At 44.9% G+C, this 144,179-nt stretch overlaps 1 protein-coding gene across 1 annotated transcript; it reads right to left on the reverse strand.

Moving 5' to 3' along the window:
• Positions 1-9,035: 9,035 nt before the first annotated feature.
• On the reverse strand, positions 9,036-102,168 carry Bend2 (BEN domain containing 2). Its single transcript, XM_087601100.1, has 14 exons — positions 102,056-102,168; positions 98,119-98,298; positions 90,884-91,077; positions 58,746-59,079; positions 57,034-57,147; positions 46,145-46,270; positions 44,942-45,091; positions 41,810-41,956; positions 28,376-28,474; positions 24,098-24,301; positions 22,910-23,031; positions 20,665-20,842; positions 11,896-12,099; positions 9,036-9,224 (listed from the first exon to the last, which is right to left on the reverse strand). The coding sequence occupies exons 1-14, from the start codon at positions 102,069-102,071 to the stop codon at positions 9,097-9,099; spliced, it is 2,196 nt and encodes a 731-aa protein (XP_087457226.1). The 5' UTR covers positions 102,072-102,168; the 3' UTR covers positions 9,036-9,096.
• Positions 102,169-144,179: the final 42,011 nt, after the last annotated feature.

Raw genomic sequence — 144,179 nt, forward strand, 5'->3', positions numbered from 1 at the left:
ACTAAAATATGTGCCTCTTAATAGTGGCTACATTCCTAAAGAATGCATCTTTCTCTTCCCCATTATCTGTTCTAAATCCTCAGGGAGATGTAGAGCCCTGTGGAACCCTGCTTGCCTATTTCAAGTACAACTTTTGCTTTTCTGCCTTCCAAATTCCTTGCAAGTTCCAGGGATTGGCAAACTCTAATTTTTCTTTTGTTTTGAGACCAAAACTCTTTTATATGTGGTGTGTGTGTGTGTCTCTGTGTGTGTGTGTGTGTGTGTGTGTGTGTGTGTGTGTGTGTGTGTGTGTGTGTGTATTCTTGTGGAGGCCAGAGGTCAACTGTTTTCCTCAATTGCATTTTGTTAAATATAGAATCTCACATAGGATCTCACATGGAACCTGGAGCTCACTGACTGGGCAGGCTAGTTAATCAGAGGACTCCAGAAAGGCACTTGCCTATGTTTTTCCAGCACTGGGATCATAGGTGCACACCAGACCTATCTTTTTACATGAATTCTGAGTCTAAACTCAGGTCCCCATGTGTACACAAAGCATTGTTTTTCAACTGAACCATCTCTCCAGCCCAAACACTGATTCTGCTGCTCCACCTCCCAAATGCTAGTACTACAGGCATGCACGACCCTTGCTTTTATGTAGCTGGAGGTCAAACCCAGGGTTTCATGCATGGTTGGTCAAACACTCTAGCAACTCAACTGCTTTCCCACTCCTGCCTTGACAAACTCTAAATTAGAAACACTGTGAAAACAAGATCCAGAGACATTCAATCCCAGCTTACCTTTTGCCAAGGGAAGATTCAAGAGAGGGAAGGGGTGAAGCTGAATGAAGCTAGATATTCTCTAGCCAACATTGGAAGCACAATCCCCTGCACATAGCCAGGGCTAAGAGGCAAGCTTCATTTTCATCACTATTTGTGCCACTGAAAGTCCAAACTTAAAAGTGAAGAAAATAAAAGTCCGTGCTTCCTAAGTAATGCCAAGAGTGATTTCATCATTTTGTACTGGGCCAGCAAACCATGTAGCCAGTCACACACAGAAATATACAATATTTTAGGGAATCCAGACAAAACCATTTTTCTGTGACAAAAAGTAAAGTAACAAATGGAATTCTGTGAGTTTGAGGGGTTCCTACGAGCAGAGGAAGAGGGATTGTTTTCAGCAGGGAAATGGAGGAAGAATGGATCTGGGGAAGATCAGACTTGGGGGAGGGATTGGGAAAAGGGAGGGGAACTGTAATAATATATGAGAGGAGAATAAATAAAAATAATGGAAAAAAGATAGCATTTTCAGCAAATGGTGCTAGTTCAACTGGAGGGCAACATGTAGAAGAATGCAGATCGATCCATTCTTATCACCCTGTACAAAGCTTAAGTCCAAGTGGATCAAGGACCTCCACATCAAACCAGACACACTCAAACTAATAGAAGAAAAACTAGGGAAGCATCTGGAACACATGGGCACCGGAAAAAATTTCCTGAACAAAACACCAATGGCTTATGCTCTAAGATCAAGAATCGACAAATGGGATCTCATAAAACTGCAAAGCTTCTGTAAGGCAAAGGACACTGTGGTTAGGACAAAACGGCAACCAACAGATTGGGAAAAGATCTTTACCAATCTTACAACAGATAGAGGCCTTATATCCAAAATATACAAAGAACTCAAGAAGTTAGACCACAGGGAAACAAATAACCCTATTAAAAAATGGGGCTCAGAGCTAAACAAAGAATTCACAGCTGAGGAATGCCGAATGGCTGAGAAACACCTAAAGAAATGTTCAACCTCTTTAGTCATAAGGGAAATGCAAATCAAAACAACCCTGAGATTTCACCTCACACCAGTGAGAATGGCTAAGATCAAAAACTCAGGGGACAACAGATGCTGGCGAGGATGTGGAGAAAGAGGAACACTCCTCCATTGTTGGTAGGATTGCAGACTGGTACAACCATTCTGGAAATCAGTCTGGAGGTTCCTCAGAAAATTGGACATTGAACTGCCTGAGGATCCAGCTATACCTCTCTTGGGCATATACCCAAAAGATGCCTCAACATATAAAAGAGACATGTGCTCCACTATGTTCATCGCAGCCTTATTTATAATAGCCAGAAGCTGGAAAGAACCCAGATGCCCTTCAACAGAGGAATGGATACAGAAAATGTGGTACATCTACACAATGGAATATTACTCAGCTATCAAAAACAACGACTTTATGAAATTCGTAGGCAAATGGCTGGAACTGGAAAATATCATCCTGAGTGAGCTAACCCAAACACAGAAAGACATACATGGTATGCACTCACTGATAAGTGGCTATTAGCCCAAATGCTTGAATTACCCTAAATGCCTAGAACAAATGAAACTCAAGACAGATGATCAAAATGTGAATGGTTCACTCCTTCTTTAAAAGGGGAACAAGAATACCCTTGGCAGGGAAGAGAGAGGCAAAGATTAAAATAGAGACTGAAGGAACACCCATTCAGAGTCTGCCCCACATGTGGCCCATGCATATACAGCCATCCAATTAGACAAGATGGATGAAGCAAAGAAGTGCAGACCGACAGGAGCCGGATGTAGATCGCTCCTGAGAGACACAGCCAGAATACAGCAAATACAGAGGCGAATACCAGCAGCAAACCACTGAACTGAGAATAGGACCCCCGTTGAAGGAATCAGAGAAAGAACTGGAAGAGCTTGAAGGGGCTCGAGACCCCATATGTACAACAATGCCAAGCAACCAGAGCTTCCAGGGACTAAGCCACTACCTAAAGACTATACATGGACTGACCCTGGACTCTGACCTCATAGGTAGCAATGAATATCCTAGTAAGAGCACCAGTGGAAGGGGAAGCCCTGGGTCCTGCTAAGACTGAACCCCCAGTGAACTAGACTGTTGGGAGGAGGGCGGCAATGGGGGGAGGGTGGGGAGGGGAACACCGATAAGAAAGGGGAGGGGGGAGGGGGATGTTTGCCCGGAAACTGGGAAAGGGAATAACACTCGAAATGTATATAAGAAATACTCAAGTTAATAATAATAAAAAAAAAACACCAATGGCTTCTGCTCTAAGATCAAGAATCGACAAATGGGATCTCATAAAACTGCAAAGCTTCTGTAAGGCAAAGGACACTGTGGTTAGGACAAAACGGCAACCAACAGATTGGGAAAAGATCTTTACCAATCCTACAACAGATAGAGGCCTTATATCCAAAATATACAAAGAACTCAAGAAGTTAGACCGCAGGGAAACAAATAACCCTATTAAAAAATGGGGTTCAGAGCTAAACAAAGAATTCACAGCTGAGGAATGCCGAATGGCTGAGAAACACCTAAAGAAATGTTCAACATCTTTAGTCATAAGGGAAATGCAAATCAAAACAACCCTGAGATTTCACCTCACACCAGTGAGAATGGCTAAGATCAAAAACTCAGGTGACAGCAGATGCTGGCGAGGATGTGGAGAAAGAGGAACACTCCTCCATTGTTGGTGGGATTGCAGACTGGTAAAACCATTCTGGAAATCAGTCTGGAGGTTCCTCAGAAAATTGGACATTGAACTGCCTGAGGATCCAGCTATACCTCTCTTGGGCATATACCCAAAAGATGCCTAAACATATAAAAGAGACATGTGCTCCACTATGTTCATCGCAGCCTTATTTATAATAGCCAGAAGCTGGAAAGAACCCGGATGCCCTTCAACAGAGGAATGGATACAGAAAATGTGGTACATCTACACAATGGAATATTACTCAGCTATCAAAAACAATGACTTTATAAAATTCATAGGCAAATGGACAGAACTGGAAAATATCATCCTGAGTGAGGTAACCCAATCACAGAAACACACACATGGTATGCACTCATTTATAAGTGGCTATTAGCGCAAATGCTTGAATTACCCTAGATGCATAGAACAAATGAAACTCAAGACGGATGATCAAAATGTGAATGGTTCACTCCTTCTTTAAAAGGGGAACAAGAATACCCTTGGCAGGGAAGAGAGAGGCAAAGATTAAAACAGAGACTGAAGGAACACCCATTCAGAGCCTGCCCCACATGTGGCCCATACATATACAGCCACCCAATTAGACAAGATGGATGAAGCAAAGAAGTGCAGACCGACAGGAGCCGGATGTAGATCTCTCCTGAGAGACACAGCCAGAATACAGCAAATACAGAGGCGAATGCCAGCAGCAAACCACTGAACTGAGAATAGGACCCCCGTTGAAGGAATCAGAGAAAGAACTGGAAGAGCTTGAAGGGGCTCGAGACCCCATATGTACAACAATGCCAAGCAACCAGAGCTTCCAGGGACTAAGCCACTACCTAAAGACTATACATGGACTGACCCTGGACTCTGACCTCATAGGTAGCAATGAATATCCTAGTAAGAGCACCAGTGGAAGGGGAAGCCCTGGGTCCTGCTAAGACTGAACCCCCAGTGAACTAGACTGTTGGGGGGAGGGCAGCAATGGGGGGAGGGTTGGGAGGGGAACACCCATAAGGAAGGGGAGGGGGGAGGGGGATGTTTGCCCGGAAACCGGGAAAGGGAATAACACTCGAAATGTATATAAGAAATACTCAAGTTAATAAAGATGGGGGAAAATCGAAGACTGACATCTCAGCGCAATCTGCAGAATTCACAGTGGAAGAAGAGCGTGCACTTGTGCAAGTCACCTGTGGCCTGGAATGGAACATGTATGCTCAGCCCTTCCCTACATGCTCAATAAACGTAATTTTAAAATGAAAACACAGCTATTTGACCAGAATGTGGGTTTATTTTTAAGATTATAATTTAATTGTTTTTTTCCCTTTCCTTTCCTCTTTTTGAGCAGTACTCTCCTTCAAGTTCATGGCTTTTTTCATGAACTGTCTCTGCAGGCGTTAGTATATTTGTATAGGCGTGTATATTTCCTAAATATAACCGGTTGACTTTAATGTTACTTGTGTGTCTTTTCAAAGCTGATTTTTTGGCAAAGGAAAATAGGTTTTGAAGAGAGGAATACAAATAACTAAAGACCAGATAAGATTGAGATAACTCAGCAGATGGTGGTTAAGGAAAATGAGAAAAGCATGATTTTGATAATCTCTCCCTATCCTGGAAGAGCCCAATACTTAGAAAACAGTCATGAAGGCTCTCACTTGATGGTGTTCTCCTCAGCCTGCCTCTGCTTCTGCTCATGCCTTGGGCTATTAATGTGCCTTCCAAGGAAATTCAAAGGCCCCATGGAGCCTCAAAGTATAAATGAAGTTGTGAGAACATAGTTAAATTTCTTGCCTACTTACGTTTGTGGACTGGGATTTGTAAGCCATTGACCTTCCAAGCTTATTTTACTAATTAATTAAGATTCCTAATTAGTACATCTTAAAGGAGAACAAAGTGGTTTTTTAAGAATGGTGTCAAAGTTCACTGTAAACAGTGCATTGCCTATTTTTGCTTAAAAAAGAAGAAAGCACATGTTTTGTATGTGTCTCAATTATGAAATCACCAGAAAAACTCATCATTTCCATGAAACACTGTAAGATAGCATTAGTAAAAGTTCTATAAAAAGCGACCGAAAGCATTTGTTAAAAATATTTAAATGTTTACTCATTTTGTTTCTTTAGAGTTCAGACCCATTCCATGTGCAAGCACCAATCTGTAACACTATTAATGATACTCTGTTATGCTTACAAACAGGACTCTAGCATTAACTATCCTCTGAGAGGCTCTACCCAGCAGCTGACTGAGGCTGATACAGATACCCACTGCCAAACTGTGGGTGGAGCTTGGAGACTCTTATGGAAAAATAGGAGCAACTATTATGGGCCTTGACAGGAATAGGAACTCCACAGAAAGACCAAGAGAGTCTGGACCCGTGGGGCTTCCAGAGACTGGACTACCAACCAAAGAGCATACACAGGCTGGACCTAGAGCCCCTACCACATGCACATATGTAGCAGATGTGCAGATTGGTCTTCATGCAGGTCCTGACCAACTGGAGCAGAAGCTATTCCAGAAGACATGGCCTGTCTGTGGGATATGTCTAGTAGCTGGGCGCCTCGTCTGGCCTCGGTAGGTGAGGAAGCACCTAGCCTCACAGAGACTTGATGTGCCAGTGGAGAAGGAGAGAGGTGATGGGGGAAGGACTCTGGGGGGAAGGGGGTAGTGAGAAGGATGTAAAGTGAAAAAGTTAAAAAAAATTAAGTTTTTAAAAAGCAACCAAAGCATTTATGTTAAGAATATTTTAAATGTTTACTCATTTCGTTTATTTAGAGAACAAAGAAAAATGTACTTATCAAAAACAAGTCTTAAAATCAGACATTTACCAAGATAATACAACAGGTTGAAATCTGTAAAATTTTGAAGACAGCAAGTGTACAATAAAATATTCAGTATCATCATGCAAGTATTATCTTGCAACATAAGATTTTCACAGAAGATATACATGTTATATCTCAAACAATAGGAGCTATTCTGAATATTTTATACAAATGAAGGTTACTCTTTGATCTTTAAAGTTCTTGCCTAGTATGTATGGGCCTCGAAATTAAGTCCTTCCTATTATAAAATCAGAAATAAGATGGCAATATATCTCAAATGTGCCATCCAAACCCACCTTTCAATTTTAGCACCCAAAATTCGAATTTAACTCATGAAATTTTTCAAGTGTTGAATAGTTACATAGGCCTAGTGGCTAGCACACCGAACAAGTCATGAATGTTTCTATTCCAGTGGGACGTTCTATTGGAGCACTATTCCAAACGATTTATTTAATCAATGGCCATGTGTCTTAAAAACTGATCAAATACAGAGAATATTGATCTTGTGGTTTTGTTTTGAAATGGACAAGTTCAATTTGAAATCTGTATATGCAGTTTGAAGTAATTTCTTGCCTAGCATGTAATTTCACTTTCCTCTTTTTAAATTGCATTTTAAACTACCAAATAGATGCATGGATTCATGGAGGACAATGCTATGTTTTGATGTATATTTATAGCATGGGTTTTTATTTCTATGTTAGCTCAAACATCAATATTTATAAGACTGGTTAAACTGAATGATGAAGGCAGAGACTTGCTTAAATAAGTAAGTCTAAATAGTTCTTGTCAAAATTCTTTTGTCAATTATAAAATATTTTTTAACTATCTACTTTTTAAATCCTTTGTAAATACCCCTTAGAATTTTGTAAAGCTAAAGGAAAATATTCCTTTGTTTATATATTTATTTAGGGTACAGAGCCTTAAAATGTTAATTTCTTTTTTTTCTTTTGGTACCAAAATTTAACCCAGAGCCTTGTGCATATATTATGGTAATAAACATATTACCACAACTATCTACAACATCTAATATGTCACAGATAATCCTTATGAAGACATACCGTATTATATTAAGACTCTAAAAGTTGAATTTAGTTTTCAAATTGGTGGGTGTGTACATGTCTTCTAAAAATTGGTCACCTAAAAATATTAATATCTCTCACAAGTTGTGACAATAACAGGACTTCAAAATAGTTATACTACTTAATGGACGTACATTATCTCTTTCCATTGGATTTTTTCCCCTCTTTTTTATCAAAATACTGAAGTTAGTGGAGGTCAACCATGTAAGATATAATTTTGGGTTATACTGGTGTTTCATGTAAGAAACTTTGTAACTAATTTAAAATTTACTTCACGTATATAAAATTTCTATAGGTTTACAGCTAAAAGATGGCATTATAACTAATAAAATGTTTCCTAAACACAAATATTCAAATAATTGGGCTATTTCTGTGGCTAAATCATCCAATAACATTCTCTATAATAAGGGACTTACGTTAAGAACAAAACACTATTCATGAGGAAGATGGACCTTTTTCATTTCTCCAATATTCCTGATAATATTAATTATTTGAATATTTGTGTGAATATTAATTTATGACTGGCCCTAAACCTTCCTAATGCTGTAATCCTTTAATATAGTTTTTCATGTTTGGTGACCCCCAATTATAGCAAGATATCTGATATGTGACCCCTATGAAAGGGTCACTTGTCCCCAAAAGGACTGTGACCCACAGGTTGATAACCACTGTTTTAAGAGCACTTTTCTCTGAATTTCTGACCATTGTTTTCTTATGCACAAAGTAATGTCAGATTTAAATTTGTGTGCACTCAACTAGTAGAACGTATCTGAAAAAATGGTAGTATATTAAAACCTTTACCCAGACACTTCAAAAACCAAAAATATTTTGAGTGTCCGAATTTGGTCAGATCCTTATTACTCACAGACATTTTAAAAGTTTAATTGCTAAGAGGAATGTCAGCTCCCCTGGCATTTAACATGAGAAATTGTGTAATAAAAATGGTATCAAGAGGTAATTTTAAAAATACTACTCTATCTGGAGTATATCAAGGCAACTAAGTCTTATCTCTGGAAGGCTATGTCAAGTGAATGTGACAGCAATTTTGTTACTGTATACGATGTATAAGGAAGCCACCAAAGGCATTCTGGATGTAAGTAGATAACATGTCTTTTCTGAATCAACAGTTTTTGCCTAAGTTCTAAACTGTCAACTGACTTGACAAATACCAAGTTTCTACCATATGCAAGAAATGCTTAACACATCTTGTATTTTTCCAATTACAGTTCTCTACCTGCGTGTTGCAGGCACTCAGATTTCGTCTGCCATTAAGTGCTAAGTATACTGCTCTCACTCCTTATTCAAATAACCAGGTAAAATAATCATTTAAGAATTTCCTAGTATGGGTTGGGGATTTAGCTCAGTGGTAGAGCGCTTGCCTAGCAAGCGCAAGGCCCTGGGGTCGGGTCCCAGCTCCGAAAAAAGAAAAGGAAAAAAAAAAAGAATTCCATAGTATTCCTCTAACTGGAAGCTCAAGAAAGAAGTACACTGTTCCCCACTTTGTCCAGAGACAAACTAATTCTTGAAAACAGAAAAAGATCTTTGGTTAATTGGTAGTCAGTACAAAACGTCATCATTACGACATGCTAAATCTGGCATTACTACTTTGGAAACTTACAAAATGATCTACTATTTTAGAAAAAAATTGGGTAAGTGCAATCAGTTAGTTTCATGTCTGGTTGACTCCGTGGAAAGAGTTGTTGGGAGGAATTAGAATGATTAGACTGTGACATTCCTTGGGCCTTGTCTAAGGATTTGCAGACAGCTGTTGATGGCTGTCACACACAATTTCCAATGATATCCCGTTTCTTCTAGATCATGTTCAGGGTAGTTGTCCTGAAGAAATTCTGGTGATAAAGAGACAAAACAGCACAGTTATTTGGGCATCACCTGTCAGGGAAATGAACCCATGCACTCTTAGTTCTACAGCTTTCTCATTTGGCCTATTTTTCAGTGCTGGGGATCAAACACCATTGAACTGCACCCCAGCAAAGGATCTTTACCAGTTTAATTAATTGGAATGCATGGATTACAGGCATTATTAAATTAGCTGGATAAATCTGAAAAAATAATAACATGAAATAGCGCCATTCTCAAGTAACAATCTCCAATGAGCTTATTTCATATCAGGATAGAAATCCTCAGCTTTCGTAATTACCCAAGATCAAAATCTCCTTATCCTTAAGTGTCTCAAATATGCATTTGGCATATTCATTATCTCAAGAAAAAGCATCTTAAGTCCTTGTAATATACAAGAAACTGCAGTCTCTTCACACGTGTAGACTCAGGAAGCTATCACATCTGTTTTGCTACTGATGGTCATATCTCTAACAAATTATAAGGGGATTTAGACCTTTCATTCCTAGAAAGATGGTACATTAAAGAAGGTGACAAAGTAACATAATTCAAGAAGTGTTTTTAGAGGAAATGGAAAAACAAGATGGAAATAGAGAAGACAGATTTTTTTTTTTAGTATAGCAAGGCTGCTTTCAATGCTTTTGCTGGTTAGTGCTCCAATACCTTTGATCCCTTAACATCTGGTGGTCCCTTCACGTCAGCATTAATTTGTAAAATTGATCTGTTTGTGTTTCTGCAGATTTAATAAGCTAATAAATCAGGATAATGCTGATTAAAAAAAAGCACAGATTCAAAATGTTTAGCAATACATGTGTCAAACGCTTTCACACCCAAAAGGTTTACTGAGACTAGCAGTACCCTAGAATGAACAGTTTGTGATAAATCACTGGATCCAGAGGCAGACTTTTCTCTGATGAGCTTAGTTTTATTAGAGAGAGAGAGAGAGAGAGAGAGACAGAGAGACAGAGAGACAGAGAGAGACAGAGACAGAGACACAGAGAGAGACACAGAGAGAGAATGAACAGTGGGGAAAAGGACAGTCTTGGTTGTCGACCTCAGAAATGCCATGCAGTATATTTGAGACAAGGTCTCTTACTGATTTAGAACTCTCCAATTCAGCTAGACTGATTGGCTACCAAGCCTCAGAGAGCTTCCTGTCTCTGCCTCCCCAGCCCTGAGATTATGGACATGCACCACCATGCCCTATATTTGTTCATGCATTCTCAGAATCATAAGCAGATCCTCATGCTTGCAAAGCAAGCATATTGCTGAAGGAGTTATCTCCTTGGCCCCTGATGGACACTTTTATAAAATTAAAAACAAGTTAGGAAAAGGGTTGACACATGTGTCTGTGACTATAAAGCTGTGGCACATAATAAGCATATTAGAAGACAAACAACATTTGCAAATCTTACAAGAAGTAGACACAAGGGACTGAAGGGGATTTGTGCTTTCAAAAATGTGTTCTCCAATGTTTCAATTAGTCCTGAAAGAAATTTTAGGGGAAAGTCTGTGTATAGTTGAGAAATATGATAGATATTCTGAAGTTAGTCTCCATTTAGTATATAAGTTAATAGTAAATGCTGTGGTGGCTTGGCCAATAGGGAATGGCACTGTTGGGAGGTGTGTCCTGGTTGAGGGAAGTGTGGTACTGTCAGGGTAGACTTTGAGACCCTCTTCCTAGCCATGTGGGAGCCAGTCTTCTGTTTGCCTTTGGAACCAGATGTAGAACTCTCAGCTCCTCCAGCACCATATCTGCCTAGACACTGCCATGCTTCCTGCTCTGATGATAATGGACTAAACCTCTGAATGTGCAATCTAGCTCCAATTAGATGTTGTCCTTTATAAGACTCGCCTTGGTCATGGTGTCTGTTGACAGCAATGGAAACCCTATCTCTGAAAAATCCCACATCAAAGATGGTGGACATCCATTGGAAAACAAGAAAGAAAGAAAAGAAAAAGAAAAATGTTAAAGGTCCTGTGGACACATAAATGAGGTAGAGTTATTACAACATGTGTTTCTTTTACTTTAGGATCACACACAAGACTATACTGTGTTACAGCATACTATGTATTTTTTAGCATGAGTTGTAGGTGTTTGTTTTAAAGGTGAACAACAACTGGGTGAAATGACAGCAGAAGCTTACAAAGACAGTTGTCAGGCAAACATCAGTAGAGTAGGCTTGGGATTACAGGTATGCATATCTGTGTTGAGCACCAACAACACAAGACATACTCTGCTTCGTCCTTTGTCCAAATTTAAAAAAAAAATCACTGAATTTTGGAGGGAAGATTCTTACTTCATTTACATATGTTATAAGTAGAACCTAGTCTATATCAACATGCAGCAAGGAAATTTTGCAAATCAATAAAAAACCTCACTTTTAATCCTGAGCCTCAGTCAATGAAAATGTTGTTGAGTGACCATACCTATGGAATTCAACAGCAAAAATCTAGAGTCAGTAGAGCCTTTCCTTTCCACCCAGGACAGAGCAGTTAGTCTTCAGAAGCCAAGTGCAGAGAGAAGTACAAATCATGAATTTTACTAGTCCCTAGTGAAATACTGAGTACAATTTCCATCTCTCTGAGAAAATACATAAATGGATGAAGTCTTCTTTTGGCCCCTTTCTCTTAACACCACATGCTCGACATGTAACAAACCTCGGAGAGCATCAATCCTATTGGAATCAAGGGCGAACAGGCCACACTGCATATTGCCATAGACGTTACTTTCAATTAGGACTTCTTCTGGAAACAAGTGGAGTATGATGTATTTGGCTGCCAGGTCTGGACGCAAATGGGTTTTTGCTATTTTCAGTACGGAATATGGTATGTGTATATCTCTAGATGGATCTCCAATAAATACTAGAATCAAAACAGAAAAGTAGACATTAGGTTGTATTTTTAAAAGACTCTTTTAGAAAGAGTGATTTTTTTTCTGGATTTTTTGTGTTCAAGAATTTGAGATTTTAAAAGAATTAAATCTCAAATTTCTAGTGTTTTGTTTTATAGGTTTTTGGACTTTTTTTGAGAATAAGCAAAATAAGTAAGCTGGGTAGATAAGGAGGTGGGAGGATCTGGGAGGACTTGGAGGAGGGGAAAGAAATATGATAAGAATATGTTGTTTGAAATTTTTTGAAATTATTATAAGTTATATTTTAATTTTTTTTAATTTTAGTAGATTATGAGACATCATAAGAAATAAGACATAGAGAGGCAGACAAGCCTGGAAACCCAGAAGAAACTACACTCTGCCCACATTTCTGACACCAGAGGAAAACACCAAACGCCATCTGGGACCTCGGTCCACAGGGGCGCCCAGAAAGGACGGCACAGGCCCTCCTGGTTGCTGCCCTAGTGGAGAGCTCATAAGCAGCACCCCACAAGCAAACTTGAGCCTCGGGACCACAAGTAAGACCAAAATTTCTGCTCCAAACGACCTGACTGGTGGTCTCAGGACACACAAAGGCAAAATCCCTCTAGGACTGGACACTTCCGGTTTCTAGCTGGATTCCAAACTTCACTGAGCCCTGCCCGAAGCTCACTGTTCCCAAACCCCGTGGAAGAGAGAGCTCACTGCCCTGACAGGTGGGCACTCCTGAGACTGCAGAGCGGGAGAGACCACCAATACTGCCCACCCCTGCCCACATCCCTGGCCCAAGAGGAAACTGTATAAGGCCTCTGGGAACAGGAAGATAGGGGCACTGGAGCAGCAGACCCCCTGCACCCGAGACCTAAAGGGACTGGATTAACAGCTCTCTGCACCGAAATCCCGTGGGAGGGAGACCTAAACCTTCAGAGAGGCAGACAAACCTGGGAAACCAGAAGAGACTACACTCGGCCCACATTTCTGACTCACAGGAACACACAGGAACTCTTCAGGCCTACAGGAACAGCCAAAGACCTGTAGACAGGAAAAACTACACGCCTGAAAGCAGAACACTCTGTTCCCATAACTGGCTGAAAGAAAACAGGAAAAAAGGTCTACAATACTCCTGTTACACAGGCTTACAGGACACTCTATCCACTATCAGAAATAGCAGAACAAAGTAAAACCAGAGATAATCTGATGGGGAGGGGCAAGCGCAGGAACCCAAACAACAGAAAACAAGACTGCATGGCATCATCAGAGCCCAATTCTCCCACCAAAGCAAATAATGAATATCCAAACACACCAGAAAAGCAAGATCTAGATTTAAAATCATATTTGATCATGATGCTGGAGGACTTCAAGAAAGACATGAAGAATGTCTTAGAGAAATGCAGGAAAACATAAATAAACAAGTAGAAGCCTATAGAGAGGAATCACAAAAATCCCTGAAAGAATTCCAGGAAAACATAAATAAAGAAGTAGAAGCCTATAGAGAGGAATCACAAAAATCCCTGAAAGAATTCCAGGAAAACACAATCAAACAATTGAAGGATTTAAAAATAGAAATAGAAGCAATCAAGAAGGAACACAGGGAAACAACCCTGGATATAGAAAACCAAAGGAAGAGACAAGGAGCCGTAGATACAAGCATCACCAACAGAATACAAGAGATAGAAGAGAGAATCTCAGGAGCAAAAGATTTCATAGAAATCATCGACACAACTGCCAAAGATAATGTAAAACGGAAAAAGCTACTGGTCCAAAACATACAGGAAATCCAGGACTCAATGAGAAGATCAAACCTAAGGATAATAGGTATAGAAGAGAGTGAAGACTCCCAGCTCAAAGGACCAGTAAATATCTTCAACAAAATCATAGAAGAAAACTTCCCTAACCTAAAAAAAGAGATACCCATAGATATACAAGAAGCCTACAGAACTCCAAATAGATTGGACCAGAAAAGAAACACCTCCCGACACATAATAGTCAAAACACCAAATGCACAAAATAAAGAAAGAATATTAAAAGCAGTAAGAGAGAAAGGTCAAGTAACATATAAAGGCAGACCTATCAGGATCACACCAGACTTTTCGCCAGAGACTATGAAAGCCATAAGATCCTGGACATATGTCATACAGACCCTAAGAGAATACAAATGCCAGCCCAGGTTACTGTATCCTGCAAAACTCTCAATTAACATAGATGGAGAAACCAAGATATTCCATGACAAAACCAATTTTACACAATATCTTTCTACAAATCCAGCACTACAAAGGATAATAAATGGTAAAGCCCAACATAAGGAGGCAAGCTACACCCTAGAAAAAGCAAGAAACTAAACGTCTTGGCAACAAAACAAGGAGAAGAAAAGCACACAAACATAGCCTCACATCCAAATATGAATGTAACAGGAAGCAATAAACATTATTCCTTAATGTCTCTCAATATCAATGGTCTCAACTCCCCAATAAAAAGACATAGATTAACAAACTGGATACGCAATGAGGACCCTGCATTCTGCTGCCTACAGGAAACACACCTCAGAGACAAAGACAGACACTACTTCAGAGTAAAAGGCTGGAAAACAACTTTCCAAGGAAATGGTTGGAAGAAGCAAGCTGGAGTAGCCATTCTAATATCAAATAAAATCAATTTTCAACTAAAAGTCATCAAAAAAGATTAGGAAGGACACTTCATATTCATCAAAGGAAAAATCCACCAAGATGAACTCTCAATCCTAAATATCTATGCCCCAAATACAAGGGCACCTACATACGTAAAAGAAACCTTACTAAAGCTCAAAGCACACATTGCACCTCACACAATAATAGTAGGAGATTTCAATACCCCACTCTCATCAATGGTCAGATCATGGAAATAGAAATTAAACATAGATGTAGACAGACTAAGAGAAGTCATGAACCAAATGGACTTAACAGATATTTATAGAACATTCTAACCTAAAGCAAAAGGATATACATTCTTCTCAGCACCTCATTGTACATTCTCCAAAATTAACCATATAATTGGTCAAAAAACGGGCCTCAACAGGTACAGAAAGATAGAAATAATCCCATGCGTGCTATCAGACCACCACGGCCTAAAGCTGGTCTTCAATAACAATAAGGGAAGAACGCCCACATATACGTGGAAGCTGAACAATGCTCTACTCAATGATAACCTGGTCAAGGAAGAAATAAAGAAAGAAATTAAAGACTTCTTAGAATTTAATGAAAATGAAGGTACAACATACCCAAACTTATGGGACACAATGAAAGCTGTGCTAAGAGGAAAACTCATAGCTCTGAGTGCGTGCAGAATGAAACAGGAGAGAGCATATGTCAGCAGCCTGACAACACACCTAAAAGCTCTAGAACAGAAAGAAGCAAATACACCCAGGAGGAGTAGAAGGCAGGAAATAATCAAACTCAGAGCTTAAATCAACCTAGTAGAAACAAAAAGAACCATAGAAAGAATCAACAGAACCAAAAGTTGGTTCTTTGAGAAAATCAACAAGATAGATAAACACTTAGCCAGACTAAGGAGAGGACACAGAGAGTGTGTACAAATTAACAAAATCAGAAATGAAAAGGGAGACATAACTACAGATTCAGAGGAAATTCAAAAAATCATCAGATCTTACTATAAAAGCCTATATTCAACAAAACTTGAAAATCTGCAGGAAATGGACAATTTCCTAGACAGATACCAGGTACCGAAGTTAAATCAGGAACAGATAAACCAGTTAAACAACCCCATAACTCCTAAGGAAATAGAAGCAGTCATTAAAGGTCTCCCAACCAAAAAGAGCCCAGGTCCAGACGAGTTCAGTGCAGAATTCTATCAGACCTTCATAGAAGACCTCATACCAATATTATCCAAACTATTCCACAAAATTGAAACAGATGGATCACTACCGAATTCCTTCTATGAAGCCACAATTACTCTTATACCTAAACCACACAAAGACCCAACAAAGAAAGCGAACTTCAGACCAATTTCCCTTATGAATATCGACGCAAAAATACTCAACAAAATTCTGGCAAACCAAATCCAAGAGCACATCAAAACAATCATCCACCATGATCAAGTAGGCTTCAATCCAGGCATGCAGGGATGGTTTAATATATGGAAAACCATCAACGTGATCCATTATATAAACAAACTGAAAGAACAAAACCACATGACCATTTCATTGGATGCTGAGAAAGCATTTGACAAAATTCAACACCCCTTCATGATAAAAGTCCTGGAAAGAATAGGAATTCAAGGCCCATACCTAAACATAGTAAAAGCCATATATAGCAAACCAGTTGCTAACATTAAACTAAATGGAGAGAAACTTGAAGCAATCCCACTAAAATCAGGGACTAGACAAGGCTGCCCACTCTCCCCCTACTTATTCAATATAGTTCTTGAAGTTCTAGCCAGAGCAATCAGACAACAAAAGGAGATCAAGGGGATACAGATCGGAATAGAAGAAGTCAAAATATCACTATTTGCAGATGACATGATAGTATATTTAAGTGATCCCAAAAGTTCCACCAGAGAACTTCTAAAGCTGATAAACAACTTCAGCAAAGTGGCTGGGTATAAAATTAACTCAAAATAAATCAGTAGCCTTCCTCTACACAAAAGAGAAAGAAGCCAAGAAAGAAATTAGGGAAAAGACACCCTTCATAATAGACCCAAATAATATAAAGTACCTCGGAGTGACTTTAACCAAGCAAATAAAAGATCTCTACAATAAGAACTTCAAGCCTCTGAAGAAAGAAATTGAAGAAGACCTCAGAAGATGGAAAGATCTCCTATGCTCATGGATTGGCAGGATTAATATAGTGAAAATGGCCATTTTACCAAAAGCGATCTACAGATTCAATGCAATCCCCATCAAAATACCAATCCAATTCTTCAAAGAGTTAGACAGAACAGTTTACAAATTCATCTGGAATAACAAAAAACCCAGGATAGCTAAAACTATCCTCAACAATAAAAGGACTTCAGGGGGAATCACTATCCCTGAACTCAAGCAGTATTACAGAGCAATAGTGATAAAAACTGCATGGTATTGGTACAGAGACAGACAGATAGACCAATGGAATAGAATTGAAGACCCAGAAATGAACCCACACACCAATGGTCACTTGATTTTTGACAAAGGAGCCAACTCCATCCCATGAAAAAAGATAGCATTTTCAGCAAATGGTGCTGGTTCAACTGGAGGTCAGCATGTAGAAGAATGCAGATTGATCCATGCTTATCACCCTGTACAAAGCTTAAGTCCAAGTGGATCAAGGACCTCCACATCAAACCAGATACACTCAAATTAATAGAAGAAAAAGTGGGGAAGCAACTTGAACCATGGGCACTGGAGAAAATTTCCTGAACAAAACACCAATGGCATATGCTCTAAGATCAAGAATCGACAAATGGGATCTCATAAAACTGCAAAGTTTCTGTAAGGCAAAGGACACTGTGGTTAGGACAAAACGGCAACCAACAGGTTGGGAAAAGATCTTTACCAATCCTACAACAGATAGAGGGCTTATATGCAAAATATACAAAGAACTCAAGAAGTTAGACTGCAGGGAGTCAAATAATCCTATTAAAAAATGGGGTTCAGAGCTAAACAAAGAATTCACAGCTGAGGAATGTCGAATGGCTGAGAAACACCTAAAGAAATGTTCAACATCTTTAGTCATAAGGGAAATGCAAATCAAAACAACCCTGAGATTTCACCTCACACCAGTGAGAATGGCTAAGATCAAAAGCTCAGGTGACAGCAAATGCTGGCGAAGATGTGGAGAAACAGGAACACTCCTCCATTGTTGGTGGGATTGCAGACTGGTACAACCATTCTGGAAATCAGTCTGGAGGTTCCTCAGAAAATTGGACATTGAAGTGCCTGAGGACCCAGCTATACCTCTCCTGGGCATATACCCAAAAGATGCCCCAACATATAACAAAGACACATGCTCCACTATGTTCATCGCAGCCTTATTTATAATAGCCAGAAGCTGGAAAGAACCCAGATGCCCTTCAACAGAGGAATGGATACAGAAAACATGGTACATCTACACAATGGAATATTACTCAGCTATCAAAAACAACGAGTTTATGAAATTCGTAGGCAAATGTTTGGAACTGGAAAATATCATCCTGAGTGAGCTAACCCAATCACAGAAAGACATACATGGTATGCACTCATTTATAAGTGGCTATTAGCCCAAATGCTTGAATTACCCTAGATGCACAGAACACATGAAACTCAAGAAGGATGACCAAAATGTGAATGCTTCACTCCTTCTTTAGAAGCGGAACAAAAATACCCTTGGTAGGGAATAGTGAGGCAAAGTTTAGAACAGAGGCAGAAGGAACACCCATTCAGAGCCTGCCCCACATGTGGCCCATACATATACAGCCACCCAATTTGACAAGATGGATGAAGCAAAGAAGTGCAGACCAACAGGAGCCGGATGTAGATCTCTCCTGAGAGACACAGCAAGAATACAGCAAACACAGAGGCGAATGCCAGCAGCAAACCACTGAACTGAGAATAGGACCCCCGTTGAAGGAATCAGAGAAAGAACTGGAAGAGCTTGAAGGGGCTCGAGACCCCAAAAGTAAAACAATGTCAAGCAACCAGAGCTTCCAGGGACTAAGCCACTACCTAAAGACTATACATGGACTGACCCTGGACTCTGACCTCATAGGTAGCAATGAACAGCCTAATAAGAGCACCAGTGGAAGGGGAAGCCCTTGGTCCTGCCAAGACTGAACCCCGAGTGAACGTAATTGTTTGGGGGGGAGGGCGGTAATGGGGGGAGGATGGGGAGGGGAACACCCATATAGAGGGGGAGGGGGAGGGGTTAGGGGGACGTTTGCCCAGAAATCGGGAAAAGGAATAACATTCAAAATGTAAATAAGAAATACTCGTTAATAAAAAAAAGAAAGAAGACATAATTTACTGCTGGCATAATTATTTGTCCTACCATTTTTCACAAAGATAACTTTGTGTTCTCCTACCTTCTGGCATGCAATAAGTAGTAAAACTAAATTTAGTATATTCTAATTAACTTTTATGTATCATTTCCTCCCTCATAAAGAAGACTTAACTTACAAAAATAAGTAACATAATTCTTACTGATACATTTAAACTTTAAAAATTATGTTTTCTCTTTATTAATATGCCCACATCTTTGTAGTCAACAAATTTTGAATTGTCATAGATACTATATTTTAGATATCTTATTAGAACTGAAAAAATATTAAGCTTTTCCATTTCTCAATTCTATAAGTTATTAGATCTACATGAGATCCACAATACTTCAAACCAATCATATTAAAAAATTATTATATATTATATATGAAAACAGTTTTTTGTGGACAAAATGTGCCAGAGAAATAGGGTATGATTCTTACAAATTAAAAAATATTATCCTAGAGCAGTCATTACTTAATATGTGGAGTAAATATGTTGAATCACACACATTTAATATTCAAGAGCAAGTAAATTATTTAGAACCATCTCAACAGGCCTAAAGACTTCATTCTGGGAGATTAGCCTAATAAACTTAGCAAGGTTCAGAAAAAAGGTTGATACAATTTCATAATAATTCAATTTCACAGAACCCAAGAAAGTCACCCAAATGGTGGAATGTGCCATTTAAATGAAGGTAAAAAGCACCAAACAAAAAAATGCATTAAGTTAGGAAGAATGAAACTGGGGTTAGAAAACTGACCCATGTTCCCTCAAGAGAAACCGCATTTGACAGGATTGTGGCTGTTGTGCCTCCTGTTTATATGAAGCTCCAGGTGTTTGTTTGTTTGTTTGATTCTTTGGTGATTTTCATTGTGGTTTAATTCAGTCAGTTTCTCCAGGTTCAACTTTAACATATAAAACAGTTATATTACCTATATAACAGAAAGATTTACTCCCTCATAATTCCTTTTGAGCATGATCCCCAGGAACAGTGTACTAAATGTTGATATAAATACCAGGGTAAAGACAATCCCAAGAACCATTCATTTACATCTATGTAAAAGGCCAGCATCCTGGGGAGGATGTCATGTAAAGCCCAGTAGCCAGTGGCTCAATTACTAACACAACCACTTTTACTTGACACAGAACATACAATTGGCAGTGAAGGTACAATGCCCTAAGAAACAGCATTTGTTAATTTTTACTGAATCCCCTTACTGAGTACCACCAATGTGCTAGGCACAGAGACCAAAAACTGGAAGCCAATCCCAGCTGTAACTCCTACCACCTATACCACAAAACCAAATAGTGCCTCATCTAACAGCCCTCAGCAGTCAAATGTCATCTAAGGGTTACTGTCTACCAGAAGAGTAACAGATTCAACTTAACATTTAAAGTGGTCAGCGTCAAACCCAAGTTTCTTTATTTCATTAGTTCTTTACTATAAGGAGTTTAAGTTGTTTCATTTTCTTATGAAAGTTTTTCAACAAGCATAGAAGTAGAAAATAATACTATAAGACTTACTAATTTATTACCAGAACCCACTAGCCAGAGAGCTTGTTTTTCGAAAACTCACCCAATTGGTCAGGATGGATGGCTGCATTACCATTGCCCTCAGGAATATGTTCAAAATCCACTCTTTCTCTTCTTACGGACTCCCTGACATCCTGAAGCCACTGAGAAGGGCCCTCACCCGCATCATTATTGATTCCGGCACACCAGTTTGTGGACATGGGCACACTGACATTTCTATTCTGAAACACAAAATGCTATATATAATAAAGTTCCATATCGAGAAAGTATGTACATATGTCAGTGTCTACCTAAGCCCACCCCCATGATGGAAAAAAATAAACTCTTTAAAACAGAGGGAGAGCATTATAAATACAAGGCACCACAATACTACCTCAAACTGTCAAGATTTGATATTTCATGGGGGAACATAGCAACTCTGTCTAATGAACTGCTATAAATAGATGTTTGGTAAATATTCCAGAATAAATAAACACATGTGTGCCATGGGTGTTTACTATGAATGACAATTTTTTGCTTATTTTTAATATTTTATGCTATTGTTTTTTCTCTTCTTCTGATGACTGTCATACACACACACACACACACACACACACACACACACACACACACACACTACAAATGTCTTATGTGATCAGGTCTGATGGTATGCTCCTGTTGCCCAGTGACTTGGGAGGTCAGGGCAATAAGATCACTTGAGTCCCTGAGTTTGAACAGTTCTGGTGAGACCAGACCATAGTGAAGCAAGTCTCAGTGAACAAAAAATACCTTCTGTGATTTTGAGATGCACATGGGGTCACATCCACTGTTCTAAGTTAGGACCCCTCAAACTTTAGTGTACTCATAAATTATCTCGAGCTGGGGTCTTGAAAAGTGCATTCTACTTCTGTGAGTCTGAGGTGCAACCCAAGATTAGATTTCTCACAAGGTGTCTAGGTCACAGGGCCACTTTGAATGGCAAGGACCTGTATCTGGCTTCTTACAAAGCACACAACAAATATTTCTACTTTTCTGAAGGCTAAGCAAATATGCAAATTACCATTTTCCAGACAGCATATTGATTTTGCATGCAAATTGTGTAGGATGCAGTTTTTGAGGGCTCTAAAATGGAATGTTAAAAATAAGCTGATCTGGCATCCAACAGATGGTGCTTTAGCTATCACTGAAACCCAGTCACTCACCAGGAAAACAAACTCAGCTACAAATACTCCTGGCAAAGTTTCCACAAACTTACTCTACAGGGACAGATGTGACTCAACACTGTAGCTAACAATAAAGTGGGCTCTCTAGATATACTGGGAAAAATCAGGACTTGTTATTAACTTAAATATTTTACCAGGAAGAGAACATATATGGCATTCTCCTCTAATGGCCCATTAAAAGTTAAAACAAATCTCTAGTGGACGTTGGAAGATGGAACTCATTAGAAAGAAACCTGATTGCTGTTGTCATATACTAACTACAAGGGGTATAACATATGTGTGATGTGGGCTGGGGAGATAGCGCAAGAGGGAAGAGAACTTGGTGTATAACCAGGAGCATCTGAGTTCACATCTCCAGCACCCACACAAGGCAAGCATAGCTGTGAACACATATATGACACTAACTGTGTGGTTGAAGACAGGAAATTCATTGGAGTTTAGTGGCTACCAGCCTAGCTACAGATTCAGTAAGAGACTGTCTCGAAGGAGTAAGGTAGAGAGTGATGAAGCATGTTACTGATGTCCTCCTATAACCTCCAAGCACACACACATGCACACAGACAGACACACACAGACAGACACACACACACAGACACACACACACAGACACACACACACACACACACACACACGAACAAGGAAGCAAGGATAAATAAAGGGAAAGAAAAGGTAGATCTACAACAGTTTAATCTTAAAACATTCATTCTTTGTAACAGGTTCCACCATTACTAGATGTGAGCAAGTAGTGAAAGGCCTAGCCTGTGCTTTCTTCTGCATAGCCTCGGCCACAACTGCTGGCACAAATGGCTGGCTTTTTGTATGTACCTGTGACTCAGTAAGATATGGAAAAAGACTTACTAAATATTTTAATATGTTAACTATAATACAATACTTCATTTCTCTTTTTATAAAATATGAATATCAAGTAGCAAAACAAATAGACGATATAATTTGGAAATATCATCTCTACCTACCAAATCAATTAAAGAGCATATGGCCTGAAAATTCTGAGTGCCATGCTATGAATTCTGGAGTTGTATATAACACGGACACAGCATGTTCTCTATTAAGATAAAAGTAACTTACTGCGGGTATTTCTGCTTCTGTATACAAACTCTCTATCATAAAACTAACAGCAGAAATACAGTCTTTCCAGTCTTTTCCTCGTTCCCTTAAGTCATAGTTTGGGAAAACCGTCAAGAGATATTCTGCAACCAGAGAAAGTATTAACAAAAATTAGAAAAGAAACTAACAGATATAAATAAGAAATGTTTGATTTAAATAAACAACAAAAGACTTTTTCTCTTCTGGATTGACATTATTTTCTCCCTTGAGAGTTTAGAAGTTCTATCTGCTGAGGAAGCTTTGCTGAATTATTTCTTTGTTTCATATTTTCCTGAAAACACTCACCTCAGGGGGGGGCAATACTTAGAACTTGATATTTTAACTCTTTTAAGGTTCTAAGACCACTTATGGATATGTCAGAACTAAAAAGAAGCAGCACTTTGTAAAGGGAAAAGTGTCATGTTACACACTGTGACACTGTGCTGTACTTACTAATGCAGTTGTCAGGTCTCTTCCCCTAAATTATTCTGTCAACATAAGACAGTCCTTGTACGCCATTCACTCAGACAATGACAAAGACTCCTCCAGAACAGAGCTTAAATGGTCATCTATAGACATGCCTCAGTGTAGCTTTTCTATTCGGAGGCGCCCTCAACACCACTACACTGGGAAAGATTTCTAACTGTTGTAACCTATATGTCCTCTTCCAGACTCTGAGTAATATTCTATAAGCATAATACTTCTGCCTTATAGTGTTCTCAGTGTCTATAAATCCTGGGACCTTGATACACATTTCTAGAAGGCAGGAAGCTTAACATGATAATGGATTAACCATGAAACCCTATTTCAATATTGCCAGTTAATAGCACGAAAAGACTATTATTCTTTCTTTCTTTCATTTTTTATTTATTTATTCCATTTTGTCTTTATCTTTCTTCTCATATGCTTCAGTACTAAAAATGTGACTCATTACTCAATAGAAACAACCAGTCAATAAGGCTAGTCTCAGTCTACCAGCCTAGGAACAAGCTTTGTTTTTTAAATTAGATGTTAAAATCAAATGTGTCATTAGACAGTAAAAATCAGTATCACCTAGTACAAGGAATATTTCTAAAATTCATAGACATCATCATTCCTTTTTAACTGCCAACATTTATCATTATTATCAAATAATGATTAAAAATAAGATTCGTTAGTAACTTTACATACCTCTTATTGCTGACATCTTGTTTTGATCCATGAATATATAACGTGAAGTACGTTCAGTGACTGAGCTTAAAGTCAGAATTTCCTCAGAGAATATCACATTAGCCAAGTAGCAGGCTGCATAAGTGGGAGTTGGCTTATTTTTTGCAGTCAGCAAATGAAATTTTGGTAGCCTGATGTTTCTTCTTGGATTACCAAGATATTCTTCTAAAATACAGGAAAAAACAGAACTTGATAGTAACACTCTATTGGCAAAGTTGTTCCACATTTTCATCCCAGGCCATGGACAAACTACCTGACCAGGTTTCTTCCTCCCATGGCAGCTAACTTCCACAGTATATTAAGGTGCTATGAATGCCTCTTATGGAAAAAGCCATCAACAGTTTTACCCATCTGTGAGCCTTGTGACCTACACTAATGACCAGCCCAGAAAATATGCCCAGGACATGAAACAGTGGAACAAATGTTATGAGAGTAATCAATCACTTTCTTTTTGGATACAAGACACACTCCATAGGCAGAAATACATGTCTGATACTGCAAATATGGCCAAAAACTCATGCTTAGTAAGCTAATGAACCCCAGGAGAGAACATACTATGACTATTATAATAGCAAACTGTTCTTGAAATTTTATCAAAGTGTTCTTGAAATCTGTATCTGTATATCCATAGATTAGTGAAGATATTAGGCCTCATCAAAAGTTTCTTCGTGTAATAGATAGTGGCTAACATAGAAACTTTCAACTGATCAAAGTGCAGTGAGCAAGAGTCAGTGGAATGCTCAACCACAAATGCAACAGTTCAAAGACCATTGCAGAAGAGGAGGAAGACTGTAAAAGCCACAGGCTGGGGAAGACCAGAATAAGAAAAATGTATTTTGGATATGAGAAGACAGCTGTACTCAGGAATTCCCAAAAGCTGTGATTGCCTGCACAAGAACAAACAGTGAACATTCTGGCATAAAGGGGGATAGCCCCTCTCTGTAATAGAGGAGCTAATATCAATTGTTCACTTCTGTAGGAAAGAACATCAATTTTCTTTATCGTTGTGCTCACTAGTATGTGTTCTATACTCCAGAGGATAGCCTCACGTCCATGAGTAAAGAGGCACAAATTAGACTCAGTAGACTCTAAAGGAAATGGAAAGAGGACACAAGGTTGACAGGAGGGTGGACCTGGGAGGAGTTAAGAATAGAGATAAGGAATGACCAAAATGCACTGTATACACTCTCGATGAATTAATTAAAAGGCTACATTAAAATTCAGGGGGAAAAAAAGAAAATTTTAGGAAGCATGTCATAAAAACACACAAGATAATTAAATTGTCTGTTCACACAAATTTTACGAGGTTGAATTTTTCTATAATTATTCCCTTTTTTATTAAATGAGTCTCTCTGGCATTATCTGTCCATCTGGCAACATTGTTCATCTATTCCAGACTCGAATGTGCACATTTCAACTATCTGTTCATTGGCTTGAATAAATTTAGTTGTTAGGCTCTAGGTAAATATGTAAACATACTGATTTGTATTCTCATTGCTCCCTTTTACCCTCTTAAGTATTTTTCAGAGTTATACTAATTAGTGTTTATAAGTGTCTTAAAAATAATATATGGACTATGTATTCGATAGTTAAAAATTTCAAATAACTAGCATTTCTTGAACAATTTCTGTATACCATGTTAATATTTACCTCTAAGCTCAGTTTCATCACTCTAACAATTCTATTACCATTGTCACTAACCAGATAAGAAAACTGAGACTCAGAGGTAAACGATTTAAACAAGGTTAGATTCCCGCTTATAGAGCCAATGTTAAAACTTAAGTGTGAAGGCTGAGGAGGTAGCTCAGTTGGTAAAGCACTTGTCATGCAAGTTTCAGGACCTCGATTCATCCTGCAGCACCCATACAAAACCAAGACATTGCCTCTAATCCCAGTGTTGGGAGAGCGCAGACAGTATAACTGAATTGGAAGGCTCTGGGCTGAGAGACCTTGTCTCAAAATATAATCAGAAAAAAAAATTGAGGAAGACAAACAATTTCAACCTCTGGCCTACAAACACACACACACACACACACACACACACACACACACACACACACACACACACCAGTGTACAGGTGAACATTCTTCTGCTGATTCCTTCTTTTTATTGCATATTTTAATTAACACTTTAAATATTATTCCCTTTCCCAGTTTCCCCTCCCCCTCTCCTTCTTCTGTAAGGGTGTTCCCCTCCCAATTCCCCCGTTCTGCCCCCTCCCCTCACATTCCCCTAAACTGGGGGTCCAGCCTTGGCAGGACCAAGGACTTCCCCTCCCATTGGTGCCCTACAAGGCCATCCTCTGCTACATATGCAGTTGGAGCCCTGGGTCTGTCCATGTGTCGTCTTTGGGTAGTGCTGCTAAGTCCTGCTGTTATCTCCTCTACTTTAAAAATCACAATTGGAACGATACTTTATATGCAGTTGAATACTAATTTTGTCAGTTAATATATCCTGAACAGTTATGGAATTTTTAATATATTTTATTTTTGTGGTCTGCATCAACTTAATTGAAATAAAATACAAACTAGACAAATTTATCTTTACTGTCAGAACACCATGTAGCAGTTAGCACTGGAGAGCGTTTAATATTTGGTACTACTATTTTTGGCTCTTCATAGATAAAGGGACTATTATTTAGGTTTAGAAAGAAGTTGAAGGTCAGAAGATTAGTAAAACACACTGTTGTGTGTGGTATGCAAATATGGGCATTCAGATTTGAATCCCCACACATTTAACTGTCTCATAATTCCATCCAGAGATCAAAAGTTACCTAACATACTAGTATTGCTTATTTGGTTTCAATTTCTCATGATTCTATTAAAAGAAAATTATACTATGACCCTCCAATTTTTTGAGACAAGGTCTTGCTATATAGTTCACGCTAGGTTGGTGTGTGCCGTGTAGCCTCAGAGTGACTTAAACTCATAAACCTTCTTCCTTAGCGTCCAAAGTACTAAGTTATAATAGGCAAGCACTACCACATCTGGCTTGTGCAAAAATTTAAATGAAGTGTTTTATTGTAATTTCAGCTAGAAATGGGATTTAATGAGTCAAGTAGCATAAATACATGTACTTTTATGTAAACAAGCCTTGAAAAACTGCACTGACTTATAATTCTTACAAGGATGTACCAGAATGTTCATTTAACTAAAAAAAATTGTCATTTTTTTCTACTTCAAGAAAGAAAATAACCACTGTCCGTCAAGAATTAGAATTGCTGTCCATGAACCAATCCCAGGATCTAGCTGTGTGAAAGTACATTTGTTTACAGTCACACTCATCCACTGATACGTCATTTGTGGTTGATTTCTTGTTACCACAGTGGACATAAGTAGCTGGATCAAATGATCTTTTGACAAAAAAAGTGTGCTAGTCTGTGCCAAAAATATTAATAAGAAATAAACACTTAGAAGTCAAGACACAAAGAGACTATACAATATTTAGAAAGCGTGCCCTTAGAGGCCACACAACCTGGGTCTTTTCAATTCTGTTGAGGCATTAGAATAAAGAATATGAACTTTAAAATCAGAGAAAATAGAAATGGTTTCACCAGCATCGGTCATCTTGGAAAGGCAGTAATAAAAGTACTGTAGTGAGAATTTCTGTTTCTTTAAAAGCCCAGTTATGTTCTGTGAATGTTTTTGTTTTAATCCCAGGCATGGGCTAAGAGACTGCTTCATAACAGGTAAACTATGGTCTGTCTCGTGTACTAGGAGGGGTGTGATTGTTGCCCAGCTGCAGACAGTTTACATTTGGAATTCTGGAACCCTTTGAGAAGATATAAATGTGAGAGCCCTAAGAGGAGCCAGAGGCATGCTCCAAGGAGGTTGCTGCTGGTTCTTGTTGCTGCAATTTGTCACATGGTCGTGAGCAAAGAGATGAGACATTGGAGATATCTGGCAATGAAGATTGAACTTGCTTCAAGGAAACTGTTGGCCCTAAGTAATAAGAAGTAGTCTAAAGAGGTCTGTGCCCCCTTTCCCCTGTAACCTGCTTTCTCTTCTACCTACTGTTGGAGGGTTTTGAAGGGATTAGAAGGGTGGTAGATAATAGAATCCAATAAAGTAGAGCGAAAGCACACCAACAAAGTACAAATAATATGAGGTCACTGTAAAGGAGAAGTTGACCATCACAATAACTTTTATGAAATGCATTCCACGCATTTCCTTATTATCAATATCACCTAAAGCCAGCCCAGTAAATCAGAACAATGGAGGAAGATATTAAATCATTACCTTGTTCAATAGGGTGCACTAAGTCATTACCATGCTCATTACCACGTTCCACGGGAGCTGGGAAATTCACAACTTGGGGTGGGATTTGTGGTGTGGCTCCTGTTTGGAACATTTCAACAGGTAAACATTGTCAGATTCCGAACAACTAAAAATCTCATCCATTATTTTGAATTAATTGTACAATCCTTTAGGAATGAAGAAGAAAAAAGATCATTCTCAGAGAAAGAAAGAAAGAGAGAGAGAGAGAGAGAGAGAGAGAGAGAGAGAGAGAGAGAGAGAAAGAAAGAAAGAAAGAAAGCCTTTGAAATTTTGCACTAGATGAACCCTTAAAGAATGGCTACATTCAGTTCTTTCAACTGAAAGGATAGAATGAAGTACTCTTGAAGCATAAGGAGAGAAAAACAGCAGACAGAGCAGAAAGGTGCATGAGGACAAAGTAGATCCTAAGCCTGTATTACTGAAGGGATGAACAATGGTAGAGACACTGATTTCTCTATCTTTTAACTGGAATAAAATAAAAACAACACTATTTTATCTATGTTATAAGAACACGACAGCAGTTATCATTGAGACAACATAGCAAGATGGTTTGTTAGTATTTTATAAATTGAAACATACAATTATTATAGGAGCCAGCAATTGGATTCCTGTGTAGTATTTCAAATAAAAGACAACTTACATCTGCATAAAAACAGTATTAACATTCATAGCAACTTTATTTCCTTTTTGGAGTCTGAGTGCATATGTGTACGAGGGCAGTATATGTATCTGTACATGCATATGGAGGCCAGGGTTGGACACTGCCTGTTATCTTTGTTGCTCTCTACCTTAGAGAGAGAGGAGGGCAAAAATTTCTCACTTGAACCCATAGCTCAGTGATTTGGGTCCCACCATCTCCATCTCTTTAATGTTGGGAATATAGGCAGGCTACCATGCCCACCTGCTATTTATAGGAGTGGTAAGGATTTGACTTGAGCCCTAGCCCTCATGCTTTCTGCAGCAAGCCCGTTACTCATGGAATCATCTCACTCATGTTATTTATTTCTTTTTTTCCCTCTTTTTTCTTTCTTTTTTTTTCGGAGCTGGGGACTGAACCCAGGGCCTTGCGCTTGCTAGGCAAGTGCTCTACCACTGAGCTAAATCCCCAACCCCATGCTATTTCTTTCTAATATAATAGCCCCAAATAATCTTCAATAATGAGAGAGGGGAGGGTAGAGGTAGTGCAGAGAGAGACAGAGTCAGAGAACAGAGCCTGAACCATAATATGGAACGCTACTCAGTTTTTGTTTTTTTTTTAAATGGAGCAACTAATGAATGGAGTGACTTGGATGAATTCTCCAGAGAAGCACACTGGGTGAAATAAAAACCCACTTTCGAAAGAGACTTGAGTATATATTATTTGAGTATATTTACACTAAAATGTTAAAACAACAAAACTAGACAAAAAGAGCAGATTAGTGATTAAGACTGGGCAGAAGAGAAGTATGAGACAAAAGGTTTTAAAGAGCATCAGGTAGAATCCTTATATTTGTACCTTGATTGCAATAATTGGAAACTTACCCATGTCCTGAAATTACAAAAGTCAAACACACATATTCAAACAAAACTAAAGACATCTCAATAAAATCTATAAATTGTATCAACACCAATACATTGATTTTAGCATTGTACTATAGTGTGTAATGTTTTCTTCTAACTGGAGAAGCTAAAACATTCTCAAATAATATTTAATTTTCATTAGTTTTAATTAGGCAAAACTATCCCTAGTTCACATGAATTGAGTAACAAAGGTCTCTCTGTACTAAGCATAATTAATAACTTACCAACACCAGAATGAATACAGACACAGCATGGCATAGCTTGGCCACCATCATTTTCCAATAAAAGTAGGTTATTTATTCCCTGTGCATTGTTTGCTTCATTGTCCAATAATTCTGTAAGGAAAATATTTCTCAAATACCGTAAGAAAATATGTCTATACACTTATAGTTAGCAAAACTAGCCTTTAGGAAAGAAATAATAACAAAGGCATTCACAGACAAGATTTTCCCTTAAAAATATGAAAACCTTTGACCAGAAAAGAGATGCCAGAAGTAATGTACCACCAAGACAAAAGAACAAACAATGGAAAAGCAATAATATGGATGGCAGCAGAGAAAGTGCAGTGATTCATACACTGCTGATGGAAATGGAACAGCACATCTATGTGGGACTGTGAGTGGTAATCTGGTTCCCAGTTGAACTAAGGCTAGAAGCCAGGATACCATGAAGGAATGATAGGTGCTTCTTCATCTGTTCCTAGGTACCAGGCCCCTGTCACTAGTTGCATAGGGTTGTGGCTATCAGTCATGTAAGGGAAATGCCCCAAACCCCTCACATGTAGAGGACACAGGTCACACATGCTCAAGACAGATCATTTTAATGAGGTACCTAAAGGCCTGGAGGACTTGGCCAATAAGCATTCCTTCGGACATTCCTCCTTTCAAAAGATATTTAATCTCAGTCCCACCCCAAGAAAGAGAGGTATGGTTTTTTGCATCTACTTTCTGCCATGACAGTAAATGTCTTAGAACCATGGACTGCCTCTTTTCATTGGGATCCACCATGGGGAGCCATGGAGAAGGCCTTCATCTACAGAGCTGCTGTCTAATTTCCCACAGAAGGCCTCTCTGCTCCCAGCCACAGTCACCACCAAGCTCAAGCCGTATGCAGCCTTCAAGACAAAGACTCCCACTGCAGGACCAGCTACGGTACCCTTTTACCCTGGCCCAAGGCTAGATTCAGCCTGCTGGTCCCCACTCCATTCTCAGCTCTTCCACGGCTTCCAGGTGTGCCTGGGTGTCCAAGATCCTGAGTCCCAGACAGCCCTAGCCTGGGACCTGCCTTGACAGCATGAGGTAAGCTCAGTCACTCCCATAGTCTTGAGTCTCACCAACCCAGCAGCCATGCCCTGTGGGAGAGTGGACGTAGAACACCACAACCCTACACATCTGCAGTCGAAAAGTCTCTTAGTTTCATAAAGTTTAACATGCAATTACAGAAGAGAATAGTAATCACACTTAGATATTCATCCTAGAGAAATGAAACATATTGAAATGTAAAATGATGACTGAAATCTAAACAATTTAGAGTCACTATCCTGCCTGTCCAACTTGTATCCTACATTACACAAGTGACTGCATGCAACCAAGGATAGCTACTAAGACTATACTTTTAGGGATCATGTCTACAGTTTTTTACAGAGAAGTTTCTCTGACTGTGTAGAATACCCAAGGAAATGTGGTCTAATAGCATAACATAAATTACTTAAAATATTCTGGGACTTTTTGTAGGGTATTTTTGTAACCCACTTGTATAGTTATTGAGTGTAAACTCTGTACATGACATCATTTATCAACATCAAAAGACAGGACACATTCACATTTTTACATACGGATTACAAAACTGATCATTTACAGATTTGGAGAACCAATTTGTAGTTGCCAGCAGGTAAGAGACAAGAATAAGGGTAATGTTGATTGATAAGAGAACTGGCTGTAAAAGACCTATATCAGGGATGCTGGTAGCAATAGAAATTTTGGGGAAACATGTCCATTACAAAAGAAATGATCTTTCAAATATGATAAAACTGAAATAAAATACACATGTAGGAATACTCACAAATGAACACAAGTAACAAAGGTGGAGAGGGCATGGGGATATGAGGGTAACAGCATAGTATATCAATACATATGTGAAACTGTCATACTGAAGCCTATTACTTTATATGCTAAACAAAAATTAATAAGGCAATGTGAGAAAACTGAATACATATAAAACTGAAGACATTTCACTAGTGTCTATAGGTGACAAGTAAATATTCTGGGTATAATTTTTGGCAGTTTTGAAAGTTGTTTTTTCACTTAGGAGAAACTGCAGGAAGAAAACTGGTTCTTCCTTGAATTATAGTGATTAATTATAACTACACAAAAAACTAAATTTTCCTGAAAGGAAAGTTTAATCAGAAGGAGCTACCACTCTCTTACACCAATGATGTTAATTAATCTAGATTAAATACTGTGGGATCTAAGACATACTTTTTCAATTTCACAAAAATGACGGGATGAGACAATGAGGAAATATTTTGGCAACTGTCATCTTCCAAGAAAGGAAGATAATTTTTCAGAGAGCTTCTTCTAGACTAGTTTGTGCTTTTGCCAACATATCTATTTTAAGATTTTAATTCTTTTCTGGGGGAGGCAAAGGATGACATACATAGGTGTCACATATGTGGAGGTTCGAGGCATTGGTTCCCTTCTTCTACTCTGTGGGTGAAATTGAGTCCTAGTGATTGAATTCAGGTCTTCAGGGTTGACTGCAGTAACATTTAATTTGCCCACTGAGCCATGTCACTACTATTTCTAGAGACAAAATAGCTTCAAATACTGAAGGAAAGGAACCCAAACTATGCATTTTCTATCAGGAAAACTATCCTATAAGAATAAAGGAGAACTGATGAAGACATAATTCAGGAGTAGAACTCTCTTGTCTAGCCTCATGCTCAAAAAAGGGAGGAAAGAATGGAGGAAAAACTACCTTCATATGAGGGAAAAAGACCTATTTGTCATTGATTGAAGTAAAATTAAAGAATGCCTAATTGGCTGTGTGGTGGGGTGGTGCCCTCAGAAGGCAGAAGCAGGCAAATCTCTGTGAGTTCAAGGACAACTTCATCTATAGTGTGTTCGAGGAAAGCCAGGTCTGTTTCACAAAGAAACCCTGTCTTAAAAACCAAAAAAGAAAGAAAGAAGAAAAAAGAGAGGGAGGGAGGGAAGGAGAGAAGAAGGGAGGAAGGGATGTGGGGAGGGAGGAAGGGAGGGATGTGGGGAGGGAGGAAGGGAGGGAGGGAGGGAGGAAGGGAGAGAAGGAGGGAGGAAGGAAGGGAGGAAGGAAGGAGGGAGGAAGGGAGGGAGGGAGGGAGGGAGGGAGGGTGGCTAATGGTCATGGCAACCCAAGCTCATAACGGATTTTACTATCTGGAAGAATATGGTCATGTAAGCCTAAATGTTTGACAACTCTGGGCAAACATATTAAGACTCTACTGCAAACATGAATGTCTAAAAGAAAATAGTCAAATAAGGAAGTGATGAAATATTAAATTGTGTTCATTAAAAATGAGTAAGTCAGGAATTGTGACTCATAATTCCAACACTTGGGATGCTGAGGGAAGAGGATTGCCCTAAATTCAAGGCTAGCTTATGCTACATAGTGAGTTCCAGGACAGTCTAAGCTATACACTGTGACTCTATCTCTCTATCTGCCTCAAAAACATCTAATGAACAATAAATTTTGGAGAAAAATATAGATGTGAAAAAATTGAAAACTGGATTATATATAGCTAATGAGAATGAAAAATGATACAGCATTCATGGAAAACTGTTCAGCGGTGTCATATAAAAATCAAACATGGTTTTACTGGGAGTCCCAAACCCGCGGATCCCGGCCCCCAGCAGCTCTCTGCTCCCAAACCCTGTGGGAGAGAGACCTCACTGCCTGGACAGGTGGGCACTCCTGAGGCTGCAGAGTGGAAGAGACCACCAACACTACCCACCCCTGCCCACATCCCTGGCCCAAGAGGAAACTGTATAAGGCCTCTGGGCTCCCGTGGGGGAGGGCCCAGGAGGGGCAGGAACCCTGCCTGAGACACCGCCGGAACCTGAAGGAAACAGACCAGATAAACAGTTCTCTTCACCCAAATCCCGTGGAAGGGAGAGCTAAACCTACAGAGAGGCAGACACGCCTGGGAAACCAGAAGAGACTGCACTCTGCCCACATCTCTGACGCCAGAGGAAAACACCAAACGCCATCTGGAACCCTGCTGCACAGTAGCTCCCGGAAAGGGCGGCGCAGATCTTCCTGGTTGCTGCTGCCGTAGAGAGCTCATAAGCAACACCCCACAAGCAAACTTGAGCCTCGGAACCACAGGTAAGACCAACTTTTCTACTGCAAGAGACCTGCCTGGTGAACTCGGAACACATAGAGGCAGAATTCCTCTAGGACCGGGCACTTCCTGTGTTTACCAGGAGTCCCACACCCGCGGATCCTGGCCCGCATCAGCTCTCTGCTCCCAGACCCCTTGGGAGAGAGACCTCACCGCCTGGTCAGGTGGGCACTCCTGAGGCTGCAGAGCAGAAGAGACCACCAACACTGCCCACCCCTGCCCACATCTCTGGCCCAAGAGGAAACTGTATACGGCCTCTGGGTTCCCGTAGAGGAGGGCCCAGGAGCGGCAGGACCCCTGCGCCTGAGACACCGCCGGAACCTGAAGGGACCGACCGGATAAACAGTTCTCTGCACCCAAATCACATGGGAGGGAGAGCTAAACCTACAGAGAGGCAGACACGCCTGGGAAACCAGAAGAGACTGCACTCTGCACACATCTCTGACGCCAAAGGAAAACACCAAATGCCATCTGGAACCCTGGTGCACGGAGACTCCCAGAAACGGTGGCGGAGATCTTCCTGGTTGCTGCCGCCTCGGAGAGCTCGAAGGGAGCACCCCATGAGCAAATTTGAGCCTCGGAACCACAGGTAAGACCAACTTTTCTGCTGCAAGTGACCTGCCTGGTGAACTCCAGACACAGGCCCACAGGAACAGCCGAAGACCTGTAGACAGGAAAAACTACACGCCCGAAAGCAGAACACTCTGTCCCCATAACTGGCTGAAAGAAAACAGGAAAACAGGTCTACAGCACTCCTGACACACAGGCTTATAGGACAGTTGAGCCACTGTCAGAAATAGCAGAACAAAGTAACACTAGAGATAATCTGATGGCGAGAGGCAAGCACAGGAACCCAAGCAACAGAAACCAAGACTACATGGCATCATCAGAGCCCAATTCTCCCACCAAAGCAAACACGGAATATCCAAACACACCAGAAAAGCAAGATCTAGTTTCAAAATCATATTTGATCATGATGCTGGAGGACTTCAAGAAAGACGTGAAGAACTCCCTTAGAGAACAAGTAGAAGCCTACAGAGAGCAATCACAAAAATCCCTGAAAGAATTCCAGGAAAACACAATCAAACAGTTGAAGGAATTAAAAATGGAAATAGAAGCAATCAAGAAAGAACACATGGAAACAACCCTGGATATAGAAAACCAAAAGAAGAGATAAGGAGCTGTAGATACAAGCTTCACCAACAGAATACAAGAGATGGAAGAGAGAATCTCAGGAGCAGAAGATTCCATAAAATCATTGACGCAACTGTCAAAGATAATGTAAAGCGGAAAAAGCTACTGGTCCAAAACATACAGGAAATCCAGGACTCAATGAGAAGATCAAACCTAAGGATAATAGGTATAGAAGAGAGTGAAGACTCCCAGCTCAAAGGACCAGTAAATATCTTCAACAAAATCATAGAAGAAAACTTCCCTAACCTAAAAAAAAGAGATACCCATAGGCATACAAGAAGCCTACAGAACTCAAAATAGATTGGACCAGAAAAGAAACACCTCCCGTCACATAATAGTCAAAACACCAAATGCACAAAATAAAGAAAGAATATGAAAAGCAGTAAGGGAAAAAGGTCAAGTAACATATAAAGGCAGACCTATCAGAATTACACCAGACATTTGCCAGAAACTATGAAAGCCAGAAGATCCTGGACAGATGTCATACAGACCCTAAGAGAACACAAATGCCAGCCCACGTTACTGTATCCTGCAAAACTCTCAATTAACATTGATGGAGAAACCAAGATATTCCATGACAAAACCAAATTTACACAATATCTTTCTACAAGTCCAGCACTACAAAGGATAATAAATGGTAAAGCCCAATATAAGGAGGCAAGGTATACCCTAGAAGAAGCAAGAAACTAATAGTCTTCTCAACAAAACAAAGAGAAGAAAAGCACACAAACTTAACCTCATATCCAAATATGAATATAACAGGGAGCAATACTCACTATTCCTTAATATCTCTCAATATCAATGGCCTCAACTTCCCAATAAAAAGACATAGATTAACAAACTGGATACGCAATGAGGACCCTACATTCTGCTGCCTACAGGAAACACACCTCAGAGACAAAGACAGCACTACCTCAAAGTGAAGGGCTGGAAAACAACTTTCCAAGCAAATGGTCAGAAGAAGGAAGCTGGAGTAGACATTCTAATATCAAATAAAATAAATTTTCAACTAAAAGTCATCAAAAAAGATAAGGAAGGACACTTCATATTCATCAAAGGAAAAATCCACCAAGATGAACTCTCAATCCTAAATATCTATGCCCCAAATACGAGGGCACCTACATACGTAAAAGATACCTTACTAAAGCTCAAAACACACATTGCACCTCACACAATAATAGTAGGAGATTTCAACACCCCACTCTCATCAATAGACAGATCATGGAAACAGAAATTAAACAGAGACGTAGACAGACTAAGAGAAGTCATGAGCCAAATGGACTTAACAGATATTTATAGAATATTCTATCCTAAAGCAAAAGGATATACCTTCTCCTCAGCTCCTCATGATACTTTCTTCAAAATTGACCATATAATTGGTCAAAAAACAGGCCTCAACAGGTACAGAAAGATAGAAATAATCCCATGCGTGCTATCGGACCACCACGGCCTAAAGCTGGTCTTCAATAACAATAAGGGAAGAACGCCCACATATACGAGGAAGCTGAAAAATCCTCTACTCAATGATAACATGGTCAAGGAAGAAATAAAGAAATAAATTAAAGACTTTTTAGAATTTAATGAAAATGAAGGTACAACATACCCAAACTTATGGGACACAATGAAAGCTGTGCTAAGAGGAAAACTCATAGCTCTGAGTGCGTGCAGAATGAAACAGGAGAGAGCATATGTCAGCAGCCTGACAACACACCTAAAAGCTCTAGAACAGAAAGAAGCAAATACACCCAGGAGGAGTAGAAGGCAGGAAATAATCAAACTCAGAGCTTAAATCAACCTAGTAGAAACAAAAAGAACCATAGAAAGAATCAACAGAACCAAAAGTTGGTTCTTTGAGAAAATCAACAAGATAGATAAACACTTAGCCAGACTAAGGAGAGGACACAGAGAGTGTGTACAAATTAACAAAATCAGAAATGAAAAGGGAGACATAACTACAGATTCAGAGGAAATTCAAAAAATCATCAGATCTTACTATAAAAGCCTATATTCAACAAAACTTGAAAATCTGCAGGAAATGGACAATTTCCTAGACAGATACCAGGTACCGAAGTTAAATCAGGAACAGATAAACCAGTTAAACAACCCCATAACTCCTAAGGAAATAGAAGCAGTCATTAAAGGTCTCCCAACCAAAAAGAGCGCAGGTCCAGACGGGTTCAGTGCAGAATTCTATCAGACCTTCATAGAAGACCTCATACCAATATTATCCAAACTATTCCACAAAATTGAAACAGATGGATCACTACCGAATTCCTTCTATGAAGCCACAATTACTCTTATACCTAAACCACACAAAGACCCAACAAAGAAAGAGAACTTCAGACCAATTTCCCTTATGAATATCGACGCAAAAATACTCAACAAAATTCTGGCAAACCAAATCCAAGAGCACATCAAAACAATCATCCACCATGATCAAGTAGGCTTCAATCCAGGCATGCAGGGATGGTTTAATATATGGAAAACCATCAACGTGATCCATTATATAAACAAACTGAAAGAACAAAACCACATGACCATTTCATTGGATGCTGAGAAAGCATTTGACAAAATTCAACACCCCTTCATGATAAAAGTCCTGGAAAGAATAGGAATTCAAGGCCCATACCTAAACATAGTAAAAGCCATATATAGCAAACCAGTTGCTAACATTAAACTAAATGGAGAGAAACTTGAAGCAATCCCACTAAAATCAGGGACTAGACAAGGCTGCCCACTCTCCCCCTACTTATTCAATATAGTTCTTGAAGTTCTAGCCAGAGCAATCAGACAACAAAAGGAGATCAAGGGGATACAGATCGGAATAGAAGAAGTCAAAATATCACTATTTGCAGATGACATGATAGTATATTTAAGTGATCCCAAAAGTTCCACCAGAGAACTTCTAAAGCTGATAAACAACTTCAGCAAAGTGGCTGGGTATAAAATTAACTCAAAATAAATCAGTAGCCTTCCTCTACACAAAAGAGAAAGAAGCCAAGAAAGAAATTAGGGAAAAGACACCCTTCATAATAGACCCAAATAATATAAAGTACCTCGGAGTGACTTTAACCAAGCAAATAAAAGATCTCTACAATAAGAACTTCAAGCCTCTGAAGAAAGAAATTGAAGAAGACCTCAGAAGATGGAAAGATCTCCTATGCTCATGGATTGGCAGGATTAATATAGTGAAAATGGCCATTTTACCAAAAGCGATCTACAGATTCAATGCAATCCCCATCAAAATACCAATCCAATTCTTCAAAGAGTTAGACAGAACAGTTTACAAATTCATCTGGAATAACAAAAAACCCAGGATAGCTAAAACTATCCTCAACAATAAAAGGACTTCAGGGGGAATCACTATCCCTGAACTCAAGCAGTATTACAGAGCAATAGTGATAAAAACTGCATGGTATTGGTACAGAGACAGACAGATAGACCAATGGAATAGAATTGAAGACCCAGAAATGAACCCACACACCTATGGGCACTTGATCTTTGATAAAGAAACCAAAATGATCCAGTGAAAAAAAGAAAGTATCTTCAACAAATGGTGTTGGTCTAACTGGCAATCTGCACGTAGAAGAATGCAAATTGATCTATATTTATCACCTTGTACAAACTTCAAGTCCATGGATCAAGGACCTCAACATAAAACCAGATACACTGAATCTAACAGAAGGGAATGTGGGAAATAGCCTCAAACTCATTGGCATAGGCAGCGGGGTTGGGGTTGGGGTTTCCTAAACAGAATTCCAATGGCTCAAGCTCTATGATCAACAATTGATAAATGGAATCTCATAAAACTTAATAGCTTCTGTAAGCCAAGGGCACTGTCGAAAGAACAAAATGGCAACCTATAGGTTGGGAAAAGATCTTTACCAATCCTACATCTGATAGAGGGTTAATATCCAAAATATACAAAAAACTCAAGAACTTTGTCTCCAAAACCAAATAACCCAATTTAAAAGTGGGGTACAGAGCTAAATAGAGAATTCTCAACAGAAGAATTTCAAATGGCCAAGAAGCACTTAAAGAAATGTCCAACATCCTTAATCATCAAGGAAATGCAAATCAGAACCACCCTGAGATTTCACCTCACACCAGTGAGAATGGCTAAGATCAAAAACTCAGGTGACAGCAAATGCTGGCGAGGATGTGGAGAAAGAGGAACACTCCTCCATTGTTGGTGGGATTGCAGTCTGGTACAACCATTCTGGAAATCAGTCTGGAGGTTCCTCAGAAAATTGGACATTGAACTACCTGAGGACCCAGCTATACCATTCCTGGGCATATACCTTAAAGATGCTCCAACATACCACAAGGTATAGTGCTCCACTATGTTCATAGCAGCCTTATTTGTAATAGCCAGGAGCTGGAAAGAACTCAGTTTTCCAGCAACCAAATTATGGATACAGGAAACGTGGTTCATTTACACAATGGAATACTATTCAGCTATTAAAATAAAAAACATCATGGGGGGTTGGGGATTTAGCTCAGTGGTAGAGCGCTTGCCTAGGAAGCGCAAGGCCCTGGGTTCGGTCCCCAGCTCCGGGAAAAAACAAAACAAACAAACAAAAAAAACCATCATGGATTTTGCAGGCAAATGGATGGAACTAGAAAATAGCATCATGAGTGAGGTAACCCATACCCAAAAGAACATGAATGGTAAGTACTCAGTGATAAGCCAACATGTACAGAATATCCATGATACAACTCACATAACGTATGAAGCCTAAAAATAAGGAAGGCCCAAGTGTGGATATTTCAATCTCACTTAGAATGGAAAACAAAATAATCATGGAAGTCACAGGAGGAAGAGACCTGGGTGGGAGATGGGAAGGGGAGGGTCAAGGGGGACAAGACCACATATGGCGGGGAGACAGGAAAGAAGTCCACAGGGGCAGGAGAATGAATGGCAATATGCAGCAGCAGAGGTTGGGGGACATGGGGAACCACTGGAAAGCTGCAGGACTCAATGGGGCTGACCTTAGCAGAAATGTCTAATGGTGAGGAGTTGGAATCTGAAGAGACCACATCCAGTAGGTAGACATGGCCCCCAGTTGGGGCATGAGGCCACCCACCCATCTTCAAAATTTTTGACCTAGAATTATTCTTGCCTAAAGGAAATGCAGGGACAAAAATGGAACAGAGACTGAAGGAAAGACCATTCAGTGATGGGCCCAACTTGGAATCTATCCCATGCCTACGCACCAAACCCCAACCCTATTGCTGAAGCCATTTGTGCTTGCAGACAGGAGTCTAGCATGTCTGTCTTATGAGATAGTCTACCTATAGGTGACTGAGACAGATGCAGATACTCAAAGCTAACCATTGGACTGAAGTCAAAGAGCCCTATGGAAAGGTTAGGGGAATGATTGAAAGAGCTGAAGGGGATTGCAATCCCATAGGAAGAGCAACAGTATCAACTAACTCAGATACCTTAGAGAGCCCAGAGACTAAATCACCAACCAATGAACACACACAGGCTAGTCTGAGTGCTACCTCCCACTACCTAACCCCCACCCCAGGCACTTATGTAGCAGAGGGCTGCCTTGTCTGGCCTCAGTTGGAAAGGATGTGCTTAATCCTGTACAAACTTGATGCCCTAAAAGAGGGATGCTGGTGGGGGTGTGCTGGGAGTGGGTTGGTGGTTGGGTAAGGGAAGGCCGCTCTTAAAATCAAAGATGGAGAGGAGGTAAAGAACTCAGGGAGGAGGAACTGGGATGGGGGACAACATTTGGAATATAAATAAATTAATTAATTTAATAACAAATAAAATAAAACACAACATTTCACAGCATTTACACTCTTGAAATTTATCCAAGTTAAAAGTCATGCTTACACAAAAACTTCCTACACAAGAAGAAAGAATATCATCAAAATGTATTGTATTCAAAAACTAAAAATGCCTATGCACGAATGACTGTGGCAACTTACTTATAATTGAAAACTGGAAACAATCTGGATGTCCTTAATTGGTGAACAGATAAACATGCTGAAGCAAATACACCCATAGCCTCAAGTACAATATTGACAAGGGACTCCTGACACATTCACAAGCAAGAAAAAGTATGTCAGAGAAACCAGGGTAGAACATAAAAGGCATTTCTGTATTATTTATTGCAGCTATTATGTGTATCTGAAGTTATCACATAGATAGAAGCTTAGTCTAAGAACGGGCTAGCACTAGCTGCACTGAGGGTGTTGCTAAGCCTAGATGAAATAGCACGGGCAGGACTCTGTTATTTCAAACTCACCAACTGCCAAAGGCACAAGGGATGCTGCAGCAGGATCTTGGCCCTGAACATGCTGCACTACAATGGGGTTATTCAGTTTCTCAGGGCTGCCATCCACGATACATTCTGGATCAATTGGCATTTCCACCAGTACAAGTTTTTCAATGACTGAAACACAAAAAATTTCATTCATGCACCCTATACCTATACTGAGTGGAAATTACCCTTTACTGACAAGGAGAAAGGAAAACATACAAAACTAAAATAAAATTCAAAGAATTTGTCCCCAAAAGATTGACCCTTAAAAATGGCAAACAAAACTTTAAACAGAAAGGTTATTACAAAAGCAGGGATCCTGGTGCCTGGAGAAGGAAATAATAACAATGGTACAACCAGAAATGGTGACATGGAGAGACTGCATCACCAATGCTTTACTAATGAGAATGGAAATGGTTTAGCTCCCCTGAAAAACTGTTTGGCAGGTTCTTAAAACTAAACATGTTATTTCCAAAAGATTCAATATGTTACACTCATGGCATTCTTAACAGAAAAGGCAAATGCTTACATTTATATAAAAACTATAAATAAATGTTTGACAGCAATCTGGATGAATCACTAGAAAATTAAGATGAATGAAGAATGAAAGCCCAAATATAATTATATAACAGGCAAGACAAAATTCTCGGAAGTAGATGTCTGTGGTAGTCAGGTGTCTGGGATAAATAAGCCTCAGGTATAAGGAAGGGTGACTTAAAGGTTAAGAACAAATAGAAAGGCATTCAGGGTAGCTCGTGCCTGTGTTGCCAGCACTTGAGAAGCTGAGGCAGTAGCATTGCTGATATTTTCAACATTAGCTTGGGCTACAACTTGTCTCAAAATCTTTAAGAAGAGGGACTAGAGAAAAGGCTCAGGATCTAATAGTGCTTACTGCTCTTCTTAAGGGCTGGAATTTGATTTCCAGCACCCATGTATGAGTGGCAGATAACAGTCCACCATTCCAACTACAGAGAATTCAATACCCTCTTCTGACCTCCATGGGCACTTTCATGAGCTCTGTCTCTCTGTCTCTGCCTCTGTCTCTGTCTCTCTGTCTCTCTGTTTCTCTGTGTCTCTGTTTCTCTGTGTCTCTCTGTCTCTGTCTCTCTGTCTATCTCTGTCGCTCTGTCTGTCTGTCTATCTCTCTCTCTCATACACACACACACACACACATACACACACACTTACTTAAAAATAAGTCTTTAAGAAAAAAGGCCAATGAGGCACATTTACTAATGGAAATGATCTCTTCTTTGTCTATTGTGCTGGACATACACTCCTATACATGGAATGAATTTGCAGAGTGGTGGTCATATATTTGTGCATACAAACACATACAAACAAAACTGGGAAATTACAATAAACTTTGCAGACTTTAACAATGTAAAACTGGTTGTGAAAATTCACCGTATTTTTTGGATAGATGTTACCATTGGGGTGAAGATGAACAGTATACAAGAATTCCCTATATTACATCCTGCAACTAACTGCTTGTGATTCTGAAATACATTAACATGAAAAATTTAATTTGAAAAAACTTGTTGTTCCAGGAATATGGTTCAGTCACTGAAGTACTTGCCATGTAAAGTTGACAACCTGTGTTCAACCACCAGATCCAGCAGGGGAAGGAGAAAACTAATGCTCAAAAGTTGTCCTCTTACCTCCTCGTGTGTACCATGATGTAGATGCAACCCCACAAACTGTTCCTCTTACATACAGTAAAATAATGATCATACCAATAAAATATAATTTAACAAATATAATATGTACTGAGTCTGATAGGGAAAGACTTAAAAAGCTGTCTCTTGCCACAGCTATAGCAGCGCATGTCTATTCTAGAACTTGGAAAGCAGTCAAGAGGACCATAGGGCTAGTCTGGGCTACACAGCAAGCCTAGGTCAGCCTGGGCTAGATATGATCCTATTTAAAACAAAGTAAACAGAAACTATTACTGAAAATATTAAGAATTTTGGGACTAGAGAGATGGCTTAGCAGCTAAAAGAGTCTGTTCCTCTCACATAGGACCCAGGTTCAGATCAAGCACAGATGATAGTTTATAACCATCTGTAACTTTAATTCTAGAGGATTCAACATCTTCTTCTGACCTCCATGAGCATTGCCTACAGACATACACAGACATAGATCCATATTCGTACACAGGCAAAACATCCATACACAAAAAAACAAAATACTTTTTAAAAAAGTATTAAGAATGTTAATGCTGGGAGTTGGATTAATGACTCAGTTAAGAGCACTTACTGTTCTTTAAAGGTACCAGGTTTGATCCCCAGAAATCACATGGTAGCACATAACTATGCAAAACTCCAGGTACAGAGGATTCAATGTACTATTCTGACTGACTTAGGGCACCAGTCATGCACATGGTATACAGATATTTGTGTGTGTGTCTATGTGTGTGTGTGTGTGTGTGTGTGTGTGTGTGTGTGTGTGAAAACATCCATACACATTTAAACCAATAAACAAACATATAATGTTTTATAAAAAGAATGCTAATTTGTGGCTCACAACCAGTTCCTGGGGATTTTACCTTCTCTGGCCTCTACAAGCACCAGGCATAAAAGTGATAAAGAGATTTGCATGCAGGCAAACCACCAAATCACTAAAATAAATTTAAATTAGGAAGAATGTTCATGCATCTTCATTTAAAAAATATTATTTGGAACAAGAAAGGTACCTCAGTATATAAAGGGCTTGTTACAAAAGACTGAATACTGGAGGTCAGATTCAGTAATAAACACACAAACACACACATGTGCGTACACACACACACACACACACACACACACACACACACACCCCAAAGCCATAGAGGTGTAGAAGCCTACCTGTGATCCCAACACTGAGATGGGGGTTCCTACAGCAAGCTGACCAGCTAGAGGAAGAGCTCTACCCCAGTAAATAAAGTAGAGCACGATCATAGAAGATACCCAACAACTTCAGATATCCCCAGACACACATACAGATATGTGCCTTCACACACACACACATCCATGTATATCCACAAATACAAACTTAACATGCATATATACTACATATACACGTGTGCAAAAAAAAAGAACTACTTCTTGTATTGTGTATGTATTGTTCCAAACTCACCAGACTTAGAAGCAATAGAAGCAGCTATAGTTTCAGCATCTGGGGGAACAACATTTCCCAATAAAGCAGGGCAATATACTGTCTGCTTATTGCCGTCCACGACAACTTCAGTTTTTTCTGGCATTTCTACTAGTACAACTTCTTTGATCTCTGAAAGTAAAGGATTCCCAATCATGAATTCTATATAATGTATTACCGATTTTAGGGGGGAGGGGGTAAAAATTAAAATGTTCTCAAGACAAAGGAAAACTTAATGAATCTGCTAGCACGCTCACCCATATATAGAGTTAAGAGAAGGCTTGCAAAGCTAAAGGGTATGCTGTATGGAGATGTTAGAGAATCAGAAAGGGGTAGGAAGAGAACAATGTAAAAGTTAGAATCATAAATGTGGAGAAACTCTTTCACCCTTGATTGCAATTGGGGGATACAAAATGGTATTGCAGCTCTGGAAAACTGATTGGCACTTTCTTATGGTAATATCATTATCATGACACCCAGCAATTATACTCTTGACATTTATGAAAAAGAAATAAAAATTACATGTGCATGAAAGCCAGTGGACAAGTGTTCATAGTGGTTTACTCTTAATACTAAAATCTGGATGGAAAAGTATTTCTTTCAAGGGGTGAATGATTAAAAACAACAGAGGTGGAGATGATGGGAAAGAATATGAACTATATACAGATACTCACAAGTGGTTTGAGTCGATAGAAAATTATGTTAATGGGAACAAAATCTACATACTATAAGATTTTCTTCATATAATACTATTAAAGTGGCAAAATTATAGAAAGCACTATTAGTGAGATGGTAGGAACAGGCAGTTGGAAAGAAAAACATTGCTTGAGCAAGGTGGGTTGGGTAATAAAAACATATGAGGCACCCAATCCAATCAATGTAAGACCACGAACTACTATCAAAACCTTGGGATTCCTAAATAATATCTGGGTATCAGTTCGATGTGAATATCCTGGATGTATTATTTAAATCTTAGTTTTGTTTAGTATTATTGTTGGATAAAATGATAAAATATAAAGGGGATCATGTTACATTATTTCTTACAAATAATATGAATCTAGCATTATTTCAAAATAAAAGTTTAATTTAAAAATGAACTACAAGAAGTTTGCATTAAAAATGCTGAGATATTTATGGATTGCATTTAAGAATGCATTTTTGTAAAATGTATCATCTGCATCTTACCAGGAGCAGTAGTAGGTCCAGTCGATGAAAATAAATTTTGGTGGCCACTGGTATTTGCAGTTGAAGGTGGGTAATTCACTGTCTCAGGATTGTTTACCAAGACAGCTTCTGGTATTACTGGAATACCTACAAGACAAACATTTTCAATTCTTCCAATTATGAATTCTTACACAGGAAATGTATTCTTAAGTAATGTACAATAAATAAATATTCTCACATTGACTAAGATGAAAATTACTCATCCTAAAAGATATAGCCTTTAAAAATGGCTAAAGGTAAATCTAGAAAGTACATAATACAGGGAATAAAACTTTGAGAATAAAAAAAGGAAAAATAAAATGCAAAAAATGCATGCAGAGAAACTGTCATTCACTGAGGAGATAAAATGCTTCTTGCAGGAGAAACTGGAGATTTTGTATAAAATTAAGCATGTATCATCATGTGACTTAGAATTTCATGTAAACATACAGGAGCACTCATAGTGTTTACTTCTAATGGTGAAACCTGGAAATACTTTCAATTTTGTTCAGTGGGTGAATAGACAAAGAATGTTACACATCCATGTTGTGGAGTAGTTTACAACTCTAACAGAACTACTAAAATATGCAAGCTTTGATATTAACTGCAAGCAAATTATATTTGATGAAAAACTATACCCCAAAAGTTATATAGCATTAGAATAAATTTAAGTAAAATGAAAATGAGAGTTATACAGAAAGGAATTAAGGTCTCCGGTAGCAAGCTGGTACTCAGGGTGGAACAGAGTGGGAGATGAGAGAGAGAGATGGTTGTGGTTTGTAGATAAGACAACAGAAAATATTCTTATAATGATGCTAGAAATCTTCTATATCATAACTGTAGAGGTAAATAAGTAAGCAACTGACAAACTAAAACTATATATATATACATACATATATATATATATATATATATATATGAACACTCATATAAATGTGGATTCAATCAATGTCAATTTCATAGTCATGGAAATTAAATGGGGTTTCTCTATAATTTCTTCCCACTAGCTTACAGATTTAAAATTATCTCTAAATATAAAGCTACAAGGATTTTGATGAAAAATAAACAGCAAACTGCAAATTCTATAAGAGTATGCTTAAATATTATAAGGGAAATACAGTTTTGATGAAGACAACTTTTTTCAGTGACTAAAAACACCCAAGGGTTTTTTTCTTTTTTTTTTCTTTTTTCTTTTTTTTCGGAGATGGGGACTGAACCCAGGGCCTTGCACTTGTTAGGCAAGCGCTCTACCACTGAGCTAAACCCCCAACCCCTCCCAAAGGGTTTTTTAATTGGATTTTTAATTTACATTTATGTTATTCCCTTTCCCAGACATAAGCCACCTATCCCATCCCATCGCATTCCATCCCCCTCCCCTTCTTCTATAAGGGTATTTCCTTCCCCATCCACTCCCCCTTCCTCCCCCTGACATTCCCCTACACCTTGGCAGGACCAAGGGCTTCTCCTCCCTTTGGTGCCCAACAAGGCCATCTGCTGCTACATATGCAATTGGAGCCATGGTTCTGTCCGTGTGAACTCTTTGGATGTGGTTTCGTCCCTGGGAGTTATGGTTGGTTGATATTGTTGTTCTTATGGGGTTGCAAGTCCCTTCAGCTCCTTCAATCCTTTCTCTAACTCCTTCAGTTGGACCCTGTTCTCAGTTCAGTGGTTTGCTGCCAGCATTCACCTATGTATTTGACATGATCTGGCCATGTCTCTCAGGAGACATCTATATCTGGTTCCTGTCAGCATGCCCTTCTTAGCTTCATCAATCTTATCTAGTCTTGGTGGCTGCATATATATGTGTGTGTGTGGGGTGTGTGTGTGTGTGTGTGTGTGTGTGTGTGTGTTTATAGGGCACATGTGGGGCAGATTCTGAATGGCCATTCTTGATGAAGACAACTTTTAAAAGCCATAAATAAAGGCAAAAAGAAATTATTCTAAAGACATAAGCAACTGTGGATCATTGAAAAAGATGAAACAACATAAAGATCAGACAGGCAAAGTTGGAGAAAATGGGGGCTGTAGAGATGGCTCAGTGGTTAAGAGCACTGACTGCTCTCCCAGAGGTCCTGAGTTCAATTCCCAGCAACCACATGGTGGCTCACAACCATCTGTAATGGGATCTGGGGTCATCTTCTGGTGTGTCTGAACACAGCTACAGTGTACTTATATAAAAATATCTTTATTAAAAAGTTGGAGAAAATGGTAATTCATATGTAAGTGTGAGGAATAAAAAGTATATAGAACAGAAGAAATGGAAAAGTGGCAGTTCCTTATAAAACTGGACACAAAGAGGGTTAGTATATAATATATAAAGAACTAAAAATACTGAGTATCAAGAAAATAAATAATCCAATTTTAAAAGAACTAAGCAGAAAGTTCTCAAAAGACAAAATACATACAGCTAAAAAATGCATTAAAAAGTGTTCAACATCATTAGCCACCAGGGAAATGCAAATTAAAACTACTTTGAGATTAACCTCACCTGTATTTTAATGGCTAAGATTAATAAAACAAATGACAGCACATATGGGTGAAGATGTGATAAAAGGGGGACACCTGTATACTGATGAACTAGAAACTTCTAGTTTTTTGTCAAATGGTGTTTTGCTGGGGCACACAGGTGAAAGGATGTCTTGCTAAATCAGACATGTGAAAGGACACGTGATGTTAAGAAGGAATATGAATATAACCCAACAGAGAGTGGACGATGCTGGACAGTACTAGTATATCTTGCCATTCATTTTTTGTCATGACTTTATAGAAAAGCAGCAAAAAGTGTTTAGTGGTACTCTGGAAGCTTCTCGCTTTGTCTGTGGACTCAGGCTGATTGGCAGAATAAAATGGAAGTTTCTAGATATGATAGCTGATACAGACTCAGGTAATGTTTTACTAAGACAGACTTATGTGGTGTTTTGCTGAGGCAAGACCTGTGGGAGGACATGTGACATTTGGAGGGAGTATAAATAGGACTCGAGGCATAGTGACAGGGGTGGGGCTTGCTATGCTTTGTTAGTCTTGCACCTTTGTCTTTGCTGACCTTCACTTTGTTGAGAGAGGCACAGCAGAGAAGTTCTCCGAGCATTCCTGTTGGACCTGGTTGATCCTCTTGACTTGTATCCATTTAGCTGGGACTTGGCTGTTTCTGCGCTGTCTTGCCACCACTGCTGATTTATATTTGGTATCCTGACACTACTGAACTACACTGCTGATAGCCTGCAAATTATAGATTGAAATTGCCCCAAAGTACTACTTCTAAACAGCATATAGCAGAGCCCCATGGAGAATGGACTTTGAAAGTGGATCCAGCTGCTGCTGCTGAGTTGTGTAATCTAAGCTGCTGATATCCCTGCACATGGGATTTGCTCCAAAGAACTATTTCTAATCAGGTCCACTTGTCTGTATCCCGATAACCTGTATTATCCACTATCTGTGGTGGGTGGTAGGATGGAAGGGAGGATAAAGTGTTTAAAAACACATATTAAAACTAGGCAGGCTGGGGATTTAGCTCAGTGGTAGAGCGCTTGTCTAGGAAGCGCAAGGCCCTGGGTTCGGTCCCCAGCTCCGGGGAAAAAAAAAAAGAACCCCCCCCCAAAAAAAAAAACTAGGCTTTGGCAGTTTCTGCCTCTGCCCAGAGCTGACTGGGACTCACATCTCTTTCTGCACAAATCCTGTGGGAAAGAGAGCTGAACTCTCAGAAGTGCAGACAATACTGAGAGCTTATGGAAGATCACCAATGCTTCGCTCATTCCTGGCCCAAGAGGAACCCACCTGGAGCTCTCTGGACACAAGAACTGAGGAGCATTCTGGGACATGACCCTCCTGGTTTCTGCCTGCACCTTGAGCTGACCCTGTGACACAGCTCTCTGTACCCAGATCCAGTGGAGGAGAGAGCTGAATTTTCAGAAGTGCGGACAATACAGAGAGTAGAGGGGAGACCACCAATTCTGTTCACATCCCTAGCCTCACATTCCAGGAACCCACCTGGAGCCCTCTGAATACAGGAACAAAGGAGCAGTCTGGGAGAGGATCCTTCTACTTTCCGCTTACACCAAGAGTTGACTCTATGCCACAGATCTCTGTACACAGATCATGCTGGGAGAAAGCCAGATTCCAGGAGTGGTAACAAACAGGCTTACAGGAGGGTAAAGCCACTATTAGAGACAGCAGGACTAGCTAACACCAGAGATAGGGAGATGGCGAGAGGCAAGCACAAGAACCTAAGTAACAGAAACCAAGGCCACTTGGCATCATCAGAACCTAATTCCCCCAAAACAGCAAGTCCTGAATAGCCCAACACAACAGAAAAGCAAGATTTGGATTTAAAATCACAACTCATGATAATGTTAGAGGACTTTAAGAAAGACATAAATAACTCCTTTAAAGAAATACAGGACAACAAGGTAAACAAGTAGAAGCCCTTAAAGAGGAAACAAAAAACCCATAAAAAATTACATGAGGGGTTGGGGATTTAGCTCAGTGGTAGAGCGCTTGCCTAGCAACCGCAAGGCCCTGGGTTCGGTCCCCAGCTCCGAAAAAAAAAATTACATGAAAACACAACCAAACAGGTGAAGGAATTGAACAAAACCATACAGGATCTAAAAATGCAAATAGAAACAATAAAGAAATCACACAGGGAGACAACCCTGGAAATAGAAAGCTTAGAACAGACGTGAGGAGTCGTAGACACAAGCATCACAAACACAATACAGGAGATAGAAGAATCTCAGGTGCAGAAGATACCATAGAAAACATTGACACAACAGTCAAAGAAAATGCAAAAAGAAAAAAATCTCCTAACAAAAAACATACAGGAAATCCAGGACTCAATGAGAAGATCAAACCTAAGGATAATAGGTATAGAAGAGAGTGAAGACTCCCACCTCAAAGGACCAGTAAATATCTTCAACAAAATCATAGAAGAAAACTTCCCTAACCTAAAAAAAGAGATACCCATAAACATACGAGAAGCCTACAGAACTCCAAATAGATTGGACCAGAAGAGAAACACCTCCTGTCACATAATAGTCAAACACCAATGTACAAAACAAAGAATATTAAAAGCAGTAAGGTCAAGTAACATATAAAGGCAGACCTATCAGAATTACACCAGACTTCTCACCAGAGACTATGAAAGCCAGAAGATCCTGGACAGATGTCATACAGACCCTAAGAGAACACAAATGCCAGCCCAGGTTACTGTATCCAGCAAAACTCTCAATTAACATAGATGGAGAAACCAAGATATTCCATGACAAAACCAAATTTACACAATATCTTTCCACAAATCCAGCCCTATAAAGGATAATAGATGGAAAACTCCAACACAAGGAGGGAAACTATACTCTAGAAAAGGCAAGAAAGTAATCTTGCAAAAAAAAAAAAAAACAAAAGAAGAAAGCCACACAAACATAATTCCACCTCTAACAACAAAAATCACAGGAAACAACAATCACTATTCCTTAATATCTCTTAATATCAATGGATTCACTTCCCCTCAAAAAAGTCAAAGACTAACAGACAGGATAAGTAAACAGGACTCAGCATTTTGCTGTATACAGGAAACATACCTCAGTGGTAAAGACAGACACTATCTCAGAGTAAAAGGCTGGAAAAAATCAAGTAAATGGTCAGAAGAAGCAAGCTGGAGTAGCCATTCTAATATCAAATAAAATCAATTTTCAACTAAAAGTCATCAAAAAAGATAAGGAAGGACACTTCATATTCATCAAAGGAAAAATCCACCAAGATGAACTCTCAATCCTAAATATCTATGCCCCAAATACAAGGGCACCTACATATGTAAAAGAAACCTTACTAAAGCTCAAAACACACACTGCACCTCACACAATAATAGTGGGAGACTTCAACACCCCACTCTCATCAATGGACAGATCATGGAAACAGAAATTAAACAGAGATGTAGACAGACTAAGAGAAGTCATGAGCCAAATGGACTTAACAGATATTTATAGAACATTCTATCCTAAAGCAAAAGGATATACCTTCTTCTCAGCTCCTCATGGTACTTTCTCCAAAATTGACCATATAATTGGTCAAAAAACGGGCCTCAACAGGTACAGAAAGATAGAAATAATCCCATGCGTGCTATCGGACCACCACAGCCTAAAGCTGGTCTTCAATAACAGTAAGGAAAGAATGCCCACATATACGTGGAAATTGAACAATGCTCTACTCAATGATAACCCGGTCAAGGAAGAAATAAAGAAAGAAATTAAAGACTTCTTAGAATTTAATGAAAATGAAGGCACAACATAGCCAAACGTATGGGACACAATGAAAGCTGTGCTAAGAGGAAAACTCATAGCTCTGAGTGCCTCCAAAAAGTAATTGGAGAGAGCATACACTAGCAGCTTGACAGCACACCTAAAAGCTCTAGAACAGAAAGAAACAAATACACTCAAGAGGAGTAGATGGAAGAAAATAATCAAACTCAGGGCTGAAATCTACCAAGTAGAGACAAAAAGAACTACAGAAAGAATCAACCAAACCAGGAGCTGATGAACAAAACCGGGAGCTGGTCCTTTAAGGAATTCAACAACATATGTAAACCTTTATCCAGACAAATCCGAGGACACAGAGAGTTTATCCAAATTAAAAAAAAAACAGAATTGAAAAGGGAGACATAACAACAGAATATGAGAAAATTAAAAAAACCCATCCAATCCTATTACAAAAGATTCAACAAACCTGGAAAATCTGGATGAAATGGACAATTTTCTAGATAGAAATCAGGTATCAAAGTTATATCATGATCTGATAAAACATCTAACAGTACCAAAACTCCTAAAGATATAGAAGCAGTTATTAAAAGTCTCCCAAATAAAAAGGCCCAGGAACAGATGGATTTCGTGCAGAATTCTATTGGACCTTCATAGAAGACCTCATACCAATACTATCCAAACTATTCCACGAAATAGGTACAGAAGGAACACTACCCAATTTCTTCTATGAAGCCACAATTACATTTATTCCTAAACCACACAAAAACCCAACAAAGAAAGAGAACTTCAAACCAATTTCCCTTATGAATATCAATGCAAAAATTCTCAATAAAATTCTCGCAAACAGAATATAAGAACACATCAAAACGACCATCCATCATGATCAAGTAGGCTTCATCCTAGGGATGCATGGATGATTCAATGTAAGGAAATCCATCAACATAATCTACTATATAAAAAAACTCAAAGAAAAAAAAACCAACAACATGATCACCTCATTAGATGCTGAGAAAGCATCTGAAAAAATTCAAGACCCCTTTATGTTAAAAGTCTTGGAAAGATCAGGAATTCAAGGCCAATACCTAAGCATAGCATAAGCAATATACAGCAAGCCAGTATCCAAACATCACCCTAAATGGAAAGAAATTTGAATCAATCCCACTAAAATCAAGAACTAGACAAGGCTGCCCGCTCTCTCCATACCTATTCAATATAGTACCTGAAGTGCTAGCCAGAGCAATCAGAAAACAAAAGGAGGTCAAAGGGATACAAATTGGAAAGGAAAAAGTCAAAATGTCACTATTTGCAGATGATATGATAGTATGCTTAAGTGACCCCAAAAGTTCCACCAGAGAACTACCTAGTTCTTGTTCCACCTGATAAACAATGTCAGCAAAGTGGCTGGGTATAAAATTAACTCAAACAAATCAGGCGCCTTCCTCTACTCAAAGGATAAACAGGCTGAGAAAGATATTAGAGAAATGACAGCCTTCACAATACTTCCCAATAATATAAAATATCTTGGAGTAACTCTAACCAAGCAAGTGAAAGATCTGTATGACAAGAACTTCATGTCTCTGAAGAAAGAAACTGAAGATCTCAGAAGATGGAAAGATCTCCCATGCTCATGGATTGGCAGGATTAATATAGTAAAAATGGCCATCTTGCCAAGAGCAATCTACATATTCAATGCAATCCCCATCAAAATTACAATTCAATTCTTCACAGAGTTAGACAGAACAATTTGCAAATTCATTTGGAATAACAAAAAATCCAGGATAGAAAAAACTTTCCTCAACATTAAAAGAATTTTGGGGGAATCACCATCCCTGACCTCAAGCAGTATTACAGGAGCTATAGTGATAAAAACTGTATGGTAGTGGTACAGAAACAGGCAGGTAGGATCAATGACTTCCACATAAAACCAGATATATTGAAACTAATAGAAGAAAAGGTGGGGAAGAGTCTCGATCACATGGGCTCCAGGGAAAATTTCCTGAACAGAATACCAATGGCTTATGCTCTACGATCAAAAATTGACAAATGGGACCTCATAAAACTGCAAAGCTTCTATAAGGCAAAGGACACTGTCATTAGGACAAAACAGCAACCAACAGGTTGGGAAAAGATATTTACCAATCCTACATCTGATAGAGGGCTCATTTCCAAAATATACAAAGAACTCAAGAAGTTAGACTGCAGGGAGACAAATAACCCTATTAAAAATGGGGTTCAGAGCTCAACAAAGAATTCACAGCTGAGGAATGCCGAATGACTGAGAAACACCAAAAGAAATGTTCAACATCCTTAGTCATCAGGGAAATGCAAATCAAATAAAAACAACCCTGAGATTTCACCTCACACCAGTGAGAATGGCTAAGATCAAAAACTCAGGTGACAGCAGACGCTGGCGAGGATGTGGAGAAAGAGGAACACTCCTCCATTGTTGGTGGGATTGCAGACTGGTACAACCACTCTGGAAATCAGTCTGGAGGTTCCTCAGAAAATTGGACATTGAACTGCCTGAGGATCCAGCTATACCTCTCTTGGGCATATACCCACAAGATCCCCCAACATATAAAAAAGACACGTGCTCCACTATGTTCATAGCAGCCTTATTTATAATAGCCAGAAGCTGGAAAGAACCCAGATGCCCTTCAACAGAGGAATGGATACAGAAAATGTAGTACATCTACACAATGGAATATTACTCAGCTATCAAAAACAATGACTTCATGAAATTCATAGGCAAATGGATAGAACTAGGAAATATCATCCTGAGTGAGGTAACCCAATCACAAAAAACCCCACACATGTTATTCACTCAATGATAAGTGGATATTAGCCCAAAAGTTTGAATTACCCAAGATACAATCCACAGAGCACATGAAGCTCAAGAAGAAGGACAACCAAAGAGCAGATGCTTCAGTCCTTCCTTAGAAGGGGGAACAAAAGTATTCATAGTAGGAGATATGGAGACAAAGTTTGGAGTGGAGACTGAAGGAATGGCCATTCAGAGCCTGCCCCACCACCGGGGTAGGGATCCAGCTCATATGTATACAGCCACCAGACCCAGACAATAGGGGGTTCATATATGGGAAACTGGGAAAGAGAATAACATTTGAAATGTGAATAAATATATCCAATAAAAATGTATCAACATGGTAGAACACTTGCCTAATAAGCACAAGGCCCTTGATCCATTCATTCCTAGCACTACAAAACAATCTTAGAATGTGATAAGCCTAAATAGAGTGGATAATGGCCATTAATATTAATAGTAGTAAACTTGAAGACATCTCAGATCTGTGGATTGAACTAATTTAAAAATCTTACTGTATAACGTTTGTTATAATTTTAAAGATGTTATAATTGGGGACAATAGCCGAACTATAACATTCTTTCTGAAATACTTCTTACAAAATGCATGTGAATATGAAATAATTTCAAATCCAAAGTTTCATTTTAAAAGAAAGATGGAAAAATAAAGCTCCTTGAGACATTTAGAAAAAAGAATTATACTATATTGGACAGGTATAGAGTGAGTAGATTGGGGGGGCAACAAGTTCTCCCCAAAGCATATTAAGTGCCATAGGATCAAGGGATTTGTTGTGAATCTTTCTCCTAGTGTTATCTGAAGCTACACACAGAAATTCTCACCAATGTGACTGCCTAAGTATGAGCTGAACAAGGAGGTCAGCAATGAACATACCAAGGTGGACAGAAAAAGCCCCATTACCCCTCAAGCCTACATCAAGAACTATTGGCTGGGAAAGCTGGAAATGGGACAGGTAGCCTTCCCCAGGAACAAGCACATGAAGTGGTTGTTCAATGCCAAATGATCAGCCCTGAAAGCACATATATAGATAACATTATACAAACTGAAAAGTGTGTGTGTATGTATGTTTATATATATATATGTATATATATATAATGTTTATACATCTATGCGTGCAGTAATCGGTTTTTTTTTTTAAGGACATGGATTTAAAACATACTGGGAAGTGGTTTGCTGGTAGGGTTTTTAGGAAGCAGAGGAAGTGTTATAGTTAAATTATAATCTCAAAAATAAAATAATAAGTCCCACACCTAGGTGAAATTGATGGCTACTTAGAAATGGAGAGTCAATTTTCTTTAGGAACAATACCGCTGATAGGCTGCCTTGGCTCCAGCAGATGGCCCTATGCCCACACACATACTGGCCACACAAAGTAGAGTCTGTTTTTTTTTTTTTGAAAAGGAGTACATGAAGTAGGAAATGAAAAGGGGGAGTAGTAGAGGAGGTGGGAGAAGAGGATGGAGAGATGTATTTATTCAAAACATTATACACACATACAAGATTCTCAAACAATAAAAAATAGTGATGCTAACTTAACCCTGGGCTGAGTTTGGATTCTAGAGTGGCATTTCGGGCTGGAGAGATGGCTCAGTGGTTAAGAGCACTGACTGCTCTTCCAGAGGTCCTGAGTTCAATTTCCAGCAACCACATGATGGCTCACAACCATCTGTAATGGGATCTGATGCCCTCTTCTGGTGTGTCTGAAGACAGCTGCAGTGTACTTATATATAATAAATGAATAAGTGTTAGAGTGCCATTTCTAATGAATATCATTTCAAACTCACCAAAGTTGTGATAGACAGGTGGATTGAAACTATCTTGTTGATTTTCCTCAGAAGTTGGGTTGCTCATCATCACAGTGTTGTTTCTAATAATGACTTCTGTAAAATCTGGTATTTCTATAAATAAAAAAATTAAGTGTTAGAAGATCTTTCATATGTGAATTATATTCTTCAGGAAAGAGGAGGAATAATTAAGACATTCACACCAAGAGGAAATTTAGAAGAATTTGTCCCCTACAGATTTACCCCTTTAAAAAAAATAAAAGGAAATCATCAATACAAAAGGATGTGATAAAGAAGGAGTCTTGAATCATTCAGAAGAAAGAAAACAATAGAAATGAAAAGTACAAAGTTCTAGCAAGAATGTAAAATAGTGTAAATACAATGGAAAGCAGTCATGCACTTTCTCATAATAGTGAACATGCATATGGCCAAATTTGTCAAATTGTATACTTTCAACATGTGTAGGATTTTACATATCAATTACTATGCTTTGAACAAGTGTGTTGTCTCATTTAGAATTCAGTACTGATATTGTGGTTGTATAAGCTGATGGAAAGCTACCATGCTGTGAGACCTACTCTTTCATGAATGGCATTAGGTTCCTTGTAAAAAGCTGCTTAGTGCAGCCCTTACCATAAAATGGCACCTTGTTCTTCAACTTCCCATCCTCCAGAACAGTAAAAAAAATGGATTCCTCTTTGTACAGTATGGTATCTTGTTTTACCAGCAGAAATAGACTAAGACATAAGTTATTTCTCAATGGAACTTTTTTTTTAACACAAACTAACCATGCAAGCTGGGTGTAGTGGTGCATGCTTTAATCCCAATACTCAGGAAGCAGAGGTACGCAGATCTCTGAGAAGCAGGCAACTCATATGAGTTGATGATATTGTTGAATCCAGATTCAACACCAACCTGGTCTACAAAGCATGTCCATGACAGCCAGGACTACACAGAGAAACCCTATCTCAAAAAAACTCACAAAAACCCAAACAAACAAAAAACTGTAAACGTGCAAATTCACACATTAGAAGGAACTAAACTCTTTTTGTGTCAAGGAAATAAAAACTTTAATTTATATAAAAAAGGTTTTGTCTATATAAATATTTATATAATGCTTATATAAATACTTACATAAATAAATATGAACATTTATACCTAAGTGTTCATATCAATCTTGACCCTAAATAGTAAACGTCACATATTTTCCTTTAAATGTGAATGGTTAAATCACAGCATACCTATAACATGGGCTAGATTGTTCAGCAATCAAAAGGATAAAACTGCTGATATACACAATTATTTGGATGCATCTCCAAGGTATTATATTGTAGGGGGAAACCTTCTATTAAAATGCTGCAAGTGGAAGGAAAGGCCAGCCAAAGAGGGGATGGATTTAGATGTATATTTGTGGCAATGCAGCAAGTATGATTAAAGAGGGTCTTGTACTAGAACCTTGACTGGTAAACTCATAAACTTTCTGAGATGGTAAATTAAACTAAACTAAATTCACAGGTGCAAATGGCAACCATAGCTTTCATGAGATGTTACCTTTGAGGGAGACTATATTTCTGCCATGTTTCTTACCACTATATATGAATCTGAAAAGGTCTCAACATAAATCTTTGAGATAAAAACATACCATACTACGAGTTTGTATGAAGGAGTTTTAAAATCAAAATAATGCTATTCATGTGTCTTTACATACTCACCCAAATTGGGAGGGATGTAGACAAATGGTGCGACCATATCTGGGATGATGTTCTTAATTCCCACAATATCTGGGTCAATCATGGCATTAGGGCCATTAGTTGGAATGGAGTCCAGTGGTTTCTGAAATACTAGAGGAGCTTCCACAGCAGGCTGGTTAGATGAGATGGTGACAGTGTTGATTTCTTGAGCACCTCCATCACGGGGATCTAAGTCAGTATCAGGAACTAGCTTTTCACGGTTGTCCTCTGCCACTGGCTGAAGAACTCTTCTGTCAGGATTGTCCTGGCCCTCAACTGCTTGCACTGCTGGGCTTAATGGCTCACCACATTTTCTCTGTCCAAGAAAAGAAAATAGAATGAGTTAAGCTTTCTTCAGTTCCTAGATTTCAGTTCCTCCATGTGATCAGCCAATCAAAATGTTTCTTTTTGTTGTTGTTTTGTTTCTTTTTTAATTATTATTTCTTTTTTTTTTTTTTTTGGAGCTGGGGACCGAACCCAGGGCCTTGCACTTGCTAGGCAAGCGCTCTACCACTGAGCTAAATCCCCAACCCCTTAATTATTATTTCTTATTGGATATTTTATTTATTTATTTCATTTTTATTTATTATTTTATTTATTTCAAATGTTATCCCCTTTCCCAGTTTCCCATCCACAAACCCCCTATCCCCCTCTCCTTCTTCTATGAGGGTGTTCCCCCACCCACCCATCCACCCACCTCTTCCCGCCTCTCTGCCCTGATATTCCCCTACACTGGGGAGTAGAGCAGGACCAAGGGCTTCTCCTTCCATTGGTGCCCAACAGGGCCATCCTCTGCTACATATGCAGCTGGAGCCATGGGTCTGTCCATGTGTACTCTTTGGATAGTGGTTTAGTCTCTGGGAGCTCTGGTTGGTTGGTATTGTTGTTCTTATGGGGTTGCAAACCCCTTCAGCTCCTTTCTCTAAGTCCTCCAATGGGGACCCCGGTCTCAGTTCAATGGTTGGCTGAGAGCATCCCCCTCTGTACTGGACATTCTCTGGCAGAGCCTCTCAATTGTTTTGTTTCTTGAGGTTTGTTGTTAGTCATATCATTTTAGGTTTCCTACAAATGATGATCCTCCTGCCCAGGCATCCTGGGTAGTAGGATAGGCATACTTCACCATATTTGGTTCTTTGTCATAAAGAATTTCTAAATTAAAAAAAAAAACACACACACCTAAATTAACCAGACCCAAAGTCAATATATTCTTGTGTGAACACATATCTCATCTAAAATGACACTCACCCAGTTTCAGTCAACTGTGAATACAAACAAAAATTAAAATGATAGTCAGAGATGGCTAAATATATTATTCTTCCAGAACACCCAACTTGGTTCTCATCACCCACACCAAGAAGTTACTTGTACCCCATGTGATCTAACACGCCCTTCTGGCCTCTGCAGCAACTAGGCATACACATAAACACATACACACAAATAATTTTAAAATATTTTTAAAAACTGGTCGAACATGTACATCTATTTGTATCATTACAGCACTTTCTACTGTTAAAAGTAAAGGCAGCTCATTCCCTGTGTCCCCAATACAAATTTTAGTCACCTATGTGAACTAAGTGTAGATGAACCTTGTTAATTTTATGGTTCCATATCTTTAGGTACTAGAAGTTTTGCAAGATTGAAGAATGCCTTTATAATACTTACACATCTCTCCATCTGTGACACCCCACAGAACTCGTGCATTCTTGAAACTGCTTCATAAATATTGGTAATCTGCCTGTTTGTCCTCTCAAGGAGTTCTTCTAATTGCTATTATAAATAAGAAAATTGTTAAGTTCTCATTTTAAAAGAAAAGTAATACATGTGAAAATGTAGGCCGGGAGACGTGGCTCAGCTGTTAAACAGCACTTGCTACTGATTTTGCTGAGGACCTGAGTTCAGTTCCCAGCACCCATCTGGTGGTTCACAACCATCCCATCACAATCAGTTCCTAGAGAGCTGTTCCCCCTTCTGACCTATGCAGGCAGCATGCATGCATGTTATGCACATACATACAAGTAGGTAAATCATGCCCATAAATACAATGAATACATTGAATAAAAATTAAAAACAAAATAATTTTCCAAAGAAAACATGTGAAGCTGACATTTGCGGTTTGGGCACTGGAAGTTCTGCAACAGTCATAAATGCACCATTTCCTTGGGGTAAGCCCTGGATGTGTCACCAACCACCTGGCAGTCTCAACCTGCTTCTATACTGTCTGACCTATGCACATTTGGAAGCGATATCAGTGATGGAAGGTGGGAACTCACAGCTGTTGACACCCTCCCATGCAACACAAACAGGCGGGTGCCATTTCTCATCAAGGAAGGTAGTAACTTAGAGAAATGCAGAAATCCAAGGCTCCATCCCATGCCTACAATGGAGAACCTGAGTGGAAGTAAGCAAGTCTGGTTTTAACAAGCCCTGGGATGGGTCTAGATACATGGTTAAGTATGAGAAGCCCAAGTCTGTGGCACTGAAGTGAACACCACAGCTTCAGGGGAAGACGATTGGTTCTGACAACAGAACATCGACACTTGTTAGGTATATGATGTTGGGCAAGTTACTCAATGTCTCTGCTTCAATTATCTCATGTTCAGAAGTGGGATGAAAATATCTCTTAAAGGTTCTTTTAAGGAGAAACATGGCTGTAGCTTTGTCCTGATAATGAAAAGAACAGTGCTATAAGATGTTTGGCTAAAGAGGGCTCAGCTCTCCATTAGCAGTATCATCTCTGCACACCATGGCACAGGTAAGGAGGTGAGGCAAAGCTTGCCCAGTAGAGCAGACAGAAGTTAGACTATCAGCTGCGGCTTTTCAGAAAACACGAACTCTGAGTAGAACATCTAAAAGTAAGGTAAGGAAAGTGTTAGATGGGTGATATGTGGAGATATGATACGTGGAGCATACAAGGCAGAACAATCAGCATGTGAAAAATACTCAGAGAGAAAAGGAAGCTCAGTGTTTCAATGGGCAGTATAAATGCTGTCCTAAGGAACTACGTTCTGAGGGGAGTACAAAGAGTGAGAGCCACTAAGAGGGTATAGTCAGGCAAGAAAAGTGGTGTTTTCAAGCTGCACAAGAGAAAAAGCAATAGAGAACCACATACATGATTGAGAGGTGGAGGGCTGTGACTGATGCATATAAGTCTATGAAGACAGAAAGGATGGAAGTTGCACAAACCAGCAAAGGCATCAGCCCCTGAGCAACAGAAGACTTAACTCTGTATGAATCAGAATGGCCAAAAAAAGCTAGGCTCTGCCAGGCTTACTGACTGTAGAACTGCACTGCTGCTGGGAAATACTCACCAGGCAAAATACAGTACTCTGCCTCCAGGCTATATCAGGCTCAGAGAAAAACAGGAGATGCCTAGTAAGGAAAAGGTGCTAGAGGGAAGGAAAGAGAGAGAACCAAGGATTGCAAGCAGCATAGCCTGGCGGAGGGAGGGGTAGGGGGAGATCAGTAGAATGCAGTGAAAGCCAGGAGAGAGAAATATCAGAAAGGGAAGTGGCTCAAGCGCCAGTTCCTCAGAACATGACTTGGGAACCTGAGCAATTTTTTGCCCTCACATCACATCGTCCCCCAGCTTCCTAGTTGCTAAGACCCTGGCTAAATACTATACCACAGGCAGCGAGCTATTAAGTAAGATCTAGGAATTTTAGGCCTTGCAGTTCCACTACATCTCTAAATTTTAAATTTATTTGATATTATTAATTTTATTTACACTTTCTTTTTAGAACAGTGTTTTTATAAGAGACAATTTAGGGATGGGGATGGCATTTAAGCTTAGCTCTATAAACAGAAGGTCCCTAGGGCATACCTCAGATTTACCAAATTGGAAACTCTCTGGCATTGGAGGTAATTCACTTAGAATTCAAATCTCAGGTTTAATTCTCACACCAAAATTTTAGTGAGAGGAAGACTATGGACTTAGGCATTTAGTAACCTCTCAAAAATCATACGGACTCTTGTGATTCACTTGATTACAATGATAGTTTTGGTTCTGTTAGCATTATTTATTATTTTTATCTTTATTAACTTGAGTATTTCTTTTTTTAATTTTTTTTATTAACTTGAGTATTTCTTATATACATTTCGAGTGTTATTCCCTTTCCCGGTTTCCGGCCAACCTCCCCCTAACCCCTCCCCCTTCCCCTTATTTATGGGTGTTCCCCTCCCCATCCTCCCCCCATTGCCGCCCTCCCCCCAATAATCACGTTCACTGGGGGTTCAGTCTTAGCAGGACCAAGGGCTTCCCCTTCCACTGGTGCTCTTACTAGGATATTCATTGCTACCTATGAGGTCAGAGTCCAGGGTCAGTCCATGTATAGTCTTTAGGTAGTGGCTTAGTCCCTGGAAGCTCTGGTTGCTTGGCATTGTTGTTCATATGGGGTCTCCAGCCCCTTCGATCTCATCCAGTTCTTTCTTTAATTCCTTCAACAGGGTTCCTGTTCTCAGTTCAGTGGTTTACTGCTGGCATTCGCCGCTGTATTTGCTGTATTCTGGCTGTGTCTCTCAGGAGAGATCTACATCCGGTTCCTGTTGGCCTACACTTCTTTGCTTCATCCATCTTGTCTAATAGGTTGGTTGTATATGTATGGGCCACATGTGGGGCAGGCTCTGAATGGGTGTTCCTTCAGTCTCTGTTTTAATCTTTGCCTCTCTATCCCCTGCCAAGGGTGCTCTTGTTCCCCTTTTAAAGAAGGAGTGAAGCATTCACATTTTGATCATCCATCTTGAGTTTCATGTGTTCTATGCATATAGGGTAATTCAAGCATTTGGGCTAATAGCCACTTATAAATGAGTACATACCATGTGTGTTTTTCTGTGATTGGGTTACCTCACTCAGGATGATATGAAACAGTTCCAACCATTTGCCTATGAATTTCATAAAGTCATTGTTTTTGATAGCTGAGTAATATTCCATTGTGTAGATGTACCACTTTTTTTGTATCCATTCCTCTGTTGAAGGGCATCTGGGTTCTTTCCAGCTTCTGGCTATTATAAATAAGGCTGCTATGAACATAGTGCAGCATCTGTCTTTTTTATATGTTGGGGCATCTTTTGGGTATATGCCCAAGAGAGGTATAGCTGGGTCCGCAGGTAGTTCATTGTCCAATTTTCTGAGGAACCTCCACACCGATTTCCAGAATGGTTGGACCAGTATGCAATCCCACCAACAATGGAGGGGCGTTCCTCTTTCTCCACATCCTCAGCAGATCGGTTCTCACCTGAGTTTTTGATCTTAGCCATTCTCACTGGTTTGAGGTGAAATCTCAGGGTTGTTTTGATTTGCATTTCCCTGATGACCAAAGATGTTGAACATTTCTTTAGGTATTTCTCAGCCATTCAGCATTCCTCAGCTGTGAATTCTTTGTTTAGCTCTGAACTCCATTTTTTAATGGGGTTATTTGTCTCCCTGCAGTCTAACTTCTTGAGTTCTTTGTATATTTTGGATATAAGCCCTCTATCTGTTGTAGGATTAGTAAAGGTCTTTTCCCAATCTGTTGGTTGCCGTTTTGTCCTAACCACAGTGTCCTTTGCCTTACAGAAGCTTTGCAGTTTTATGAGATCCCATTTGTCGATTCTTGATCTTAGAGCATAAGCCATTGGTGTTTTGTTCAGGAAATTTTTTCCACTCCCAATGTGTTCGAGATGCTTCCCCACTTTTTCTTCTATTAGTTTGAGTGTATCTGGTTTGATGTGGAGGTCCTGATCCACTTGGACTTAAGCTTTGTACAGGGTGATAAGCATGGATCGATCTGCATTCTTCTACATGTTGCCCTCCAGTTGAACCAGCACCATTTGCTGAAAATGCTATCTTTTTTCCATTGGATGGTTTTGGCTCCTTTGTCAAAAATCAAGTGACCATAGGTGTGTGGGTTCATTTCTGGGTCTTCAATTCTATTCCATTGGTCTATCTGTCTGTCTCTGTACCAATACCATGCAGTTTTTATCACTATTGCTCTGTAATACTGCTTGAGTTGAGGGATAGTGATTCCCCCTGAAGTCCTTTTATTGTTGAGGATAGTTTTAGCTATCCTGGGTTTTTTGTTATTCCAGATGAATTTGCAAATTGTTCTGTCTAACTCTTTGAAGAATTGGATTGGTATTTTGATGGGGATTGCATTGAATCTGTAGATTGCTTTTGGTAAAATGGCCATTTTCACTATATTAATCCTGCCAATCCATGTGCATGGGAGATCTTTCGATCTTCTGAGGTCTTCTTCAATTTCTTTCTTCAGAGTCTTGAAGTTCTTATTGTACAGATCTTTCACTTCCTTGGTTAAAGTAACACCAAGGTACTTTATATTATTTGGGACTATTATGAAGGGTGTCGTTTCCCTAATTTCATTCTCAGCTCATTTCTCTTTTGTGTAGAGGAAGGCTACTGATTTATTTTGAGTTAATTTTATACCCAACCACTTTGCTGAAGTTGTTTATCAGCTTTAGTACTTCTCTGGTGGAACTTTTGGGATCACTTAAATATACTATCATGTCATCTGCAAATAGTGATATTTTGACTTCTTCTTTTCCAATCTGTATCCTTTGATCTCCTTTTGGTGTCTGATTGCTCTGGCTAGAAGTTCAAGAACTATATTGAATAAGTAGGGGGAGAGTGGGCAGCCTTGTCTAGTCGCTGATTTTAGTGGGATTGCTTCAAGTTTCTCTCCATTTAGTTTAATGTTAGCAACTGGTTTGCTGTATATGGCTTTTACTATGTTTAGGTATGGGCCTTGAATTCCTATTCTTTCCAGGACTTTTATCATGAAGGGGTGTTGAATTTTGTCAAACGCTTTCTCAGCATCTAATGAAATGATCATGTGGTTCTGTTCTTTCAGTTTGTTTATATAATGGATCAGGTTGATGGTTTTCCGTATATTAAACCATCCCTGCATGCCTGGGATGAAGCCTACTTGATCATGGTGGATGATTGTTTTGATGTGCTCTTGAATTCGGTTTGCCAGAATTTTATTGAGTATTTTTGCGTCGATAATCATAAGGGAAATTGGTCTGAAGTTCTCTTTCTTTGTTGGGTCTTTGTGTGGTTTAGGTATAAGAGTAATTGTGGCTTCGTAGAAGGAATTCGGTAGTGCTCCATCTGTTTCAATTTTGTGGAATAGTTTGGATAATATTGGTATGAGGTCTTCTATGAAGGTCTGATAGAATTCTGCACTAAACCCGTATGGACCTGGGCTCTTTTCGGTTGGGAGAATTTTAATGACTGCTTCTATTTCCTTAGGAGTTATGGGGTTGTTTAAATGGTTTATAACTTCGGTACCTGGTATCTGTCTAGGAAATTGTCCATTTCCTGCAGATTTTCAAGTTTTGTTGAATATAGGCTTTTGTAGTAAGATATGATGATCTTTTTAATTTCCTCTCATTCTGCAGTTATGTCTTCATCTTCATTTCTGATTTTGTTAATTTGGACACACTCTCTGTGTCCTCTCCTTAGTTTGGCTAAGTGTTTATCTATCTTGTTGATTATCTCAAAGAACCAACTTTTGGTTCTGTTGATTCTTTCTATGGTCCTTTTTGTTTCTACTTGGTTGATTTCAGCTCTGAGTTTGATTATTTCCTGCCTTCTACTCCTCCTGGGTGTATTTGCTTCTTTTTGTTCTAGAGCTTTTAGGTGTGCTGTCAAGCTGGCGACATATGCTCTCTCCTGTTTCTTTCTGCAGGCACTCAGAGCTATGAGTTTTCCTCTTAGCACAGCTTTCATTGTGTCCCATAAGTTTGGGTATGTTGGACCTTCATTTTCATTAAATTCTAAGAAGTCTTTGATTTCTTTCTTTATTTCTTCCTTAACCAGGTTATCGTTGAGTAGAGGATTGTTCAGCTTCCTCGTATATGTGGGTGTTCTTCCCTTATTGTTATTGAAGACCAGCTTCAGGCCATGGTGGTCTGATAGCACACATGGGATTATTTCTATCTTTCTGTACCTGTTGAGGCCCGTTTTTTGACCAATTATATGGTCAATTTTGGAGAATGTACCATGAGGTGCTGAGAAGAATGTATATCCTTTTGCTTTAGGATAGAATGTTCTATAAATATCTGTTAAGTTCATTTGGTTCATAACTTCTCTTAGTCTGTCTACGTCTCTGTTTAATTTCTGTTTCCATGATCTGTCCATTGATGAGAGTGGGGTGTTGAAATCTCCTACTATTATTGTGTGAGGTGCAATGAGTGTTTTGAGCTTTAGTAAGGTTTCTTTTATGTATGTAGGTACCCTTGTATTTGGGGCATAGATATTTAGGATTGAGAGTTCATCTTGGTGGATTTTTCCTTTGATGAATATGAAGTGTCCTTATTTTTTTCATGACTTTTAGTTGAAATTTGATTTTATTTGATATTAGATTGGCTACTCCAGCTTGCTTCTTCCGACCATTTGCTTGGAAAGTTGTTTTCCAGCCTTTCACTCTGAGGTAGTGTCTGTCTTTGTCTCTGAGGTGTGTTTCCTGTAGGCAGCAGAATGCAGGATCCTCGTTGAGTATCCAGTTTGTTAATCTATGTTTTTTATTGGGGAGTTGAGACCATTGATGTTGAGAGATATTAAGGAATAGTGATTATTGCTTCCTGTTATATTCATATTTGGATGTGAGGTTATGTTTGTGTGCTTTTCTTCTCTTTGTTTTGTTGCCAAGATATTTAGTTTCTTGCTTTTTCTAGGGTGTAGCTTGCCTCCTTATGTTGGGCTTTACCATTTATTATCCTTTGTAGTGCTGGATTTGTAGAAAGATATTGTGTAAATTTGGTTTTGTCATGGAATATCTTGGTTTCTCCATCTATGTTAATTGAGAGTTTTGCAGGATACAGTAACCTGGGCTGGCATTTGTGTTCTCTTAGGGTCTGTATGACATCTGTCCAGGATCTTCTGGCTTTCACAGTCTCTGGCGAAAATCTGGTGTGATTCTGGTAGGTCTGCCTTTATATGTTACTTGAACTTTTCCCCTTACTGCTTTTAATATTCTTTCTTTATTTTGTGCATTTGGTGTTTTGACTATTATGTGACGGGAGGTGTTTCTTTTCTGGGCCAATCTATTTGGAGTTCTGTAGGCTTCTTGTATGCTTATGGGTATCTCTTTCTTTAGGTTAGAGAAGTTTTCTTCTATGATTTTGTTGAAGATATTTACTGGTCCTTTGAGCTGGGAGTCTTCACTCTCTTCTATACCTATTATCCTTAGGTTTGATCTTCTCATTGAGTCATGGACTTCCTATATGTTTTGGACCAGTAGCTTTTTCCATTTTATATTATCTTTGATAGTTGAGTCGATGATTTCTATGGAATCTTCTGCTCCTGAGATTCTCTCTTCTATCTCTTGTATTCTGTTGGTGATGCTTTTATCTACGGCTCCTTGTCTCTTCTTTTGGTTTTCTATATCCAGGGTTGTTTCCATGTGTTCTTTCTTGATTGCTTCTATTTCCATTTTTAATTCCTTCAACTGTTTGATTGTGTTTTCCTGGAATTCTTTCAGGGATTTTTGTGATTCCTCTCTGTAGGCTTCTACTTGTTTATTTATGTTTTCCTGCGTTTCTCTAAGGGAGTTATTCATGTCTTTCTTGAAGTCCTCCAGCATCATGACCAAATGTGATTTTGAATCTAGATCATGCTTTTCTGGTGTTTTTGGATATTCCGTGTTTGCTTTGGTGGGAGTATTGGGCTCCGATGGTGCCATGTAGTCTTGGTTCCTGTTGCTTGGGTTCCTGTGCTTGCCTCTCGCCATCAGATTATCTCTAGTGTTACTTTGTTCTGCTATTTCTGACAGTGGCTAGACTGTCCTATAAGCGTGTGTGTCAGGAGTGCTGTAGACCTGTTTTCCTGTTTTCTTTCAGCCAGTTATGGGAAGAGAGTTTTCTGCTTTCGGGTGTGCAGTTTTTCCTATCTACAGGTCTTCAGCTGTTCCTGTGGGCCTGTGCCCTGAGTTCAGAAGGCAGGTCGCTTGGAGCAGAAAAGTTGGTCTTATCTGTGGTCCTGAGGCTCAAGTTTGCCAGTGGGGTGTTGCTTATGAGCTCTCTGTGAGGGCAGCAACCAGGAGGATCTGTGCCGCCCTTTCCGGGAGCCCCCGTGCACCAGAGTCCCAGATAGCATTTGGTGTTTTCCTCTGGAGTCAGAGATGTGGGCAGAGTGTACTCTCTTCTGGTTTCCCAGTTGTGTCTGCCTCTCTGAATGTTTAGCTCTCCCTTCCACGGGATTTGGGTGCAGAGAACTGTTTATCTGGTCGGTCCCTTCAGATTCTGGTGGGGTCTCAGATGCAGGGGACCTGCTGCTCCTGTGCCCTTATCTAAGGGAACCCAGAGGCCGTATACAGTTTCCTCTTGGGCCAGGGATGTGGGCAGGGGTGGGCAGTGTTGGTGGTCTCTTCTGCTGTGCAGTCTCAGGAGTGCCTACCTGTCCGGGTGGTGAGCTCTCTCTCCCATGGGGTTTGGGAGCAGTGAGCTGGGGGCAGGGAGCTCGAGGTTGGGAATCCTGCTAAAAACCGGAAGTGTCCGGTCCTAGAGGAATTTTGCCTCTGTGTGTCCTGAGGCCACCAGTCAGGTTGTTTGCAGCAGAAAAGTTGGTCTTACCTGTGGTCCTGAGGCTCAAGTTTGCTCATGGGGTGTTGCTTATGAGCTCTCCACGCGGGCAGCCAACTTGAGTATTTCTTATTTACCTTTCGATTGTTATTCCCCTTCCTTGTTTCTTATTTACACTTTTTTTTTTGCTGAAGGCTGTATATAGTTTATTTTATTTATTTTTTTTATTAACTTGAGTATTTCTTTTTTTTTTTTTTTAACTTGAGTATTTCTTATATACATTTTGAGTGTTATTCCCTTTCCCGGTTTCCGGGCAAACATCCCCCTCCCCCCTCCCCTTCCTTATGGGTGTTCCCCTCCCCACCCTCCCCCCATTGCCACCCTCCCCCCAACAGTCTAGTTCACTGGGGGTTCAGTCTTAGCAGGACCCAGGGCTTCCCCTTCCACTGGTGCTCTTACTAGGATATTCATTGCTACCTATGAGGTCAGAGTCCAGGGTCAGTCCATGTATAGTCTTTAGGTAGTGGCTTAGTCCCTGGAAGCTCTGGTTGCTTGGCATTGTTGTACATATGGGGTCTCGAGCCCCTTCAAGCTCTTCCAGTTCTTTCTCTGATTCCTTCAACGGGGGTCCTATTCTCAGTTCAGTGGTTTGCTGCTGGCATTCGCCTCTGTATTTGCTGTATTCTGGCTGTGTCTCTCAGGAGCGATCTACATCTGGCTCCTGTCGGTCTGCACTTCTTTGCTTCATCCATCTTGTCCAATTGGGTGGCTGTATATGTATGGGCCACCTGTGGGGCAGGCTCTGAATGGGTGTTCCTTCAGTCTCTGTTTTAATCTTTGCCTTTCCCTTCCCAGCCAAGGGTATTCTTTTTCCTCATTTAAAGAAGGAGTGAAGCATTCACATTTTGATCATCCGTCTTGAGTTTCGTTTGTTCTAGGGATCTAGGGTAATTCAAGCATTTGGGCTAATAGCCACTTATCAATGAGTGCATACCATGTATGTCTTTCTGTGATTGGGTTAGCTCACTCAGGATGATATTTTCCAGTTCCAACCATTTGCCTATGAATTTCATAAAGTCATTGTTTTTGATAGCTGAGTAATATTCCATTGTGTAGATGTACCACATTTTCTGTATCCATTCCTCTGTTGAAGGGCATCTGGGTTCTTTCCAGCTTCTGGCTATTATAAATAAGGCTGCGATGAACATAGTGGAGCACGTGTCTTTTTTATATGTTGGGGCATCTTTTGGGTATATGCCCAAGAGAGGTATAGCTGGATCCTCAGGCAGTTCAATGTCCAATTTTCTGAGGAACCTCCAGACTGATTTCTATAACTGGCGATTGAATCTAGAAGTTCACACATGTCAGACAAGGGCTCTGATACTAAAGCATATGCCCAGCTCTTTTTAAATTTTATTCTGGAAAGAACAGGGTCTCACAAAATTTCCCAAGCTAGCCTTGGCCCTGCGACCCTCCTGCCTTAGCATCCCAAGTAGCTGAGATTACAAGCCTGCACCACCACACCCAAACAAACCTTTGTTTTTAAAACTTTGCTAGCACATTCTATTCATAAAATCTTATAACAACCAGCTCTGTTATATGTACCTCCATTGCCTTTAAGGAAGTGGGCTTCAACCTTCCGAATGCTGCAACACTTTAATACAGTTACTTCCTCATGCTGTGGTGACCTCCAACCATAAAATTATTTTCATTGCTACTTCATAAATGTAATTTTGCTATTGTTATGCATTGAAATCTAAATATCTGTGTTTTCCAACAGTCTCAGGCAGCCCCTCTAAAAAGGTTGTTTAATGCTCAAAGTAGTTGTGACCTCAGGTTTGAGATCTACAGGTACTGCCCTAGGCTACGTAGTTCACAAAACCCCTAATAATTACATACTACTCTTGGTATCTATTAAAAAGCTAATTTTTCGGGGTTGGGGATTTAGCTCAGCGGTAGAGCGCTTTCCTAGCGAGCGCAAGGCCCTGGGTTCGGTACCCAGCTCCAAAAAAAAAAAAAAAAAAAAAAAAAAAAAAAAAAGAAAAAAAAAGCTCATTTTTCTAATATCCCCTCAAAACGACACTAAGAAATTCCCACAGAAAATACAATTTTGTTACACTTGAGAATACATTATGTACAGTTAGGCTCACTGTCAAACTGCATCCAAATCAGCCAAATGTCATAGAATATTACATTAGAAAAATTAAACATCAAGGCATTTACATGAAACCCATCCTGTTGCTATGTGCACCCAGAGCTAGGGCTTTCCCACAGCCCTTCAGACCCAAAACCTGCCCATAGAGAGCTGGTCTCCCAGGAGTGCTCTCATTCCTAAGGTTACAGGCTCGCAGGCCCATAAGAGGGACGAGCTCCAGTCAGAGACAGCAAGACCAACTAACATCAGAGATGACCAAATGGCAAGAGGCAAGCACAAGAACCTAAGCAACAGAAACCAAGGCTACTTGGCATCATCAGAGCCCAGTTCTCACACCACAGCTAATACTGGATATCAAAACACACCCAAAAAGCAAGATTTGGATTTAAAAATCACAACTCATGATGATGTTAGAGGACTTTAAGAATAACATAAATAACTCACTTAAAGAAATACAGGACAACACACATAAACAGGTAGAAGCCTTTAAAAAGGAAACAAAAAAACCCTGTAAAAAGTTACAAGAAAATATAACCAAACAGGCAAAGGAATTGAACAAAATGAGAAAAGAAATTCCTCCCATCACATAATAGTCAAAACACCAAACGCACAAAATAAAGAAAGAATATTAAAAGCAGTAAGGGAAAAAGGTCAAGTAACATATAAAGGCAGACCTATCAGAATTACATCAGACTTCTCACCAGAAACTATGAAAGCCAGAAGATCCTGGACAGATGTCATACAGACCCTAAGAGAACACAAATGCCAGCCCAGGCTACTGTATCCTGCAAAACTCTCAATTATCATCGATGGAGAAACCAAGAAATTCCATGACAAAACAAATTTTCAGAATATCTTTCCACAAATCCATCCCTACAAAGGATAGTAGATGGAAAACTCCAATACAAGGAGAGAATCTACACCCTAGAAAAAGCAAGAAAATAATCTAATTTCAACTAACCCAAAAGAAGATAGCCACACAAACATGATTTTACCTCTAACAACAACAAAAAACAGGAAACAACAGTCACTATTCCTTAATATCTCTTAACATCAATGGACACAATTCCCCAATAAAAAGACGTAGACTAACAGACAGGATATGTAAACAGAACCCAGCATTTTGCTGCATACAGGAAACACACCTCAGTGACAAAGACACTAACTCAGAGTAAAAGACTGGAAAACAATTTTCCAAGCAAAAGGTCCCAAGAAGAAAAATGGAGTAGCCATTATAATATCAAATAAAATCAACTTTCAACCAAAAGTTATTTTAAAAGGTAAGGAAGGATCGCTTCTCAGCTTTTTGGCTAAGATCAAGTGTAAAAGGTAAGGAAGGACACTTTATACACATCAAAGGAAAAATCCAACAAGATGAACTCTCAATCTTAAAAATCTATGTTCTAAATGCAAGGGCACCCAAATTCATAAAAGAAACCTTACTAAAGCTCAAAGCACACACACACAATAACAGTGGGAGACTTCAACACCTCACTCTCAGATATGATAAGATCACTGAAACAGAAACTAAATAAACACAGTGAAACTAATAGAAGTTATGAACCCAATGAATTTAACAAATATCTATAGAAAATTTCCACCTAAAAAAAAGAATATACCTTCTCCTAAGCACCTCATGGTACCTTCTCCAAAATTGACCATATAATCGGTCAAAAAACAGGCCTAAATAGATTCAAGAAGGTTGAAATAATCCCATGCATCCTATCAGATTACCATGGACTAAGGCTGGTCTTCAACAATTAAAACAACATATACATGTAAGCTGAACAATGCCCTACTAAATGACATCTTTGTCAAGGAAAAAATAAAGAAATTGAAGTCTTTTTAGAATTTAATGAAAATGAAGGCACAAAATATCCAAACTTATGGGATACAATGAAAACTGTGCTAAGAGGGAAATTCATAGCTCTGAGTGCCTCCAAAAAGAAACAGGAGAGAGCATACACTAACAGTTTGACAGCACACCTGAAAGTTCTAGAACAAAAAGAAGCAAATACACCCAGGAGGAGTAGAAGGCAGGAAATAATCAAACTCAGAGCTGAAATCAACCAAGTAGAAACAAAAAGGACTATACAAAGAATCAACAGAACCAGGAGCTGGCTCTTTGAGAAAATCAACAAGATAGATGAACCCTTAGCCAGACTAACCAGAGGACACAGAGAGAGTGTCCAAATTAACAAAATCAGAAATGAAAATGGAGACATAACAACAGAATCTGAGGAAATCCAAAAGATCATCGGATCCTCCTACAAAAGCCTATATTCAACAAAACTGGAAAATCTGGAGGAAATGAACAATTTTTTCTAGACAGATATCACATACCAAAGTCAAATAAGGATCAGATAAACCATCTAAACAGTCCCATAACTCCTGAAGAAATAGAAGCAATTATTAGAGGTCTTTCAACAACAACAACAACAACAACAACAACAACAACAACAACAACAACAACAACAAGTCCAGTAACAGACGGGTTTACTGGAGAATTTTATCAGACCTTCATAGAAGACCTAATACCAGTACTGTCCAAACTATTCCACAAAATAGAAATGAAAGGAACACTATCTAATTTGTTCTTTGAAGCCAAAATTATGCTTATACCCAAACCACACAAAGACCCAACAAAGAAAGGAATTTCAGACAAAATTCCTTGATGAATATGATGCAACATTACTCAATAAAATTCTAACAAACCAAATTCAAAAACACCTCAAAACGATCATCCATCATGATAATGTAGGCTTCATTCCAGGGATGCAGGGATGGTTCACTATGTGGAAATCTAACAATATATTCCACTATATAAGCAAACTCATAGAAAAATATCACATGATCATTTCATTAGATGCTGAGAAAGCATTTGACAAAATTCAACACCCCTTCATGATAAAAGTCCTGGAAAGAATAGGAATTCAAGGCCCATACCTAAACATAGTAAAAGCCATATACAGCAAACTAATAGCTAACATTAAACTAAATGGAGAGAAACTTGAAGCAATCCCACTAAAATCAGGGACTAGACAAGGCTGCCCACTCTCTCTCTCTACCTATGCAATATAGTACCTGAACTGCTATCCAGACCAATCAAACAACAAAAAGAGGTCAAATGGATACAAATTGGAAAGAAAGAAGTCAAAATATCACTATTTAGAGATGTTATGATAGTATACTTATGACTCAAAAATTTCCACCAGAGAACTCCTACAGCTGATTAAAAAAACTTCAGCGCAGTGACTAGATATAAAATTCACTGAAACAAATTCAAATGATAAACAGGCTGAGAAAGAAATTAAGAAAGGATACCCTTCACAATAGTCACAAATAATAAAAATACCTTGGTATGACTCTAGCCAAGCAAGTGAAAGATCTGTATGACAAGAACTTCAGGTCTCTGAAGAAAGAAATCAAACATCTTAGAAAATGGAAAGATCTCCCATGCTCATGGATTGGCAGGATTAATATAGTAAAAATGGCCATTTTACCAAAAGCAATCAACAAATTCAATGCAATTCCCATCAAATTTCCAACTTAATTCTTCATAGACTTAGAAGAGCAATTTGCAGATTCATTTGGAATAACAAAAAACCCAGGATAGTGAAAACTATTCTCAACAATTAAGAGTACTTCTGGGGGAATCACCATCCCTGACCTCAAGCAGTATTACAGAGCAATAGTGATAAAAACTGTATGGTAGGGGCTGGGGATTTAGCTCAGTGGTAGAGCGCTTACCTAGGAAGCGCAAGGCCCTGGGTTCGGTCCCCAGCTCCAAAAAAAAAAAAGAACCAAAAACAAAAACAAAAACAAAAACAAAAAACTGTATGGTATTGGTACAAAGACAGGCAGATTGATCAATGGAATAGAATTGAAAACCCAGAAATGAACCTACATACCTATGGTCCCTTGATCTTTGACATCCAATGGAGAAGAGACAACATTTTCTACAAATGGTGCTGGTTCAACTGGAGGTCAGCATGTACAAGAATGCAAATCAACCCATTCTTATCTCCTGTACAAAGTTTAAGTCCAGGTGATCAAGGACCTCTACACAAAACCAGATACACTGAAACTAATAGAAAAAAAGTGGGAGAAAGCCTTAAATAAATAGGCAGAGGTGAAACATTTCCTGAACAGAACACCAATGGCTTATGCTCTAAGATCAAGAATGGACAAATGGGACCTCATAAAATTGCAAAACTTCTGTAGGCAAAGGACACTGTCAGTAGTACAAAATAGCAACCAACAGGTTGGGAAAAGATCTTTACCAATCCTGCATACCATAGAGGGCTAGTACCTAATATATACAAAGTACTCCAGAGAATCAAATAATCCTATTAAAATGGGGCACAGAGCTAAACAAAGAATTCTCAACTGAAAAATATGGAATGGCTGAGAAGCACTTAAAAATGTTCGACATCCGGGGTTGGGGATTTAGCTCAGTGGTAGAGTGCTTGCCTAGGAAGCGCAAGGCCCTTGGTTCGGTCCCCAGCTCCGAAAAAAAGAACCAAAAAAAAAAAATGTTCGACATCCTTAATCATCAGGTAAATGAAAATCAAAATAACCATAAGACTCCACCTCACAACAATCAGAAGGGTTAAGATCAAAAGTCAGTTGACAGCAGATGCTGGAGATGTGGAGAAAGAGGAACACTCCTCCATTGTTGGCACGATTGCAAGCTGCTACCACTATGGAAATCAGTCTGGAGATTACTCACAAAATTGAACATATTACTACCTGAGTCCCAGCTATACCATTCCTGGGTATACACCCAAAAGATGTTCCAACATATAATAAGGACATATGCTCTACTAAGTTCATAAGCAACCTTATTTATAATAGCCAGAAGCTGGAAAGAACCCAGTTGTCCCTCAACAGAGAAATGGATATAGAAAAATGTGGTATATCTACACAATGGAGTATTAATCAGCTATCAAAAATGACTTCATGAAATTCATAGGCAAATGGATAGAACTAGAAAATATCATCCTGAGTGAGGTAACCCAACCATAAAAGAACACACTGATACGTACTCACTGATAAGTGGATATTATCCCAAAAACTTGGAATACGTCAGAAAAAATTCACAGATCATATTAAGCTCAAGAAGAAGGAAGACTTTAGTAGATGCTTCAGTCCTTCTTAGAAGGGAGAACAAAATACTCATGGGAGGAAATACAGGGACAAAGAGTGGAGCAGAGACTGAAGGAAAGGTCAACCAAAGACTGCCCCACCTGGGGATCCATCCCATATGCAGTCACCAAACCCAGTCACTATTGCTGATGCCAAGAAGTGCATGCTGACAGGATCCTGATATGGATGTCTCCTGAGAGGCTCTACCAGAGCCTTACCAATACAGATGCAGATGCTTGCAGTGAACCATTGGACTGAACAAGGGGATCCCAATGGATGAGTTAGAGAAAAGACTGAAGGAGCTAAAGGGGTTTGCAATCCCATAGGAAGAACAATAATATCAACCAACAGGCTTCCCCCAAAGCTCCCAGGGACTAAACCACCAACCAATGGGTACATATGGAGGGACCCATGACTCCAGCCTCATATGTAGCAGAGGATGACATTGTCTGACATCAATAGAAGGAGAAGCCCTTGGTCTGATGAAGTCTCATTTACCCTGTGTAGGAGAATGCCAGGGTGTTGAGGTGGGAGTGGGTGGGTGGGAATGGTAGCATCTTCATAAAACCAAGGGGAGCAGGGAGGAGGAATGGGAGAGAGGGGAAAACGGATTGACATTTGAAATATTAATCCATAAAATACCCAATAAATTAAAAAAGACATTTACACGAATTTTAATTCTGAGCTATATCTCTAGTCTTTTCTTCATTTTTTTATTTGTAGACAAAGCCACACCAAATTGCAAAGGCTGGCTTTGAGTTTAAGATTCTCCTGTCTCAGCGTCTTCAGTAGCTGACATTATAGGCTTGCACTACTAGTTCTAGTTAATTACACACACGCACACCTATAATTTCAACTCAAGGGTGAGATGTACCTTGTTGGTAGAACACTTGCCTAGCATGCCCAAGACATTTTTTTCATGTGTATTACATGATTTATGTTCTACCTCTGTCCACTGAGAGGTCCTAGGGCTCAAAAGTTATCAATGCACCTAGCATCCAGATCAAGATTTTCATTCACTAAAACAAAAGGGTTCCTTCAGAAGTTGAATTTCTTTGAAGGAGCAGGGAAAATGCTAATGAACACAGTACATCATGTGATAGCAAAAAAGCAGAGCATGCTCAAAAAAAAAAAAAGGAGTAAGAAAAAGGCAGAGCAAAAATAGTTTAGGAGTCAAGGATGAGTTCAAAATGACCCAAAATAAAAAATCAGATCAATGAAATGATCTCATAACTGGTGCTCATAACTGGGTTGCAAGATATAATAAAGCAAGTATGTTGTATAGCAAAGCAAGTATATAACATACATTATGTCTCTTACAATATATATTGTAAGAAAAATAATACAGTAACTGTTGGTTTGTGTGTGTGTGTGTACGTGTATATGTATATAATGTTAATGTTGCCTTAAAACTCAGTAAATTTTCATGAGTCTGTTTTGATTTAACTATAATTAAATGAGTGAGAAATTAATGATTTTTTCTAATAAATTCTAATCACTTTATTCTAATAAGCATAGAAGGAATGAATTATTAGAGAGTCATTGTTGGTCAAATATAACGGTAATGATGGCCAGTCAAAAATCTATGATCAATGCTAACTCAATTCAGTGTGTTTGGGAAAGACAGGATGTTAAAAGAACCATAGAGAATGCTGTGTATTATTACAAAGGGTAAAAAAAAAACGTGGAAGACATTTTGTGAGTCAAGTGATAAGTGTTAATATCACCATTAAAAAGATATACAGACAAGACCTACCCTGTGATGTGTCTCAACAAGATAGTTATCATTTGTGCAGTATTCTTGTCAAAAATGCATAATCGGAATCTATTCAAAAGGGAATATCAGACACACAAAAATTGAGAGGCATTTTATAAAATAACTGACTAGCTATGCCAAGGTCACTAACATGGGAAGAATGAGGAGCCGTGACAAATTTAAAGAGACAGTGGAGACCAATTCAGTGTGTATGTGTGTGTGTGTGTGGGGGGGTGCGCACCCTCACAGAGATCCATGTGCACATGCACATGTATTTAATGATAATAATTACAGAAAAAAGTCGTGAATTCTAAAGGGGTGTTTTACAATAAGAAATGGTGGCGCTGCAAAAGAAGAACTAGTGAATCACAAGCAGAGTCAGAGGGGGAAGCAAGGGAGTGGAAATGATACAAATGGGGGGTGGGGATTTAGCTCAGTGGTAGAGCGCTTGCCTAGCAATCGCAAGGCCCTGGGTTCGGTCCCCAGCTCCAAAAAAAAATGATACAAATGTAGCACACTCATATATGAAATTCTCAAATTGGGAAATATTAAATGTGAGGTATTGGATTGAACTTGGTCACAGGAAAAAACATTAGATTTGGAAATAATTACATAATTCAAATAAGAAGTATAGTTTAAATAATATTGTTGTATCAATGCTGACTTCCTAATTTTGATTAGAGTACTATTAGTTTAAATTTAGGGAAGCTTAAGACATATATGTGTGTGTATATATACATATACATATACATATACATATACATATACATATACACATACACATACACATACACATACACATACACATACACATACACATACACATACACATACACATACATATACATATACATATACATATATATATATGGAGAACTCTGAAGTATCTTATGAATCTTTCCAAAGTTGAAAACCTTTTCAAAATTTGGAACCCCAATAAAAGAAGGATGAAAACTCCTGTGACTTGGGCAATGGGGCCATATTTCAGCAGTCGGCCACTTGTCTGCCACGTAGGCATGATTTCCAGCACCGTTAAATTTTAGACAAGAGGAAAAGAAAATGGTTCGTTGTTTATTGTCTCCAAAGAACTACCCAAATTCATGACGGAGAAGTAGTTCCTTGAATAAGAATGTAAAGTAAGTTCACAGTAAAGGAAAATCGAAAAGGAATCTAACTTGAGGATGTGACTCAATGGAGAACATAACAAAACCCAGGAATCCATCTCCAACACTAGGGAAAAAACCCAACCCTGAATTGGTTCCTTAGGAAGTGTGAAAGTACTTAACAATTAGAAACTGGTTTTACATATTCAAAATCTGAATTATATCAATTAATAATCCCTTTTCCCTAACAGGTGCTCCATTTGTATTCTTATCTGTTGAAACAAGTGTTCAAGAATGGAGTCATGCAAGCAGAATTCTGAGTGCTTATGAGAGAATTCCAAGAACACAAGGCTAAAAGTCTTATGACCTCAGTTTCTTCCAAAACATGGAATTACTCTTAGAACGTGCTTTCATGCCCCTCCCTGGTGTAGCAGACTGGAGTGAACTTTAATTTACTCATTTCAACTGGCTATTGTTATTTGTTCATATGCCTTGATGAAAAATATGCTTTTGGCCATATATCACTTGTCCCTGTGATTGTACACTTCACTTAAGTGACTCATCTTAACCCTCAGAGCATAAATTATCTGATGCGCTGATGCTCTGAATAAAGGAGGCTATTACATGAAACTGTAATCCAACTCATTTAGGCTCTACTATCCCAAGTTCAAGCCACCAATTAGAGCAGTAAAAATTATTTAGGAGAATTTATTTATGAGCCAAATATAGATATAAAGGGAGGAATTAAAAGGAAAGTTTAGGACATCTATTTTGTCCTAATAGACTGCTCACTACAACATGAAAGGCTGTACTGGGAAAACTGTATTTATATTAACCAAACTGCCCTTAAGTCACAATTCTTACTGAGCATAACCCTTTCTATACTCCAGGGCACAAAGACTAGGTCTTCCAGTAATCTATAATCAGTTCTGCTTTGAAAAGAAATATTTTTAACACAAAGAGTCCAATATTACAGGGCTCTAGATTTTCAAATAATCCCACAGTGACACTCTGTGGACAAGACAGGGAACATTCCTTCCTTGGAAAAAAACAGGTTGTAAATGACTAAATTAAACAAGAAAAACAAGAAACCCTCACACTGAATCATAATAGCTATTCAAAGGCTAAAGTATGGACTTCAAAGATAATCTTAACACAAATATATTAAATAGTTGGCAAAATATTTGTTCTAAAATACACGATTAAAATGACTTTCATTAGCCTTCCATTATACACTGAATCAATTAGCCAGTATACTTGTAATTATAGTAAGACATGTACTAGTAGAACTTTATTCTTACCAATCCAATTTCCCTTAAGTCACAATTCACATTAAATGTAACCCTTTCAATACTGTATGGCATAAAGACTAGTCTTCCAGTAACCCGGAATCATTTATGCTATGAAAGGAAATATACCTAGTGAAGTACTCTAGCAGGGCTGAATATGGCAAAAAAAAAAAGGGGGGTGGTGCCAGAAGGTCTTGCCCTTCCCCCATCTCTCTCCCTAAAGTAAGTTCTATTCCCTTATTTGGCCACTTTCTTATACTTGACTCATCATTCCTGATGCTGATGGCCAAGGTGGGACTATCAGAATATCAAGGTCCAACAATCAAAAATCCCCATTTGGCTACCCTAATTATCATGCTCAAACTAACCAAGACATCCTAGCTCATTCTAACACAGACCTCTCCTCTTACATTCTGAAAATTAATAGTTGCAAAGCTATTTCCTGCTGTTTCTGCCCAATTCAGAATCAGCCACCTTGTCTCTTTGCTTTACATAATAAAGGATCTCTTTGCACATGGAAAATGTTGCGTGGACGCAGACTGTGCCTAATCTGGGGTCCAGAGTGGAGCATCCCACAATATATGATCCCTTCAAATACAATAAATATTGCCATATAAAGAGATTTATTAGAGTGGCTTACAGGCTGTAGTATAACTAGCCCAGCAATGGCTATCTACCAATGTAAAGTTCAAGAATACAATTGTTCAGTCCAAGAGTCTGGATATCTTAGCTGGTCTTCTGTATATGCTACAATCCTGAAGAATGCTTTAGTGCCAGTGAAGGAATGGACTTGCTAGAGAGGATGGGAAGAAGCAGGCAAAGAAAGAGCAAGCTTTTTTCTTCCGTGTCCTTTATATAGGCTACTAGCAGGTATGGACCAGACAGATTAAAAATGGATCTTTCCATTTAAAATAAACTAATAAAAATACCAGTCACTTGGGTTTTATTTAATTCTACATATAGTCTGGTGTGGGACAGTGGGCTGTGATAGGTATTCTGGTTCCCAGTCGAGACAAAGTTGAAACCCTGGTGACCCTAAGGAATGGCAGGCATTTCCCTAAACTCCCAGGAGGCCAGGCCCCTCTCATGTAGCTTCATTCAGCACCCTGTAATAGAGGCTTGTGACCATCAGTTACATAGAAGCAGGACCATGTCCTCCCACATGTAGATAAGGTGTTCCCAAGCTCTCAGACAAAGCCAATAGGAAGTACCTACTATCAGACCCTGACCCCCCCCCCCGGAACTGTATATAAGAATCCTATCCAGAAGGATTAAAGGTATGGAAGAACTACTCTGTCCTCTGAGAGCTTCTGTTGTAAGAGCTGTAACACTGCTGCCTGGGGAAGAGATCTGCGCTCCTGAAATCGCCACCAGAAGCTCCCCTGCACTCTACAGTGGCTTAGCCAGTCTCCTGCTGGCTCTGCCCAGCCAACATCTTGGAGCAACTGAAGCAGCAGCAGAGAAGACAGTGGTGGAGCAGCTGCAGCAGTGGGGGCAGCGGAGATGACTCCCCTTCCCTGCTTGTTCTTTCCCCTTCGCCTGAACCCTTGCACCTGGCCGAGGCCAGAGATCTCCGTGGAAAGCCTCCAGTACAGAAGGCCACCAGTCAGGTTGAAAACCAATAGCCATCACCTTTTTTTTCTCCAGAACTGAGGACAGAACCCAGGGCCTTGCACTTGCTAGGCAAGCACTCTACCACTGAGCTAATTCCCCAAACCCACAAGTCTACCTCTTGTCGACTTGACACACAATTATATCTCCTTAAGTCATGCTTAATTTCCAAATGAAAAACAATAACCATGTTATAAGTATGCCTAACATGATATAACTATCACTTGTACAACCATAAACACATCATGATTTTTTTTATCTTTATTAACTTGAGTATTTCTTATTTACATTTCGATTGTTATTCCCTTTCCCGGTTTCTGGGCCAACATTCCCCTAACCCCTCCCCCTCCCCTTCTGTATGGGTGTTCCCCTCCCCATCCTCCCCCCATTACCACCCTCCCCCCAACAGTCTAGTTCACTGGGGGTTCAGTCTTAGCAGGACCAAGGGCTTCCCCTTCCACTGGTGCTCTTACTAGGCCATTCATTGCTACCTATGAGGTCAGAGTCCAGGGTCAGTCCCACATCATAAATCTTAGAATAGATGGTAGTCATGAGGTTTTTTTTTAGTATTGAAGGACATTTGTTTAGTATCCAAACTTAAATATGATAACCACTAATATTCTCTTAATTTATGTTATATTACATGCTAAAGAAGTCAAGGAAAGAAAACCCAAATATCTATATATATTCCTAACAAATTACAACAGAAACTTTCATGTCAATTTCTGCACCTGGTCATGTGGCCTTAGCTGGTATTTGTAACTGTGAGGATCAGGGATAAGAGAAGAACACCATATCCCTGACTCAAGCCCAAGGTCATGGAAAATACACTCTGCTCCTGACTTGACCCCAATATGAGACCAAGGTCACATCCTGCCCATGGCTTGACCTGGAGCCCCTGAGGCTCGGAAATCCTCTCCACCTTGAAATACTAAAAATCAGTCTCATTGTAATTTTCTACTATCTCACTGTACATGCTCCTATAAAAGCCTTCTCCTTTCAACTAGCCCTCTCCTTTCTTTCTTCCAATTCAGAGGTACTGCTAGTCACTTTTTTTTCTACCTAGTAAATCACTTGTGTGAAGTTTGTTGCCTGGTGTGACTTTAAACAGCTGACTGACAAAATGTCCTTGTGCTAGAAAACCACTTTTATAGATACCTTGATTTAGATGGGCCCTCCTAGTGCCTATCCTGCCTCCTTGGTGTCTGAGCCAAACTGGGACCCAATCCCTTACCTCTGGTCCATCCCCGCTCCTGCCCAAGACTTACCTTGACACTTACTGATAGCTTGGTATCCCATCCACCAGAGAGAATTCTGTAACTTTCCCCTTCAGGCAGAGGTAGGCATGGTCTTTAAGGCTATGGTTGTCCCTCTTCACTGACACCATCATCCTCCAACCCTTAAAGCCACAATTCTGTGGCTTCCTTAAGTCCAGTTTGGCTATTACCACCATTTCTTCCCCACCTTTTCCACCTTCCCCTTGAAGCTGTCTGTAATCCCACAGCTTCTCTATGTCGCCATGGCTTTTTTGATACTGTGAATTCTCGTTCCTGTCCCTTTCCTATGGATAAGACCTTGCTGTGCTCTGATTTTCATTGCTTTTAGGCAAACCTTTGGACCCCATCCACAAAAACCCTGGTATTAGACACCTAGTCTCTCCTTGGGTCGTTAACACTGACTGACCCATGTTGCATACAGTGGAAAACCCACTGAAAGTCTTCGTCCTGTTTTGTCTACCCTGTTAGGGTTGCCCTCAACTACATTCATGGGAATGGTGACATCCACATTCTACCTTGTTATGCCTCTGAGAAAAACCCCAGCATCTCCACCTGGTACTTGACCTAAAGGGCCCCAAATTTATTCACTTTTCAAATGTATTTGTCCTCAATATCTCTTAGATAATCAATCCAAATGGCTGCCTAATGGTATCCTAGATTCACAATGTTCCAAATATTACTTGGGACTTTTACAACTACTAAGAGTAATCAGAGAAATGGAAAGAGATTTCCCATTCCCTATATTCCAGCTTTCTCTTATCTTTGCTCCAAGCCCTGTTTGTTTTTTCTCTGCCCCTACCCCTGTCACACACACTGTGTGAATGTTCTGGCTTTTAAAGTTGCTTTGATGGATCTGTAAGTCTGTTGTAGGTGTGGGAACTGGGAGTCAGACGGAGCAGGCAAGGGAGGGAGAAAAGAACAAATGTGTACACATTCCTCTTTGGCTGGTGGCTCTCTCAGCTCCCTCCTTTAGCTTCTTCTACACCTAGAGGGCAAAAGCTACTTCTATCTCTAAGCTTTTTTTTTTTTTTTTTAGAAGAGAATTACTTTATTTTTTTCCATCTTTATTAAATTGGGTATTTCTTATTTACATTTCAGTTGTTATTCCCTTTCCCAGTTTCCAGGCCAACATCCCCCTAATCCCTCCCCCTCCCCTTCCTTATGGGTGTTCCCCTCCCCATCCTCCCCCCATTACCGCCCTCCCCCCAACAATCCGGTTCACTGGGGGTTCAGTCTTAGCAGGACCAAGGGCTTCCCCTTCCACTGGTGCTCTTACTAGGATATTCATTGCTACCTATGAGGTCAGAGTCCAGGGTCAGTCCATGTATAGTTTTTAGGTAGTGGCTTAGTCCCTGGAAGCTCTGGTTGCTTGGCATTGTTGTTCATATGGGGTCTCAAGCTCCTTTAAGCTCTTTCAGTTCTTTCTCTGATTCCTTCAACGGGGGTCCTATTCTCAGTTCAGTGGTTTGCTGCTGGCATTTGCCTCTGTATTTGCTGTATTCTGGCTGTGTCTCTCAGGAGAGATCTACATCCGGCTCCTGTCGGCCTGCACTTCTTTGCTTCATCCATCTTGTCTAATTGGGTGGCTGTATATGCATGGGCCACATGTGAGGCAGGCTCTGAATGGGTGTTCCTTCTGTATCTGTTTTAATCTTTGCCTCCCTATCCCCTCCCAAGGGTATTCTTGTTCCCCTTTTAAAGAAGGAGTGAAGCATTCACATTTTGATCATCCGTCTTGAGTTTCATGTGTTCTATGCATCTAGGGTAATTTAAGCATTTGGGCTAATAGCCACTTATCAGTGAGTGCATACCATGTGTGTTTTTCTGTGATTGGGTTACCTCACTCAGGATGATATTTTCCAGTTCCATCCATTTGCCTATGAATTTCATAAAGTCATTGTTTTTGATAGCTACCTAAAAGATGCTCCAACGAATAACAAAGACACATGCTCCACTATGTTCATAGCAGCCTTATTTATAATAGCCAGAAGCTGGAAAGAACCCAGATGCCTTTCAACAGAGGAATGGATACAGAAAATGTGGTACATCTCTAAGCCTTCTATGTTCTCTTCTTTTTTATGGGGATGTCTGAATCTTTTAGGTTTGGGTACTATGAAATTGTTGTTATCTGATGCTCTACTTCAATGAAAAGCTGGCTCTGGAGTTGGGTTATGGCTCCGCCTTTAGACCCAAGCATGCATGTCAGGTGGGCCACCTGACTATGTGGCAGAGAAAGGAGAGGAAAAGATTAGCCTATTCCCAGTGGGAATTATCATTACCCATTTCAGACTCCTTTTGGTGTTGATTAACTGAAAACTTTTGTTAAGGTATAAATCATAGCTCAAAATTTGTAAAACTAGTAAGTAAACTTTTTATACTTCAAGACTTTTAAGTATATTGAGTATGGTTAAAATCTGTAACAAAACAGTTAACTTAAAACTTGTAACACAGAGGGTTGATAATTAAAATCTACACCTACATAATCTTAAAAGAACCATGTGGCATGATGCAATTTGCAGTTACAAGTAACATGTGACTTGCCACCATCTTAGCTATTGTCCCCCATCTGAAGGGAGGCAGTCATATGGTTGTCCACCGTCCTTACTAGGACCCTTGGAGATGGTGGATGCCATATGACTTCACTACACTCTTCAGTAAAAGTGGCTCAATGATATAAAATAACCAAGGAGGCCACAATTGATCTCCAAAATATTTTGGATTGAGATGGATTTTTGTTTAGGCAATTCTTGTCCTGGGAATAAGAATAACAGATGAGGAGAAAAATCATAAAAAAAACTAGGCTTACCAAAAACATAGTATTTAAAAACAACATCTTATAGTGCTAATTCCTCTACCTTCATGAAAGAGTTTCAATATATTTCCTGATCTTACAAACTGACCATCCATGACATTTATGATTGTCACTGTTAAGCTGGAGGTTTGGGAACAAAGGCCAAGATGGTGTGAGCCAAGAGGTCCCCACCCTTCTGACCCAGAACCCAAGTTTGCAAAACCTCACACAAAACACTGGACAAAGCCAGCTCCTAGTTCTAGATTCCTAAGTGAGCACCAGAACTAAGAACTCACTACAGGGCCCTAATCTCACCAAATAAGGCTATAACCCTAGTACCTCACCATCATGTCACAACTCCCTGTACTTCCTCTTTAAAAAGCACCTACCTCAATCCATGAGCAAGACTTCTCTGACTTCCTCCTGTGAGATCAATGACACATATACACCCAGAGCTACTCCAAATAAACCTGCTTTTATATTTAGAATTTGAGTCAATTTGGTATATTGCCTTGGTGGAGAAGCCATACACTCACTAACAACCTTCTCTCTGAGGAGCACAGGTGAGTCTGCACAAGCTAGAGCACATGCAGATAATATCCACCAATCTAAAACTGCCCACCCAGTTGTGCTAAAGTTGTTCCCAAATGGGATCCTAACTGGAACTACAATACCCGAGGGCATTTCACCTAGAGATCAATTTGTAATTTTCCTCCTGACCAGTCTCCTTAAGGATACCCTTAAATACAACAATACAACATGCACACACAAGCACATGCACACATACATACACACACACACACACACACACACACACACACACACACACACACACAGAGCCACCTTACAAAGGCCCTCCTACAATATACTAGTGTGAATCCTGATGGAAACAAGCCCTTATGATCTACTTCTCCCAGAGATATTAGGACCAAACTTAAATGCCCAAAGATCAATCACTGCAATCACTGACTTCAGAGACAGAAGTCTTAATTGTGGCCTTTAAGGTATACTATGGTAGAGATGAGAAAGCCTCAAACCAAAAAAAAAATCTGATGTTGTAAATATACCTTTCAGCAGGTCATAGCAGCTTCCCAGGCTCCCTTGCTTCCAAAAGCCCGAGAAGTCCTTACTTAAAATGCTACCAGAAGAGTCACTAGGTGTGGGCATGCCAGAACTCCCACAAACCCTATTGACTATGCCCAAGGTACCCTTAAGTGGGAGACTGGGCTGTTGACTATCACCCCATGGCCCTTGTGGCAAGGGGACATCAAGCCCAAATCACCCTTCAGTCGACCTCCCAGGTACAGCCATGGGTGACTAAGGGATCCTGAACTCCCTTGGCTCAGCCACCACCATCTCTAACAGAGAACCATGGGTAGTAAACAGTATCAGGGTAAACCATCACTTTACTTCTAGACACTGGAACCACTTACTCTGTCTCAACAGTTTTGGTGAGTCACCTCTCCTTTATTCCCCTATTTTCATGAGAAATGCCACCACTTAGTTATATTTTTAGGGGTATTCTCCTTACTCATTCTGTCCTAGTAATACCAAACTTGCCCAGTCTCTTTGCTAGTGAAAGTGAGAGCCCCTATTTCTTTTGCTCCTCCAATCCACTTGACTCCAGGCTCACTAGCCATTCCCCTCCTCTTTTCTCTCCAAACTACAATGCAACCCACCCTTTCTTTTACTGACATTCCAGGTGGATTCCCGGGTAAGGGATTCCCAAAAATCCTCCATAGCCAAATATCAGTCCCCTCTTGTCATCCAATTGCAAAGCCCTACCAATTACATCACCCATCCTCACCCTCTTTTCAAAGTCCCAGGGGACTTAAGCCTCTTATCTCTGACCTCTTAAGAAAAGGACTTTTGTGGCCCATGTCTTCTTTTAACACTTCCTTACACACACTTTAAAAACCCAGTGGAAGTTACCACTTGGTTCAGGATCTCTGACTTATTAACTCTGCATTGGTTCCTCTCCAACTTGCAGTACCCAACCTCCTATACTCTCCTTTCAATCACTGCATCAGAGGCCTCTCATTTTTCTATCCTAGGCCACAAAGGTACTTTCTTTTCTGTCACAAAATATTTTTTATTTGAACTGACTTATATACCCAGCTTTATACCCAACTCAAGTGGACTGTCCTACCCTAGGGGTTCCAGGAGCCCACATCTATTTGGCCAGGATTCAGCCTCTGACTTACTTTGTCTCTTTCTACATGTAAGTTTATACAATAAGAAGCTGATCTTCTCCTCTACAGGATGGTCTTCTCATCCCTACAAACTGTCCAGGCTGACATTTCTACTTTACTAAACTTTCTTTCTGACCAGAGATGTAAGACTTCACCCTCTAAGATCCAGCTATTGACCCCTCAGGTTACTTATCTGGGACTAGCTATTATTCTAACTTTCAAACCCATTACTCTAGATACAAAGTACTTAGTCTATGAATTTCATAAAGTCATTGTTTTTGATAACTGAGTAATATTCCATTTTGTAGATGTACCACATTTTCTGTATCCATTCCTCTATTGAAGGGCATCTGGGTTCTTTCCAGCTTCTGGCTATTATAAATAAGGCTGCTATGAGCATAGTGGAGCATGTGTCTTTTTTATATGTTGGGGCATCTTTTGGGTATATGCCCAAGAGAGGTATAGCTGGGTCCTCAAGTAGTTCAATGTCCAATTTTCTGAGGAACCTCCAGACTGATTTCCAGAATGGTTGTACCAGTCTGCAATCCCACCAACAATGGAGGAGTGTTCCTCTTTCTCCACATCCTCACCAGCATTTGTTGTCACCTGAGTTTTTGGATCTGGAAAATATCATCCTGAGTGAGCTAACCCAATCACAGAAAAACACACATGGTATGCACTCATTGATAAGTGGCTATTAGCCCAAATGCTTGAATTATCCTAGATGCATAGAACACATGAAACTCAAGATGGATGATCAAAATGTGAATGCTTCACTCCTTCTCTAAAAGGGGAACAAGAATACCCTTGGCAGGAAATAGAGAGGCAAAGATTAAAACAGAGACAGAAGGAACACCCATTCAGAGCCTGCCCCACATGTGGCCCATACATATACAGCCACCCAATTAGACAAGATGGATGAAGCAAAGAAGTGCAGGCCGACAGGAACAGATGTAGATCTCTCCTGAGAGACACAGCCAGAATACAGCAAATACAGAGGCAAATGCCAGCAGCAAACCACTGAACTGAGAATAGGACCTCCGTAGAAGGAATCAGAGAAAGAACTGGAAGAGCTTGAAGGGGCTCGAGACCCCTTATGAACAACAATGCCAAGCAACCAGAGCTTCCAGGGACTAAGCCACTACCTAAAGACTATACATGGACTGACCCTGGACTCTGACCTCATAGGTATCAATGAATAGCCTAGTAAGAGCACCAGTGGAAGGGGAAGCCCTTGGTCCTGCTAAGACTGAACCCCCAGTGAACGTGATTGATGGGGGGAGGGTGGCAATGGGGGGAGGGTGGGGAGGGGAATACCCATAAAGAAGGGGAGGGGGAGGGATTAGGGGGATGTTTGCCCGGAAACCGGGAAAGGGAATAACAATCGAAATGTAAATAAGAAATACTCAAGTTAATAAAAAAAAATAAAATAAAATAAAAAGAAAGTACTTAGTCCAACCACTCACAATCCCTACCACCTAGGATGGAATTCTGTCCTTTCTAGGGATGGCTGGATTCTTATGGTCTTGGATCCCCTTTCTCCCTTCTTGCTGGCCCCTATATGAGGCAGCTCATGGAGCATCCCCTTGAACCCTTTCATAAGCCCTTTCATAAGCTTCAATGGGCCCTTCCAGCCACAGTCGCTAATCAACAAGATGAACTAATAGCTCTAACCCGTGCCTTTTAACTAGCAAAGGGGCTTGCCCACTCCAAACCAAGCTTTTGATCTGTCGCAAGCTGCTGATTTGACTCTCCTAAGGCCCATAAGGGGATCATCTGTTTCTGCTGGCTTCTGTCATCCACCATATTTGATTTTAAATTCTAGGATCTGCCTCTTCATCTGTTTCTTCCCTCCACTTGCTCTAACCATTTGTCTCTCGTTACCTACATGGTGAGTGTCCTCTCTCTGTCTCCTAGAGCCAAAATGCCATCTGGAACTTGACCATGTTAGCAACAGTCTAATTACTAAATCTCTAGTGGGATTTGTTCCATAGTGTGACTTTGCCGTAGTTCTTGGCTCCCAACTGCAAGGACATCCTTCTGTCAAAAAAACCCTTACAATAGTTTCAAGAGCCTTCATTCCTTAAGGGTCTGTACCTTTTGTCATCCTGTCTGAATTATAGTGTTATCATTTCATATTGACTTTAATCATAGGATATAGTAGCATCAAGAGAGGCCCCAAGTAGTCAGAGGTAAGTCTGAGCTTTCCAGTCCAATGGAATTGTTTTTATAAAAAGGAATACAGTATAATGAGAACAAAGATTTTCATTTTAGTATACCAACCATAAAAGTATCTGAAATAGATGATCGTCTTCTTTTGGTTAATGGGGAAGCCACTGAGCTAGGGCTGTGTCTTCTTAAATCTTCTGGAAGAATTTCTTCATAAACTTCATCATCATCTTCATCGTCTTCATCATCCTCATCATCTCCATCAGCTCCATCGTCATCATCATCATCATCATCATCATCTTCAATCTCTGAAAAGTAGCAAAGTAAAACTCATGTTATATTTGCACAGGGACCCAAGAGAAGGAGGGGCAGGCCCTTTCTGGTTCCCACCGACAGGGAGAGCTGAAAGTCAGTGGAAAGGAACGACTACATGCCTGAAAGCAGAACACTCTGTTCCCATAACAGGCTGAAAGAAAACAGGAAAACAGGTCTACAGCACTCCTGACACACAGGCTTATAGGGACAGTCTAGCCACTGTCAGAAATAGCAGAACAAAGTAACACTAGAGATAATCTGATGGCGAGAGGCAAGCGCAGGAACCCAAGCAACAGAAACCAAGACTACATGGCATCATCGGAGCCCAATTCTCCCACCAAAGCAAACACTGAATATCCAAACACACCAGAAAAGCAAGATCTAGATTTAAAATCACATTTGGTCATGATGCTGGAGGACTTCAAGAAAGACATGAATAACTCCCTTAGAGAAATGCAGGTAAACACAAGTAAATAAGTAGAAGTCCTTAGAGAGGAAACACAAAAATCCCTGAAAGAATTACAGGAAAACACAATCAAACAGATGAAGGAACTAAAAATGGAAATAGAAACAATAAAGAAAGCACAAAGGGAGACAACGCTGGATATAGAAAACCAAAGGAAGAGACAAGGAGCCCTAGATACAAGCATCACCAACAGAATACAAGAGATAGAAGAGAAAATCTCAGGAGCAAAAGATTCCATAGAAATCATCAACAAAACTGTCAAAGATAATGGAAAACAGAAAAAGCTACTGGCCCAAAACATACAGGAAATCCAGGACACATTGAGAACATCAAACCTAAGGATAAAAGGTATAGAAGAGAGTGAAGACTCTCAGCTCAAAGGACCAGTAAATATCTTCAACAAAATCATAGAAGAAAACTTCCCTAACCTAAAAAAAGAGATGCCCATAAACATACAAGAAGCCTACAGAACTCGAAATAGATTGGACCAGAAAAGAAACTCCTCCCGTCACATAATAGTCAAAACACCAAATGCACAAAATAAAGAAAGAATATTAAAAGCAGTAAGGGAAAAAGGTCAAGTAACATATAAAGGCAGATCTATCAGAATCACACCAGACTTCTAACCAGAGAAGGAGATCAAAGGGATACAGATTGGAAAAGAAGAAGTCAAAATATCACTCTTTGCAGATGATATGATAATATATTTAAGTGATCCCAGAAGTTCCACCAGAGAACAACTAAACCTGATAAACACTTTCAGCAAAGTGGCTGGGTATAAAATTAACTCAAATAAATCAGTAGCCTTCCTCTACACAAAAGAGAAACAAGCCGAGAAAGAAATTAGGGAAAAGACACCCTTCATAATAGTCCCAAATAATATAAAGTACCTCGGTGTGATTTTAACCAAGCAAGTAAAAGATCTCTACAATAAGAACTTCAAACCTCTGAAGAAAGAAATTGAAGAACACCTCAGAAGATGTAAAGATCTCCCATGCTCATGGATTGACAGGATTAACATAGTAAAAATGACCATTTTGCCAAAAGCACTCTGCAGATTCAATGCAACCCCCATCAAAATTCCCATCCAATTCTTCATAGAGTTAGACAGAACAATTTTCAAATGCATCTGAAATAACAAAAAACCCAGGATAGCTAAAACTATCCTCAACAATAAAAGGACTTCAGGGGGAATCACTATCCCTGAACTCAAGCAGTATTACAGAGAAATAGTGGTAAAAACTGTAGGGCATTGGTACAGAGACAGGCAGATAGACCAGTGGAATAGAATTGAAGACCCAGAAATGAACCCACACACCTATGGTCACCTGATTTTTTACAAAGGAGCCAAAACCATCCAATGGCAAAAGATAGCATTTTCAGCAAATTGTGCTGGATTAACTGGAGGTCAGCATGCAGAAGAATGCAGATCGACCCATGCTTATCACCCTGTACAAAGCTTAAGTTCAAGTGGATCAAGGACCTCCACATCAAACCAGACATACTCAAACTAATAGAAGAAAAAGTGGGGAAGCATCTCGAACACATGGGCACTGGAGAAAACTTCCTGAAAAAAACACCAATGGCTCATGCTCTAAGATCAAGAATCGACAAATGGGATCTCATAAAACTACAAAACTTGTATAAGGCAAAGGACACTGTTGTTAGGACAAAACAGCAACCAACAGATTGGGAAAAAATCTTTACCAATCCTACAACTGATAGAGGGCTCATATCCAAAATATACAAAGAATTCAAGAGATTAGACTGCAGGGAGACAAATAATCCTATTAAAAAATGGAGTTCAGAGCCAAACAAAGAATTCACACCTGAGAAATGTCAAATGGCTGAGAAACGCCTAAAGAAATGTTCAACATCTTTAGTCATAAGGGAAATGCAAATCAAAACAACCCTGAGATTTCACCTCACACCAGTGAGAATGGCTAAGATCAAAAATTCAGGTGACAGCAAATGCTGGCAAGAATGTGGAGAAAGAGGAACACTCCTCCACTGTTGGTGGGATTGCAGACAGGTACAACCATTCAGCCTGGAGGTTCCTCAGAAAATTGGACATTGAACTACCTGAGAACCCAGCTATACCTCTCTTGGGCATATACCCAGAAAATGTACCAACATATAACATAGACACGTGCTCCACTATGTTCATAGCAGCCTTATTTATAAGAGCCAGAAGCTGGAAAGAACCCAGATGCCCTTCAACAGAGGAATGGATACAGAAAATGTGGTACATCTACACAGTGGAATATTACTCAGCTATCAAAAACAATGACTTTATGAAGTTCATAGGCAAATGGATGGAACTGGAAAATATCATCCTGAGTGAGGTAACCCAAACACAGAAAAACACATATAGTATGCACTCATTGATAAGTGGATATTAGCCCAAATGCTCAAATTACCTTAAATGCACAGAACATATGAAACTGAAGAAGGATGACCAAAATGCAGATGTTTCACTCCTTCTTTAAAAGGGGAACAAGAATATCCTTGGCAGGGAATAGAGAGGCAAAGATTAAAACAGACACAGAAGGAACACCCATTCAGAGCCTGCCCCACATGTGGCCCATACATATACAGCCAACCAGTTAGACAAGATGGATGAAGCAAAGAAGTGTAGGCTGACAGGAACCGGATGTAGATCTCTCCTGAGAGACACAGCCAGAATACAGCAAATACAGAGGCGAATGCCAGCAGCAAGCCACTGAACTGAGAATAGGACCCCCGTTGAAGGAATCAGAGAAAGGACTGGAAGAGGTTGAAGGGGCTCGAGACCCCATATGAACAACAATGCCAACCAACCAGAGCTTCCAGGGACTAAGCCACTACCTAAAGACTATACATGGACTGACCCTGGACTCTGACCTCATAGGTAGCAATGAATATCCTAGTAAGAGCACCAGTGGAAGGTGAAGCCCTGGGTCCTGCCAAGACTGAACCCCCCCAGTGAACATGATTGATGGGGGGAGGGCGGTAATGGGGGGAGGATGGGGAGGGGAACACCCATAAGGAAGGGGAGGGGGGAGGGGTTAGGGGGATGTTGGCTTGGAGACCAGGAAATGGAATAACATTTGAAATGTAAATAAGAAATACCCAATTTAATAAAAAGAATTGTCAATTGCATCAAATTTAACTCCTTATTTCAGAATTAGTTCCACAGTATTTGAATAATTGTACCTTTACTGTGTTTATACTGCTCAACATGCCAAAATAAACACCTGTCTCACAAACACTTCATTGCAAGATTTATATTTTTTAAAAAATGTTTTACTAATAATGTTTTTTAAACAAGTATAGTGGCATATGCCATTAATCCCCGCACTCAGGAGGCAAAGGCAGGTAGATCTTTATGAATTCAAGCCAGCCTTATCTATATAATGAGTTCTAGATTAGCCAAGGCTATAAGCACTACATGTCTGTTTTTGTGCCAATACAAACATATTATGCCATAACTCTGTAATATATCTGCCATTCTTTTGTTTTGGTCAGAATTGCTTTGACTATTCTAAGTCTTTCGTGCCTCCATATGATTTTAGAATTGTTTCTACTTATGTGAAGAATGTTGTAGTGATTTTTATGGGATTGCACTTCTCTTAGTAGAATGTAATTTTCACAATATTAATCCTGTCAATCCTCATGCACGGGAAGGCTTTTCATCTTTCAGTGTCATCTGAGTCTCTTTCTTCAGAAATGTAAAGTTTTCATTGTCGAGGTCTTTTACCTCTAGGTTTCACTAGGTTTATTCCAAGTTTTGGTTTGTTTTGTTAAGATTAGCGTGGATAGGAATATTTCCATGATTTTTTTCTGAGTACATTTGTTATTAGTACATGAAAAGGCTAAATAGTTTTTTTTTTTTTTGGTTCTTTTTTTTTTTTCGGAGCTGGGGACCGAACCCAGGGCCTTGCGCTCTAAATAGTTTTTATAAGATTATTTCATATCCTGACACTTTGCTTAAAATGTTGATCACATGTACAAGTTTTCTGGTGGAAATTTTAGGGTCCCTTATGCAAACGGGAATAACTTTACCTCCATCTTTTTATGTGTCCCTTTAGTTTTCCTCCCTTTTCTTAAATCTTATGTACAGCAAAGGAAACAATAAAGAGGAGCTCCCAAAGTAGAAGAGAATCTTCTAGCTATACATCTGATTGAGGCTAAATATCCAGAATACATGAAGAACTCAAAAAAGTAAGTATAAACATCAGAAAAAGAACAACACAATGCAAAAATGGGCTATAGGTCTGAACAGAGAGTTCTTAAAAGAAGAAATGAAAACAGTTGTGAAATACCTTTGGAATATTCAGCAACCTTAGAGATTCGGAAAAGGAAAAGTAAAGGCTTTCAAATCTCACCTCAGATAAAATGGCTATGATCAAGAAAAAATATGATCAGAAAACTGACATCAAATGCTAATGAGGATGTGGGAAAAGGGAAGCCATAATTCACTGTTGGTGGGGCTGCAAACCTGTACAGCAACTATGATAATCAATGTGGAAAGTTCTCAAAAATTTTTATGGTCCACCTACACCACTACTTGGTGTATATCTGAAGGAATTGATATCCTATTCCATAGGTACTTTCTCCGTTATGTGCTTTTACCTTGTGTGTATTTATTAACTATTTAATTGAACTTAAGCCCCCTTTAATAGGAGGGAAATCCTACCTGGTACTTACAAATAGAACTGTGACTGGCAAGATCACAGATTCTGGAGGAGAACCTACTACTGTTAGTTCCCTAAATCAGTATAAATTCCTTAACTGCATTATAAAATATACCTATCCTTATATCCATACATAATATAGCTATCACCCTCTCATCAAGAGAGAGGGAGGGGGAGAGAGGGAGGGAGGGAGGGAGGGAGGGAGGGAGGGAGGGAGAGAGAGAGAGAGAGAGAGAGAGAGAGAGAGAGAGAGAGAGAGAGAGAACTAGCTAGCTAGCTAGCTTTCTTTTGGTAGCATATCTGCCTCCTTAGAGATCTAAACTTTTAGGTCAAGTTTCAGTCCAGACCTGCACAAATGTGTGTTGACCTTTTCAGAAATGTTTTCCCCTCTCTGGAACCAAAAAAATGGGGTTGATTCATCTTGTACTTGCCTAGTCTCTGTCGTCAACTTTCCCATTTGAAAACACCAAGATGAATGCGTGCGACTTAGAACATTATTTTAAAATACATGAGTATCTAAGTTCCATGCATCTTTCAGCCTCCATGACAAAAACACTGGACCAATAGAGAAGCAAAAGTAGAGTGACCCCCCCCCCACTTCTCAGGAAATTTCTGTCTATTCAAAGGAAAGGCAGGAATATTCTTCCTCTTAATCAACAAGTATCCCCTCCGATTCTGTTTAACCTATAAAAGCAGAGTAGTTAGTTGTGAGCTGGATGCCCCTTTCCCCCAATAAACTTGCACTATTAATGTCAATGTTTAGTGCTTGGTTTCATTTTTGGTTTTTGTCACCGTGAAAGGAAAATCATCCCCTACAGGAGGTCTCCTCTGCAAAAGAGACAAACAAATTATAGAGAACCAAACTATTATTCATGATAAACAGGAGAATCTATTTCCTAAATGCACCAAGGTTCTCAGAATTAAGAATCAATGTGGTACACCAGTAAAACGGAGAACACTCACATTATCATCTTGATACAGAGATGGAAGTTGACAAAATTCCATATCATTTCACAAGAAAGGCTTTCAAGACATTGGAAATAGAAGGAACATTTTACAACCGAATAAAGGATATTAATGGACAATGTGCAACTAGCATTGCACTCAGTGAAACAACTGAAAACTCTTTCTGTGACTTGGTGTGATATGTTTTTATTCCTAGGCAGAATCAGGCAGATCTCAGTGGGTTGGAGGCCTGCCAAGGCTACATATTGAGACCTGTCTCAAAAAAAGGAAAGGGGTGTCTTTCTGTGGACTTTTAAATGCAAATATACACACACTGTGCTTTAATTCAAAATTTCAATTTTTTATTACTAGTATGCAGCCAAATGTTTGACTTCTGTATATTGAGTTTGTATTTTACAAACGATAATCACTTTTTAGTTCAGGACTTTTCTTTAAAAGTATTTTTCCTGAGACAGTGAATATTGTTTCTGTAATATTTTCTGAGACTGTCCCCCTTAGCATAAAAAGGCAAAGGGGAACACAGCATATAAAGCTGAAAGAAAATACAAACATACAGAAACACTGTATTATTGTCACTCTCTGGCTTCAGTGAAAAAATACTATTTTATGCATATGAATATTTTGCCCAAATGTATGTGTATATAAATATGGTTGCTTGGTGCCTATAGAAGGCAAAAGAAAGTGTTGGATCCCCTAGGACTGGAGTTACAGATGTTTGTGAGCTGCCATGCGGGTGTCAGGAATTGAACCCAGGTCTTCTGCAAGAGCCTTAAGAGCTCTTAAATGCTGAATCATTCCTCTAGTTCCAAACTCAGCCTTCATATACCAACTAATTAATACGAAGGTTGTAGGAATATTTAAGAGGTTTACTAGAAATGAGAATCAGACCACAAAATTTTACCAAAGAGAAAATTTAGCAAAATTACCAGGTAGGGATTCTTCTTCAAAGCTGTCGTCAGAGTCTTCAAGTTCAGAGTCAATGGTCAAGCCTTCAAAACTCGATGTATCCTCAACAATCTCGGAACTAAAATCTTCACTAAATAGTACATCTCCATCATCGCTGATGCTTTCATCAGTGTCGCTATCCCTATTTATATAAATGATCTCTAAGAATAAAAGAAAAACTAGATTAAGTACCATGTTAAATGAACAGTTTAGCGGACTAAGATATAAAGTTATGGACTGTTTAAAATCTCTATTCTTGGGGTTGAGGATTTAGCTCAGTGATAGAGCACTTGCCTAGTAAGCACAAGGCCCTGGGTTCGGTCCTCAGCTCCGAAAAACAAACAAACAAACAAACAAACAAACAAACAAAATCTCTAATCTTTGAGACAAATTCTTACTGTGTCGCCTTAACCGGCCTATAATTTGCTATGAAGAAGAGATTGGCCTTGAACACACAGATATCTACTTGCATCTGCTTCTCTCACATGCTGGAGCTAAAGTCATGGGCTACCACATAGCCTAAAATACTATATTAGCTCACAAAACTGTATGTAGCTTTTTTATACGTGTGAGCAATACAAGTTAGCTAATGAATGAATTTAATATGAATATTGAGATATATTAATATATACATAGAAGCTATCATTTCTACTAATTCTAATTTTGTAGAGCAATATAAATTTCTTCACTGGAGCAATAAATGTCTTCTAATAATGTACTCAATGCTTTTCTTTTAGATCTAAAATTATAAAACTGTTATCTCATAGCCACATTTGTAGTGACCAATAATTTACAAGTCTATTCTCAAAAAATCCATTTATGGTAACCAATGATAAAGTACAAAAATAAATATTGTTAAAAACCAAACTAAATTCAAACTAAATCTCAAAACATAAAACAGGTAACTACACATGAACTACATATGAAATATCAACTCAGTAAATATTCTATTATCTGTACTTTCAAATATTTAAACGATCTTTCTAATTTCTTAAAGTTGTCCTTTAAAAGAACATTTTGCTCAGCATAGTGGCATACACCTTTAACTCCAGCACTTGCAATGCAAGGACAGCCAGATATTAGTGGGTTCCAGGCCAGCCAAGGCTATCCAAGCTAAATAAATACACACATTCCAGCTCTGATTTTTAAAATTACATTTTAAAAACAATATACAGTATTAATCACTCTCTACACATTACCGAGACAGCTCCTCCTGTCCATCTGGGAGGCTCAAGCCCGGAGGGTTTGCTCTTTCCAGATGGCATGAGCTCCTCAGTGAGAAGCAGTCTTAACACATAAACAAAAGCAGCCTTTCCCATTGTCTGGACCCTTCAAAGTCAGCCACACGGGTGAGTAAAAATAAATAAATAAATAAATAAATAAATAAATAAATAAATAAATAAATAACAAATTACTTCTAGCACTTATGTACTTCAATTAAAGTTTAAAACTAAGGCACATTTAATTCCAGGGCTAGAGAGGTAGAGGCTAGCCTGGTCTAAATATCCAGCTCCAGGTCAGCCAATTCTACATAAAGAGACCCTGTCTCAAAACACACAAATACACACATACACAGGCATGCGCACATGTACATGCACATGCATAGGCGCATGCACACACACACACACACACACACACACACACACACAAGCACACAAGCACACACATAGAGAGAGATCAAAGAAACAGTAAAATCTGCATCTAGCCCAGTCCCATTTTATAGAATACCAAGTAGAAAGGTTGCTTGGAAAACCACACTTTGTAACCATTAAAACCAGTTTGCCAGTTCATGTCATTAATAATCTAAGGCAGAACGTAGAGAGAGCAGGTAGCTTTTCCTTTTTGCTTTTGCTTTTTTGTTTGCCTTTGTATATTTTTATTGAATAGTTTATATATTTACATTTCAAATGTTATCCCCTTTCCCAGTTCTCCCCACTCCTAACCCTCCTCCCCCTGCTTCTGTGAGGATGCTCTCCCACCCACCCACTCCTACCTCAACACCCTGGCATTCCCCAACACTGGGGAAACGAGCCTTCACAGGACCAAGGGTTTCTCTTCCTATTGATGCTGGACAATTCCATCCTCTGCTACATATGCAGCTGGAGCCGTAGGTCCCCCCATGTATACTCTTTGGTTGGTGGTTTGATCCCAGGGAGCTCTGGGAGATCGGGTTAGTTGATATAGTTTTTGTTCTTATAACGTTGCAAACCCTTTCATCTACTTCAGTCCTTTCTCTAACTCCTCCATTGGGGTCTCCCTGCTCAGTCCCATGGTTGGCTGCAAACATCTTAAGCTTTTTCTATCAAAGGACCGCAAAGCACGAGGCCTAATCCAGTAACATGCCAAAAGGCACCCCACCCTAATTTCAAAAAAGCCCTCATTTTACAGTTGTTCCCAGACAGTACATGTGTCCCCTAAAAAACAAACAGCAAGCTCAATACATGGGAAAGCTTCTCTACAATACCTCTGTATCTTATTATCTTCCTCTTCCTCTTAACACGTCTGAAATAAAATAGGAATTTTTTTTTCTCGGAGCTGGGGACCGAACCCAGGGCCTTGCAAGTGCTCTACCACTGAGCTAAATCCCCAACGCAGGAAATTTCAAACTGGTTAACCCCCAAGGTCCCAAAGCTCTGTTTAGGTCTCTGAAAAGTATTCTTTCAACCAGCTTTTTAAATTCAGAACATAGTTAAAAGGAATACTAGTCCTTCCTTATCTTAGCCTGTCTCCACTAAGACAGGGAGATGATAAGAAAGGATCAACTCATTTCAGAGATTCATACCAAGTATTTAGCAAGTGGCCAAACTACAAAAGCTCATAGGAACTGGCGGACTAAAAGAAGTCCTATCCTAAAGACGAGTTGCTTTAATTCGAGGCCGCAAATTGTAGTCATTCTTTCCAAGGGAAAATTCTCTCCCATCACAAGTGTCTACCAATAGCATTAGCCACACACCATGCAAACACACAAAAATACTTTTGAGAGCTTGCACCCAAATGGACGCGTAGTAGTACATGAACCCTCCCTCCATGCATCCATCCCAAGGGTTTGGTAATCCACTGGAGATTCATCTATCTCCTGGATCGGCAATTACTAGAAACTTTTACAGTGTCTTGAAATTGTGGAAGGAACTAGCTCAGGTTTGGTTCTCCAGGAGCCACGGACACCTATCACTTCAAGACCCAGAAAACCCACAAACCCCCAAATCCCGCCTAAACCACCGGAAGCCATGTCACGGGAAATGCCCAGAAGCTCCAGAAATATATTTGAATCCCTACGATATGAAGAACCTTAGGATCTCTTCAAGTCCCTAGACTTGAGTCCACTCTAGCTAGCCCCAGGACGCCAAGAACTGTAGCATCTGTTTAGAAAGCCCAAGAGTCAGCAAAAGCGGAGTTTCAGGCTTCCTGCGTAGACCCGGAACTACGCAAGCAAGGCTGAAGCCCGGGCGGGAAGGGATGCTACCCCACCTCCTGCCCACCCCCACCCTCTCCCGCCGAGTTTCTGGGACGCCATAACAATCTAGAAATATCCAACCTCTAGCCTGTAGTTTCACCTAAGCTTACCACCCCTCACCCTTTCCTCTCCTTCCCTCTGCCTCCTCTGACCGGACACCACCAATCCTGGCTTTACCTCTAGCCCTCAAAAAAGCCCTGAGTTCCTCGGATGCACGCACCTAGGAGCCTTTGGTTACCTCAAGCTCCCAGAATACGGGGAGCCCCCTTGCCCACTCCCAGTCCCACACATATATTGACTACTTCTGGCTAGCTAGATGATAAAACAAACTAGCCACCAGAACAGCAACCGGACAGCCTGAGAACCATCTAATTTTTGCTGTCGCCAGGGCTGCAGTCTAAGGCATGGGGACACCCTATCTGGCTTAAGCATGTGCTAATGAAGCAAAGGGAAGGGGTTCTTACCGTCCTCTCCAGACATCTTGAGGCACAGGCGCCTTGCAACGACTATCTCCAAAAACGCTTGGGAAATGTCTGCACGAGCAAACAAGCGCCAAGCGCTCGCTCCTGGAGGGCGTAAACTTAAAAAAAAAAAAAAAAAAAAAACAACCCCGCTGCGGCTGCGCAGAAGCTTCTAGTACATATGTAACTCTTTGGGGGGCAGGAACAACCATTTTTGGCCGCTGGCCAACCTCGGTCCAGCATTTATTTAAAAATGTACATCTCGGGGTTGGGGATTTAGCTCAGTGGTAGAGCGCTTGCCTTGCAAGCGCAAGGCCCTGGGTTCGGGCCCCAGCTCCGAAAAAAAAAAAAAAAACGTACATCTCTTTTACATAATATAGCCAGTAGCCAGCTATTTACCTCCACCCTCCACGAAGTGAGTTTTAGAAGTAAATAAAGAGCATTCAATTCAAACTTTTAAAATATGCCGACAGGTTCCTCCAAGTCATCGTGCTGCTTAAACTACACTTCACTGTTTGCTATTTTCTAGATAGTTCCGTGCTTCATTCCTCCATGAAATAACTGCTATGATTTACGTAGTACTATCCATAGTTCTAAAAAGCTGGGAGGAATCAGTGTCGCATTTTAAAGACAAGAAAATAGAAGTTAACTGGTCTTGGTGGTGCATGCCTTTAATCTCAGCACTCAGGAGGCAGAGGCAGGTGGATCTCTATGAATTCTAGGCCACCCTGGCCTATGTACACAGTGAAATCCAGGTCAGCCAGGGCTACATAGAAGGAAAACAGAACAAAACAAAGGAGGAAGAGGAGGAGGAGGAGGAGGAGGAGGAGGAGGAGGAGGAGGAGGAGGAGGACAAGGAGGAGGAGGACAGCAGGGAAGATGAGGAGGAGGAGGACGAGGAGGAGGAGGACGACGACGACGACAAAGGCGGCGGCGGCGGCGACGACAACGACAAAGGCGGCGACGACGACAACAAGGATGACGAGGACGAGGACGAGGACTGAGGAGTGAGGAGCAGGAGTGAGGAGCAAGGAATGAGGAAGACGAGAAAGACAAGGATGAGGAGGAAGAGGAGGAAGAAGAAGAAAACAAGCTGAGAGAGGAGAGCATTTGATCGGCCTGAAGTCATAAAGCTCATGGCAGTTTTGATTAAATCAAACTTAATTTTTCCATAGCTCAGGTCTCATTATGCAGTCCAGGCTGACCATGAACTCTTAGGTTAAAATGAGCTTTCAGCCTCAGTTCACTAATAGTTGTATCTGCATGTACCCCACTATATCAAACTCAGCGTTTTTTGGCCACTGGGGTCCTGGTACATGCTCCCATTCTGTAGTTATTTCACTTCCATCTGACCTGTATCCAGAAATTCCTCACATTATTCAAAACCCTTATCATTCCTATATCTGTTTATTTCTATGCTTGCTTATGGGTTTTGAGGGCTTTTATTTGTTTGTTTAAAGAAAAAAAAACCCTCATATCTCCTAGTCCTTGGACTCTTGATGCTCACGCTTCTGCTTCCAGACTGGTTGGTTGTCAGGTATATGCCTCTACACAGAACTCTGTTGTGACAACTGGCACCAAAACACTTATGAAACATTATGGCAAGAGGGGTCACTCCTCTAGAGTCTTGTAGAAAGTTACTGTCACTTCTCCCAAAGCTCTTGGATTACTTTGCCTGATGTTAAAATATTCTGTCAACAGGCCTGAGTGGGAACTTCCTTATATGTTTTTAGATATAAAACAGAATTTTGCCTCTGTTCCTTTGGGCAGTCAATTATATGATGACAATTGTAATGGGGTCTCCCTATCTGGGAAAATAGTTAAGAATTTCTTTCCTGGTAAGAAAGAAGCGGGTATCATATTGGGTAGAAACACAGAGTCGTGGACTATCATAAAGATAGATCTGTAATTCCAAAATATGCAAGACAAAGCCAGAAGCATTGTGAGTTCTGGTCCAGGCTTGGCCACATAGCAGGACTATTTGAAGGACTAAGGATTGCTTGGTAGTAGGAACCTGATATCCACAAAGCTGAGGATCCATCCAGTGTTGTGAAATCACTACAAATAAATATATAAATAAAATGAATTGTTGTTTGCCATTGTATGGGAAAGTAAATGTATGTAGGTGGATTACAGAGAACCTGAGTACTGGAAATGCTCTCTGAGGTTACACTTTGCCTGCTAAATAACTTTCTTTTTGCTAATAATATAATTCCAGCTTTTATTAGGAGAAAGCCCTGGAGATAAATTTTACCATGGAAGTGGGTTTTCTCATAGTGGCATCTGTTCTCTGGGGAGGCTATGGCACAATGTGGCTTTCCCCATACTGTAAAGGGCAAATACCTGGCAAGTTCTAGAAAGCATGTTTCTAGTACCTTGCAGAGAGTATATTTCTAGAAACTTCACGAAGGTAGGTTTCTAGCAAATTCCAGAGAATGGATATGCAGCGGATTCTAGTGACATGTCTGCTACTCTGTAAGTCATAGCTGTACACCCTTGGAAAAGCTGCTTTAGTCCAAAAAGGTAGTACCTGCACCGTTTTATTTGTTTGACTGTTGAGAGAGGTCTTTAACTTACAATCCTTCTATCTCAGCTCTTTAAAAAATGGAGGAAAAAAAGAAAAATATTTTATATGTACATGTGTGCAGGTATACCACTAACATCTAGAAGTCAGAAGAGGCATCAGATCAGATCCCCTGGAAGTGGAGTTACAGACAATTGTGATCAGCCATGTGAGTGCTAAGAACCAAACTGAGGCTTTCTTCAAGAGCTACATGTGATTCTTTTTTTTTCTTTTTTTCGGAGCTGGGGACCGAACCCAGGGCCTTGCACTTGCTAGGCAATGCATGTGCTCTTAAATGCTGCCCTATCTCTCCCTTTCTCAAAATATGAAATGTTGGTATTAACTGTGTATGTCACCATACCTAGATTGACTTTGTTTCTTGCAACTATAATTCATGTATTATTTAGAGTTTTATTTAATTGTTACCAACCAATTACTTATTACTTCAGTCTTCCATTTTGCTCTTGTGGTTTATGATACTTATCTCTATACTTGTAATTTTCTGTTACAGCCTCCTGAGTGGTAGAAGTATAGGCTTGCTTCCTTATAGCCAGCTTTAGTACTTGTTTCTTACAGTTGTAGTTTATAAATTCTTTAGTATTTTGTTCTTCCTTCCATCCTTTATCTTTTCTCTCTCTTTCTTTCTTTTTTTTTTTGAAACAAGGTCTTGATATGCCTCTCAGGCTGGCCTTGAGGCCTTGAACTCACCCTAACTTCCTAAGCCTTGAGATTATAAATCTATATCACCACATCTGGTTTTTTAAAAATTAAAGTGTGCAGCATATGTGTTTATACTTGTTCACCAGTGAGTGCATGTGTGTGTGCTGATGTACCCATAGGTTGTGGTGGTTTCAATATGCTTGGCCCACAATTATGAGGTGTGGCCATAATAGAGTAGATGTGACTTTGTTGGAGGAAGTACGTCACTGTCGGAGTGGGCAATGAGACTCTCCTCCTAATCATGGGGGAGCTAGTCTTCTAGAGCCCTTCAGATATAAATATAGAACTCTCAGCTTCTCCTGTACCATGCCTTCCTGGACATTGCCATGCTCCCATCTTGATGATAATCTGAACCTTTGAATCTGTAAGCCAGCCCCAATTATATGTTGTCCTCATAAGAGTTGCCTTGGTCATGGTGTCTGTTCACAACAGTAAAACCTTAACTAAGGCACAAGTGAATACCAGAGGTCAACATTGAATGTATTCTCCAATTTCTTGCCACCTCTTTTGAGACAGGATCTCTCATAGTACCCAGAGCTTACTGACTCAGCAACACTGTCTGGCCAGCAAGCACCAGAGATCGTCTAGTCTCTACCTCGCCAGCTTTGGGATCACAGCTGATGCTCCTGAGTTTTGCCATGGCTACTGTGGGAAACAAGTACATTTCCCATGGGGATCTGAACTCAGGTCCTTATGTTGACACAGCTAGCATGTTACTAACTGAGGCATTTCTTAGCTCCTTAAATTAATTTTAAATAATGGCTTTCCATGCATAAAATATTTGAGTCTGTATGCTAAAGAAATCTCCAGGTACTTATTACTAATCAACAGCAATTTCAATGTATACTCCAATCTTCTATTCTACTTAGTATTTCTTCCTATTAAGCTCTCCTCTCCAAATTACTGTATGTTTGTTCTTCATATTAGCACAAGCTGGTCCACTCACTGATTTGGATTTCCTTCTGACATATAGTACTCAGTAGGAACTTCCTTTTTTTTCATGAAATATGATTGAAAATCCAAGTTACCCAACAATCCTTTGCACTTTTATTTCTGTTCAGTCCTTTCTATGGATTTGCTTGGCTCTTCTTCTCCAATGAAGGAGATGGAATGGAAGAAAGAAACCAGTTTCCTTATTGTCATTCTTAAGGCTCTCTTTTCATTTCCAGGGCTGTCTAAAACACATTAACCTGAGTATGTCAGAAGAATGGTGACCAATAAATAAGGGGAAAGTTCCAACACTGGGAGAAGTGGGAAGAAGCGTGTGCATGTAATGCTCTCAGTTATGAGCTGGGCCACTTAGATAACAGACAGAGCAGCAGTTTGGTCAATAGCCAGGGTATTCACAGAACCTAGAAGTTCTGCTATTTTGCTGGACCATCTCATAAAGAATAGCCAACCCCATAAATGTAACTAATCCATATTCTAAAATATTATGACATTAAAAAAGGATATAAAATAAACAAAAACACAAACCTAGGGCCGATTTCCTGAGTTGAGAACTGGGAAAGATCAGAAATCTGAAGAGATGCATAAAGCTAAGACAGCTTTTGCCCTTGTGCCAAGCTGAAAAAGAATAAGGATGGGTTTCATTGTCAGTCAGTCTTTGAGATCAAAGTCAAAATCCGGGAGTCACCAGTGAAAAGAAGCTGGCAAGCCATCCCCTGCCTCAGAGTGTTACCAGAGATTTGAATTCAAAAATTTATTAATCTTTGGTCACTTGAAATCACTGGCAGAAAAAAGGTTCATCAATCCTGTCTCAACTGAAGCCATTTTTTATTTAACCTGAAACGGAATCATCCATTTTTTCCTAATCCTCTGTGAAAAGAGCTGTAGGAAGGTATGCAACCATATTCTAAAACCTCTTGGTCCCTTACTTTACTTGCCCTGCAGTTGCCAATCAGGATGTAGTTTTTCTTTGTTCTTTGCCTTTCAAACCTCTCTGTAAAATGCATCCAAACCTACTCTTTGAGAATTGCTTCTCTCCACTGCAGTCACCAGCAGCTTAGTAAAAAGTCTCAGGTTAAACTTTGGTCCTACATGAGGGTCTTAGGGTCTCAGCCCCAATACAGAAAGCAAGCAAAAACTCACCTATGATGAGAATGTCAATTTATGTCTATTAATACATTTTAGGTAAAATGGTCAGCGTAAAGTGAAATAAAACCGGAGAGAGAAGACACCAGGAGAGCAGAGAGTGCATATCATCAAAGCTCTAAGGAAACTGAGGCAGAGAGGCAGAGGCAGAGGCAGAGACAGATGGAGAGACAGAGGCAGAGAGGCAGAGGCAGAGGCAGAGGGGCAGAGGCAGAGGCGGAGACAGAGGCAGAGACAGAGGCACAGAGGCAGAGGCAGAGGCAGACAGGCAGAGGCAGAGGCAGAGAGGCAGTGGCAGAGGCAGAGGCAGAGGCAGAGAGGCAGTGGCAGAGGCAGAGGCAGAGAGGCAGAGAGACAGAGACAGAGGCAGAGGCAGAGAGGCAGAGAGGCAGAGACAGAGAGGCAGAGGCAGAGGCAGAGAGGAAGAGAGGCAGAGAAGCAGAGAGACAGAGAGACAGAGAGGCAGAGGCAGAGAGGCAGAGAGGCAGAGGCAGAGAGGCAGAGGGAGAGAGGCAGAGAGGCAGAGTGGCAGAGGCAGAGACAGAGGCAGTGGAAGAGGCAGAGGCAGAGAGGCAGAGGCAGAGGAGGAGGCAGAGGCAGAGAGGCAGTGGCAGAGGCAGAGGCAGCCAGGCATAGGCAGAGAGGCAGAGAGACAGAGGCAGAGGCAGAGGCAGAGGCAGAGTGGCAGAGGCAGAGACAGAGGCAGTGGAAGAGGCAGAGGCAGAGAGGCAGAGGCAGAGGCAGAGAGGCAGACTCAGAGGCAGAGAGGCAGAGAGAGAGGCAGAGAAGCAGTGGCATAGGCAGAGGCAGAGGCAGACAGGCATAGGCAGAGAGGCAGAGAGACAGAAGCAGAGACAGAGAGGCAGAGAGGCAGAGGCAGAGGCAGAGAGGTAGAGTGGCAGAGGCAGAGACAGAGGCAGTGGAAGAGGCAGAGGCAGAGGCAGAGACAGAGGCAGACAGGCAGTGGCAGAGGCACAGGCAGAGAGACAGAGACAGAGGCAGAGAGGCAGAGAGGCAGAGGCAGAGAGACAGAGACAGAGGCAGAGGCAGAGAGGCAGAGTGGCAGAAGCAGTGAGGCAGACAGGCAGACAGGCAGAGGCAGAGGCAGAGGCAGAGACAGAGGCAGAGGCAGAGGCAGAGGCAGAAACAGAGGCAGAGAGGCAGAGGCAGTGAGGCAGACAGGCAGAGGCAGAGGCAGAGGCAGAGGCAGAGACAGAGGCAGAAACAGAGGCAGAAAGGCAGAGTGGCAGAGGCAGAGAAGCAGAGTGGCAGAGGCAGAGAGGCAGAGAGGCAGAGAGGCACAGGTAGAGAGGACAAGAGGCAGAGGCAGAGAGAGGCAGAGAGGGAGAGAGGCAGAGAGGGAGAGAGGCAGAGAGGCAGAGGCAGAGAGGCAGAGAGGCAGAGAGGCAGGGAGGCAGAGGCAGAGAGGCAGAGAGGCAGAGGCAGAGGCAGAGGCAGAGGCAGAGGCAGAGACAGAGGCAGAGACAGAGGCAGAGGCAGAGAGGCTGAGAGGCAGAGAGGCAGAGAGGCAGAGAGGCAGAGAGGCAGAGAGGCAGAGAGGCACAGGTAGAGAGGACAAGAGGCAGAGGCAGAGAGGCAGAGAGGGAGAGAGGCAGAGGGGCAGAGAGGCAGAGAGTCAGAGAGGCAGAGAGGCAGAGAGGCAGAGAGGCAGAGAGGCAGAGAGGCAGAGAGGCAGAGAGGCAGAGAGGCAGAGAGGCAGAGAGGCAGAGAGGCAGAGAGGCAGAGAGGAAAGGAGGCAGAGAGACAGAAAGGCAAAGGCAGAGGCAAAGAGGCAGAGACAGAGGCAGAGGCAGAGGCAGAGAGAAAGAGGGACAGAGAGGCACAGGCAGAGGCAGAAGCAGAGAGGGAGAGGCAGAGAGGAAGAGGCAGAGTGGCAGAGACAGAGGCAGAGACAGAGGCATTGGAAGCTGCTAGGCAGAGAGGCAGAGGGAGAGGGAGAGAGGCAGTGGCAGAGAGGCAGAGGCAGAGGCAGAGATGCAGAGGCAGAGAGGCAGATCAGCAGAGGCAGAGAGGCAGAGGCAGAGAGGCAGAGAGACAGAGACAGAGTCAGGGGCAGAGGCAGAGGCATGGGCAGAGGCAGACGTAGAAGCAGACGCAGAGGCAGACTGGCAGATAGACGGAGGCAGAGGCAGAGGTAGAGAGGCAAAGAGACCGAGGCAGAGGCAGAGACAGATGCAAAGTCAGAGAGGAAGAGAGGCAGAGGCAGAGAAGCTGAGAGGCAGAGGCAGAGAGGGAGAGAGCAGAGAGGCAGAGGCACAGGCAGAGGCAGAGGCAGAGGCAGAGTGGCAGACACAGAGAGGCAGAGGGGCAGAGGGGGAGAGGCAGAGGCAGAGAGGCAGAGAGGCAGAGAGACAGAGAGGCAGAGGCAGAGGCAGAGGCAGAGGCAGAGGCAGAGGCAGAAAGCCAGAGAGGCAGGGAGGCAGAGGCAGAGAGGCAGAGAGGCAGGGAGGCAGAGGCAGAGAGGCAGAGGCAGAGGCATAGGCAGAAAGGCAGAGAGAGAGAGAGGCAGATGCAGAGAGACAGAGAGGCAGAGGTAGAGGCAGTGTGGCAGAGACAGAGGCAGAGGCAGAGACGCAGGGAGGCAGAGGCAGAGGCAGAGAGGCAGAAAGGCAGAGAGGCAGAGGGATAGGCAGAGAGGCAGAGAGGCAGAGAGTTATAGAGGTAGAGAGGAAGAGGCAGAGAGTTAGAGACACAGAGGCAGGGGCAGAGGCAGAGGCGGTGGCAGAGGCAGAGGCAGAGGCAGAGAGGCATAGGCAGGGAGGCAGAGATCAGAGGCAGTAGAGGCAGGGAGGCAGGGAGGCAGAGAGGCAGAGAGGCAGAGAGAGGCAGAGAGGCAGAGGCAGAGAGGCAGAGAAGCAGAGAGGCAGAGAGGCAGAGGCAGAGGCAGAGAGGAAGAGAGAGTGGCAGAGAGGAAGAGAGAGAGGCAGAGGCAGAGAGGCAGCGAGGCAGAGAGGCAGAGAGGCAGCTAGGCAGAGAGGAAGAGAGGCAGAGAGGCAGAGAGGCAGAGAGGCAGAGAGGCAGAGCAGCAGAGGCAGAGAGGAAGAAAGGCAGAGACAGAGGCAGGGGCAGAGGCAGAGGCAGAGGCAGAGGCAGAGGCAGAGGCAGAGGAAGAGGCAGAGAGGCAGAGAGGCAGAGAGACCGAGGCAGACGCAGAGGTAGAGAGGCAGAGAGACCGAGGTAGAGTCAGAGGCAGAGGCAGATTGGCAGAGGCAGAGAGACAGATACAGAGGCAGAGAAGCAGAGAGGCAGAGGCAGGGGTAGAGAGGCAGAGACAGAGGCAGAGGAGGAGAGGAAGAGTGGCAGAGGCAGAGAAGCACAGAGGCAGAGGCAGAGAGGGAGAGAGCAGAGAGGCATTGGCATAGAGGCAGAGAGGCAGAGAAGCAGAGAGGCTGAGTGGCAAGTCAGAGCAGAGGCAGAGGCAGGAAGGCAGAGGCAGAGGCAGAGAGGAAGAGAGAGAGGCAGAGGCAGAGAGGCAGAGAGGCAGAGACAGAGGCAGAAGCAGAGAGGCACAGAGGCAGAGGCAGAGGCAGAGAGGCAGAGAGGCAGAGAGGCATGGAGGCCGAGACAGAGGCAGAGGCAGAGAGACAGAGGCAGAGGCAGAGGCAGAGGCAGACGCATAGGCAGAGAGGCAGAGGGACCAATTCAGAGGCAGAGGTAGATAGGCAGAGAGACCGAGGCAGAGGCAGAGGCAGAGGCAGAGAGGCAGAGGCATAGAGGCAGAGAGCCAGAGGCAGAGGCAGAGAGCCAGAGGTAGAGAGGCAGAGGCAGAGGCAGAGAGGCAGAGAGACAGAGAGGCAGAGGCAGAGGCAGAACCAAAAACATAGGCAGAGGCAGAGGCAGAGAGACAGAGAGGCAGAGGCAGAGAGACAGAGACAGAGGCAGAGAGGAGGTAGGCAGAGGCAGAGGTAGAAAGGCAGAGACAGTGGCAGAGGCGTAGAAGAAGAGAGGCAGAGGCAGAGGAGCAGAGAGGCAGAGACAGAGAGGGAGAGGCAGAGAGGCAGAGTGGCTGAGTGGCAAGGAAGAGGCAGAAGCAAAGGGAGACGAAGAGACAGAGGCAGAGAGGCAGAGACAGAGGCAGAGAGGCAGAGAGGCAGAGAGTCATAGAGTCATAGAGACAGAGAGGCAGAGGAAAAGAGGCAGAGAGACAGAGACAGGGGCAGAGGCAGAGAGGCATAGGCAGGGAGGCAGAGACAGGCAGAGAGCCATCGAGCGAGAAGCAGAGAGGCAGAGAGGCAGAGAGGCAGAGAAGCAGAGAGGCAGAGAGGCAGAGAGGCAGAGAGGCAGAGAGGCAGAGAGGCAGAGGCAGAGAGGCAGAGAGACAGAGGCAGGGGCAGAGGCAGAGGCAGATGCAAGGGAGAGGCAGAGGCAGAGGCAGAGAGGCAGAGGCAGGGAGTCAGAGACAGGCAGAGAGCCATCGAGCTAGAAGCAGAGAGGCAGAGAAGCAGAGAGGCAGAGAGTCATAGAGGTAGAGAGGCAGAGGCAGAGAGGCAGAGAGACAGAGAGACAGAGGCTGGGGCAGAGGCAGAGTGGCATAGGCAGGGAGGCAGAGAGTCAGAGGCAGTGGCAGAGGCAGGGAGGAAGAGACAGATGCAGAGAGCCTTCGAGCTAGAAGCAGAGAGGCAAAGAGGCAGAGAGGCAGAGAGGCAGAGAGGCAGAGAGGCAGAGAGGCAGAGAGGCAGAGAGGCAGAGAGGCAGAGAGGCAGAGAGGCAGAGAGGCAGGGAGGCAGTGAGGCAAGGAGGCAGAGAGGCAGAGTGGCAGAGAGGCAGAGAGGCAGAGGCAGAGAGGCTGAGGCAGAGAGGAAGAGGCACAGAGGCAGAGTCAGAGAGGCAGAGAGGCAGAGCGACAGAGACAGTGGCCGGGGCAGAGGCAGAGGCAGACGAAGAGGCAGAGAGGCAGAGAGACCGAGGCAGACCCAGAGGTAGAGAGGCAGAGAGACCGAGGCAGAGTCAGAGGCACCGGCAGAGTAGCAGAGGCAGAGAGACAGAAACAGAAGCAGAGAAGCAGAGAGGCAGAGGCAGGGGTAGAGAGGCAGAGGCAGAGGCAGAGGCGGAGAGTCAGAGAGGCAGTTGCAGAGAACCAGAGTGGCAAGTCAGAGGCAGAGGCAGAGGCAGAGAGGCTGAGTGGCAAGTCAGAGGCAGAGGTAGAGGCAGAGGCAGAGGCAGAGATGCAGAGGCAGAGAGGTAGAGCGGCAGAGGCAGAGAGGCAGAGGCAGAGAGGCAGAGAGACAGAGACAGAGTCAGGGGCCGAGGCAGAGGAAGAGGCAGACGTAGAGGCAGACGCAGAGGCAGAGTGGCAGATAGACCGAGGCAGAGGCAGAGGTAGAGAGGCAGACAGACCGAGGCAGAGGCAGAGGCAGAGGCAGAGGCAGAGAGCCTTCGAGCTAGAAGCAGAGAAGCAGAGAGGCAGAGAGGCAGAGAGGCAGAGAGGCAGAGAGGCAGAGAGGCAGAGAGGCAGAGAGGCAGAGAGGCAGAGAGGAAGAGAGGCAGAGAGGCAGAGGCAAAGGCTAGGCAGAGAGGCAGAGAGGCAGAGAGGCAGAGAGGCAGAGAGGCAGAGAGGCAGAGAGGCAGAGAGACAGAGACAGAGGCCGGGACAGTGGCAGAGGCAGAGGCAGAGGCAGAGACAGAGGCAGAGGCAGAGGCAGAGGCAGAGGCAGAGGCAGAGGCAGAGAAGCAGAGAGTCAGAGACAGAGGCAGAGAGGCAGAGGCAGAGGTAGAGAGTCAGAGACAGATGCAAAGTCAGAGAGGAAGAGAGGCAGAGGCAGAGAAGCTGAGAGGCAGAGGCAGAGAGGGAGAAAGCAGAGAGGCAGAGGCACAGTGTCAGACACAGAGAGGCAGATGGTCAGAGGAGAGGAAGAGGCAGAGAAAAAGAGGCAGAGGCAGAGGCAGTGAGGCAGAGCCAGAGGCAGAGGCAGGGGCAGAGACAAAGGCAGAGGGGCAGAGGGGGAGAGGCAGAAAGGCAGAGAGGCAGAGAGACAGAGAGGCAGAGGGAGAAGCAGAGGCAGAGGCAGAGACGCAGGGAGGCAGAGGCAGAGCAGAGAGGCAGAGGGATAGGCAGAGAGGCAGAGAGGCAGGGAGTTATAGAGGTAGAGAGGAAGAGGCAGAGAGTTAGAGAGACAGAGGCAGGGGCAGAGGCAGAGGCGGTGGCAGAGGCAGAGGCAGAGGCAGAGGCAGAGGCAGAGGCAGAGGCAGAGGCAGAGGCAGAGAGGCATAGGCAGGGAGGCAGAGATCAGAGGTAGTGGTAGAGGCAGGGAAGCAGGGAGGCAGAGAGGCAGAGAGGGAGAGAGGCAGAGAGGCAGAGAGGCAGGGAGGCAGAGGCAGAGCAGAGAGGCAGAAAGGCAGAGAGGCAGAGAGGCAGGGAGTTATAGAGGTAGAGAGGAAGAGGCAGAGAGTTAGAGAGACAGAGGCAGGGGAAGAGGCAGAGGCGGTGGCAGAGGCAGAGGCAGAGGCAGAGGCAGAGGCAGAGAGGCATAGGCAGGGAGGCCGAGATCAGAGGTAGTGGTAGAGGCAGGGAAGCAGAGAGGCAGAGAGGCAGAGAGGCAGAGAGGGAGAGAGGCAGAGAGGCAGAGAGGCAGAGAGGCAGAGAGGCAGAGAGGCAGAGAGGCAGAGAAGCAGAGAGGCAGAGAGGCAGAGAGAGAGGCAGAGAGGCAGAGAGGCAGAGAGGCAGAGAAGCAGAGAGGCAGAGAGGCAGAGAGGCAGAGCAGCAGAGGCAGAGAGGCAGAGCGGCAGAGGCAGAGAGACAAGGGAAGAGAGGCAGAGAGACAGAGACAGAGGCAGGGGCAGAGGCAGACGAGGAGGCAGAGAGGCAGAGAGACTGAGGCAGACGCAGAGTTAGAGAGGCAGAGAGGCATCGAGCTAGAAGTAGAGAGGCAGAGAGGCAGAGAGGCAGAGGGGCAGAGGCAGAGGCAGAGAGGCAGAAAGGCAGAGAGGCAGAGGCAGAGAGGCAGAGAGACAGAGGCAGGGTCAGAGGCAGAGGCAGAGGCAGAGAGACAGAGGCAGAGGCAAATGCTGAAGCACAGAGGCAGAGCGGCCGAGGCATAGAGGCAGAGAGGCAGAGAGACCGAACAGAGGCCGGGGCAGAGGCAGAGGCAGAGGCAGTGTCAGAGAGGCAGAGGCAGAGGCAGAGGCAGAGAGGCAGAGGCAGAGGCAGGGGCAGAGAGGCAGAGAGGCACGGGCAGAGGCAGAAACAAAAGCATAGGAAGAGGCAGAGAGACAGAGAACCAGAGGCAGAGAGACAGATACAGAGGCAGAGAGGAGGAATACAGAGGCAGAAGTAGAAAGTCAGAGACAGAGGCAGAGGCGGAGAGGGAGAGACGCAGAGGCAGAGAAACAGAGAGTCAGAGGCAGAGAGGGAGAGAGCAGAGAGGGAGAGGAAGACAGGCAGAGTGGCTGAGTGAAAGTCAGAGGCAGAGGCAGAGGCAGAGAGGCAGAGACAGAGGCAGAGAGGCAGAGAAAGAGGCAAAGAGTCAGAGGCAGAGGCAGAGGCAGAGGCAGAGGCAGAGGCAGAGGAAGAGGAAGAGGAAGAGAGGCAGAGACAGAGGCAGAAGCAGAGAGGCAGAAAGGCAGAGAGGCAGAGGAAGAGGCAGAGAGGCAGAGAGGCAGAGAGACAGAGGCAGGGGCAGGGGCAGAGGCAGAGGCAGAGGCAGAGGCAGGGAGGCAGAGAGTCAGAGGCAGTGGCAGAGGAAGGGAGGCAGAGACAGATGCACAGAGCCATCGAGCTAGATGCAGAGACGCAGAGAGGCAGAGAGGCACAGAGGCACAGAGGCACAGAGGCTGAGAGGCAGAGAGACAGAGGCAGAGGCAGAGGCAGAGGCAGAGAGGCAGAGCGGCAGAGCGGCAGAGGCAGAGGCAGAGGCAGAGAGGCGCAGAGGCAGAGAGGCAGAGAGGCAGAGAGACAGAGACAGAGGCAGGGGCAGAGGCACAGAGAGGCAGAGAGACAGAGACAGAGGCAGGGGCAGAGGCAGAGGCATTGGCAGAGGCAGACGCATAGGCAGAGAGGCAGAGGGACCAATTCAGAGGCAGAGGTAGATAGGCAGAGAGACCGAGGCAGAGGCAGAGGCAGAGGCAGAGAGGCAGAGGCATAGAGGCAGAGGCAGAGAATCAGAGATGCAGAGTCAGAGGCAGAGGCAGAGAGACAGAGGCAGATGCAGAGAAGCAGAGGCAGAGGCAGAGGCAGAGTGGCAGAGCAGCAGAGACAGAGGCAGAGAGGCAGAGAGACAGAGACAGAGGCAGGGGTAGGGGCACAGAGAGGCAGAGAGACAGAGACAGAGGCAGGGGCAGAGGCAGAGGCAGAGCCATAGGCAGATGCAGAGGCAGAGAGACAGAGAGACCGAGGCAGATGCAGAGGTAGATAGGCAGAGAGACCGAGGTAGAGTCAGAGGCAGAGGCAGAGAGGCAGAGGCATATAGGCAGAGGCAGAGAATCAGAGATGCAGAGTCAGAGGCAGAGGCAGAGAGACAGAGGCAGATGCAGAGAAGCAGAGGCAGAGGCAGAGGGAGAGTGGCAGAGCGGCAGAGGCAGAGAGGCAGAGGCAGAGAGGCAGAGAGACAGAGACAGAGGCAGGGCCAGAGGCACAGAGAGGCAGAGAGACAGAGACACAGGCAGAGGCAGAGGCAGAGCCAGAGCCAGAGGCAGATGCAGAGGCAGAGAGACAGAGAGACCGAGGCAGACGCAGAGGTAGATAGGCACAGAGACCGAGGTAAAGTCAGAGGCAGAGGCAGAGAGGCAGAGGCATAGAGGCAGAGGCAGAGAATCAGAGAGGCAGAGTCAGAGGCAGAGGCAGACAGGCAGAGAGACAGAGAAAGAGAGGCAGAGGCCGAGGCAGATGCAAGGTAGAGGCGGAGGCAGAAGGAGATACGCAGAGGCAGAGTGGCAGATGCAGAGAGGCAGAGGCAGAGGTAGAGGGAGAGAGGCAGATTGTCAGAGGAGAGGCAGAGGCAGAGAGGAAAAGAGGCAGAGAGGCAGAGAGGCAGAGAGGCAGAGAGGAAGAGAGGCAGAGAGGCAGAGAGGCAGAGGCAAAGACTAGGCAGAGAGGCACAGAGGCAGAGAGACAGAGACAGAGGCCCGGACAGAGGCAGAGGCAGAGGCAGAGGCAGAGGCAGAGGCAGAGGCAGAGGCAGAGGCAGAGGCAGAGGCAGAGAGGCAGAGGCAGAGAGGCAGAGGCAGAGGCAGAGAGGCAGAGAGACAGAGAGGCAGAGGCAGAGGCAGAAACAAAAGCATAGGCAGAGGCAGAGAGACAGAGAAGCGGAGGCAGAGAGACAGAGACAGAGGCAGAGAGGAGGAAGGCAGAGGCAGAGGTTGAAAGGCAGAGACAGAGGCAGAGGCGGGGAGGAAGAGAGGCAGAGGCAGAGAAGCAGAGAGGCAGAGGCAGAGAGGGAGAGAGCAGAGAGGGAGAGGCAGAGAGGCAGAGTGGCAAGGAGGCAGAGAGGCAGAGAGACAGAGAGGCAGAAGCAGAGAGGCAGAGAGACAGAGGCAAGGCAGAGGCAGAGAGGCAGAAAGGCAGAGAGAGAGAGGCAGATGCAGAGAGACAGAGAGGCCGAGGTAGAGGCAGTGAGGCAGAGACAGAGGCAGAGGCAGAGACGCAGGGAGGCAGAGACAGAGGCAGAGAGGCAGAAAGTCAGAGAGGCAGAGGGATAGGCAGAGAGGCTGAGAGGCAGAGAGTCATAGAGGTAGAGAGGAAGAGTCAGAGAGTTAGAGAGCCAGAGGCAGGGGCAGAGGCAGAGGCGGTAGCAGAGGCAGAGGCAGAGAGGCAAAGGCAGGGAGGAAGGGATCAGAGGCAGTGGCAGAGGCAGGGAGGCAAAGACAGAAGCAGAGAGCCATCAAGCTAGAAGCAGAGAAGCAGAGAGGCAGAGAGGCAGAGAGGCAGAAAGGCAGAGAGGCAGAGAGGCAGAGAGGCAGAGAGGCAGAGAGGCAGAGAGGCAGAGAGGCAGAGAGGCAGAAAAGCAGAGAGGCAGAGAGGCAGAGAGGCAGAGAGACAGAGAGACAGAGGTAGAGGCAGAGGCAGAGAGGCAGAACAGCAGAGGCAGAGAGGCAGAGCAGCAGAGGCAGGGAGACAAGGGCAGAGAGGCAGAGAGACAAAGACAGAGGCAGGGGCAGAGGCAGATGAAGAGGCAGAGAGGCAGAGAGACCGAGGCAGACGCAGAGGTAGAGAGGCAGAGAGCCATCGAGCTAGAAGTAGAGAGGCAGAGAGGCAGAGAGGCAGAGGCAGAGGCATTGAGGCAGAAAGGCAGAGAGGCAGAGGCAGAGGCATTGAGGCATAGAGGCAGAGAGGCAGAGAGGCAGAGAGGCAGAGAGGCAGAGAGACAGAGAGGCAGAGAGGCAGAGAGACCGAACAGAGGCCGGGGCATAGGCAGAGGCAGAGGCAGAGGCAGAGAGGCAGAGGCAGAGGCAGGGGCAGAGAGGCAGAGAGGCAGAGGCAGAGGCAGAAACAAAAGCATAGGAAGAGGCAGAGAGACAGAGAACCAGAGGCAGAGAGACAGATACAGAGGCAGAGAGGAGGAATAGAGAGGCAGAAGTAGAAAGTCAGAGACAGAGCCGGAGGCGGAGAGGAAGAGAGGCAGAGGCAGAGAAACAGAGAGGCAGAGGCAGAGAGGGAGAGAGCAGAGAGGGAGAGGAAGACAGGCAGAGTGGCTGAGTGAAAGGCAGAGGCAGAGGCAGATGCAGAGAGGCAGAGACAGAGGCAGAGAGGCAGAGAAAGAGGCAGAGAGTCAGAGTCAGAGGCAGAGGCAGAGGCAGAGGCAGAGGCAGAGGCAGAGGCAGAGGCAGAGGCAGAGGCAGAGGCAGAGGAAGAGGAAGAGAGGCAGAGACAGAAGCAGAACCAGAGAGGCAGAAAGGCAGAGAGGCAGAGGGAGAGGCAGAGAGGCAGAGAGGCAGAGAGACAGAGGCAGGGGCAGGGGCAGAGGCAGAGGCAGAGGCAGAGAGGCATAGGCAGGGAGGCAGAGAGTCAGAGGCAGTGGCAGAGACAGGGAGGCAGAGACAGATGCACAGAGCCATCGAGCTAGATGCAGAGAGGCAGAGAGGCAGAGAGGCAGAGAGGCAGAGAGGCAGAGAGGCAGAGAGGCAGAGAGGCAGAGAGGCAGAGAGGCAGAGAGGCAGAGAGGCAGAGAGGAAGAGGCAGAGAGGCAGAGAGGCACAGAGGCACAGAGGCACAGAGGCACAGAGGCACAGAGGCTGAGAGGCAGAGAGACAGAGGCAGAGCCAGAGAGACAGAGGCAGAGAGGCAGAGTGGCAGAGCGGCAGAGGCAGAGGCAGAGGCAGAGAGGCAGAGCAGCAGAGGCAGAGAGGCAGAGGCAGAGAGGCAGAGAGACAGAGACAGAGGCAGGGGCAGAGGCACAGAGAGGCAGAGAGACAGAGACAGAGGCAGGGGCAGAGGCAGAGGCATTGGCAGAGGCAGACGCATAGGCAGAGAGGCAGAGGGACCAATGCAGAGGCAGAGGTAGATAGGCAGAGAGACCGAATGAGAGGCGGAGGCAGAGGCAGAGAGGCAGAGGCAGAGAATCAGAGAGGCAGAGTCAGAGGCAGAGGCAGAGAGGCAGAGGCAGAGGTAGAGAGGCAGATACAGAGGCAGAGAGAAGGAGAGTCTTAGAGACAGAGAGGCAGAGGAAGAGAGGAAGAGAGACAGAGACAGGGGCAGAGGCAGAGAGGCAAAGGCAGGGACGCAGAGAGTCGGAGGCAGTGGCAGAGGCAGGGAGGTAGAAACAGAGGCTGAGAGCCATTGAGCTAGAAGCAGAGAGGCAGAGAGGCAGAGAGGCAGAGAGGCAGAGAGGCAGAGAGACAGAGAGGCAGAGAGGCAGAGAGGCAGAGAGGCAGAGAGGCAGAGAGGCAGAGAGGCTGAGAGGCAGAGAGGCAGAGAGGCAGAGAGGCAGAGAGAGAGGCAGAGAGGCAGAGAGGCAGAGAGGCAGAGAGGCATGGAGGCCGAGACAGAGGCAGAGGCAGAGAGACAGAGGCAGAGGCAGAGGCAGAGGCCGAGGCAGCGAGGCAGAGAGGCAGAGGCAAGGAGGCAGAGAGGCAGAGAGGCAGGGAGGCAGGGAGGCAGAGACAGTGGCAGAGGCAGAGGTAGAGGCAGAGGCAGAGGCAGAGGCAGAGGCAGGTGCAGAGGTAGAGTCAGAGGCAGAAGCAGAGAGGCAGAGGCAGAGGCAGAGTGGCAGACAGAGAGAAGCAGAGGGTCAGAGGAGAGTCAGAGGCAGCGAGTAAAAGAGGCAGAGGCAGAGGCAGTGAGGCAGAGGCAGAGGCCGAGGCAGGGGCAGAGGCAGAGGCAGAGGGGCAGAGGGGGAGAGGCAGAGGCTTGGAGGCAGAGAGACAGAGGCAGAGGCAGAGAGCCAGAGGTAGAGAGGCAGAGGCAGAGGCAGAGAGGCAGAGAGACAGAGAGGCAGAGGCAGAGGCAGAACCAAAAACATAGGCAGAGGCAGAGGCAGAGAGACAGAGAGTCAGAGGCAGAGAGACAGAGACAGAGGCAGAGAGGAGGTAGGCAGAGGCAGAGGTAGAAAGGCAGACACAGTGGCAGAGGCTTAGAAGAATAGAGGCAGAGGCAGAGAAGCAGAGAGGCAGAGGCAGAGAGGGAGAGAGCAGAGAGGGAGAGGCAGAGAGGCAGAGTGGCTGAGTGGCAAGGCAGAGGCAGAGGCAGAGAGGCAGAGACAGAGGCAGAGAGGCAGAGACAGAGGCAGAGAGGCAGAAAGGCAGAGAGTCATAGAGTCATAGAGACAGAGAGGCAGAGGAAAAGAGGCAGAGAGACAGAGACAGGGGCAGAGGCAGAGGCATAGGCAGGGAGGCAGAGACAGGCAGAGAGCCATCGAGCGAGAAGCAGAGAGGCAGAGAGGCAGAGAGGCAGAGAGGCAGAGAGGCAGAGTGGCAGAGAGGCAGAGAGGCAGAGGCAGAGAGGCAGAGAGACAGAGGCAGGGGCAGAGGAAGAGGCAGATGCAAGGGAGAGGCAGAGGCAGAGAGGCATAGGCAGGGAGGCAGAGAGTCAGAGGCAGGGGCAGAGGCAGGGAGTCAGAGACAGAGGCAGAGAGCCATCGAGCTAGAAGCAGAGAGGCAGAGAGGCAAAGAGGCAGAGAGAGGGGAGAGAGGCAGAGAGGCAGAGACGCAGAGAGGCAGAGCAGCAGAGACGCAGAGAGGCAGAGAGGCAGAGAGTCATAGAGGTAGAGAGGCAGAGGCAGAGAGGCAGAGAGACAGAGGCTGGGGCAGAGGCAGAGGCAGAGGCAGGGGCAGAGGCAGAGGCAGAGGCAGAGGCAGAATGGCATAGGCAGGGAGGCAGAGAGTCAGAGGCAGTGGCAGAGGCAGGGAGGAAGAGACAGATGCAGAGAGCAATCGAGCTAGAAGCAGAGAGGCAGAGAGGCAGAGGGGCAGAGAGGCAGAGAGGCAGAGACGCAGAGAGGCAGAGAGTCAGAGAGGCAGAGAGGCAGATAGGCAGAGAGGCAGAGAGGCAGAGAGGCAGAGAGGCAGAGAGGCAGAGAGGCAGAGAGGCAGAGAGGCAGAGAGGAAAGGAGGCAGAGAGACAGAAAGGCAAAGGCACAGGCAAAGAGGCAGAGACAGAGGCAGAGGCAGAGGCAGAGAGAAAGAGGGACAGAGAGGCACAGGCAGAGGCAGAAGCAGAGAGGGAGAGGCAGAGAGGAAGAGGCAGAGTGGCAGAGACAGAGGCAGAGACAGAGGCATTGGAAGCTGCTAGGTAGAGAGGCAGAGGGAGAGGGAGAGAGGCAGTGGCAGAGAGGCAGAGGCAGAGGCAGAGATGCAGAAGCAGATAGGCAGATCAGCAGAGGCAGAGAGGCAGAGGCAGAGAGGCAGAGAGACAGAGACAGAGTCAGGGGCAGAGGCAGAGGCAGAGGCATGGGCAGAGGCAGACGTAGAGGCAGACGCAGAGGCAGACTGGCAGATAGACCGAGGCAGAGGCAGAGGTAGAAAGGCAAAGAGACCGAGGCAGAGGCAGAGGCAGAGGCAGAGGCAGAGAGGCAGAGGAAGAGGCAGAGAGTCAGAGACAGATGCAAAGTCAGAGAGGAAGAGAGGCAGAGCCAGAGAAGCTGAGAGGCAGAGGCAGAGAGGGAGAGAGCAGAGAGGCAGAGGCAGAGGCAGAGGCAGAGGCAGAGGCAGAGTGGCAGACACAGAGAGGCAGAGGGTCAGAGGAGAGGAAGAGGCAGAGAGGGAAAGAGGCAGAGGCAGAGGCAGTGAGGCAGAGCCAGAGGCAGAGGCAGGGGCAGAGGCAAAGGCAGAGGGGCAGAGGGGGAGTGGCAGACGCAGAGAAGCAGAGAGTCAGAGAGACAGAGAGGCAGAGGCAGAGGCAGAGGCAGAGGCAGAGGCAGAAAGCCAGAGAGGCAGGGAGGCAGAGGGAGAGAGGCAGAGAGGCAGGGAGGCAGACGCAGAGAGGCAGAGGCAGAGGCATAGGCAGAAAGGCAGAGAGAGAGAGAGGCAGATGCAGAGAGACAGAGAGACAGAGGTAGAGGCAGTGTGGCAGAGACAGAGGCAGAGGCAGAGACGCAGGGAGGCAGAGGCAGAGGCAGAGAGGCAGAAAGGCAGAGAGGCAGAGGGATAGGCAGAGAGGCAGAGAGGCAGAGAGTTATAGAGGTAGAGAGGAAGAGGCAGAGAGTTAGAGAGACAGAGGCAGGGGCAGAGGCAGAGGCGGTGGCAGAGGCAGAGGCAGAGGCAGAGGCAGAGAGGCATAGGCAGGGAGGCAGAGATCAGAGGCAGTAGAGGCAGGGAGGCAGGGAGGCAGAGAGGCAGAGAGGCAGAGAGAGGCAGAGAGGCAGAGAGGCAGAGAGGCAGAGAGGCAGAGAGGCAGAGAGGCAGAGAGGCAGAGAGGCAGAGGCAGAAAGGCAGAGGCAGAGGCAGAGAGGAAGAGAGAGAGGCAGAGGCAGAGAGGCAGCGAGGCAGAGAGGCAGAGAGGCAGCTAGGCAGAGAGGCAGAGAGGCAGAGAGGCAGAGCAGCAGAGGCAGAGAGGCAGAAAGGCAGAGACAGAGGCAGGGGCAGAGGCAGAGGCAGAGGCAGAGGCAGAGGCAGAGGCAGAGGCAGAGGCAGAGGCAGAGGCAGACGAAGAGGCAGAGAGGCAGAGAGGCAGAGAGACCGAGACAGACGCAGAGGTAGAGAGGCAGAGAGACCGAGGCAGAGGCAGAGGCAGAGGCAGAGAGGCAGAGGCAGAGAGACAGATACAGAGGCAGAGAAGCAGAGAGGCAGAGGCAGGGGTAGAGAGGCAGAGACAGAGGCAGAGGAGGAGAGGAAGAGTGGCAGAGGCAGAGAAGCACAGAGGCAGAGGCAGAGAGGGAGAGAGCAGAGAGGCATTGGCATAGAGGCAGAGAGGCAGAGAAGCAGAGAGGCTGAGTGGCAAGTCAGAGCAGAGGCAGAGGCAGGAAGGCAGAGGCAGAGGCAGAGAGGAAGAGAGAGAGGCAGAGGCAGAGAGGCAGAGAGTCAGAGACAGAGGCAGAGGCAGAGAGGCACAGAGGCAGAGGCAGAGGCTGAGAGGCAGAGAGGCAGAGAGGCATGGAGGCCGAGACAGAGGCAGAGGCAGAGAGACAGAGGCAGAGGCAGAGGCAGAGGCCGAGGCAGCGAGGCAGAGCGGCAGAGGCAAGGAGGCAGAGAGGCAGAGAGGCAGGGAGGCAGGGAGGCAGAGACAGTGGCAGAGTCGGAGGCTGAGGAAGAGAGGCAGAGCGGCAGAGGCAGAGAGGCAGAGAGGCAGAGAGACAGTGACAGAGGCAGGGGCAGCGGCAGAAGCAGAGCCATAGGCAGATGCAGAGGCAGAGAGGCAGAGAGGCAGAGAGACAGAGACAGAGAGGCAGAGGCAGAGGCAGAGGCAGAGGCAGAGGCAGAGGCAGAGGCAGAGGCAGAGGCAGAGGCAGAGGCTGAGGCAGAGGCAGGTGCAGAGGTAGAGTCAGAGGCAGAAGCAGAGAGGCAGAGGCAGAGGCAGAGTGGCAGACAAAGAGAGGCAGAGGGTCAGAGGAGTGTCAGAGGCAGAGAGGAAAAGAGGCAGAGGCAGAGGCAGTGAGGCAGAGGCAGAGGCCGAGGCAGGGGCAGAGGCAGAGGCAGAGGGGCAGAGGGGGAGAGGCAGAGGCATAGAGGCAGAGAGCCAGAGGCAGAGGCAGAGAGACAGAGGTAGAGAGGCAGAGGCAGAGGCAGAGAGACAGAGGTAGAGAGGCAGAGGCAGAGGCAGAGAGGCAGAGAGACAGAGAGGCAGAGGCAGAGGCATAGGCAGAACCAAAAACATAGGCAGAGGCAGAGGCAGAGAGACAGAGAGTCAGAGGCAGAGAGACAGAGACAGAGGCAGAGAGGAGGTAGCCAGAGGCAGAGGTAGAAAGGCAGAGACAGTGGCAGAGGCGTAGAAGAAGAGAGGCAGAGGCAGAGGAGCAGAGAGGCAGAGACAGAGAGGGAGAGAGCAGAGAGGGAGAGGCAGAGAGGCAGAGTGGCTGAGTGGCAAGGCAGAGGCAGAAGCAGAGGGAGACGCAGAGACAGAGGCAGAGAGGCAGAGACAGAGGCAGAGAGGCAGAGAGACAGAGAGGCAGAGGCAGAGGCAGAAACAAAAGCATAGGCAGAGGCAGAGAGACAGAGAAGCAGAGGCAGAGAGACAGAGACAGAGGCAGAGAGGAGGAAGGCAGAGGCAGAGGTTGAAAGGCAGACACAGAGGCAGAGGCGGGGAGGAAGAGAGGCAGAGGCAGAGCAGCAGAGACGCAGAGAGGCAGAGAGGCAGAGAGGCAGAGAGTCATAGAGGTAGAGAGGCAGAGGCAGAGAGGCAGAGAGACAGAGGCTGGGGCAGAGGCAGAGGCAGATGCAGAGGCAGAGGCAGAGGCAGAATGGCATAGGCAGGGAGGCAGAGAGTCAGAGGCAGTGGCAGAGGCAGGGAGGAAGAGACAGATGCAGAGAGCAATCGAGCTAGAAGCAGAGAGGCAGAGAGGCAGAGAGGCAGAGGGGCAGAGAGGCAGAGAGGCAGAGAGGCAGAAAGGCAGAGAGGCAGAGAGGCAGAGAGGCAGAGAGGCAGAGAGGCAGAGAGGCAAGGAGGCAGAGAGACAGAAAGGCAAAGGCAGAGGCAAAGAGGCAGAGACAGAGGCAGAGGCAGAGGCAGAGAGAAAGAGGGACAGAGAGGCACAGGCAGAGGCAGAAGCAGAGAGGGAGAGGCAGAGAGGAAGAGGCAGAGTGGCAGAGACAGAGGCAGAGACAGAGGCATTGGAAGCTGCTAGGTAGAGAGGCAGAGGGAGAGGGAGAGAGGCAGTGGCAGAGAGGCAGAGGCAGAGGCAGAGATGCAGAGGCAGAGAGGCAGATCAGCAGAGGCAGAGAGGCAGAGGCAGAGAGGCAGAGAGACAGAGACAGAGTCAGGGGCAGAGGCAGAGGCATGGGCAGAGGCAGACGTAGAGGCAGACGCAGAGGCAGACTGGCAGATAGACCGAGGCAGAGGCAGAGGTAGAGAGGCAAAGAGACCGAGGCAGAGGCAGAGGCAGAGGCAGAGGCAGAGGCAGAGAGGCAGAGGCAGAGGCAGAGAGTCAGAGACAGATGCAAAGTCAGAGAGGAAGAGAGGCAGAGCAGGAGAAGCTGAGAGGCAGAGGCAGAGAGGGAGAGAGCAGAGAGGCAGAGGCAGAGGCAGAGGCAGAGGCAGAGAGGCAGAGCAGCAGAGGCAGAGAGGCAGAGGCAGAGAGGCAGAGAGACAGAGACAGAGGCAGGGCCAGAGACACAGAGAGGCAGAGAAACAGAGACAGAGGCAGGGGCAGAGGCAGAGGCATTGGCAGAGGCAGACGCATAGGCAGAGAGGCAGAGGGACCAATGCAGAGGCAGAGGTAGATAGGCAGAGAGACCGAGGCAGAGGCAGAGGCAGAGGCAGAGAGGCAGAGGCAGAGAATCAGAGAGGCAGAGTCAGAGGCAGAGGCAGAGAGGCAGAGGCAGAGGTAGAGAGGCACATACAGAGGCAGAGAGAAGGAGAGTCTTAGAGACAGAGAGGCAGAGGAAGAGAGGAAGAGAGACAGAGACAGGGGCAGAGGCAGAGAGGCAAAGGCAGGGACGCAGAGAGTCGGAGGCAGTGGCAGAGGCAGGGAGGTAGAAACAGAGGCTGAGAGCCATTGAGCTAGAAGCAGAGAGGCAGAGAGGCAGAGAGGCAGAGAGGCAGAGAGGCAGAGAGGCAGAGAGGCAGAGAGGCAGAGAGGCAGAGAGGCAGAGAGGCAGAGAGGCAGAGAGGCAGAGAGAGAGGCAGAGAGGCAGAGAGAGAGGCAGAGAGGCATGGAGGCCGAGACAGAGGCAGAGGCAGAGAGACAGAGGCAGAGGCAGAGGCCGAGGCAGCGAGGCAGAGAGGCAGAGGCAAGGAGGCAGAGAGGCAGAGAGGCAGGGAGCAGGGAGGCAGAGACAGTGGCAGAAGCAGAGGTAGAGGCAGAGGCAGAGGCAGAATCAGAGGCAGAGGCAGAGGCAGAGGCAGAGGCAGGTGCAAAGGTAGAGTCAGAGGCAGAAGCAGAGAGGCAGAGGCAGAGGCAGAGTGGCAGACAGAGAGAAGCAGAGGGTCAGAGGAGAGTCAGAGGCAGCGAGTAAAAGAGGCAGAGGCAGAGGCAGTGAGGCAGAGGCAGAGGCCGAGGCAGGGGCAGAGGCAGAGGCAGAGGGGCAGAGGGGGAGAGGCAGAGGCATGGAGGCAGAGAGACAGAGGCAGAGGCAGAGAGCCAGAGGTAGAGAGGCAGAGGCAGAGGCAGAGAGGCAGAGAGACAGAGAGGCAGAGGCAGAGGCAGAACCAAAAACATAGGCAGAGGCAGAGGCAGAGAGACAGAGAGGCAGAGGCAGAGAGACAGAGACAGAGGCAGAGAGGAGGTAGGCAGAGGCAGAGGTAGAAAGGCAGACACAGTGGCAGAGGCTTAGAAGAATAGAGGCAGAGGCAGAGAAGCAGAGAGGCAGAGGCAGAGAGGGAGAGAGCAGAGAGGGAGAGGCAGAGAGGCAGAGTGGCTGAGTGGCAAGGCAGAGGCAGAGGCAGAGAGGCAGAGACAGAGGCAGAGAGGCAGAGACAGAGGCAGAGAGGCAGAAAGGCAGAGAGTCATAGAGTCATAGAGACAGAGAGGTAGAGGAAAAGAGGCAGAGAGACAGAGACAGGGGCAGAGGCAGAGGCATAGGCAGGGAGGCAGAGACAGGCAGAGAGCCATCGAGCGAGAAGCAGAGAGGCAGAGAGGCAGAGAGGCAGAGAGGCAAAGTGGCAGAGAGGCAGAGAGGCAGAGAGGCAGAGGCAGAGAGGCATAGAGACAGAGGCAGAGGCAGAGGCAGAGGCAGATGCAAGGGAGAGTCAGAGGCAGAGGCAGAGAGGCATAGGCAGGGAGGCAGAGAGTCAGAGGCAGGGGCAGAGGCAGGGAGTCAGAGACAGAGGCAGAGAGCCATCGAGCTAGAAGCAGAGAGGCAGAGAGGCAGAGGGGCAGAGGGGCAGAGAGGCAGAGAGGCAGAGAGGCAGAGAGGCAGAGAGGCAGAGAGGCAGAGAGGCAAGGAGGCAGAGAGACAGAAAGGCAAAGGCAGAGGCAAATGGCAGAGACAGAGGCAGAGGCAGAGGCAGAGAGAAAGAGGGACAGAGAGGCACAGGCAGAGGCAGAAGCAGAGAGGGAGAGGCAGAGAGGAAGAGGCAGAGTGGCAGAGACAGAGGCAGAGACAGAGGCATTGGAAGCTGCTAGGTAGAGAGGCAGAGGGAGAGGGAGAGAGGCAGTGGCAGAGAGGCAGAGGCAGAGGCAGAGATGCAGAGGCAGAGAGGCAGATCAGCAGAGGCAGAGAGGCAGAGGCAGAGAGGCAGAGAGACAGAGACAGAGTCAGGGGCAGAGGCAGAGGCATGGGCAGAGGCAGACGTAGAGGCAGACGCAGAGGCAGACTGGCAGATAGACCGAGGCAGAGGCAGAGGTAGAGAGGCAAAGAGACCGAGGCAGAGGCAGAGGCAGAGGCAGAGGCAGAGAGGCAGAGGCAGAGGCAGAGAGTCAGAGACAGATGCAAAGTCAGAGAGGAAGAGAGGCAGAGCAGGAGAAGCTGAGAGGCAGAGGCAGAGAGGGAGAGAGCAGAGAGGCAGAGGCAGAGGCAGAGGCAGAGGCAGAGTGGCAGACACAGAGAGGCAGAGGGTCAGAGGAGAGGAAGAGGGAGAGAGGGAAAGAGGCAGAGGCAGAGGCAGTGAGGCAGAGCCAGAGGCAGAGGCAGGGGCAGAGGCAAAGGCAGAGGGGCAGAGGGGGAGTGGCAGAGGCAGAGAAGCAGAGAGGCAGAGAGACAGAGAGGCAGAGGCAGAGGCAGAGGCAGAGGCAGAGGCAGAGGCAGATATCCAGAGAGGCAGGGAGGCAGAGGCAGAGAGGCAGAGAGGCAGAGAGGCAGGGAGGCAGAGGCAGAGAGGCAGAGGCAGAGGCATAGGCAGAAAGGCAGAGAGAGAGAGGCAGATGCAGAGAGACAGAGAGGCAGAGGTAGAGGCAGTGTGGCAGAGACAGAGGCAGAGGCAGAGACGCAGGGAGGCAGAGGCAGAGGCAGAGAGGCAGAAAGGCAGAGAGGCAGAGGGATAGGCAGAGAGGCAGAGAGGCAGAGAGTTATAGACTTAGAGAGGAAGAGGCAGAGAGTTAGAGAGACCGAGGCAGGGGCAGAGGCAGAGGCGGTGGCAGAGGCAGAGGCAGAGGCAGAGGCAGAGAGGCATAGGCAGGGAGGCAGAGATCAGAGGCAGTAGAGGCAGGGAGGCAGGGAGGCAGAGAGGCAGAGAGGCAGAGAGAGGCAGAGAGGCAGAGAGGCAGAGAGGCAGAGAGGCAGAGAGACAGAGAGGCAGAGAGGCAGAGAGGCAGAGAGGCAGAGGCAGAAAGGCAGAGGCAGAGGCAGAGAGGAAGAGAGAGAGGCAGAGGCAGAGAGGCAGCGAGGCAGAGAGGGAGAGAGGCAGCTAGGCAGAGAGGCAGAGAGGCAGAGAGGCAGAGAGGCAGAGCAGCAGAGGCAGAGAGGCAGAGAGGCAGAAAGGCAGAGACAGAGGCAGGGGCAGAGGCAGAGGCAGAGGCAGAGGCAGAGGCAGAGGCAGAGGCAGAGGCAGAGGCAGAGGCAGAGGCAGAGGCAGAGAGGCAGAGAGACCGAGGCAGAGGCAGAGACGCAGAGAGACCGAGGCAGACGCAGAGGTAGAGAGGCAGAGAGACCGAGGCAGAGTCAGAGGCAGAGGCAGAGAGGCAGAGGCAGAGAGACAGATACAGAGGCAGAGAAGCAGAGAGGCAGAGGCAGGGGTAGAGAGGCAGAGACAGAGGCAGAGGAGGAGAGGAAGAGTGGCAGAGGCAGAGAGGGAGAGAGCAGAGAGGCATTGGCATAGAGGCAGAGAGGCAGAGAAGCAGAGAGGCTGAGTGGCAAGTCAGAGCAGAGGCAGAGGCAGGAAGGCAGAGGCAGAGGCAGAGAGGAAGAGAGAGAGGCAGAGGCAGAGAGGCAGAGAGGCAGAGACAGAGGCAGAAGCAGAGAGATACAGAGGCAGAGGCAGAGGCAGAGAGGCAGAGAGGCAGAGAGGCATGGAGGCCGAGACAGAGGCAGAGGCAGAGAGACAGAGGCAGAGGCAGAGGCAGAGGCCGAGGCAGCGAGGCAGAGCGGCAGAGGCAAGGAGGCAGAGAGGCAGGGAGGCAGGGAGGCAGGGAGGCAGAGACAGTGGCAGAGGCAGAGGCTGAGGAAGAGAGGCAGAGCGGCAGAGGCAGAGAGGCAGAGAGGCAGAGAGACAGTGACAGAGGCAGGGGCAGCGGCAGAAGCAGAGCCAGAGGCAGATGCAGAGGCAGAGAGGCAGAGAGGCAGAGAGACAGAGACAGAGAGGCAGAGGCAGAGGCAGAGGCAGAGGCAGAGGCAGAGGCAGAGGCAGAGGCAGAGGCAGAGGCTGAGGCAGAGGCAGAGGCAGGTGCAGAGGTAGAGTCAGAGGCAGAAGCAGAGAGGCAGAGGCAGAGGCAGAGTGGCAGACAAAGAGAGGCAGAGGGGCAGAGGAGTATCAGAGGCAGAGAGGAAAAGAGGCAGAGGCAGAGGCAGTGAGGCAGAGGCAGAGGCCGAGGCAGGGGCAGAGGCAGAGGCAGAGGGGCAGAGGGGGAGAGGCAGAGGCATAGAGGCAGAGAGCCAGAGGCAGAGGCAGAGAGCCAGAGGTAGAGAAGCAGAGGCAGAGGCAGAGAGGCAGAGAGACAGAGAGGCAGAGGCAGAGGCAGAACCAAAAACATAGGCAGAGGCAGAGGCAGAGAGACAGAGAGTCAGAGGCAGAGAGACAGAGACAGGAGGCAGAGAGGAGGTAGGCAGAGGCAGAGGTAGAAAGGCAGAGACAGTGGCAGAGGCGTAGAAGAAGAGAGGCAGAGGCAGAGGAGCAGAGAGGCAGAGGCAGAGAGGGAGAGAGCAGAGAGGGAGAGGCAGAGAGGCAGAGTGGCTGAGTGGCAAGGCAGAGGCAGAAGCAGAGGGAGACGCAGAGACAGAGGCAGAGAGGCAGAGACAGAGGCAGAGAGGCAGAGAGACAGAGAGGCAGAGGCAGAGGCAGAAACAAAAGCATAGGCAGAGGCAGAGAGAAAGAGGGACAGAGAGGCACAGGCAGAGGCAGAAGCAGAGAGGGAGAGGCAGAGAGGAAGAGGCAGAGTGGCAGAGACAGAGTTAGAGACAGAGGCATTGGAAGCTGCTAGGTAGAGAGGCAGAGGGAGAGGGAGAGAGGCAGTGGCAGAGAGGCAGAGGCAGAGGCAGAGATGCAGAGGCAGAGAGGCAGATCAGCAGAGGCAGAGGCAGAGAGGCAGAGAGACAGAGACAGAGTCAGGGGCAGAGGCAGAGGCATGGGCAGAGGCAGACGTAGAGGCAGACGCAGAGGCAGACTGGCAGATAGACCGAGGCAGAGGCAGAGGTAGAGAGGCAAAGAGACCGAGGCAGAGGCAGAGGCAGAGGCAGAGAGGCAGAGGCAGAGGCAGAGAGTCAGAGACAGATGCAAAGTCAGAGAGGAAGAGAGGCAGAGCCAGAGAAGCTGAGAGGCAGAGGCAGAGAGGGAGAGAGCAGAGAGGCAGAGGCAGAGGCAGAGTGGCAGACACAGAGAGGCATAGGGTCAGAGGAGAGGAAGAGGCAGAGAGGAAAAGAGGCAGAGGCAGAGGCAGTGAGGCAGAGCCAGAGGCAGAGGCAGGGGCAGAGGCAAAGGCAGAGGGGCAGAGGGGGAGTGGCAGAGGCAGAGAAGCTGAGAGGCAGAGAGACAGAGAGGCAGAGGCAGAGGCAGAGGCAGATATCCAGAGAGGCAGGGAGGCAGAGGCAGAGAGGCAGAGAGGCAGGGAGGCAGAGGCAGAGAGGCAGAGGCAGAGGCATAGGCAGAAAGGCAGAGAGAGAGAGAGGCAGAAAGGCAGAGAGAGAGAGAGGCAGATGCAGAGAGACAGAGAGGCAGAGGTAGAGGCAGTGTGGCAGAGACAGAGGCAGAGGCAGAGACGCAGGGAGGCAGAGGCAGAGGCAGAGAGGCAGAAAGGCAGAGAGGCAGAGGGATAGGCAGAGAGGCAGAGAGGCAGAGAGTTATAGAGGTAGAGAGGAAGAGGCAGAGAGTTAGAGAGACAGAGGCAGGGGCAGAGGCAGAGGCAGAGGCGGTGGCAGAGGCAGAGGCAGAGGCAGAGGCAGAGAGGCATAGGCAGGGAGGCAGAGATCAGAGGCAGTAGAGGCAGGGAGGCAGGGAGGCAGAGAGGCAGAGAGGCAGAGAGAGGCAGAGAGGCAGAGAGGCAGAGAGGCAGAGAGGCAGAGAGGCGGAGAGGCAGAGAGGCGGAGAGGAGGAGAGGCAGAGAGGCAGAGAGGCAGAGAGGCAGAGAGGCAGAGAGGCAGAGAGGCAGAGAGGCAGAGAGGCAGAGGCAGAAAGGCAGAGGCAGAGGCAGAGAGGAAGAGAGAGAGACAGAGGCAGAGAGGCAGCGAGGCAGAGAGGCAGAGAGGCAGCTAGGCAGAGAGGCAGCTAGGCAGAGAGGCAGAGAGGCAGAGCAGCAGAGGCAGAGAGGCAGAAAGGCAGAGACAGAGGCAGGGGCAGAGGCAGAGGCAGAGGCAGAGGCAGAGGCAGAGGCAGAGGCAGAGGCAGAGGCAGACGAAGAGGCAGAGAGGCAGAGAGACCGAGGCAGACGCAGAGGTAGAGAGGCAGAGAGACCGAGGCAGAGTCAGAGGCAGAGGCAGAGAGGCAGAGGCAGAGAGACAGATACAGAGGCAGAGAAGCAGAGAGGCAGAGGCAGGGGTAGAGAGGCAGAGACAGAGGCAGAGGAGGAGAGGAAGAGTGGCAGAGGCAGAGAAGCACTGAGGCAGAGGCAGAGAGGGAGAGAGCAGAGAGGCATTGGCATAGAGGCAGAGAAGCAGAGAAGCAGAGAGGCTGAGTGGCAAGTCAGAGCAGAGGCAGAGGCAGGAAGGCAGAGGCAGAGGCAGAGAGGAAGAGAGAGAGGCAGAGGCAGAGAGGCAGAGAGGCAGAGACAGAGGCAGAAGCAGAGAGGCACAGAGGCAGAGGCAGAGGCAGAGAGGCAGAGAGGCAGAGAGGCATGGAGGCCGAGACAGAGGCAGAGGCAGAGAGACAGAGGCAGAGGCAGAGGCAGAGGCCGAGGCAGCGAGGCAGAGCGGCAGAGGCAAGGAGGCAGAGAGGCAGAGAGGCAGGGAGGCAGGGAGGCAGAGACAGTGGCAGAGGCAGAGGCTGAGGAAGAGAGGCAGAGCGGCAGAGGCAGAGAGGCAGAGAGGCAGAGAGACAGTGACAGAGGCAGGGGCAGCGGCAGAAGCAGAGCCAGAGGCAGATGCAGAGGCAGAGAGGCAGAGAGACAGAGACAGAGAGGCAGAGGCAGAGGCAGAGGTAGAGGCAGAGGCAGAGGCAGAGGCAGAGGAAGAGGCAGAGGCTGAGGCAGAGGCAGAGGCTGAGGCAGAGGCAGAGGCAAGTGCAGAGGTAGAGTCAGAGGCAGAAGCAGAGAGGCAGAGGCAGAGGCAGAGTGCAGACAAAGAGAGGCAGAGGGTCAGAGGAGTGTCAGAGGCAGAGAGGAAAAGAGGCAGAGGCAGAGGCAGTGAGGCAGAGGCAGAGGCCGAGGCAGGGGCAGAGGCAGAGGCAGAGGGGCAGAGGGGGAGAGGCAGAGGCATAGAGGCAGAGAGCCAGAGGCAGAGGCAGAGAGCCAGAGGTAGAGAGGCAGAGGCAGAGGCAGAGAGGCAGAGAGACAGAGAGGCAGAGGCAGAGGCAGAACCAAAAACATAGGCAGAGGCAGAGGCAGAGAGACAGAGAACCAGAGGCAGAGAGACAGATACAGAGGCAGAGAGGAGGAATACAGAGGCAGAAGTAGAAAGTCAGAGACAGAGGCAGAGGCGGAGAGGGAGAGACGCAGAGGCAGAGAAACAGAGAGTCAGAGGCAGAGAGGGAGAGAGCAGAGAGGGAGAGGAAGACAGGCAGAGTGGCTGAGTGAATGTCAGAGGCAGAGGCAGAGGCAGAGAGGCAGAGACAGAGGCAGAGAGGCAGAGAAAGAGGCAAAGAGTCAGAGGCAGAGGCAGAGGCAGAGGCAGAGGCAGAGGCAGAGGCAGAGGCAGAGGAAGAGGAAGAGGAAGAGGAAGAGAGGCAGAGACAGAGGAAGAAGCAGAGAGGCAGAAAGGCAGAGAGGCAGAGGAAGAGGCAGAGAGGCAGAGAGGCAGAGAGACAGAGGCAGGGGCAGGGGCAGAGGCATAGGCAGAGGCAGAGGCAGAGGCAGAGAGGCAGAGGCAGGGAGGCAGAGAGTCAGAGGCAGTGGCAGAGGAAGGGAGGCAGAGACAGATGCACAGAGCCATCGAGCTAGATGCAGAGACGCAGAGAGGCAGAGAGGCACAGAGGCACAGAGGCACAGAGGCTGAGAGGCAGAGAGACAGATGCAGAGGCAGAGAGACAGAGGCAGAGGCAGAGGCAGAGAGGCAGAGCGGCAGAGCGGCAGAGGCAGAGGCAGAGGCAGAGAGGCAGAGCAGCAGAGGCAGAGAGGCAGAGGCAGAGAGGCAGAGAGGCAGAGAGACAGAGACAGAGGCAGGGGCAGAGGCAGAGGCAGTGGCAGAGGCAGACGCATAGGCAGAGAGGCAGAGGGACCAATTCAGAGGCAGAGGTAGATAGGCAGAGAGACCGAGGCAGAGGCAGAGGCAGAGGCAGAGAGGCAGAGGCATAGAGGCAGAGAGCCAGAGGCAGAGGCAGAGAGCCAGAGGTAGAGAGGCAGAGGCAGAGGCAGAGAGGCAGAGAGACAGAGAGGCAGAGGCAGAGGCAGAACCAAAAACATAGGCAGAGGCAGAGGCAGAGAGACAGAGAGGCAGAGGCAGAGAGACAGAGACAGAGGCAGAGAGGAGGTAGGCAGAGGCAGAGGTAGAAAGGCAGAGACAGTGGCAGAGGCGTAGAAGAAGAGAGGCAGAGGCAGAGGAGCAGAGAGGCAGAGACAGAGAGGGAGAGGCAGAGAGGCAGAGTGGCTGAGTGGCAAGGAAGAGGCAGAAGCAAAGGGAGACGAAGAGACAGAGGCAGAGAGGCAGAGACAGAGGCAGAGAGGCAGAGAGTCATAGAGTCATAGAGACAGAGAGGCAGAGGAAAAGAGGCAGAGAGACAGAGACAGGGGCAGAGGCAGAGAGGCATAGGCAGGGAGGCAGAGACAGGCAGAGAGCCATCGAGCGAGAAGCAGAGAGGCAGAGAGGCAGAGAGGCAGAGAAGCAGAGAGGCAGAGAGGCAGAGAGGCAGAGAGGCAGAGAGGCAGAGAGGCAGAGGCAGAGAGGCAGAGAGACAGAGGCAGGGGCAGAGGCAGAGGCAGATGCAAGGGAGAGGCAGAGGCAGAGGCAGAGAGGCAGAGGCAGGGAGTCAGAGACAGGCAGAGAGCCATCGAGCTAGAAGCAGAGAGGCAGAGAAGCAGAGAGGCAGAGAGTCATAGAGGTAGAGAGGCAGAGGCAGAGAGGCAGAGAGACAGAGAGACAGAGGCTGGGGCAGAGGCAGAGTGGCATAGGCAGGGAGGCAGAGAGTCAGAGGCAGTGGCAGAGGCAGGGAGGAAGAGACAGATGCAGAGAGCCTTCGAGCTAGAAGCAGAGAGGCAAAGAGGCAGAGAGGCAGAGAGGCAGAGAGGCAGAGAGGCAGAGAGGCAGAGAGGCAGAGAGGCAGAGAGGCAGAGAGGCAGAGAGGCAGAGAGGCAGGGAGGCAGAGAGGCAAGGAGGCAGAGAGGCAGAGTGGCAGAGAGGCAGAGAGGCAGAGGCAGAGAGGCTGAGGCAGAGAGGAAGAGGCACAGAGGCAGAGTCAGAGAGGCAGAGAGGCAGAGCGACAGAGACAGTGGCCGGGGCAGAGGCAGAGGCAGACGAAGAGGCAGAGAGGCAGAGAGACCGAGGCAGACCCAGAGGTAGAGAGGCAGAGAGACCGAGGCAGAGTCAGAGGCACCGGCAGAGTAGCAGAGGCAGAGAGACAGAAACAGAAGCAGAGAAGCAGAGAGGCAGAGGCAGGGGTAGAGAGGCAGAGGCAGAGGCAGAGGCGGAGAGTCAGAGAGGCAGTTGCAGAGAACCAGAGTGGCAAGTCAGAGGCAGAGGCAGAGGCAGAGAGGCTGAGTGGCAAGTCAGAGGCAGAGGTAGAGGCAGAGGCAGAGGCAGAGATGCAGAGGCAGAGAGGTAGAGCGGCAGAGGCAGAGAGGCAGAGGCAGAGAGGCAGAGAGACAGAGACAGAGTCAGGGGCCGAGGCAGAGGAAGAGGCAGACGTAGAGGCAGACGCAGAGGCAGAGTGGCAGATAGACCGAGGCAGAGGCAGAGGTAGAGAGGCAGAGAGACCGAGGCAGAGGCAGAGGCAGAGGCAGAGGCAGAGAGCCTTCGAGCTAGAAGCAGAGAAGCAGAGAGGCAGAGAGGCAGAGAGGCAGAGAGGCAGAGAGGCAGAGAGGCAGAGAGGCAGAGAGGCAGAGAGGCAGAGAGGAAGAGAGGCAGAGAGGCAGAGGCAAAGGCTAGGCAGAGAGGCAGAGAGGCAGAGAGGCAGAGAGGCAGAGAGGCAGAGAGGCAGAGAGGCAGAGAGACAGAGACAGAGGCCGGGACAGTGGCAGAGGCAGAGGCAGAGGCAGAGACAGAGGCAGAGGCAGAGGCAGAGGCAGAGGCAGAGGCAGAGAAGCAGAGAAGCAGAGAGTCAGAGACAGAGGCAGAGAGGCAGAGGCAGAGGTAGAGAGTCAGAGACAGATGCAAAGTCAGAGAGGAAGAGAGGCAGAGGCAGAGAAGCTGAGAGACAGAGGCAGAGAGGGAGAAAGCAGAGAGGCAGAGGCACAGTGTCAGACACAGAGAGGCAGATGGTCAGAGGAGAGGAAGAGGCAGAGAAAAAGAGGCAGAGGCAGAGGCAGTGAGGCAGAGCCAGAGGCAGAGGCAGGGGCAGAGACAAAGGCAGAGGGGCAGAGGGGGAGAGGCAGAAAGGCAGAGAGGCAGAGAGACAGAGAGGCAGAGGGAGAAGCAGAGGCAGAGGCAGAAACGCAGGGAGGCAGAGGCAGAGCAGAGAGGCAGAGGGATAGGCAGAGAGGCAGAGAGGCAGGGAGTTATAGAGGTAGAGAGGAAGAGGCAGAGAGTTAGAGAGACAGAGGCAGGGGCAGAGGCAGAGGCGGTGGCAGAGGCAGAGGCAGAGGCAGAGGCAGAGGCAGAGGCAGAGGCAGAGAGGCATAGGCAGGGAGGCAGAGATCAGAGGTAGTGGTAGAGGCAGGGAAGCAGGGAGGCAGAGAGGCAGAGAGGGAGAGAGGCAGAGAGGCAGAGAGGCAGGGAGGCAGAGGCAGAGCAGAGAGGCAGAAAGGCAGAGAGGCAGAGAGGCAGGGAGTTATAGAGGTAGAGAGGAAGAGGCAGAGAGTTAGAGAGACAGAGGCAGGGGAAGAGGCAGAGGCGGTGGCAGAGGCAGAGGCAGAGGCAGAGGCAGAGGCAGAGAGGCATAGGCAGGGAGGCCGAGATCAGAGGTAGTGGTAGAGGCAGGGAAGCAGAGAGGCAGAGAGGCAGAGAGGCAGAGAGGGAGAGAGGCAGAGAGGCAGAGAGGCAGAGAGGCAGAGAGGCAGAGAGGCAGAGAAGCAGAGAGGCAGAGAGGCAGAGAGAGAGGCAGAGAGGCAGAGAGGCAGAGAGGCAGAGAGAGAGGCAGAGAGGCAGAGAGGCAGAGCAGCAGAGGCAGAGAGGCAGAGCGGCAGAGGCAGAGAGACAAGGGAAGAGAGGCAGAGAGACAGAGACAGAGGCAGGGGCAGAGGCAGACGAGGAGGCAGAGAGGCAGAGAGACTGAGGCAGACGCAGAGTTAGAGAGGCAGAGAGGCATCGAGCTAGAAGTAGAGAGGCAGAGAGGCAGAGAGGCAGAGGGGCAGAGGCAGAGGCAGAGAGGCAGAAAGGCAGAGAGGCAGAGGCAGAGAGGCAGAGAGACAGAGGCAGAGTCAGAGGCAGAGGCAGAGGCAGAGACAGAGGCAGAGGCAAATGCTGAAGCACAGAGGCAGAGCGGCCGAGGCATAGAGGCAGAGAGGCAGAGAGACCGAACAGAGGCCGGGGCAGAGGCAGAGGCAGAGGCAGTGTCAGAGAGGCAGAGGCAGAGGCAGAGGCAGAGAGGCAGAGGCAGAGGCAGGGGCAGAGAGGCAGAGAGGCACGGGCAGAGGCAGAAACAAAAGCATAGGAAGAGGCAGAGAGACAGAGAACCAGAGGCAGAGAGACAGATACAGAGGCAGAGAGGAGGAATACAGAGGCAGAAGTAGAAAGTCAGAGACAGAGGCAGAGGCGGAGAGGGAGAGACGCAGAGGCAGAGAAACAGAGAGTCAGAGGCAGAGAGGGAGAGAGCAGAGAGGGAGAGGAAGACAGGCAGAGTGGCTGAGTGAAAGTCAGAGGCAGAGGCAGAGGCAGAGAGGCAGAGACAGAGGCAGAGAGGCAGAGAAAGAGGCAAAGAGTCAGAGGCAGAGGCAGAGGCAGAGGCAGAGGCAGAGGCAGAGGAAGAGGAAGAGGAAGAGAGGCAGAGACAGAGGCAGAAGCAGAGAGGCAGAAAGGCAGAGAGGCAGAGGAAGAGGCAGAGAGGCAGAGAGGCAGAGAGACAGAGGCAGGGGCAGGGGCAGAGGCAGAGGCAGAGGCAGAGGCAGGGAGGCAGAGAGTCAGAGGCAGTGGCAGAGGAAGGGAGGCAGAGACAGATGCACAGAGCCATCGAGCTAGATGCAGAGACGCAGAGAGGCAGAGAGGCACAGAGGCACAGAGGCACAGAGGCTGAGAGGCAGAGAGACAGAGGCAGAGGCAGAGGCAGAGGCAGAGAGGCAGAGCGGCAGAGCGGCAGAGGCAGAGGCAGAGGCAGAGAGGCAGAGAGGCAGAGAGGCAGAGAGGCAGAGAGGCAGAGCGGCAGAGCGGCAGAGGCAGAGGCAGAGGCAGAGAGGCAGAGCAGCAGAGGCAGAGAGGCAGAGGCAGAGAGGCAGAGAGGCAGAGAGACAGAGACAGAGGCAGGGGCAGAGGCACAGAGAGGCAGAGAGACAGAGACAGAGGCAGGGGCAGAGGCAGAGGCATTGGCAGAGGCAGACGCATAGGCAGAGAGGCAGAGGGACCAATTCAGAGGCAGAGGTAGATAGGCAGAGAGACCGAGGCAGAGGCAGAGGCAGAGGCAGAGAGGCAGAGGCATAGAGGCAGAGGCAGAGAATCAGAGATGCAGAGTCAGAGGCAGAGGCAGAGAGACAGAGGCAGATGCAGAGAAGCAGAGGCAGAGGCAGAGGCAGAGTGGCAGAGCAGCAGAGACAGAGGCAGAGAGGCAGAGAGACAGAGACAGAGGCAGGGGCAGGGGCACAGAGAGGCAGAGAGACAGAGACAGAGGCAGGGGCAGAGGCAGAGGCAGAGCCATAGGCAGATGCAGAGGCAGAGAGACAGAGAGACCGAGGCAGATGCAGAGGTAGATAGGCAGAGAGACCGAGGTAGAGTCAGAGGCAGAGGCAGAGAGGCAGAGGCATATAGGCAGAGGCAGAGAATCAGAGATGCAGAGTCAGAGGCAGAGGCAGAGAGACAGAGGCAGATGCAGAGAAGCAGAGGCAGAGGCAGAGGGAGAGTGGCAGAGCGGCAGAGGCAGAGAGGCAGAGGCAGAGAGGCAGAGAGACAGAGACAGAGGCAGGGGCAGAGGCACAGAGAGGCAGAGAGACAGAGACACAGGCAGAGGCAGAGGCAGAGCCAGAGCCAGAGGCAGATGCAGAGGCAGAGAGACAGAGAGACCGAGGCAGACGCAGAGGTAGATAGGCACAGAGACCGAGGTAAAGTCAGAGGCAGAGGCAGAGAGGCAGAGGCATAGAGGCAGAGGCAGAGAATCAGAGAGGCAGAGTCAGAGGCAGAGGCAGACAGGCAGAGAGACAGAGAAAGAGAGGCAGAGGCCGAGGCAGATGCAAGGTAGAGGCGGAGGCAGAAGGAGATACGCAGAGGCAGAGTGGCAGATGCAGAGAGGCAGAGGCAGAGGTAGAGGGAGAGAGGCAGATTGTCAGAGGAGAGGCAGAGGCAGAGAGGAAAAGAGGCAGAGAGGCAGAGAGGCAGAGAGGCAGAGAGGAAGAGAGGCAGAGAGGCAGAGAGGCAGAGGCAAAGACTAGGCAGAGAGGCACAGAGGCAGAGAGACAGAGACAGAGGCCCGGACAGAGGCAGAGGCAGAGGCAGAGGCAGAGGCAGAGGCAGAGGCAGAGGCAGAGGCAGAGGCAGAGGCAGAGGCAGAGGCAGAGGCAGAGGCAGAGGCAGAGGCAGAGAGGCAGAGGCAGAGAGGCAGAGGCAGAGGCAGAGAGGCAGAGAGACAGAGAGGCAGAGGCAGAGGCAGAAACAAAAGCATAGGCAGAGGCAGAGAGACAGAGAAGCGGAGGCAGAGAGACAGAGACAGAGGCAGAGAGGAGGAAGGCAGAGGCAGAGGTTGAAAGGCAGAGACAGAGGCAGAGGCGGGGAGGAAGAGAGGCAGAGGCAGAGAAGCAGAGAGGCAGAGGCAGAGAGGGAGAGAGCAGAGAGGGAGAGGCAGAGAGGCAGAGTGGCAAGGAGGCAGAGAGGCAGAGAGACAGAGAGGCAGAAGCAGAGAGGCAGAGAGACAGAGGCAAGGCAGAGGCAGAGAGGCAGAAAGGCAGAGAGAGAGAGGCAGATGCAGAGAGACAGAGAGGCCGAGGTAGAGGCAGTGAGGCAGAGACAGAGGCAGAGGCAGAGACGCAGGGAGGCAGAGACAGAGGCAGAGAGGCAGAAAGTCAGAGAGGCAGAGGGATAGGCAGAGAGGCTGAGAGGCAGAGAGTCATAGAGGTAGAGAGGAAGAGTCAGAGAGTTAGAGAGCCAGAGGCAGGGGCAGAGGCAGAGGCGGTAGCAGAGGCAGAGGCAGAGAGGCAAAGGCAGGGAGGAAGGGATCAGAGGCAGTGGCAGAGGCAGGGAGGCAAAGACAGAAGCAGAGAGCCATCAAGCTAGAAGCAGAGAAGCAGAGAGGCAGAGAGGCAGAGAGGCAGAAAGGCAGAGAGGCAGAGAGGCAGAGAGGCAGAGAGGCAGAGAGGCAGAGAGGCAGAGAGGCAGAAAAGCAGAGAGGCAGAGAGGCAGAGAGACAGAGAGACAGAGGTAGAGGCAGAGGCAGAGAGGCAGAACAGCAGAGGCAGAGAGGCAGAGCAGCAGAGGCAGGGAGACAAGGGCAGAGAGGCAGAGAGACAAAGACAGAGGCAGGGGCAGAGGCAGATGAAGAGGCAGAGAGGCAGAGAGACCGAGGCAGACGCAGAGGTAGAGAGGCAGAGAGCCATCGAGCTAGAAGTAGAGAGGCAGAGAGGCAGAGAGGCAGAGGCAGAGGCATTGAGGCAGAAAGGCAGAGAGGCAGAGGCAGAGGCATTGAGGCATAGAGGCAGAGAGGCAGAGAGGCAGAGAGGCAGAGAGGCAGAGAGACAGAGAGGCAGAGAGGCAGAGAGACCGAACAGAGGCCGGGGCATAGGCAGAGGCAGAGAGGCAGAGGCAGAGGCAGGGGCAGAGAGGCAGAGAGGCAGAGGCAGAGGCAGAAACAAAAGCATAGGAAGAGGCAGAGAGACAGAGAACCAGAGGCAGAGAGACAGATACAGAGGCAGAGAGGAGGAATAGAGAGGCAGAAGTAGAAAGTCAGAGACAGAGCCGGAGGCGGAGAGGAAGAGAGGCAGAGGCAGAGAAACAGAGAGGCAGAGGCAGAGAGGGAGAGAGCAGAGAGGGAGAGGAAGACAGGCAGAGTGGCTGAGTGAAAGGCAGAGGCAGAGGCAGATGCAGAGAGGCAGAGACAGAGGCAGAGAGGCAGAGAAAGAGGCAGAGAGTCAGAGTCAGAGGCAGAGGCAGAGGCAGAGGCAGAGGCAGAGGCAGAGGCAGAGGCAGAGGCAGAGGCAGAGGAAGAGGAAGAGAGGCAGAGACAGAAGCAGAACCAGAGAGGCAGAAAGGCAGAGAGGCAGAGGGAGAGGCAGAGAGGCAGAGAGGCAGAGAGACAGAGGCAGGGGCAGGGGCAGAGGCAGAGGCAGAGGCAGAGAGGCATAGGCAGGGAGGCAGAGAGTCAGAGGCAGTGGCAGAGACAGGGAGGCAGAGACAGATGCACAGAGCCATCGAGCTAGATGCAGAGAGGCAGAGAGGCAGAGAGGCAGAGAGGCAGAGAGGCAGAGAGGCAGAGAGGCAGAGAGGCAGAGAGGCAGAGAGGCAGAGAGGCAGAGAGGCAGAGAGGCAGAGAGGCAGAGAGGAAGAGGCAGAGAGGCAGAGAGGCACAGAGGCACAGAGGCACAGAGGCACAGAGGCACAGAGGCTGAGAGGCAGAGAGACAGAGGCAGAGCCAGAGAGACAGAGGCAGAGAGGCAGAGTGGCAGAGCGGCAGAGGCAGAGGCAGAGGCAGAGAGGCAGAGCAGCAGAGGCAGAGAGGCAGAGGCAGAGAGGCAGAGAGACAGAGACAGAGGCAGGGGCAGAGGCACAGAGAGGCAGAGAGACAGAGACAGAGGCAGGGGCAGAGGCAGAGGCATTGGCAGAGGCAGACGCATAGGCAGAGAGGCAGAGGGACCAATGCAGAGGCAGAGGTAGATAGGCAGAGAGACCGAATGAGAGGCGGAGGCAGAGGCAGAGAGGCAGAGGCAGAGAATCAGAGAGGCAGAGTCAGAGGCAGAGGCAGAGAGGCAGAGGCAGAGGTAGAGAGGCAGATACAGAGGCAGAGAGAAGGAGAGTCTTAGAGACAGAGAGGCAGAGGAAGAGAGGAAGAGAGACAGAGACAGGGGCAGAGGCAGAGAGGCAAAGGCAGGGACGCAGAGAGTCGGAGGCAGTGGCAGAGGCAGGGAGGTAGAAACAGAGGCTGAGAGCCATTGAGCTAGAAGCAGAGAGGCAGAGAGGCAGAGAGGCAGAGAGGCAGAGAGACAGAGAGGCAGAGAGGCAGAGAGGCAGAGAGGCAGAGAGGCAGAGAGGCAGAGAGGCAGAGAGGCAGAGAGGCAGAGAGGCAGAGAGGCAGAGAGAGAGGCAGAGAGGCAGAGAGGCAGAGAGGCAGAGAGGCATGGAGGCCGAGACAGAGGCAGAGGCAGAGAGACAGAGGCAGAGGCAGAGGCAGAGGCCGAGGCAGCGAGGCAGAGAGGCAGAGGCAAGGAGTCAGAGAGGCAGAGAGGCAGGGAGGCAGGGAGGCAGAGACAGTGGCAGAGGCAGAGGTAGAGGCAGAGGCAGAGGCAGAGGCAGAGGCAGGTGCAGAGGTAGAGTCAGAGGCAGAAGCAGAGAGGCAGAGGCAGAGGCAGAGTGGCAGACAGAGAGAAGCAGAGGGTCAGAGGAGAGTCAGAGGCAGCGAGTAAAAGAGGCAGAGGCAGAGGCAGTGAGGCAGAGGCAGAGGCCGAGGCAGGGGCAGAGGCAGAGGCAGAGGGGCAGAGGGGGAGAGGCAGAGGCTTGGAGGCAGAGAGACAGAGGCAGAGGCAGAGAGCCAGAGGTAGAGAGGCAGAGGCAGAGGCAGAGAGGCAGAGAGACAGAGAGGCAGAGGCAGAGGCAGAACCAAAAACATAGGCAGAGGCAGAGGCAGAGAGACAGAGAGTCAGAGGCAGAGAGACAGAGACAGAGGCAGAGAGGAGGTAGGCAGAGGCAGAGGTAGAAAGGCAGACACAGTGGCAGAGGCTTAGAAGAATAGAGGCAGAGGCAGAGAAGCAGAGAGGCAGAGGCAGAGAGGGAGAGAGCAGAGAGGGAGAGGCAGAGAGGCAGAGTGGCTGAGTGGCAAGGCAGAGGCAGAGGCAGAGAGGCAGAGACAGAGGCAGAGAGGCAGAGACAGAGGCAGAGAGGCAGAAAGGCAGAGAGTCATAGAGTCATAGAGACAGAGAGGCAGAGGAAAAGAGGCAGAGAGACAGAGACAGGGGCAGAGGCAGAGGCATAGGCAGGGAGGCAGAGACAGGCAGAGAGCCATCGAGCGAGAAGCAGAGAGGCAGAGAGGCAGAGAGGCAGAGAGGCAGAGAGGCAGAGTGGCAGAGAGGCAGAGAGGCAGAGGCAGAGAGGCAGAGAGACAGAGGCAGGGGCAGAGGAAGAGGCAGATGCAAGGGAGAGGCAGAGGCAGAGGCAGAGAGGCATAGGCAGGGAGGCAGAGAGTCAGAGGCAGGGGCAGAGGCAGGGAGTCAGAGACAGAGGCAGAGAGCCATCGAGCTAGAAGCAGAGAGGCAGAGAGGCAAAGAGGCAGAGAGAGGGGAGAGAGGCAGAGACGCAGAGAGGCAGAGCAGCAGAGACGCAGAGAGGCAGAGAGGCAGAGAGTCATAGAGGTAGAGAGGCAGAGGCAGAGAGGCAGAGAGACAGAGGCTGGGGCAGAGGCAGAGGCAGAGGCAGGGGCAGAGGCAGAGGCAGAGGCAGAGGCAGAATGGCATAGGCAGGGAGGCAGAGAGTCAGAGGCAGTGGCAGAGGCAGGGAGGAAGAGACAGATGCAGAGAGCAATCGAGCTAGAAGCAGAGAGGCAGAGAGGCAGAGGGGCAGAGAGGCAGAGAGGCAGAGACGCAGAGAGGCAGAGAGTCAGAGAGGCAGAGAGGCAGATAGGCAGAGAGGCAGAGAGGCAGAGAGGCAGAGAGGCAGAGAGGCAGAGAGGCAGAGAGGCAGAGAGGAAAGGAGGCAGAGAGACAGAAAGGCAAAGGCACAGGCAAAGAGGCAGAGACAGAGGCAGAGGCAGAGGCAGAGAGAAAGAGGGACAGAGAGGCACAGGCAGAGGCAGAAGCAGAGAGGGAGAGGCAGAGAGGAAGAGGCAGAGTGGCAGAGACAGAGGCAGAGACAGAGGCATTGGAAGCTGCTAGGTAGAGAGGCAGAGGGAGAGGGAGAGAGGCAGTGGCAGAGAGGCAGAGGCAGAGGCAGAGATGCAGAAGCAGATAGGCAGATCAGCAGAGGCAGAGAGGCAGAGGCAGAGAGGCAGAGAGACAGAGACAGAGTCAGGGGCAGAGGCAGAGGCAGAGGCATGGGCAGAGGCAGACGTAGAGGCAGACGCAGAGGCAGACTGGCAGATAGACCGAGGCAGAGGCAGAGGTAGAGAGGCAAAGATACCGAGGCAGAGGCAGAGGCAGAGGCAGAGGCAGAGAGGCAGAGGAAGAGGCAGAGAGTCAGAGACAGATGCAAAGTCAGAGAGGAAGAGAGGCAGAGCCAGAGAAGCTGAGAGGCAGAGGCAGAGAGGGAGAGAGCAGAGAGGCAGAGGCAGAGGCAGAGGCAGAGGCAGAGTGGCAGACACAGAGAGGCAGAGGGTCAGAGGAGAGGAAGAGGCAGAGAGGGAAAGAGGCAGAGGCAGAGGCAGTGAGGCAGAGCCAGAGGCAGAGGCAGGGGCAGAGGCAAAGGCAGAGGGGCAGAGGGGGAGTGGCAGACGCAGAGAAGCAGAGAGTCAGAGAGACAGAGAGGCAGAGGCAGAGGCAGAGGCAGAGGCAGAGGCAGAAAGCCAGAGAGGCAGGGAGGCAGAGGGAGAGAGGCAGAGAGGCAGGGAGGCAGACGCAGAGAGGCAGAGGCAGAGGCATAGGCAGAAAGGCAGAGAGAGAGAGA

Source organism: Rattus norvegicus, chromosome X (assembly GCF_021556685.1).
Source record: "Rattus norvegicus strain SHRSP/BbbUtx chromosome X, alternate assembly SHRSP_T2T, whole genome shotgun sequence".
NCBI lineage: Eukaryota > Metazoa > Chordata > Mammalia > Rodentia > Muridae > Rattus > Rattus norvegicus.

Coding starts and splice junctions, on each gene's coding strand:
- Bend2 (XM_087601100.1), bottom strand. Junction 91,078..98,118: donor TGAAGAAGAATCCCTACCTG/GTAATTTTGCTA, acceptor GCTACTTTTCAG/AGATTGAAGATGATGATGAT. Junction 9,225..11,895: donor TAGGATTGATGCTCTCCGAG/GTTTGTTACATG, acceptor CTTTATCACCAG/AATTTCTTCAGGACAACTAC.